Genomic DNA, 144,179 nt, shown 5'->3' with positions numbered 1-144,179 from the left:
GAACCCATCCCTCCTGAAAAAAACAGACCTGCGTCTAGGTCTGCTCAGTTGTCACTGGACTGGAGGTCATTAACTAGGAATGCCCTTATACCAGTGGTGGGTTGCCCCCGGTTCGCACCAGTTCTATAGAACTGGTAGTAAAACCGGTGGGAGGCTCCGCCCACCGACCCCGATGTCATCAAAATGCTTCTGTGCATGCGCAGAAGCTTCTGTGCATGCACAGAAGAGCACACATGCGCGCGAGCAAAGCGAACTGGTAGTAAAGGTAAGTAGAACCCACCCCTGCCTTACACAATGTGTCAACTGCAATACTTTCCAAGCCAGTTGGATTTGGTGACAGTTCTCCATGTTTTGGTTTCCTCCTAACTTTTGCAATATGCTTCGTCCTTGAAAAATATCTTGAAGATGTAGTTTGAGCAAAACGTAGCAAAAGAGCAGCCTTAAGTATTACTGTCCTTGTGGAAGCAGTGTCACAAAACCCTTTGAGGGAGTGGAAGGGCAACTAGCATGGAAGTAATGGCTACTGAGTGCTTTGTAACAGAAATGTGAATATCGGAGTGACTAATAGTACGCAAGTCAGAGAGAATACAAGTGAGTGGCAATTACCTGAAAAAGTCTGCTATTAAAGTCAGAGGAAGGGAAATAAAAGAGAGAGAAGAAAGTGTTGTGGCCCCGCCCTCTGAGCCTGTCCCATCGGAGGAAGAAAGCTCCGAGCATGAGGAAGAGGAGTCAGCCAGGCCTCCCTCTCCAGGCCCCTCCCCTCTGGCATTGTCTCAAGTGCCAGTCGAGGGAGAGGAGACAGCTGATTCGAGTCAAAGTGATAATGAAACATCATTCCTGGACGCACGCCTCCGAAGGCGTGATAAACGTTTGCAGCAGCTTGGGAGGCGTGCTAGGGATTAGCACTGAGTCACTGGACCACACCCCAGAGACTATATAATAGAGGGTAGTGGTCAAAGGATCCTTGTGACGAACAAAGCAAAACCTTGGAGTCACTAAAGCCTCGTCCGGAACTGCTGGGAGGAATATTATTTCTGTTTGGACTTTCTTGAACGTTTGTATCTTATCTGTCTGTTTGTGAAAATAAAGACCCTTGGCAGACGGTGTGTCTATCGCTGCCAAGTCGGAGATAAGACCTGGGTGCGTTCCAAAGTGTTTCCTTAACCCTCGACTGGCTGTGTGGGTGTGTGTGTGGGTACGGGGACAGATCAGAAAGCCTAGATAAAAGGATTGGTGGTGCAATATAATATATTTATATTATATGAGCCGAGGTGGCGCAGTGGTTAGAGTGTAGTACTGCAGGCTACTTCAGCTGACTGCTAGCTGCAGTTTGGCAGTTCAAATCTCACCGGCTCAAGATTGACTCAGCCTTCCATCCTTCCGAAGTTGGTAAAATGAGGACCCAGATTGTTGGGGGCAAGAGGCTGACTCTGTAAACCACTTACAGAGCACTACAGAGTAAAAGCATTATGAAGTGGTATATAAGTCTAAATGCTATTGCTATGGCTAATCCATTTTTGTTGGATTGTTTAATTGATCTGGATAATGAACCCAATCTCTCCTTGATATCACTATATCCTGAAAGTAAGGCATATATTCCTAACCATGAAGGAGCCAAAATAATGAAGCATGACATCATGATGTAAGCTCTGTAGAAGGAATGGCAGAGCCTGGGGTTGGAGTCAAAACAGGAATCAGCCTAGAGTCTCCATGTTGCCACAAATTAAGACCAACCCCTCTTGAATTCTGTTAACTCTTATCCGCTTCCAAAGTAATGCTAACCATTAGTTGGCTAGATTCCTATGCATTTTTGTTGTTGTTAGATTCGAAGTCGTGTCCAACCCATTGCAACCCCATGGACAATGTTCCTCCAGGTCTTCCTGTCCTCTACCATCCTCTGGAGTCCATTTAAGCTCACGCCGACTGCTTCAGTGACTCCATCCAACCATCTCATTCTCTGCCATCCCCTTCTTCTTTTGCCCTCAATCTTTCCCAGCATTAGGCTCTTCTCCAGTGAGTCCTTCCTTCTCATTAGGTGGCCAAAGTATTTGAGTTTCATCTTCAGGATCTGACCTCCTAAAGAGCAGTCAGGGTTGATCTCCTCTAGGAGATCCTATGCATAGGCATGATAAATCAATCAATTTAATTGGAACTTAACATATGGCCCTGGTCTTCATGCCTAACAATATTCTATTAATATTCAACATATTACTTTTGTAGAATAAGTTGAAGTTTAAGATCCACTGACAGTCCTACTATAGAAGTTAAGATACCCTCCCATTGTCTGGGCAATGTAAGAACCTCCAGTTCTTTATTTCATTTTTCTCTTAGCATCTGCATATCTAATTGATTAACTGATAATAGATATCTATAAAAACTAATAGTTTTTTTTTTAATTTTAAAGGATTTAGCAAGTATCTCAGAAGCTGAAAATGCTGCTGGTCTGAAACAACGTTGTTAACAAATGTTAAGAGTTGTAAATATATATGTGTGTGTGTTTTACTGAGACACTTGGTCTACTCCAACATGTGGGAGAGAGCATTCTGCTCTCTTTTGCCTTTCAGCTCCAACCCAGGAGCCCTCAAGCAGTTGCATGCACAACAAACCATTTTTATACCAAATATATTTTACTGATAAAAAAATAAAGGGAGACTGGTATAGATCTATTTCAAGCTTCTTAGCTCTCATCAGCCACCCTTACCCTTACTTGGATTCGAACCTGGGCTGCCTACATGTTAAGCAGTTGTATTAACCCCTGAGCCACAGGTTCTCCTCCTTTCATCAGCCTGAGCCAGGGGAAAGATTAAGTGTTTTACTGAGACACCTGGTCTATTCCAACATGTGGGAGAGAGCATTCTGCTCTCTTATATATATACACAGACACAGACACAGACACAGACACAGAAACACACACACACACACACACACACACACATGTTTTCTTTTCTTTTTGTAGGCCTTTATGTGTATTTCTCTTTAGCCAGGTTCTTCCTACCAAGATTTTTATGCAGCCCTAGTGGATTTGGATTTCACTGAACTAGGGCTGCATAAAAATCTTGGTTTATGTAGGAAGAACCTGGCTAAAGAGAAATACATACATATATATATATATACATCTGATATATGATATTTGTCTCGTAACACAACACATATTAAAATATATATATATCTTCATCATCTATCATTTTGTCCAAAGTCAATATCCCCACTTCTATTTTTCCATATCACTAACTTTTCCCCAATTTTTAATGTTGGGTTTCTCCATAAAGTCAACTTAGCATAGGAGAAAAGGATTGATTTTTTAAATTAGATATTACATTCCATAGCTTTTTAGCTGACATTCGAGAGATACTAGAATCCTAATGTACTTAATACCTAACATGCTCCATCCAGCCAAGTAGCAGCCCCATAGTGGTCACATGATCAAAATTTGGGCACTTGGCAACTGGCATGTATTTATGACAGTTGTACTGTCCCCAGGTCATGCAACCACCTTTTGTAATCATTTATTTATTTATTTATTCATTAGTCGTATTTCTATGCCACCCAACTCCCTAGGGACTCTGGGCGGCTTACAGCAAAAAACAATGCAAACAATATCCCGTAAAAATTTTTTAAAAGAAAACATTAAAAACCCATACACTCCATTCCATGGCTGGGTCTTTCAAGATCGCCGTAGCGAGATCAACGGCCCCAGGCCTGCCGGAAAAGCCAGGTCTTCACCGCTTTCTGGAAGGCCAATAGGGTGGGGGCGGTCCGGACCTCAGGAGGTAATTGGTTCCAGACAGCCGGGGCAGCCACAGAGAAGGCCCTCCCCCGTGGGCCCGCCAACCGATATTGTTTAGCTGATGGGACCCGGAGGAGACCAGCTCTGTGGGATCTTACCGATCACTGGGAGCTATGCGGTAGAAGGCGGTCTCGAAGATAACCTGGCCCTGAGCCATGTAGGGCTTTAAAGCTGCCTTCCAACAAGCAAAGTCAATGGGAAATGCCAGATTTGCTTGATAACCACATGATTAACTTAAAAACTGCAGCGATTGGCTTAACAAGTATGGGGAAAAAAGGTTGTAAAATGAGGCAAAACTCACAAAGGATGAGTCTCCTGGATGCTGACATTTGTGGGAAATGAGAACCTTACAGGAAGAAACATCTTGGCCTCCAGACATTTAGGATTTCAAAATTAACCAGGGTAGGCAAACTGTTTTTCTGCCTAACATCTTCTCAGATCAACCCATTTTATTACAAAGCATTCGCTTTTATGAGCTCCAACTCATCTCACCAGCTACATTTTCCCAAGGTTATCGGTAGCTACAGCACAATTCCAGGAAAAGACACATACAGTAAAAAAAAAAAAAAAATAACAAAAGGAAAACACCCAACCCTATTGCACTGTATCCAAAAACAAATTGGCAGCCGGTATTACGATTTCAGCAGTGTGACCTCTATAAGGTACTCTGGAGACCACCTTGTACTAGATGAAGGTGATGAACGATGCACAATATCAACCATAAATGTAGTGTACTGCAAAATTCAAATCTACAAGTTATAAGTAAATGACCCACTTTAGGTCTCGTTATTGAGAAAAGGCCACACCTGGTTCTTGAACTGAAGCTGGATAAAATAAATACTTTTGGACACTTCAGGGATCAGAATTATTTTTAAGACACCTTTACTCATTCACTAGGCTCCAATCCAGCCCCATCCATAGTTCTTTTTTACAGAAACGTAAAGAACTTTCTTCATATCACTGAATTTGGTAAGTTTTAAAATAAATGGGCAAGGAGAACATCTTAGGAATTTTTTTCCCCCTAGAATCATTCCCTGGAGATTTTGCTGGAAACGACACTGTGTTGTCAAAAACGATTAAAGCAAATTACAAGACACCAGAACTTCTCAAACAAATGACATAATAATTCAGTCACTGTTCTTTCCAGTTGGGTTGATAGATTGCCATGAAGTCAACCAATTTGTTCCATTCCTTTAAAATATCCACACATAGTTTTGCTTTGACTCACAAATAAAAGAGATTATGCAGCCCTGTAACACAGCCAAAAGGATCATGTACTCAGTCTCTATTTCTGTTCTTTCCCAAGTGCAAATGTTTATTTATCAGGGGATCAAGAGGGCATCATGAATAGCTGGCTTTAGGTTCAGATTTTTAAAATAGCGTTTCATTTTTGAAAGTACCAAATTCATAACCCTCGTGGTTAAAAATACACTGCTTAAAAGGTTCAACAAGTTTCTGCTGTTGTATATGAGATCAGAAATACATTATGGTCGGACTAGTGGGGGGTTGCAATTGGTTTTACAACCGGTTCTGTGAGCGTGCACGAAGCACGAGCACGCGCCTAACACGCTGGTGCGCAGCGTTCAAAATACAGCAATTTGAAGCTCAGCTGCTTATCTTCTAAGGCAGCCCCGGTAAGTAGAACAGCGGTGGCGTGGAAATCAGCTGTGCTGCGCAAATCAGCTGAGCTAGAAAGAAATATAGGACAGGATAGGGAGGGGGTGGGTGGGCGGGGCCAGCTCAGTGGTGGGTTCCTCCCGGTTCGGCTGAGCCGGTAGCAGTGACGATATGACGTCACCGAACCGGTTCTCTTTGTTTGGGAGCTGGGGCCCCCTGCCCCACCCACCCCCCACCCCCGTTATTCTTACCTTTTATTTGGCCCCAACCCCAATCTATTGCTGCCTCCTGAGTCCCAGCTGATTGGCTAGAAGGAAAAAAAACCTGTTAAAACTCTTGCCATGGGGCTTCAAAGGGCCGCCCTACAGCTGATCAGTGTTAAAAGAAAACAAATGAGTAGACCGGTGCCTGCAAAAATAAATGAGTAGACTGGTGCCTGCAAAAACAAATGGGTAGACCAATGCCTCCAAAAACAAATGAGTAGACCGGTGCCTCCAAAAACAAATGGGTAGACCAGTGCCTCCAAAAACAAATGACTAGACCAGTGCCTCCAAAAATAAATGAGTAGACCAGTGCCTCCAAAAACAAATGAGTAGACCGGTGCCTCCAAAAAACAAATGACTAGACCGGTGCCTCCAAAAACAAATGGGTAGACCAGTACCTCCAAAAACAAATGACTAGACCGGTGCCTCCAAAAACAAATGAGTAGATCGGTGCCTCCAAAAACAAATGAGTAGACCGGTGTTTCCAAAAACAAATGAGTAGACCGGTACAGCTCTGCAAGCAGTTAAAAGTCTGGTAGACCAGTACCTCTGCTAAATCCTAAAGAATTATCACATGACCATCAAACCATGCCCACAAAATAAGAACCCACCCCTGGGCCAGCTGCTCGTCAGAACTACCGGTTCACCCAAACTGGTCCAAACCGGCAGCAGTCCGCCACTGGGTTGGACTCTCCAGGCACCTGCGGTAGAGAAGACTATTATTTATTGATTCTAAAAATAATAATAATAATAGAGGAAGCCAAATGTATCAGGAAGGGAAATGAACAGCTAGGCAACCTATAAATGCTAATTTCCACTTATAATAGAGTAAAATGGCTGTAATTTACATCTATCGGTTGTGATGTGACTCATGTTCTTGCATAATTTGTTGCTTGGTGCTCATGATCATCAGCAATTTTTCTCTAAATATTGAAAACAAACTTAAACTTGTCTACAGAGATTCTCAGTCATCCAGGTCATGGTTGTCCCAAAGGTGCTTTTTCAAAAGGCAACTGGACTTTGTTGGTTATTCCTTGAAGATGTTTCACTTCTCATCCAAGAAACTTCTTCAGTTCTGAAGTGAACTTGTCTTTTTTTAAAGGAAGTAGCCTGTGGCTACTCTATCCTACTGAAGACTCCAGGACTGATGGTTCCTTCTTCCTTCTACTATCTTCCAAGTCAGCTCTTCTCTTCTCTTCTCTTCTCTTCTCTTCTCTTCTCTTCTCTTCTCTTCTCTTCTCTTCTCTTCTCTTCCTCTTCCTCTTCCTCTTCCTCTTCCTCTTCCTCCTTCTCTTCTCTTCTCTTCTCTTCTTAGAATTCCAATTGAAATCTATTGGATGATGACCGTTTTCATGATGCATGGAAAAAGTTGCACACTTGAAACTAAGCAGACCTGGATGTTTTCAGTTCCCGATTGGTGGCATCATGACTTCAGGGGTGGAAAAAAGATGAAATAACATTATACAAAGTGAATCACAATAAATTGATCACTATTCGATTTAAGTAACCAATATCAATAGGAATCAGCCAAGCACATTTATATTAATTTAATTTGCATGGTGCTTTATGAACATCGTAGTGAATTTACAGAATTTTGCTTTTCCAGCTGTAACACTCTGGGTGATTAGCAGGGAACCATTTTCTCATTTCATGACTGTGAATATTTAGAAGGAATTATCTTTTTCTTTTTTGCATCTTAAAATTAAACCAAGCAAACAAACGAACAATTTGCATGCATTTATGATTCTCATTTCAGATCATTCCAAACCAAAAGTGGAAGGGTTTTGACTGATTACAATGGATTCTATCTCTATCGCTCTTGTCTCTCTCTTAGTGTTAGAAAAATGGAAGTTCCACAAACTAACAATCACGTTAGTTACCGTCCAAGCAAATTCATCATTTCAACTAACAATCATGTTAATTACATTACAGACAAATTCATCATTGCGACTATGAGAATTAGAGAACATGACCAGGTAAAGATTTGTTCAATAGTTTGGTTAGACTATGTGGTTAAATCATCCATTCACACTGGAATCAAATTGATTTTGATTCTGCCGTGGCGCAGTGGTTAAGGGTGCAGTACTGAAGGCTACTTCTGCTGATCACTGGCTGCCAGCAGTTTGGCAGATCGAATCTCACCAGGCTCAAGGTTGACTCAGTCTTCCATTCTCCCGAGGTCAGTTAAATGAGGACCCAGATTGTTGGGGGCAATAGGCCAACTCTGTAAACCTCTTAGAGAAGGTTGTAAAGCACTGTGAAGCGGTATATAAGTCTAGTGCTATTGCTATTGCTATTTGATGTTGACTTAAAATGGGTCCCTTAGAATGGATTCTAATATTTCAGCATGTATTTGAATATGCACTTGGGCAAATGTACCTTTGATTTGGATTTTGGGTGACTCGCCCTCCTACAGGTATTATATGCTTCTAAACATGGACTCAGACAATTTTAAGCTCAAGATGTTATAAGCCACATGAAAGTGATTACAGAGTCACAATCAATGGCTGAGGAATAGCCTGTGATTCAGATTAAGTTCTGTAAAAATATTTAAATTTTTATGTGTTTAGAGCTAATTCATGAGCTGCTTGGTATAACACATCGTAATACCATGTTTCCTCGAAAATAAGACCCTGTCTTATTTTTTTGAACCCCAAAATAAGCACTTGGCCTTATTTTCGGGGAGGTCTTACTATTTTGGGGCACATGGAGCAAGATGGGACTCCACTTGCCATCTTACCTGATTTCCAGCTCTGCGTTTAAATATTTTTGAGGAGGGCTTATTTTCGGGGGGGGGAGGCTTATTTTAGTGCATGTGTTCAAAAGCCCGATTGGGCTTATTATCAGGGAAGGTCTTATTTTCAGGGAAACAAGTTATACATGTACAGAGGTGTCCACAGGGTGTGATCAAGAAAAGCAAAACAGAGGCTACAATCGTGTAATCAAAGACTGCTAGTTTTTAATGTGCACTGCATATATAATTCACATAAAAATTGAGCAAACTTCAGGACACAATTATCTTCTGGACTACAAACTATGTAATCTGGCCAACACTACACATCAGTGGTGGGTTTCAAATATTTTTTTACTACTGGTTCTGTGGGTGTGGCTTGGTGGGCATGGCATGGCTTGATGGGCGTGGCTTGGTGGGCATGGCAGGGGAAGGATACTGTAAAATCTCCATTCCTACCCCACTCCAGGGGACGGTTACTGCAAAATCCCCATTTCCTCCCGATCAGCTGGGACTTGGGAGACAGAGAATAGATGGGGTGGGGCCAGTCAGAATTTTTACTACCGGTTCTCCAAACTACTCAAAATTTCTGCTATCGGTTCTCCAGAAATTGGTCAGAACCTGCTGAAACCCACCTCTGCGACACATATAAATTCAACCAACTATTTTGGAATTATATAAAATGCTTGGTCTTTGTTATTTTCCCTTTTTTCCAAGCATGCCATAGTAGCTTCTTTATGTTGAAACTGTGTGTCTTCATTCAAATTGTCATCTCTAGACAACTAGGTAAAAAGACCAGAGAAGGTATCTTCTTTTTTTTTTTAAATAAAAGTTTATCTCTGGTTATTAAATAAGCATTGATGAATCTGCACACACATAAGCTTGATACGTGAGGATTCGTGTGGTTCTTACTGAGCGAATCTGTGTGCTTGTGGAGCAAATTGATTTGATGCCCACAAGTTCATTTCTGAACAATGTTGTTAAGCCTGAGGATAATCTGTCTCACAGAGACTGGTTCTTTCCCTGAAGGGGTTTCTACCACAGATTAGACAGTCACATTGCATTACTTCCACTGAGTTCATACCCAAAGACTCATCCTGTCCCACTAAGGGGATGGAAATACAGCAGAGACATCAATATACATGATGAAACTAGATAGGCCCAATAGCTAGTTCTCAGACCTACCAATCTGATGGATGGAGAATGGCTGGGGAATAAAGATGAAAAGACCACTTTGAATGGCCAAAGTGGTGGAAATTCATGACTCGATAAGCTGGGGCAGGAGGAGGAGTTGAATTTTACCATAGGGATCCCCTAGAGTATTTTCCACCATGTTTTAATCTTCTGAGAAACTTTACTTATCTATTCACCCATTCACCCATCCATCCTGGCATGTGTCAACCTAAGCCATTAGATCCTGGAAATATGGAAAACTGAGTCATCCCCCCACCTTTCTTCCTTCAAAACTGCCTTTTTTTTTCATTATAGGGTGCTTTACTCATTTCCTCCTCACTGAGGAGAATATCTTTATTGAGTGTGGCATTATTTTCACAGACTTATAAGATATAGCAGAATAAACATGCAGAAGTCTTAAGAACGATGTCCTGTCCCACCCACTGGTGGGTTTCAAATTTTTTTACTACCGGTTCTGTGGGTGTGGCATGGTGGGCATGGTGTGGCTTGGTAGGCGTGGCAGGGGAAGGATACTGCAAAATCTCCATTCCCACCCCACTCCAGGGGAAGGATACTGAAAATCCCCATTCCCACCCCACTCCAGGGGAAGGATACTGCAAAATCCCCATTCCCACCCTACTCCAGGGTAAGGATACTGCAAAATCCCCATTCCCACCCCACTCTTGGGCCAGCCAGAAGTGGTATTTGCCGGTTCTCCAAACTACTCAAAATTTATGTTACCGGTTCTCCGAACTGTTCAAAAATTCCGCTACTGGTTCTCCAGAACTGGTGAGAACCTGCTGAAACCTACCTCTGCTCTAGACTATGTTTCCTCCAAAGTCTACTGTATTTAGTAGGACTCTCTACTATGCAATTCTATGCACAGAATTGTGCAGTTCAGTGATTGCAACTCTTAACTAGGCTTAGATTTATTATTTATTTTATTATTTATTTATTTTATTAGTCATATTTCTATGCCATCCACTCTCCAAGGACTCTGGGCGGCTTACACCAAAGACAGTATACTAAATAACATATTGCCCTCTAACAATCTGGGCCCTCATTTTACCCACCTGGGAAGGATGGAAGGCTGAGTCAACTTTGAGCTGGTGAGATTTGATCCACTGATCTGCTGAACTAGCAGTCAGCTGAAGTAGCTGCAGTACTGCACTCTAATCACTGCGCCACCTCGGCTCATATACAGGTTGCCTGTAAACACATTTAAAAGTAAGGTCTAGGATTTATTTTAAGTATATACTTCTATCACACTTATGCTTTGAAGTAAGCACTGTAGAAATCAGTGGGAGCTTTATTATTTATTCATTTATTTGATTGGGTTTATGTGCCAGTTTGAGTGACTTATACACTTTATTTCCCTAACTATGATCCAACATTTCCATAAACATCTATAAACTATTGTTATCAATAAAATAACAGGAGCCCGTTTAGTCCAGTACTTAAGGCACCAGGCTAGAAACCAGGAGATTGTAAGTTCTAGTCCCATTTTAGACATGAAAACCAGCTGGATGACTTTGGACCAGTCACTCTCTTTCAGCCCAACTCACCTCTCAGCTTTGTTATTGGGGGAGAAATAGGAGGAGGAAAGAGTATTAAATGTGTTCACTGCCTTGAGTTATTTATAAAAATAATAAAGGTGGAATAAAAAATTTAAAAGACCACGAACAACCACATGATTGATTTTATGTTTAAAGATAGGTGGGACCCACTTACCTTTAGTACTGGTTCACAACAGGAGTGTGCGCATGCTCTTGCTTCGCTCACAGGCGCGCACACACTTCTGTGTATACGCAGAAGCTTCTGCGCATGAGCAGAATGTCCATGTTGACATCTGGGCGGGTGGGCGGAGCCTCCCGCCGCCATCACTACCAGTTCGCAAGAACCGGACTGATCCGGGAGCAACTCATCACTGGTGGGACCTTGATCATGTGATTGCTCATCATCCATTACAAAATTTTCGTCACAATCCGATTCCATATCCCTCAGATCCCTCTCTGCTTCTCCATACCATTTTAGAACAGTTTCTTTGGAGTTTGGATCATCAAATCGCACTCTTTTTGGCAGAATACTTGGTCCCAACATTATTTTAAAAAAAACAAAACGTTAACAAAGGTCGGTGGTCAAAATGACTGAAACTCAAATTCAAATGCCGCTACAGAAAACACCAAATAACTGACGCAAGCATGATGCTGCATACGCTCTTATTGGTGGGGAAACAAAAGCTAATCACAACCGGAATGGTCCATTTCTAAAAATAGGGGTGTTCCGAACATTTTGGAAAACTGTTGCGGTCACTATGACTGCAGGTCTGTGGTTATGGGTTAAATGTGAGCTGTTAGGAAATTACCATTACCTAACTTGTTGAGTTGGCAATATATAAACCATCAATATAGCTTTAAGACTGCTGTATTGCATCATACTGTGTCCTGATTGGTTAGCTCTGTAGCCAATGTTCTTAAGAGGGAGCTAGAAACATGGTTTGTTCTCTTTGCTGATCCTGCTCTCTAATATCTCTGTATGCTATTGTTTGCAAATCCAGAAGAACTGTTTATTGTGAATTACTATGACAACTGGTAAGAAGACTTTGTTATTGGATTATCCCTGAATTGTCGTTTTGGCTACCTCCTGCTTTATATGTGTATGACCTGGACTGTTTATTGGACTGTGCCTTACTATTTCCTGAAAGTAAACACAACTCAGTGTATCTCTGTGTTGATTGTGTTTATTTGTAACTACTCTCAATCGCTTTCATGTGCACACCCTTACTACTCAAGGGTTACTCGGTGAATTCCTTAACATGAGCTCAGCTGTCCAAAGACCCAGCCTGCCTCTACATTTAAGGGTTAATTCTGTACTGTTTCCTGTAGGATCTTGCTGCACAACTCAGATGAAATTCCTACGAAATCCATCTTTTTTGTCCTTTTCTTACAAATTACAGCCTTTTTCAATTTACTGTGGTGTAACAGGTGATGAAAAATGTGGAGGCAATGTTCAAAACCACATTTGACACTGGCTCTTCCTTCAGAAAGGCTCTGTGATTAGATACAGGAAGACAGATGAGGAGATGGCCCAGTATGTGGACAACACAATACTCCCATGTCAAGAACCTTTGTTTTCTTATTAGCGTGTGCACTGGGTGTGGATGAAGAGATAAATTGTTCATCCTGGACACAATCATCTCAGGCAGGAGGAAATTCATCACTCACCAAAAAAATGGAAGAAAATTATTCCCCTATAAGTGGCCTTTTTTTAAAAAGGAGAAAATGTTACATGTTCACCCTTTCACAGAAGATTAGAAGCACAGAGTGAAAGTATGAGTCAGAATATATAAAGTCACAAGCTGAGCTGAAGCCCTGATGAATCCATGGGAACATCCATGTTGTTTTCTTGGTGACATTATGGAAATGCTTTCCCCTTGCCTTCTTCAGAATATTTTTTTAAAAAATAAATTTGTATTCATGAACATTTTTGAAAAACAGTGCATTGTCAGAGTATACCATTTACAAGTAATAAAAGCCCAAAGGAAAGTTAGTAGTAAATATTAACTAAATAGTAATAATATAGTAGCTGTAATAGCCTGTTTTCCCCAAACTAAGACACCCCCTGATAATAAGCCCAATCGGGCTTTTGAGCGCATGGCAATAAGGCCAAGCGCTTATTTCAGGATTCAAAAAAATATAAGACAGGGTCTTATTTTCGGGGAAACATGGTAATAATATAGCCAAAAAGCTTAAATTAATTTTCTTCTTACAATAGATTATTTACATTTTTATCGATTACTATGGTTATAATTATATACATCTTTATTTTCAATATTTTCAATATTAACGTTCATAATCTTACTTTCTCTAATTTCTACCTCTTGTCTCTTTCTTTATTTGATTTGTATACCGACCTACTCCCGAAGGACTCAGGGGGGTGAACAGCCAAACAGTAAAATACATAAATACAAAATTTAAAAACAGGATAAAATCGAATTATCTAGCCATTCATAAAATTTACTTCACGTCCGATAGTATTCTGAGTCTTCTTCATCTTTAATTTTTAAAATTAGTGTGTCCATTTCAGCACAGTCCCAATTTTTTTTTGGATTACTACCTCATCTCGTGGGGTGTTCACATTTTTCCAGTATTTAGCATATATGATCCTTGCCAGTGGTGGTTGCTACCGATTCGCCCAGGATCGGGCGAACCTGTAGCAGCAGCGGTGGGAGGCTCCTCCCACCCGCCCGGACACTTCTGCGCATGCACGCGCACCCATGAGCGAACCGGTAGCGGCAGGTTTTGAATCCCGCCCTTGATCCTTGCTGCTGTCAATATATGTACCACTAAGTATGCGGTCCCTTTATTGTAGCCCTCTAATAATATACCTATGAGGCATGTTTCTGGTTTCAACTCAATATTTTGTTTAATTATCATTTCCAGCCAGCTATGTATTTTTCTTCCAATATTTTCTTGCTTTTTTTTAAAAAAAAAATCCTCAGTTTAACCTCCAGTTATTGGAATTATTAATGGAGTTGCTCTGATCCATGCAAGGAAGAAGAATAAAATTCTCTTGGCTTGAGTCTTTTTTTTTTTTTTACTATCATGCTATTAAAAGTTTTAAAACCGAGAGTCAAAAATTAAAATAAAGGAACAAGCAAAAAAGAAAAAGGAAGAAGGAAGAGAAAGCTAATGTCAGAGCTGCCATCCTTCACTAACTATGCTTTGCTAGATACCAGCCCATCATAGGCTGTGGGGGGAAGGAGCGATGGTAAGACAGGGAAAACCCAAAACAATCTTCATGCCATCCTGAGACATCCCAAGGCCATGGACCTGGGAATGGAATGTAACATCTCTCCATCTCACCAACTGTCACGGAGACAGGTGTTTTTCCAGTGAGACCAGTCTATCAGCGCAAGCTGGTCCACCCAAATATGGGATGGAGCATACTGCTTCCGCTTTCACCTTTCAGCCCCAATCCAGGAACCTTCGCAGGCAGTCGCTTCCGTAAAGTGAATTTAAATTTGCCACAGAGACAGTTACCAAAACATCTTCAAATATGACTGGACAATTGGAAGATAACAGAGGTGTAGAATGGGGAAGGGAAAGTTAACTAGGGAGTCTTCAAGCGCAAACACTTAGTTCTGGCTTTGCTCAATGTAACCACTCGGTTTTTAGTAAAAGTAACCTTTTTGCTACAAATGGAGTCGAGGGTGTTCCTTTCCTAAGGGACCAGATTGGGGCAGGTCTGACAGCTAAAGTGCAGCTAAGGAGCTTGATTGAGGTGCTGGGTTTTTAGTATTTGTTCTATCATTTTTATCATTTTACTGTTGTTGTTAGCCCCCAAGGGTTGTCTTCAGATAGGCAGCCATACAAATCTTTTTTAAACAGACAGACATGAGCGTGGCCTTGTAGATCGTTTATAGATTCAAACTTCCCTTGGGGAAAGAGGGAAAACATTACTTAGAAGGGGAACAGATAAGGACAAATTTGGATTATCTTTGTGATGTGCTGCGATGAGACGAAGGCTGCATAGAGAGCACCTACCCTCCCAATAGTTAGTGAGGGATATTAGAGGATGTGAGAAAAAGTGCATTGTTATTTTAACCTGCTGAGCTTTCAACTGAAGCTAAGAAGAACTGAAAAATGTAAAGAAAACCTTTACTGACAACACTTGGACTGCTAAGCCCTACTTGCATCTCTATCTAGCACTGCAATGCTATAGAGTGAGAAAAATCTGATCAATAGTACTCAAAAGTGTATTAAAACTGAAGAGGCTCACAAATGTCCACTCACCTCAGTTCTCTCCACAGGAAGCAGCTGCCAGCAACTCACTTTGTCCTAATAATACGCCCATTAATAAATGGCACTTGTTGCAGACAAAGCAGAAGGTCCGACTCTGTCTCCGTATTAAAGTCTTTTTGGGGTTTAAAATTATTTTTTATTTTTGTGTTGTCCGTCATGATTCCTTTAGGGCAGGGGTGAAATGCTACCGGTTCAGCCCGGTTCTCCCAAACTGGTAGTAAAAAATGCTACCAGTTTGGGCAAACTGGTATTTCTGACTGTTAAATAGCTCATGCAGGCATAAATTGGACGAAGGTTGCGTTTTAACTGAACACTTTATTTAGCAACAACAGACATTGGAACTGCGAACTGAACTGAGGGAAAACAGACAGCCTCATAGAAAAACACTTCACTTGTCAGAGCATAACCAATCAGGAACCCCGGATACTCCCGCTTAAAGAAGGCCACGCCTCTAAGCCAATCCCAGAGTGGTGTCCCCAGTTGCCGGGGCCTCCAAACACAACACTGATGATCAGCTGAGCAATGAGCAGCTGTGACACATAATTTATATTAGCTAGAATCATCGGATTTCCTGCTTTCTAGCCAATCTAAATTGTGTGGCACAGTGGATTCCCCCCCCGCCACTGTTCTACTTACCTTTGCAGACTTGGAAAGGTTCAAAATGTTCCTTTTTTAGTGCTGCGCCAGTGCGCCTGCTCCGTAGCAGACTCACAGAACCGGTAGCAGACTTCAGAGGATTTCACCACTGCTTTAGGGAACAAAAATAAGTTTGGGGTTATTGTATCTTAGTTGTAATGCACACAATTGCCAGATGACAGCAGAGAGTTATAGAAATATCTAACTCTTTGCTGCTATCTACTGGTTGATTGGGTGGTTGTTGTTGTTTTTGTTTTGTTTTTTTTGAAGATCATATATTATAGGCCTAAAAGGCTTTCTTTGATTCTGGCCTCAATAGGGTTGGTTCAAATATGCTTTCCTTTGTAGCCAGCTTCAAAATATTTTGGAGCTATAAACAATAACAATTTACAGTGTCAGGCAAAAAATAATAATATGAGAATTGGTTTCAATTCGAATACACATGACAGTGTTAATTTCATTCCCAAGTTCAGCTAATTGGGCATGCTTGGCCAAGCTGTCGGTGACAATTTCCTTATTTAGTAATGAAATGTCTCACTAAGCCATAACATATAAGAGTGAAATAAACTCAACCAATTTCACAAATGCAAAAATGAATGTTATGAAAAAGTTACTAGTACAATGTTTTACAAAATGAAGGGTTTTTTTTTTTATCTGCTAGGTGTGTAATGGATTTGGTCCCTTGATAGCAATAGTAGCACTTAGACTAGAGGTGTCAAACTCAATTTCATTGAGGGTTGCATCAGGGTTGTGTCTGACCTTCAGGGGGCAGGAGACATGGCCAGGGGGCATGGCCAGCTCGTGTTGGAGGCGCCTGTGATGGTCTGAGCGCTCTGCCAGTGAAAACAGGCTCTCGAGCTTCCTGCAACCCTTTGCCCATGGTCCTTGTGAGCTCCGTTTTTGGCTGCAGGCAAATCCTTTGCTGTTTCTGTTGTGACCCAGGCCCAAGTAGGTAGTATTATACGCAAACAGTTCCAAAACAAACAGACTTTATTAGAACAGCTGAGAATTAACTCATTCTCAGCGTAGTCCAAACTAAATTAAAACAAATTCTTCATAACACAAATTCTTCAGTCTAATCACCAACCTTGGTATAATTAGGCAAACTGCCAAAGGCTTCTCTTGGCAAAAGTTCAGAAGCAGAAGACGCCTACCAGAGATAAGTGCAGCAAGACAAGAACAAGTTTATCAACGTTGTTTTCCGACAAAGAGCCCAAGATCCGTTGCTGGTCTTTTAAGCCTTATGGGAGGGGCCAATAATCTCTTGGCCCTACTCCTGAGTCGCCCTCTTTGCTGTAGCTGCTCTTGTCTTCTGGCAGCTCTTCTCATACGTGCACTAGGAACAAGCTCCTCCTGTTCCTCTGTCTCTCTACTGTCAGCCTCTGGAGGCTCCGGTGTCCACACCTCACTCCCCAATGGCCCTGGCCCCATCTCTGCCTCTGACGCAGAGCCCTCATCCAGGCCTTCCCCAGCCTCCAGGACTGGCCCATGTTCTTCCTCAGCCTCCTTACTGTCCGACTCCACTGCCAGCTCCTCAGGCTGCTGGCGGACCACAACAGTTTCCAGGGTGGCTGCATGGCCCCGATCTAAGCACCCCATGGCCTGGATCTGGGCCCCGGGCCTTGTGTTTAACATCCCTGACTTAGACTTATATATTTCACCATAGTGCTCCCACAGCAAGGGTCCCCAACCCCCTGGCCAAGGACCAGTACTGGTCTATGGCCCATTCAGAACTGGGCTGTAAAAGTGGCAGGTGAGCTCACAAAGCTGCGTTGTGTATGTGCAGGATTAGGTTGAGCATGCAAACCTATGCCCTCCAGGTGATGACACCACCAGCCAAAAAGGTTGGGGCCCACTGACCTCACTCTCTGAGTGGTTTACAATGTCAACATATTGTCCCCAACAATTTGGGCCCTTATTTTAGTGATCTCGGAAGGATGGAAGGCTGAATCAACCTTTTAAACTGATCAGAATCAAACTCTAGACTGTGGGCAGAGTTAGCCTGCAATACTGCATTCTAACCACTGCACCACCAGGCTCTCTGGTGAACATCAATGTTCACCAGAGAGCATGAAAAGAAAGTTCTTAGTTGTTTGGTATTCAGTGTTATATTTTTGTATTTAGCTTTTATTTGATAATGTCTTCTTCATTTTTCCATTATTTAGATAAACATTAAACTAATCCAAAGTGGAGCAGCAGTGAAATGTCCGATGATTTAAGGAGGACAAGAACTCTTTCCTATCTTCAGAAACGGCAAATTGGAATATTGGTTTTACCAACCGTAAAGGGGAAGATTCTGCAACTGATTATCAAATATTCAATCTGTAATCATTCATTGAAATAATTCCTAAAAATCAGCATGGATATACCATAACCAAGTCTCACCAGCTTTAACTGATTTTATATTTTTAAAAATCAGCTAATTACTTTCATAGATTGGGGGAATTTGGTGGGTTTTGTAATACATCTTTTAGAAATCATCTGACAAATTAGAATAGATGAAAAAGAAAAGAGATGGCTAAGAGTGAGTTTCCCCAGTCTGATTATATTCTGGTCAAGGTGAAAATAAATGGGATTCTACAGGCTGCACTTACCTTTTCTGCATGAACAATACATTCTCTAGTTTCTAGAGAGATTTTTTTTAAAAAAAGAAATAAATAAATAAGGCTGTTCAAAGCTTCAAAGGGGTGTTTTGCATTAATGAAGATTTGTGCACAGGACTTCTTCAAAGCTGGTTTGTGAAAAACATGGACTCACCCCTTCTAAAAAAAAATTGAAGATACTGTGTCACTCCAAACCACTTTTCTAGCAGTTCTGGTACCTGGAAGATGCTTCTCTGCATGCAAATACTGGAACTGTCGATCAAGACACAGAATGTTGTGTAGAGTCTTCTTTTGCCTTGCTTCTTTGATGCACAGTAGCAGGTTGTCTTTGTAGCACAAAAAAGCCTTGTTGAGTCAAAGCTTTGCTGTCTCCCACAGTTCAGTTTTGTATAATTAGGGAATCCAGCAGGCGATACCTACCATCTCCTCCTCCCTCTGATGTTATGGCATTGCCTTTTGAGGCTTTTGCTCAGAAATAAAATCAGAGATCAGTTTAACCAACACCTGGAAGTGGGGCAGGGTTTCTGCTTTCTTTGTGCACATGAGGTGCTCTAGCAAGAGGCAAAAGAGTGTGGGGCTCTTTTTGGTGGGGAGAGATAGCTACTGTTGTGGAAGGTAAATCTTAAATTCAGTGGCCAATAAAGACCTTCATTTGGAGTGCTGGAATAATATTGGGTAGATGAGAGAAATACATACACACACATACACATACACACACACACACACACACACACACACACACACACACACACACACACACACTATATATATATATAGTCGAAACGTCGCCAAGACACTTCCAATTTTACGCAGGAGAAAACCCGAATAATCAAAGACCTACATATAAACACCCGCGAAAACCTCAGAAAACATATATATATAGCTGATGAGAGCTAAATAGCTTGAAATAGATCTATACTAGTCTCCCTTTATTTCTTTATCAGCGAAATATAATATATATATATGTAGGTCTGCTGTGTGGGCGTTTTTCTACACAGCATGAACAAACGAGACGATACCTCCCGCCTACCAGCCATTTGGAAACCCGCCCTTATTGACAAACGAGTCCCTAACACGACGAATGACACCAGACCCACACTCACGAGAGCCACACAAGATGTCACCACCACACATCCACGCAGAAAGCAGACTCAAACCCACACTGATAATGAGCCAAGACCAAAGACCAGAAGCCAGACCGTAGCTGCATCATTAGCCACTTTAAACCCCTCCAATCCATACATGAAGCAGACTGACACCCACCATGAAGAGCTTGCACGGCCACAAACACGAAGCCAAACAACAACGCAGCTCACCAGTTCAAATCCCCCTGCAACTCAGACTAAGCTGAGCACAACCAAGCCCCCACCCAAACAGAACACACCCCCAGCCAATCAGAGCACAACCAACCCCCCATCCAATCAGAGCACAGCCAAGCCCCTAACCAATCAGAACACACCTCCACCCAATCAGAACACAGCCAAGTTCCCACCCAATCAGCTCACACCCCCACTAGCAGTTAAAAGGAAGAGACAGCTGCGATCTCACATTGCTCCCGGAAGCACGAAGCCGAGAACACCAGCCTGAATATGACGAATGAGACTTCATCGAAACGTCGCCAAGACACTTCCAATTTTACGTGGGAGAAGACCCGAATAACCAAAGACCTACATACAAACACCCGCGAAAACCTGAGAAAACACACACACACACACACACACACACACATATATATATAAAATCATCAACCTACCTACCTATCATCCATCTATCTATCTATCTATCTATCTATCTATCTATCTATCTATCTATCTATCTATCTATCTATCTATCTATCTATCTTATCTATCTATCTATCTATCATCTATCTATTATCTATCCATCATCTATCATCTATCTACTGTGTCTGCCTGCCTGCCTGCCTATCTCTATCTATCTATCTATCTATCTATCTATCTATCTATCTATCTATCTATCTATCTATCTTCTCTCTCCCCCCCCTCTCTCCTGTCTTGCTCTTCTCTTTTTTTTTTATTAACATTTTTATTGCGTTATGAAGTATTATAAAATACAAAGTACAAAGTAAATAGAAAAGCAGTATGGGGAGGGGAAAGAAAAGTGAAAGAAGATAAGAAAGAAAAAGAAACATTGACTTCTGACTCTTCTACATCTCAAAGAGGAACCATTGTCAGGGAAGGCAAAAATTGCAAAAATTCTCCCCAACTCAGAATAGTTTGTGGACATATAAATGAGATAAACAAGACCTTTGTCAGGCTATTTTGAGTTTTTCCCTAGCCATTCCCACAAAAAAATAAAATGCTTTTCTTCTCCAACTTCTTAGCCAACTACCTGCTGGTCTTGGCCAGCATGCTTCCTAATGTTATTTGTCAGGGAAATGAAAATCAGAACTGGCTCTAAACAAGACTTTACTCAGAAGGGCAGCTTGAAATCTAATTTATATAATTGTCTGGGATGGAGGGAGAGTGGGGATGTGTCCCTGCCTCCTGATCTGAATAATAAATTAGAATGAGAGCAGGCCAGGCGGTACCCCAGATAGGTGCATTGAGGAAATGCCTGGGTTTATGGAGATCCCCCCTTGGGATGGAGTTGAGTTCTTATCTCTGCCTCTATGCAAAGTCAATCCAGCCCATTTAGTTTGACCCTATTCCCCCCCCCCATTCTAGGGTGACTTTAATCAAGAAGGGCACGAGTGGCCAGAGATAAAAAAAAGAGTGTGTGATTTCAGTAATTCATTAAAGGCTTGGATCTCTGGCTGCGACCACAGAAAGACTAAAGAGGGGAGACTGGGAGGTAGTGGGGTGGAGATAAGAGCAGACAGGCCTTCCTTTAATTAAACAAAGCCTGGTTATCGAGGATTAAATGCAGGGGCAGGAGGAGAGAGATGAGGAATAGAAGTAGCAAAGATGGCAGGTGCATGCATTATCATAAGGAAACAGGGCAAAGATAAGATTAGGGAAAACATTGGCTGCTGGTTAACCCTAGTTCCTATGTTAACATGTCATTATGTCTTAGAAGCTGAGATCTTTCTGAACAAGCCAGGGTCTTTATGAAAAAAATGGAGGGAGCGAAAGCATTGTCCACCTGGGTAGGAAACAAGGACTTGGTGATGGTGCAACTCAACATTGTCTCCTGATTATTCCTGAATGACCCTCGTGATCAGATAATAAAGCACATATGTACAAAGAGAATGACAAGCCACTCAAGTCTCAAGCTGGTCTTTTCTCTTTTATGGTCCACATTCTGAATGGAATTTAAGCCACACTTTCTTTCAGATTACCTTGCTTTGAGGATGCTTGTCCTTCTCCCAAATAAGCCAAGGACAATTCGAAGCAAGGACATCTTTCTGGACAGTTCTAATGATGATGACAAGTTGAATGTAAGGGGGGGAAAGCCCGGTGTCCAATATGGGCTACCCTTCAACCAGAGGTGGGTTTCACATAATTTTACCACCAGTTCACCACACACCAAAAATGTGCGCGTGTGTCTTCCACACCGACCTTCCGTGTATGTGCTTTCCTCACGCATGTGGCATGCATGCAGCTTACAAAACATGGCTAAATAGGATGGCATAGCACCGGGGCGGGTGGGCTGGCCCACCCACAGGTCACCACTACCGGTTCGCCCGGCTGAATACCACCACTGCCTTCAACCACTCAAGTGGAAATTTTAGTCGGAGTGAAATGTTGGACTGGGCTTGCTTTTTTAAACCAAAATTAGCTTCTAGATCTTAGGTCAGAGGTGGGCAACCTTAAACACTCAAAGAGCCACAAAGGTCCTAACCAGAAGCTCCCGTTCAATTCTGGAGCCGACCGGAAGTCCGGTTCCCCCACCATAAAGTCTCCTCCTAGCACAGCATCCTTTTTCCTCTACCTGTCCTAACCGAAAGCCCTATCAATTGTTTTTACGTGCTTTCAAACTGCTAGATTGGCAGAAGCTGGGAGAAGTAACGGGAGCTCACCCTGTTACGCAGCACTAGGGATTCGAACCGCCGAACTGCCAATCTTTTTGATCGACAAGCTCAGCGTCTTAGCCACTGAGCAACTGCGTCCCCAATCCCAATTATAGCGGACACCAATTAAAATTGTAAAATATAAATATATTCCTGTTAATTCATAATGCAATGTCTTCTCCATTGTGGCTGGTGTACAATACTTAGGATTACTCTGAATGTTTATTTTTCATATATGCAAATTGGCTGGATTTCCTAAAAAGCTTTTTCACCACAGATGTGTTTTGCTTGTTTAATTATTCCTGTTAGTGTTTATCCAGGCCTAGTCTTACCAAATAATCTTATTCCGCCATTTCCTCTCCATGAAAGTTTGATTTTTGTCTTCACCTTTCTTCTGCCTCAACGCAAATGATGGGATTATAATGGAGGCAAAGGCCCCATGATCTCCCACTGCTTCCAGAGATGATAAATTAGACGTTAATGTTCATAGCTTAGCACCTTTCTAATTAGATAATTTACAGAATCCTCTACCAAAGCTCTAATAAACTAAATGATCATAGCACTAAATATATTTGCAGAAGTTGTGTTAAAAGAAAAAAACTTTGGAGGGGGAAAAAAAATCTCCGTTGTGGTTCTTTTGTATCAAAGGAATTTCTGGCTCTTTGTATGTAGTTTTTATTAATGCATTATATTGAGAGAGAAAAAACCCTTATAGTACTTCTAGTTGCTATCATCCCCTAGGGAACGAGAGGAAGCCGTGCATCACAATCCTTTTTCGAGGGGTGAGAATAAGTAAAGTCTCTTTGGATTGTGTTTGTTTTTCATTCCTATGTGGTTTTCTCGTCATCTTTTATTCTTTTGTTTTTGTCGCTTACTGTATATATATATATATTTAATGTTTTTATTTGCGAGTTGCCCAGAGTTGTTGCGACTTGGATGGCATACCAATTTATTAGATCATCATCATCATTATCTCTTCTCCTCTCTTTATTCACTGACTCATTATGTTGGATATGCATTTTTACAAAGATGCTTTCAGTGATCTTATACAACCTAAGCTAACCTTAGATGTTAACTAGAATACACCAGATGTGTTGCTTTTTCTGTTATTTTTGTATTATTTGTTCCGAAGCTGCTTTGAGAACAGTCTGGGATTCTCCCATGGCCTCGTGGAAATTTACCTGCAAGATGCAGGAAGACCATGAGTGGTGCGGTGCAGTGATGGGTTGCTCCCGGTTCACCCCGGTTTGGGGGAACCGGTAGTGGCAGTGGTGGGAGACTCCGCCCACCCACCTAGACGTCATCAAAAATGATCTTCACATGCGCAGAAGCTTCTGCGTGTGCGCAGAAGTGCCACACACTACCACACACTGCCACACACGCTCTACTGGTGCCTAGAGGTGGAGCTCTTGCCTTACAATCAGGAGGCCATGAGTTTGATCCTAGGTAGAGGCAGATATTTCTCTCTCTGGGCACACTGGGAATTCATCTGCTGAACAAAATTTCTCATTGGTGACAAGAAGGGCATCCGGCCATTAAAAAACTCCATTCAGTTGCCCAGACTCCACCCTGCAAGTGATTATGGGGTTGCTAAAAGATGATGATGATGATGCTGATGATGCAGGAAGGACCATGGTTGTTTAAAAGAGTCCTATTCTGAGTGGGACTCTGAAGTAAGGGATGTCTCCAGGGATGGTCAGAAAAGCCTAGATGGTGGCTGTGATTGTAAATTAAAGTCCGACCCCTTTTATATGAGGCATATTATTTTGGAGACCTTAACACAAAGTACATGATTAAATCACCCAGAATCATTCAGCTAAGGTGCAACCCACAAGTACTGCCAAATAAGAAAAGGAATGATTAAATGGGAGAAATAAAATTGGAAATATTAGTTAAAATCAAATGTTAGTTAACATCAAAAGCGAGTAGACAACAATTGTTGAACTGTGAGAGTGAAGCAAGAACTTTGCCACCAGCAAGCTATGATGTCATCATCTTTAGAAACATGGTTCTAGATAAAATTATCTGCTATTTAGGCCTAATGGATTCAGATTCAGTAATCCATTTATTTCCAGTAGCTGATCCATATGTTCACTGGGCATAAATGCATTTACAAAAATATAGATTTATACACCGAGTAAGTTATAATTTAAATGTAAATACTGGGAAAGCAGAAGATGATGAGTTGGGCAGAAACAATCAAGAAAACAATATGCATTATTTTAATAGCATCTGGTTTTTATTAGTTACAGCAGGGGTCCCCAACCTGTGAGCCACGGCAAACTACTGGGCTGCAGCTTATTTGCAACTGGGCTGAGGGACCGGCACGCCAGCACACAACCACACACAGCTCAACTCGTGCAACCAGCAGGCTGGCGTGAATGTGCACACAAACACACACATAGCTCAACGTGCAAGTTGAGCTGCGCGCGCACACGCACGCATGCCGACCCACTGCTCACATGGTCCAGTTCAGGGGTGAAATCCAGCAGGTTCTGACAGGTTCTGGAGAACCTGTAGCGGAAATTTTGAGCAGTTCAGAGAACCGGCAAATACCACCTGTGGCTGGCCCCAGAGTGGGGTGGGAATGGAGATTTTGCAATATCCTTCCCCTGGAGTGGGAAGGGAATGGAGATTTTGCAATATCCTTCCCCCAGGAGTGGGGAGGTAATGGAGATTTTGCAGTATCCTTCCCCTGCCATGCCTACCAAGCCACACCCAACAAGCCACACACACAGAACCGGTAGTAAAAAATTTTGGATTTTACCACTGGTCCGGTTCCCCTCTCCCTCCCCTCCCCTAGCCAGACCGCCAAGCCACAAAGATTGGGGACCATTGAATTACAGGATTGGAAAATTTATTTATTTATTTATTTATTTATTTATTTATTTATTTATTTATTTGTCAAACATGTACAAGATAACAAGTGTAGTTATGAACATAAACATAAACAAAGGAAGTAAATACAAATAAATGGGGACAGTAAGACAGGGACGGTAGGCACGCTGGTGTGCTAATGCACGCCCCCTTTACAGACCTCTTAAGCATGGAGTGAGGTCCACGGTAAACAGTTTGAGGTTGAAACTGTGAGGGTTTGGGGCTGTAACAATAGAATCGGGTAGGGCATTCCAGGCATTGACCACTCTGTTGCTGAAATCATATTTCTTGAAATCGAGTTTGAAGCGATTTATCTTGAGTTTGTATAAATTGTTTGCCCGTGTATTATTGTGGTTGAAACTGAAGAAAGTCATTGACAGGCAAGACATTGTAGCAGACAATTTTGTGTACTATGCTTAAATCGGACCGCAGGCAGAGCAATTCCAGATTGTCCAAGCCCAAAATTTTAAGCCTGGTGGTATAAGGGATTCTATTGTGAGTAGAGGAGTGGAGTACTCTTCTCGTGAAATACCTCTGAACCCGCTCAATCATGTTAATGTCCAAAATACAGTGTGGGTTCCAGGCGGATGAGCTGTATTCAAGAATTGGTCTGGCAAAGGTTTTGTATGCCTTAGTTAGCAATACAATATTATCGGAGAAGAAATTTCGCAAAATTAGGTTAACAATTCTTAGTGCCTTTTTGGCAATGCTTTTACAATGACCTCTGGGGCTTAGATCATTTGAGATGAGTACTCCTAAATCCTTGACAGAGTGAGGGTCATCTACGAGATTGCTTCTGCCCAACTTGTATTTGGTGTTCTGATTTTTATTGCCAATTCTGAAAATACCAGTAGTATTTCAAGATTTTTGTAGAACTAGTACAGCACATCTGCCAATGTTGGCTTGGCATTGCCCAGGCAGAAGCCAGTAACCAGGATATGTTAATCACATTATAGTTACTGTACAAGTTTGCTGGTTAGGATTTCAGATAGACTTAAATATATTACCCGCCATGTGAGAGATATGCTAAAAAGTGTGTGCTGACCATCCACTGCTCAGATTCTGAACGTGTGCCCTGGCAAAATGTTAATTGGCTCTTAATAAATGTAGATAGAGTGAGATCTGAGATCTACCAGGAGATTTTATTTCTACCTTCTGTCCGTCTCTGCCACGGGCGCTTCACCATTCATCAACAGTCTGTCAAAAAGAGAGATGGCTGCACTTCATGGAATTTGGATGAGAGTTTTACAAGCTGTTGGTGGAGCGATTACGGTGACTTCAAATCTTGCGTAATATCCATAGCCAGTCTGTCAATAACAGTCTTGTGCCAAGCCAAAAAACTTCCTAAAATCCAATTCAATATAACTGAAAAATAGAAGGATGGGATCAGAATCCTCAAGTAGTTGCCATCAGCAAAACTGTGCCCATTAATTGATTGTGCCAGACAGTTCTGATGCCTGTTGATTGTGGTGCCTATTGCAAGAAATAAAGAGGCGTTTGTGGGTGAGGGATGCTCTTGGCATGTCTGTTGGAGAGAGCCAGTCTGTTTCATGCATACTGTAGCAATAACACTTAGACTTATATAGCACTTCAGAGTACTTTACAGTCCTCTTTAAGCGGTTTACAAAGTCAGCATGTTGCCCCCAACAATCTGGGTAATTGGAACAAAATGCTATTCCCAAATCACAGACCAAAACATAGGTGCAAAGTCTTCTAGTTAGGAAGTAATATTAGAACTCAGTATGTTTAAAGCCCCTTAAAATCAATAATTTCTCCTGTAGGACTGGAATCCAGTCCTTTTGATTACTGATATAGATAGATGATAGATAGATAGATAGATATAGATATAGATATAGATATAGATATAGATATAGATATAGATATAGATATAGATATAGATATAGATATATACATATACATATACATATATACATATACATATACATATATATATATGTGTGTGTGTGTGTGTGTGTGTATACACATATATACATATATACATACATACATACATATATATATATATATTTGTTTTCTGAGGTTTTCGCGGGTATTTGTAGGCTGTACCAACAGACATGCCAAGAGCATCCCTCACCCACAAACCCCTCTTTATTTCTTGCAATAGGCACTAGAATCAATCGGAGCACAGCCAAACCCCCAACCAATCAGAACACACCTCCACCCAATTAGAACACAGCCAAGCTCCCACCCAATCAGTTCACGCCCCCACTAGCAGTTAAAAGGAAGAAACAGCTGCGATCTCACATTGCTCCTAGAAGCACGAAGCCTAAAACACCAGCCTGAAGATGACGAATGACACTTCGTTGAAACGTCGCCAAGACACTTCCAATTTTACACGGGAGAAAACCTGAATAACCAAAGACCTACATATATATGTTTTTCCTCTAGCCAGGTTTTTCCTCTAGCCAGGTTTTTCCTACGTAACCAAGGTTTTTCTGCAGCCCTAGCTCAGTAGAATCACATCCACTCGATCCTGGGCTGTTTTCTTTCTGGCAGCCAGCAAGTTCTTGCTGCCAGGTGAGAGACTTATATAGATCTATTTCTGGCTCTCTATATATCTATATAAGTCTCTTACCTGTCAGCAAGAACTTGCTGGCTGCCAGAAAGAAAAAAGCCCAGAATCGAGTGGATGTGATTCTACTGAGCTAGGGCTGCAGAAAAACCTTGGTTACGTAGGAAAATCCTGGCTAGAGGAAAAACACACATAAATCCTACGAAAAAGTAAGAAAGTAAGACATATATATATATCTATTTATATATATAAATAGATATATATATTGGAGTAAATCTCCAAGTATGTTTTCTGTTTTGCCTAAATGCTCTTGACTTGTCTAGTTTCTTAAGACTCGTTGGATCTGTGACCCAATAAGCATATTGGGTCAGAACAATGGTGGGTTCCTCCTGGTTCGGCTGAGCTGGTAGCGGTGACAATGTGATGTCACCGAACCGGTTCTCTTTGTCTGGGAGCTGGGCCCTCCCGCCCGTCCCCACGTTATTCCTACCTTTATTTCTTCTTATTTAGCCAAGCTGATAGGTGCGGCAGAGTGGATTGCTGCACCTCAGCTGGGCAGGTACCTAACACGCTTGCATGGAGCGCAAGTTTGGCATGCATGCGAGCGAAATGAGCATGCGCGTGGCGATTGCGTGTGAAGCGCATGCATGAAGAGAACTGGTAGTAACACCGGTTGGAACCCACCACTCAGTCAGAAGTACTATACTGTATAGTTATGGGTTAATTGGTTTATTTTTGGATTATTTTAAATGCTGGCTGTTTTTGCTTATTAGTATGTTCTGTCTTTTCTAGTATACAAAAGTAGAACTTCTACAAAAATCTGAACAAAATGATATATAAATAATGTAGGGGTGAAATGGTCTCAAATCGGATTGGACCGCCCGATCCGGTAGTGATTTTTCCCTGTGGTTCGGCGATCCGATAGCGATCGCCACCCGGGTGGCATTACTTCCTGGTTTTAACCTGGTTCGGAAGCACGGCGTGTACGCTTCCGAACCGGTAAGGAAGGTAAGTAGATTTCACCCCTGAAATAATGATATCTTAATATTTTTTTCTCTGCAAGCATATTTGCACGTGACTTTTAGATGAGTATACTGCAAGTCTGTTTTAGAAATTAAATTAATTGCTGCTATTATTGTAGGAACATATTTTTGAATCTTTTCCTTTTTTGAGCCAAGACTTGTACTAGAAAATTTGGAAAAATACAAAATCAAAGAAAGAATTGTGTTCTGACTCACGCTTTTGCTCAGATTTGTCAAGCTTTCACTGCAATTTGGGAAGAGTCCGATTTGCACACTGCCAACTGCTATAAATATTTGAGTACTCACTATGAGTTTATCATTTGATTACAAGTATATAGTGAAGCTCTACATGTGGGAAATACCAGATGCTTGAGAAAGTTCTATTCTTGTATCATCCCAAAGATGAGCTGTTAGTTATATGTGGTTATTTTATTTGTATTCTATTTTAAAAATGTTAATCAAACTTTTCTGTAAAATTGTCACAAAGGGCAACATGCATGTTATCTGGCAAACAAAGAGCAAATGTACTCTTTTTACTATTATATTTCAGAAATAGTGTATTATAAAGAGGTTGCTAGAATTCCTGTAGGCATAAATGCTGGGAAATGAAAACTAAATGAAAATGCTTCAGGGATCATTTAAATCAGTGTATGTGCTGCATATGCTGGCTGGAGAATTCTGGGAGTTGAAGTCCACTGATCTTCAAACAAGTAGGGTTGAGAAATATTGATTTAAATGAATCACAGGCTTAGTTGTTGTTTCTTCTTCTTCTTCTTCTTCTTCTTCTTCTTCTTCTTCTTCTTCTTCTTCTTCTTCTTCTTCTTCTTCTTCTTCTTCTTCTTCTTCTCCTCCTCCTCCTCCTCCTCCTCCTCCTCCTCCTCCTCCTCCTCCTCCTCCTCCTCCTCGTTCCCTTCTCCTTCTCCTTCTCCTTCTTTCCTATAATCATATGGCCATAGAAATCTTTAAAGTTAAGTACTGATGTCTTGCATTTTGCCAGGAAATAAACTGGTTGCAACAAAACTCAAGGAGAAACTGGTACTATTATTTCCCCCCCCCCAAGAATAGACTGGATCATGATCTAAAATACTTAACTGTACGTTAAGTATTTTACGTGCTTTAGCCCTTATTTCTTGGTATGCATCAATATAGTAGTAAGGCTTCTGGTTCGTGGTCTTTTTTTAAACCATCCATTTTGGAAATGTTTAGATATTTGTCCCAAGGTTCATAAACAGCTTCAATGTTGTAAGAGAAATTGTTACATGCTCCTTCATTGTGCGCTAACTTTGGTGTTAATTGCAGCTGGGTTTCATTTGGTTGACTCAGCCTTCCATCCTTCTGAGGTCAGTAAAATGAGGATTCAGATTGTTGCAGTAAATATGCTGACTCTATTAACCACTTAGAGTGTGCTATAAAGCACTATGGGGGGGGGGTATATAAGTCTAAATGCTATTGCTATTGCTATTTGAATAATAAATTCAAATAATAAGCCAACATCAACTCAGCATCCAGAAGGACATAGGGAGAAGCAGGCACAGAGGCGCATCCAGTCACAAGTCCTTCCTTCGTTCAAACATTTTCAAACAATTACAGCTTTGTAAGCTGTGATTTATGAAGTAATGGACAAACATTAGCATTTCTGCATGTGTCTATCCAAGCTATGCTCCAATTATTTGCGTTGTTGTAAATCAATGGTCCTCTGGATTTTTGCAGCACAGAAATGTAGCTCTCTTTTATTCTGGACTTTTTAAAATCTATTACACGTACATCTGTTTTATCGTGTTAACTATTTAATCTCCAAACCTTTACTGGACATTCTATAGAAACTTGAAACTATCCTAATCAGTTGTGAAAAGTTATGGTTAAGAAAAAGAGGATAACAAGGTTTTGGAGGGAGGGAAGGTAACACTGATGAACTGAGAGGATAATCGATTTTCCCTGTGTCTCATTTTATTTTATTATTTGTTGATACTCTGTTTATTTCACTTTGCTAGCCAATTTTGACTATCTTTGTTGCTTTCTGGAGTTAATTAAACAGCCATACTATCCTGAACATCTTGGAAGTGAACCCAAACAACTCAAGAAATGAAGATGGAAAAATTCCATTGGGAGAAAGCGGGAAAAAACATAACAAAAAAAGTTAAAACAGTCCAAGCTTTCGAATTCTACTCTAAACCATCAAAGCAGCTAAATGAATGAATGAATGAATGAATGAATGAAATAAGCTGATCAATGCATTGGTCAACGGGAATTGGTGTATCCTAGTCCAGGGATTCTCAAAGCTTCTAAAATAATAAATTTGTGTAACCCTCCTCCCCCTTCAACCAGGATGAAATAATCAAGCTTAGGGCGAGGCAAGCATTAATTATATCATTTGCATTTAATAATTATGTTTTAATTAGATTCTCAAGCCACCTGTTATGGGCTTGGATGTAGAGTAACATTGAGTCACATTCAGACTGAGTTGCGACAGCCCTTTCGTTTTCAGAATGGGAGTGTTGTCAAAACTTACTGTCACATTGCCCGGATAAGTCATAGCCAGTTTGCCTGAGAAATGCCACTCACTCATCACAATATCTCCAGAACAGTAAAGCCTACAAATTTGAAATTTGGCACGTATGTTCCTCTTGGCTTCTAGGTGCTCACTAAGAAAGGATTTTTCTAAATAACCATCAAATCATTATTATTTAATATACAGTATTATATTCACATGCTCTGATGCTAAGGAGTTAGACGTTCTATGCCCGCTCCCCACATGAAAAGAACTCTGTTCCAACTGCCAGTTGCCCTATATTAACACGCTCTGATGTGTTCTGCCTTCGCTAAACCAGGCGTGGGCGTGGCCAGTGCGTGACTCATCCGGCCTGTGGGCTGGGACATTCTACTCCCCCTCCCCTCTGTTCCAACTGCCAGTTGCCTTTATATTAACACGCTCTGATGCTACAGAGTTACACATTCTACACTTTCAGGCTTTAAGTGTCAATTTATCATGCTCGATCACATAGTTTCATAGTGAGAGATGGGTGTCCAGCTAGTAGTTATATATGTGTCAGTGGTCTCCAACCTTTCTGGTTCGGAAGACCAGTGGTGGGAGAGGGGATGGTTTCACGCATGCATTTGTGAGATGAGCCCTCAGTGTCTTAATCAGTGGTGGGTTTCTAGTGGTTCGCCCCAGTTCGGATGAACTGGTAGTGGTGGTGGCAGGAGGCTCTGCCCACCCACCCAGACGTCATCGTGGACGCTCTGCACATGCACAGAAGCACCGCATGCGAGCAAAGCACATGCACATGCACGCACGCTCACAGTTCCGAAATGGTAGCGAAGGCAAGTGAAAACCACTACTGGTCTTAATGGTCAGGGAAAGTGTCAGGGCGCTGATTAATCCCATTCTGCCTTTGGGATAATCGCACCTTGATTACGAGGGGTGGATCAAGACCTTTCCTTGCCAGCATACTTTAAGAAAACAAAACCCGAAGATATATCTTCTAATAAAACTCATTTATTTGTTATAAAGAAAATAGAACATCTCACTGATCTAATAGTTACATTTTTGAAAAAGTTCGTGCCGGCTACTTCTCAGCAGTCGGACTTCTTGGCAAGAGAAGAAAGAAAAAGTGTGAAGAAGGAATGTGGGTGGATGACATGCGCAGTTTAGTTTACTGATAAGGATTCTTGGCAAGCTACGGAAAGTCTGATAGTCCAGAAATGAGAGCTCAGCTGGTAAATAAAAGAACGCAGTGACAGAAAGAAACTTAGGAAAGACCCACTCTAATGGATTGAGTAGTTACAAGTGGTGGAGGGAAGTCTACACCTTCAGACTTGCAAGATTCTATTAATTTAGCTTTACAATAAGGTAGAATTAGCTCACCCTTTTGTGTCTCCTGCTTCGTCCGAAAAGGCTGACACAAATCAAGTGTCCCTAGGTTAAATGAGTCTCTATCAGGAATGGTAACATGCTCACTAGCTTACTCCTTCGTGTTTACCAAAATCTCTGCCCTACCTGTTGTTTTGAATGGTTCTTTTAATTTAAAAAAATGCTTTAATTAAAAAAAGAAAAAGACGATTGGGTGCCAGGCTTAGCTGTCCCCTTTTGTGAAGATCAATCTTACAGTTCCACTTTCTCCCGTAACAAATATTTTCAACGTCTCGAATTCTTTCCACCCAGATGATGAAGAAACGCCTGCATTTTACTAAATTCTTATTTTAAAAATGTTTGCTCCCTGTCAGCACTTATTTCCTTACTGGGAGAGAGCTGTGCTGTGCCAGCTTTATATCTAGCTACTAGCTTCCCAATCGCTCTTTTTTTAAAAAAATTAAATTAAATTAAAAAAATAGTGGCAATCTTAGTTTGGCATCACAAATGTCTATAAATTCAGAACTGTTCAAAAGCAGATTTATTTTAGAACTAAGTGCTAAAAGCTTGATTCACTCAAGTTTTCTGTCTTATTTATGAAGGTATGTGTATCTGCTAGTAAATTCTTATCAGACAACAGGCTGGACAAAAATGCTTCTCCTTCTTTGGTTGCCAATAGTTCTAATAATCTTGTGCAATTCACCCCTGACCTGGACAAGGTCCTCTATGAACACTTTTAAGCTTTTTCCTTCTATAATGGAAAAAAAGGAGAGGAAAAACATTTTTTGTGTGTGTGCTTCAGAACTTGCAGGCTTTTTTTTTTTTTTTTTTTGTAGCCATCTACACAGAAACAATCAATATAAAGAAAACTGGGCCATTGTATTTACTGGTGAGTGACTTGCAAGGAAGAAATAACCATCTTTTGCATTTCTGTCTCTTCTGCTGCCATCTAGGGGCAAGCAAGAGTTTAGGCAGCCAGAGTGTGGTTTATAACAACACCATTTGTAGCAACAAAGAATTACAAAAGATGGTAAGGCAGAGAGAAATCCTATTAGGGCTATATAATTCCTTTAAACAGGAATTTAATCAAACTGGAAAGTGCTTATAACCTCTTGCTGGTTGGGGCAGAATTAAATCGCATTTGCAAGCAAAAATAAGTTATTATTATTATTTTATGGAGGAAAAGGTCTGCCAAAGGTGGCCTTAGAAATATTGATCAGCTGCAAGGGCCAAAACTTGATAGCTGATAAGAAGACACTCAGAGAGAAAAAAGAAGTAATGAAGGTCATACAGTCCACCTCTGATCAAATGGGCAGCCCGATGCGTCCAATATTTGAGCTGTTTCAGCTTGGAACTTTTCTAGTCAATTGGTTGAATTAACTTATCAAAGAGAGATCCGGCCTAGGACTAACTAAACTAGAAATTTCTTGACAGGGAAAACAATTAATCAATGGAACAGCTTGCCTCCAGAAGTTGTGTGATGTTCCAACACTGGAGATTTTTAACAGATTGGATAATCATTTGTCCAGAATGGTATAGGGCAGGGATGGGTTCTATTTTTTTTTACTACCGGTTCTGTGGGCGTGGCTTATTTGTGGGTATGGCTTGGAGGTCATGTGACTAGGTGGGCGTGGCTAGCTGGTCAGAGTCATTTCTGGAAGGTCCTCGCACTTACGACCCGACTCATTTTTTGCTTTTAACACTGATCAGCTGTAGGACGGCCCTTTGAAGCCCCGCAGCAAGAGTTTAAACAGATTTTTTCCCTCTAGTCATCAGCTGGGACTCAGGAGGCAGCAATAGATTGGGGGTGGTACCAAATAAAAGGTAAGAATAACGTGGGTGGGGGGGTAGGGGGTGGGAGGGCGGGAGGGGAGAACCGGTTCGGGGACATCATATCGTCACCGCTACCGGCTCGGCCGAACCGGACCGAACCGGGAGGAACCCACCACTGGTATAGGGCTGGGATGACGAACCTATGGCACGCGTGCTGGAAGTGGCACGCAGAGCCATCTCTCTGGGCATGCCAGCCATTGCCCATTGCTCTTCTGAGTTCCGGTGTGCACATGCGCGCTGGCCAGCTGGTCTATGTGCATGGGGGAGCACCGGAAACCAGAAGAGCAGCTCCCTGGCACATAGGCACTCACTGAGAAGCTGAGCTTTTGGTTTCCGGTGCGTGTGTGATGGCCAGCTGATCTTATTTTATTTTTGGGGGGAATTTTTTTTTTATTTTTTAAACAAACAAAACATAAAACATCCATCATCCATTACAATTGCAAACAGTGTGCCAATTACAAATCCCTTGTGCTTCTTCCCCATATTCATATTTTACTAATTTCTCATATTTTCAATCTGATATATATCTTTATATCATTATCCTCATTTGTCAATTATTTAACAATGGCATTATCATTCCAAAGAAAATTATTTTCACATTTTATATTATAACATTCATTTTATATTCCATATTTCATGTCCATGTTTTATTATCTAGCTGTTGATAAAATAAATCCCATATCTTATAATATTGTTTATCTTCTTGTTCTCTAATTTCAGATGTCAATTTACTCATTTCAGCACATTCCATGATTTTCCTAATAACTTCATCTTGTGTTGGTATTTTCTCATTTTTCCAATTTTTAGCAAACACAATTCTAGCCGCTGTCAATACATTCACGCCGGCCAGCTGATTTTTGTGCATGCATGCACGCCAGAAACCGGAAGACGCATACGCATACCAGCAATTTGAAGATGCCTAGACTTTAGCTCCCAGAATCCCCAGCCATCAGAGCCAGTGTGGCAGACAACCAGTTGTTAGTCTTCCCTAATGACCGGCTGGGTGGGTGTGGCCATGGTGGGCGTGGCCAGGGGTGTGTGACAGGCAGCACCCGGCTTCTTGCGCCCCCCCGGGGAGAAAAAAAAGCTGGTATAGGGTCTCCTGCTTGAGCAGAGGTTGGACTAGAAGACCTCCAAGGCAGTGGTGGGTTGCCCCCCGGTTCACACCGGTTCTATAGAACCGGTAGTAAAACCGGCGGGAGGCTCCGCCCACCAACCCTGATGTCATCAAAATGCTTCTGTGCATGTGCGCGGCCTCGTTGCAAACCGGTAGTAAAGGTAAGTAGAACCCACCTCTGCTCCAAGGCCCCTTCCAGCTCTCTTATTCTGTGTACTAACCCTTAAACCAATCCACAGATGTTTTAATAATAGGATTCTCCATTCTCTCAGAAGACCCTGCCCATACCTGGCCACCTAAAAGACCTTATCTCATAAATATGCCATATCCTGATGGTCAAAATCAGGACAAACACTGAATGGCAACAAATTGAGAACTGGTATGCAACAGTGAGTAGATTAGACATTAGATTAGAAGTGTGGAGGTCTAAACTAAAGAATAGCCCCACTCGGCCATAGAAGCATTCAGTATGACTTTGCGACAGCTATTCTCTGCAAGCCAAACTTATTATTTTATCCTATTTGTCCACATGAATTCTAAATATTTGGTGTAACCTTTTCATATTGCACCAAGAACTCTAATTACAATAACTATGAGAATTGATTTTTTCCCCTCCTCTATAATCTTTCAACCTCAATTTGTAATTCATGATATTTTGTTATTTTCTCCAGCTGCTTTTCATCGATTTGACTCTCTCTAGGTACTGCCACATCAATGAGCCACGCCTTCTCTTTCTCCAAAGCAGTAATGCCTGATAGGTTCTATATATTTTCAGTTTGAATTTGAAAATCCTGTAAAATTTTAATTACAGTAGTAAACAATTTTTAGATGTACCATCCCTGTGATTTTTTACAAATCTCAAAGTCCACTTATTTACATGTGTTCCACTTCTAGAAAAAAATCTAGAAACCCCTACAGATGATAATATAATAATAATAATAATAAAAAAAATCCGGAATGTGCAGAAATGGATAGGTTAATTCTAAAAATCAAAGGAAAAGAAGACTCGGAATACTTTATAACATGGGAACCAGGGATGAAATGCTCCCGGTTCGGACCGGATGCCCGATCTGGTAGCGATGGAGGCAGGTGGTTCAGAGAACCGGTAGCAAAAATCCCTGCTCCCCCCCATGCCCAGCTGAGCCGCACAATCATCAGAGGCTTTTTTTTTTTACTTTTAAAAGCATTTTTTCTACAACCTCTTCGGCTGAAAAAATGCTTTTAAAAGTAAAAAAAAAAAAACCTCTGATGATTGCACGGCTCAGCTGGGATCATTAAAGGCTTTTAAAAGAAAAAAACCCTTTTTTTCTTTTAAATGCCTCTGACGATCCAAGCTGAGTTGCTTGATTTGTCAGAGGCATTTAAAAGAAAAAAGTCTCTGCCAATCAGGCAACTCAGCTTGGATCGTCAGAGCCTTTTGCAAGCATTGTTTTACAACCTCTTTGCCGAAGAGGTTGTAGAAAAAATGGTTTTAAAAGTAAAAAAAAAAATTGGCCATGCCCACCCAATCACATTACCCCCCTCCCACCAAGTCACGCCCACAGAACTGGTAGTAACAAATTTTAGATTTCACCACTGATGGGAACTATTCTACAAATGGTTAATTGACAGATACTGAGGTTAGAGGAGTGGATTTGTGAGAAATATGGATTACCTGAGAAAGAAAAACTGACGAGTAAATATATATATTTTTTTTATTGCAAAAGTTTTACAATTACATTTTCACCCCTTTTTTTCACCCCCCCACCTCCCTCCCCAAACTTCCCGTCCTCCCTAGCCCTCCCTAACCCTCTCCCCCGGACTTCCCTATTATATACTCATAACTAATAATACTGATATATATACCTGAACCCATCCCTCCCCCTATATAATTTTCCCTCTTTATCTCTTTACATTAAAATATTTCTAATACATTGTTTTCAAATAAAAGCTATTTGGTACTTTCTAGTTTGGTATTTGTTCTGAACATATTCTATCCACCTTTTCCATTCCCATTCATAAGTCTCTTGTGAACAATCTTTTAAATATGCTGAAATCTTCGCCATCTCTGCAAAACTGGCCATCTTCAAAGTCCATTCCTCGATAGTAGGCAAAGCTTCATTCTTCCAATATTTACCTATCAACAATCTTGCTGCTGTTATCATATACAATATTAATTTTATTTCACCCCGTGTAAAACCCTTAACTATACCCAATAAAAACAATTGTGGAGAAAATTGAATTTTTTTCTTCAAAACATTCTGCATGACCCACCATATTTTTATCCAAAAAGCCTTAACTTTCCTACAGGTCCACCAAACATGATAATACGTAGCATCCAAACATTCACATCTCCAACATTTTGGCTGAACATTAGGGTACATACATGACAACTTTTTAGGATCTAGATGCCATCTATAAAACATTTTATAAAAATTTTCCCTCAAATTCTGCGACTGTGTAAATTTAACATTCTGAACCCAAATTTTTTCCCATGTTTCCAACATCACTGGTGCTTCAAAATTTTGTGAAAAACTGACGAGTAAATATTTTGATGGTTATATAATCAATACCGTAATGGAAGATAGCATACTTTTCAATAACAATTGATATTATCGCATATATGTTTACATGTATATGATTATAATGGTTATGATGATGTTTATACGTTAACACTTTGGACACCTAGAAAACACACTGTTCAACATAGAAATGGAATATGTGATATAAAACAATTAAAAAAATATACAAGAAAAAATGCAGTTTTACCACTTTTGTTCACATTTGACAAAACCCTTCTGGGTTTAGCTCCTTGAGTGATCACAACAGAATGAATAGAAGAGAAGAGAATAACAGAGTTGGAAGGGACCTTGGAGGTCTTCTAGTCCAACTCCCTGCCCAGGCAGGAAACCCTACACCACTTCAGACAAATGGTTATCCAACATCTTCTTAAAAAATTCCAGTGTTGGGGCATTCGCAACTTCTGGAGGCAAGTTGTTCCACTGATTAATTGTTCTAACTGTTAGGAAATTTCTCCTTAGTTCTAAATTGCTTCTCTCCTGGATTAGTTTCTACCTATTGCTTCTTGTTCTACCCTCAGGTGCTTTGAAGAATAGTTTGACTCCGTCTTCTTTGTAGCAACCCCTGAGATATTGGAACACTGCTATCATGTCTCCCCTAGTCCTTCTCTTCATCAAACTAGACATACCCAGTTCCTGCAACTATTCTTCATATGTTTTAGTCTCCAGTCCCCTCATCATCTTTGTTGATCTTCTCTGTACTCTTTCTAGAGTCTTCACATCTTTTTTACATCGTGGCGACCAAAACTGAATGCAATATTCCAAGTGTTGCCTTACTAAGGCATTATACAGTGGTATTAACACTTCATGTGATCTTGATTCTATCCCTCTGTTTACGCAGCCCAGAACTGTGTTGGCTTTTTTGGCAGCTGCTGCACACTGCTGGCTCATATCTAAATGGTTGTCTACTAGGACTCCAAGATTCCTCTCAGAGTTACTACTATTGAGGAAGGTATCACATATATGGTACCTGTGCATTTTGTTTTTCTTCCCTAAATGTAGAACCTTGCTTTTTTCACTGTTGAGTTTCATTTTGTTAGATAGCGCCCAATGTTCAAGTCTGTCAAGATCCTTCTGTATCTTGAGCCAATGACAACAGATGAAGCTGACCAGGGACTGGATGGAAGGAACATAAGCGCCATGCTGATCCCAACTCTTGAGATCACTTGATTTATGCCTCTGACATAATGGGAGCTGAAGCAGAACAGATTTCATATACCTTGTACGGTAGAAGTAAAAGGAAAATGCTTCTTTAGCAGCAATGCAGCTAAGGACAATTTATTCCTGATCTCTTATGGGCCAGGGAAAAGAAGAAGGGAATATCACGAAGAAACTGATGTTGCCAAGGCATATTTGTATTATGACTAGGTGCAAACGGGGACACAACCTTCATCTGACTTTTGCACAATAAAGTGAGACTATTATTAAACTCATTACTGAAAACAGTTTCCTCTGACATTTAAGTTTTCAATGTACAGAAGAAGGAGACATTAGGGCATCGGAGGTTAGGTGAGGGGGGAAGAGAATAAATTAATTTAAATTTTAAAAGTTAACTTGCTGCAGCAAAGGAAGAACTAGCTCATAATGCCTTCAGTAGAGAGGAATACAAAGATGCATTTCTAGTCAAATTAACAAGTGTTGACAGAACCAGTTCATTCTAAATTCTTGATTGGTTATACGACAGACAGACAGACAGACAGACAGACAGTGATAAATCAAACAGAACAACGTCAGGATTTGTTTCCTGAAAACTTCCCTGCCTTTTTCAGCTGATGCTTGGCATTCATTCTGAAATATTTATTTCCATCAGCCAATTGAACTTTATCATTTTGACATTTAGAAATGTTAGAACCTACGATGATGTTAAATAAAAAAAAAAATCTGCATGTTTGTGACATCTTACAAAGTGCAATGAGTTTGCTTTCCTGAAACACAGAAAGGTTGTTATGTAATTTAATGTGCATACAATAGTATTTGCAGAAATCCCTGCCAAACGCTAGGAAGGACAGCCTCTGAGAAAAGGCGGTGTAATAGAGTGGCGTAAAAATTTCTAAGGAGTGATTGGATTCCAGGGCAGATTTTATTGACTCTGCCTTTTGAATTGAATCTCTGAATTGATTCAAGGCATCACGTGGAATCAGGTACATTCAGATCTCCTTTGGAGAGATTCAGAGATGATTTAGAAATGTGATAGTCTCTAGCTATACTGAACCTCAAACGTTGTTGTTGCAGTTTACTAAAACTGAGAGTAATGGTAAATGAGGCTCTCTGATATTGACATTGTTGGAAGAAATGCAGCAGGTTCTGACCAGTTCTGGAGAACCGGTAGTGAAAATTTTGAGTAGCTCAGAGAACCGGTAGTAAAAATTCTGACTGGCCCCACCCCCATCTATTCTCTGCCTCCCAAGTTCCAGTTGATCGGGAGGGAATGGGGATTTTGCAGTAACCTTCTCCTGGATTGGGGAGGGAATGGAGTTTTTACAGTATCCTTCCTTTGCCACACCCACCAAGCCATGCCCACCAAGCCATGCCACACCCACCAAGCCACACCCACAGAACTGGTAGTAAAAATTTTTGAAATCCACCGCTTCTGAGTTCAGTTCCAAATGGGGAGAAAGACACTGGAAACATGGTGGCTGCTTGGAAAGATGATTTTAGATGGTGGACAGGATCACATGCCTTGAAGATCTTGGGTGAAGAAAAAAAAGGGAAGAGATGCTGAGAGTGCCTGAATTTTATACCCTCTCTGGGCTTTTGAATTTGAGCTTGTATTCTGATTGGTTGTCAGACTCCCATGGGGCCATGCAGGGGTAACTTTGTAGGTTGTGTTTTTGAGTCCCAAGCTTGATTGACTCTTGCTGGGTGATGATGTAATGAAAGGGCTTTGGGCAATTCCTACTAAGGCTCTGCCTGAAGGTGGTAGATCTTTATTATGTAGAATAGACTGGCCCAGGCCTTAATGGCGCATTGACAAAGGTGTAGGGGGGCTGAGTTTCTGCCTCCCTTTTAGAAATATTCTGCCGTTTTAATATTTCCTAAAATATCTCATTTTCCTAGGAGAGGGCTGGGTACTAACTTCCTACAACATGAAGAGCTAGCCAACATCTCATTATATTTGCAGCATAGGAAAAAGCTACTGTGCGATTTGCATCTCATCTTCGGCTGGGATTTGCTTGGGCATGTTTATTTCCTTGGAGAATGGGCGAGATTCATTCTCCTGCACTTTGACCTGAAATATCTAGTCTGGTCTTGACCTCTCGTTGTTGTTGCCCCTTCCAGGAGTCCCCACGTGCCCCATTTTGGCTCCCAGGTAAGTGCAGGGAGGCCTACTGGGCCCAAAACGGGGTGTGGGAGCGTCTGGCGCTGCCCCCCCCATGGCCCTTTTCTGCTCCCAGGCAGGCCTACTAGCCCAAAACGGGACACGGGGAGGGTGCAGCATGCCCCCCCCCATGACCCATTTTGGCTCCAAGGAGGCTGCAGGGAGGCTTACTAGGCCCAAAATGGGGCGCGGGGGAGTGGGGTGCCCCCCCAGCCCATTTTTGCTCCCAGGGAGGTATAAGAGACCGAATGCTGCCTGTCACACCCCCTGGTCACGCCCACCATGGCCATGCCCACCCAGCCTGTCATTAGGACAGAGAACAGTGGTGGGATTCAAATAATTGTTGAGTTATTTGAATCCCACCAGTGGCCCTGATGGCTGGGGATTCTGGGAGTTGAAGTCCAGGCATCTTCAAATTGCTAAGATTGAGGAATATTGCTCTAGCCTAGCCTAATCTCAACACCCAACTGTGTGACTTCTTCCTCTTCAGGCTGTTTCTAAACCATCTCTTTTGACATTTGAGGGAGTGCTTGACAAAAGTTAGTCAATATAATTTAGCATACCATTAAATGCAAGTATTTATTAACAATGGCTTTCTAATTATCCTTTCAGTTTTTAGAGTGGGTTCTGCACAGAGTGGCTTATATAGGCATTGCCTTTAAGTTGTATGCTGAATATGGGCAATTGCTGAGGCCAAGGAACAAAACTGACAAGATTTATCAATTGAGGTATACGTAGCCTAATTATTACTATAGTTTAATTATGTCTTCAAAGCTTAAAGGGCACCACTGAATCTTCTAGCATAAAAGCACTGCATGATGAGTTAGATTCAAGAAGGATACATAACTCAGAGCTTAAAGGAGGATCGGCGATTTGATATCGCTCAGAAAGTTTGGGTTAATTAAAGATCATATGGGGGTCTGTCATTTTACCTGTGAAAGATGTGAGCGTGTGAACATAGCTCACCTTCTCAAGAGATGGCTAGTACAATCTCTTAGCGGTGCCAAATCGGCCATTAGGAAGGTAATGTTTGTTAGCACTCTACTTAAAGCAGAAGCGGGCAATCTGCCAACTCTTTGTAGTCCCCAGAGCTCTGGGATCAAGTTTTCCAATTTCAACAACAAACTATCCAATCTCAGTGGCACATTTCCCCACAGATTTAGACTGCTAGATTTAGCATATCTTAAATACCCATCCACCCCCTCTAAAACTGCACATCTACTACAAGAACACCTCCATTCATTTATGTGACATCACCAGTGGTGGGAGTCAAAATTTTTTATTACCGGTTCTGTGGGCATGGCATGGTGGGTGTGGCAGGGGAAGGATACTCTAAAATGTCCATTTCCTCCCAATCAGCTGGGATTTGGGAGGCAGAGAATAGATGGGGGCAGTCAGAGGTGGTATTTACCGGTTCTCTGAACTATTCAAAATTTCCGCTACAGGTTCTCCAGAACTGGTCAGAACCTGCTGAATACCACCTCTGGACATCACAAGAGGTTCAATTCACTCTCTATGGCTTCTGCCCTTTGAAACTAATAGTTTTTTAAAATGTGGTTCCTGGTTGCAAGAAAATCCTCTACTCCTAACTTAAAGATAGCTGTTAGAGCTTTAATGTTATGTTTTCCATCCGTGGGCAGCTGGAAGGCCAATTAGATGTACTATCTCAAGTACAAAATGGCTTCCGAATAGGACAACTCACCATGGTCAATTTACCACAGGACAACTCACCACAGCCAACTCTGTGGGATAACTCACCATGGGAGTCCCTTAGTTCTTTTTATTTTTGCTGACCATGTTTTCATCAAAATTATTTTATCGTTTGTCTCAAATAAATTATTCCTATGACTATCAGCTTTGATAATGCTTTGATGAATAACAAAAGAAATTAATCCTGCATTGAATTGTCCTGTGGCAAATTGGCCATGGCGATAGGCCATGGCAAGTTAGTTGAATTGGTCCCAGCAAGTTGTAATAGACCCAAATGTCTTGGGCTGCCTTGGGCTTGTTTTGAATTTTTCTCTCATGTATGAATTCATAACAAATGCCTAGACTAATATTTCCCAACCACAGCAATTTTAATCTGTTTGGACTTCACCTCCCAGAATGGCTGAGGGATTCTGGGAGATGAAGTCCAACATCTTAAAGTTGGGAAAGAGGTTGGGAAACATGGATTAGACCAGGGTGTCAAGCTTACAGCCCGTAGGCCAGATGTGTCATGCGCTGGCCACGCCCACCCGTTTTAGTGAAGAGGGAAAAGTTGCAATATGTCATGTGACGACAACGTGGCACCACAGGTTTGACACCCCTGGCTTAGACACTTAGACACACTAATGTGTTCGCATCCTACCTTAAAGTATTAGTAGTTGTTGTCCTGCTAGTAATGGTTCCTTCTAGATATGAAATCAATTAGTTACTTATTAGTCAAGTGAGCCAATCAACAGCTCATTTTACTTTCCATTTCTACTTTTATTGCAATTATTCTACAATGTCAGGATCTCTGTCCCCTACAAGTCTGGTCAACAAGCTTTTTAACATTCTGATGAGCTCTTGTTGTGTGCATTGCATTAGCCTGGCAAATATTTCCCAGCAAATCCTTTTCTTTTCTTCTATTCTTTTTCTGGCGAGAGTGACACAAAATGCTGTTTGTAACCACATACAAAATGGGGTTAGAAGATGGGCTGATACAACTGGCCATATATTTTAAATGCTATGTGTTTCTTTCTTTGGCTTGGCCCTATCTAATGTGTAACATAAAGAGTATTGTGGCACCTCCATGATTAAGAAATTCATTACAGTATAAATTCCCATGGTCTTCTGTTCATTTCCTTAAGCATATGGAGTGTTATTCTGAGAGAAGCCCAGGGTATCCGTGGCTGGAGGTAAATGAAATATTGGCAGTATAGTTTTTCTTGCTCCCAGTGAAATCAGTGCCCCGAGTTGCATATTGATTTTTAATAATAGGAAAATGTGCTTCTGGAGGTCGTTATGATTTGATCTGGCCCCAATGATTTACACTGGATATTTAGCACCATAGTGTTTTTCCAAACATAGATATGGAATCTGTGGTTCTCCAAAGATTGTTATACCACAAGCACCAACATTCCTTGCACTCTCATAGCCGAAGGGAATTGGGCCTGTCCAAGCCTGCTTCTCATCCATTTCTCGGATCTCCACCCTTTCACTACCTGTGCCCTGGATTGTCTACATAATCACCAGGTAAGAGTTCCACCTAGACAGAAATTTCCATGCAATAGTTAGGAATAAGGAAGGAAGGGAGGGACAGAGGGAGGGAGGGAGGGAAAAAGGAAAGAAAGAAGAAAGGAAGGAAGGAAGGAAGGAAGGAAGGAAGGAAGGAAGGAAGGAAGGAAGGAAGGAAGGAAGGAAGCTGTCCAAGGCTCAAGTTGGATACCCCTGCCCCAAACAAAAGAAAATGATATCTTGAATCAGCTGTTTAGTTCCCTCCCAGTCTCTAAAGCTTTAGATATTTACATTCCAATTGTTTTCTACTTTAAAACAAAGTTGTAATTGACTCAGAAATTTAAGGATTGGACAGCAGACGCTAGGAATGCCATGGATGATCAGAATTAAATACACAGCTCTAATAAAGGGGACAAAGCATCCATAAATCATCTTTCTGGGTTTAATCCAACCCCTGTTGATACTTGGGGTTAATGTGTAAATGAGAGTAAATCAATAGAATAAGTTAATTAAGAGCATCTGCATTTTGTAAAGGCCTATATAGATGTCTCAAGTAAGAAAGGAGAGCTGTCACTGTGCCTTTAACAGAAAAAGTTCTATAGAACGGAGGCAAGATACTAGTAATTTGCAGGCAGAATAATGGTTGAGACTAATAAATGCTCTGTTATTCCGAGCACATGACAAGAGCCTTGTGCCAACTGCAATTGTGGCCTTAAAAAAAAGCATTCTCAAATAAAAAAATGGTACCCCCAGAGACAACACAAACACATCCAGTGGTGTCATGATGTTCTTATTACTACCTGCCCATTCCTGCTAATTACTGTATTTCATTATTACTGTAATCTACATGAGAAGGATCATTATTAGCCCCAATTCAGAGTGACAAATAACATGGAGACTTCTGAGTTCCCAAGAAACTTTAATCAGGCAACATTTAAGGAAAAAATACCGTATTTTAAGGAGACACATTTAAATCAGTGGTGGGATTCAAATTTTTTTACTACCGGTTCTGTGGGCGTGGCTGGGTGGGCATGGCATGGCTTGGTGGGTGTGGCTTGGGCGTGATAGGGGAAGGATACATAAAATCTCCATTCCCACCCCACTCCAGGAGAAGGATATTGCAAAATCCCCATTCCCTCCCCACTCCTGGGGGAAGGATATTGCAAAATCTCCATTCCCACCCCACACCAGTGGTGGGTTGCTATCGGTTCGCCTCGGATCGGGTGAACCGGTAGCGGCGGTGGCAAGACACTCTGCCCACCTGCCCGGACATCTCTGCGCATGTGCAGAAGTGTCATGTGTGCGGGCGCACCCACGCCCGCGAACAAACCGGTAGCAAACGAAATTGAAACCCATTATTGCTCCATTCCCTCCCCACTCCAGGGGAAGGTTACTGCAAAATCCCCATTTCCCTCCCCATCAGCTGGGACTCGGGAGGCAGAGAATAGATGGGGGCAGGGCCAGTCAGAGGTGGTATTTACCAGTTCTCCGAATCACTCAAAATTTCCGCTACCGGTTCTCCAGAACTGGTCAGAACTTGCTGAATCTTACCTCTGATTTAAATGTTGTTCAAGTCCAGCTTCACCTCATATCCATTGAAATTGTCAGGGCAACAACTTATCTTTCAGAAACGTTTCTTCTGTTGTTATTATTATTCCTACTTCCTCACTGCACGTAATCCTCGAGTTGTGACTATATTTGACCCTGCCCATCATGGTTATAAACTCATGACGGTCACAAAATGCAGCCGACCTGATTTTATGATCTGTTTTGCAATAGTCATTAAGTGAAGGCTGCACGCAGCCTTCCTGAGCTCCATTTTCACTGGTAGAGGATTGCAGGAGGCCATTGTGGCCAAAAATGGAGCCCGGGAGGACAGCACGTCATCTTCCAAGCTCTGTTTTCGCTGGCAAAGGCACTGCAGGCCGGTCCTTCATTGTTTCCAGCGCGGACCCGCGAGTCAGATCTAACCACCCTGTGGGCCGGATCTGACTCATGAGCCTTGAATTGGACACCCCTGCTTTATAGTTTCCAGCCAGCAACTACTAGGAAAGCCCCATCATCTTTTTCTACTGATCACTCCCAGCATGAATTAAGGCTGCAAACAGCCATAAATGCCAAGCACCCAACGTTCAATCATGGGACCCCAGTGACGGGGCCATCATTGGAACTTTCGATTCAGATTATAAGTACCCCCTAAGTAGGTTTATTGGATCCCTGAACAGTCACTGAGAGATTGGTTGTAATTCAAGGATTACCTGTATATGAAGGATAAAATATAACCCATTTTATCTAATTTCTTTCATGCTGCAAATACTTTCCTTTCCCTTTGTAATTTTTGTATAGCAGTCCTCCAATTTGGCATATGCAGATTATACCGAAAGTCAAGCTCCATAGGCAGAATAACAGAGCTGGAAGGGACCTTGGAAGTCTTTGTAGTACAATCCCTCTCCTGCGCGAGCTGCACTGGTTGCCAGTGGTCCTTCGGATCTGCTTCAAGGTGCTGGTACTTACCTATAAAGCCCTACATGGCATGGGCCCGGGGTACTTGCAGGATCACCTCCTACCGGCCTCCTACCACCCAGTGCGTTCACATAGGGCTGCCCTCCTCCGGGTGCCATCGGCCAGACAATGTCAGTTGGTGGCACCCAGGAGGAGGGCGTTCTCTGTGGCAGCACCGACCCTCTGGAATGAATTACCCACTGAGCTCTGGACAGCCCCCGACCTCCGCTCTTTCCGCGGTGGCCTGAAGACATGGCTTTTTCAGCAAATCTCCTGATCTGCTGGGAGTTTTTAGTTTTAACTGTTGGGGATTTTAATTGGATTATTTTAGCATTAATTTATTGTTTTGTTGTTTTATTGTTGTGAGCCTCCCTGAGTCCTTCGGGAGAAGGGCAGCATATAAATATGAATAAAATAAATAAAATAAATCCCCTGCTCAGGCAGGAAACCTTATACCATTCCAGACAAGTGGTTGTCCAATCTCTTCTAAAAAAACCTCCAATGTTGGAGCACCCACAATTTCTGGAGGTAAGTCATTCCACTGATTAATTGTCCTCATTGTCAGGAAATTTCTCAATTCTAAGTTGCTTCTCTCCTTGATTAGTTTCCATCCATTGCTTCTTATTCTGCCTTCAGGTGCTTTGGAGAATAGATTGACCCCCCCCCTTCTTCGTGGCAGCCCCTCAAATATTGGAAAACTGCTATCATGTTACCCCTAATCAGTGGTGCGTTTCAAAATATTTTTTACTACCGGTTCTGTGGGTGTGGCTTGGTGGGCATGGCATGGCTTGGTGGGTGTGGCAGGGGAAGGGTATTGTAAAATCTCTATTTCCATCCCACTCCAGGGGAAGGATACTGCAAAATCCCCATTTCCTCCCGATCAGCTGGGACTTGGGAGGCAGAGAATAGATGGGGGCAGGGCCAGTCAGAGATGGTATTTACCGGTTCTCCGAACTACTCAAAATTTCCGCTACCGGTTCTCCAGAACTGGTCAGAACCTGCTGAAACCCACCTCTGCCCCTAATCTTTCATAATAAATAGACAATTATATATGTTAGTAGACACTGCTTGCTGTTTTCTTCTAAATACTAATTACTTATTTGATCTTTGAACATTTCTAAAAACAGTAACAGTTTTCTCTGAAAAAAATATATGAAAGTATATTGTGACTGGCCTATGGGGGCTGACTTTTGGTTCACCCTATATATCTGGAGAAACTGATATAAAGCATTGCTTACCTGCTGATTGGTGCCTCACAAACTGGCTCAGTGTAATGACCTTTTTTGTCACGTGGAATATATTTTGCTTCCTCGAGATGAACTATTAACCTGCTTGTGTCTCTGTTTCATTTAATAGCCACTTAATCAGATCAATGTTAATCTGTGTAAGTGTACCTTTTTTAGGAAAGAGGTCATTTTTTTTTCTTCCTTTGCTTTTACGTTCGGCAAGACACAAACAAATGCTGTGAATACTGATTTACTGTGTTTTTTTTTCTTAAGTAGCATGTCTCACAGGGTGTTTTGGGAAAAGTTCATTACATACAGCCATCTTCCCTAGTCTGGAGCCTTCCAAATGAGTTGGGGATTAAGTCCCATAAATTTTTTTTTCTGTGGCTGTAGGGATTATAAAAGATGAAGAGTAATATATTTGGATGGCAATGCACATGGGTATGAAGAGTTCAAATTTTGTATGAATGCAAATATTGGAGGGAGGGAGGGAGAGAGAGAAAGAGAGAGGGAGGGAGGGAGAGAGAGAGATGGCAGCCACTTTGGTATAGCGATCAGAGGGTAGGGTACTAGGCTAAAAACCAAGAGGTCTAAAAACAGAATAACAGAGTTGATGTTGTGGCCCACCAGCGGCCTATATGGATCGTGGCTGATCCCGACAAGAAGGAGGCTGGTGTGGTGTCGCGCCAGCAGCCAGCACAGCCGGCGCTCGCATCAGACAGCGAGGAGGCTGAAGAGGTTGTGGTGCCAGAGGCAGAGACTCAACCTGGGCCTTCAGAACCTCCAGAGGCTCCTTCAAGTGGAGAGAGCGAAGTGGAGGAGCCTCTCCTCAATGCTCAAGCATGCAGGACTGCCCAAAGGCAGGAGTGGCTACTCAGGAGGAGGACATCTCCTTGAGAGTAAGGTTTGAGGATAATTGGCCACTCCCTTAGCCTATTTAAGTCGCACGCAGTTAGTAATTTCTTGCTGGAAACAACGTGTAATTATTACAGAGCATTTTTGAAAAGTGAGCGTCTTATCATATCTTGTTTTCTGGGCTGGTGGCCAACCTTTGCCGGACTTTGTTTATTCTTGGTACGTTATAACTTTGATAAGGACCATTGGTGTGTGTCACAATCCTTGGAAATCCAGAGCTGGGGCAGAACAGTTGGAACCTTGGAAGTCTTCTAGTCCAAACCCCTGCACAGGTCACAAACCCTATACCCACGATGGCAAACCTATGGCATGCATGCCCAAAGTGGCATGTAGAGTCATGTCGCCTAGCACACCAGCCGTTGCCCCAACCCAGCTCAACCATGCATGTGCATGTGCTTCCCACTGGCCACCTAGTCTTCGGGTCTCTGCCGTGTATTTATGGGGGGGCACTTGCATTGCATTTTGGGGGTTTGCACGTGTGCCCCCCACACCTGGAAGGCCCATTGCACCAACCTGGAAGCTAAAACAGGCTGAGGGGGTGGGGCGGGGTGCATGTGCGGGGGGAGGGGAACATGCATGTGGGACGTGCGCACACATGCAGGGCAGGACACATGTGTGGCGGATGCTCACATTGCATTTGGGGGGTCCGGGCACGTGGGTATGCATTCGCATATGCGCGCTTTGGGCACTCGGCACCAAAAAGGTTAATCATCACTGCCCTATACCATTTCAAATAATTTTTTTTCTATTAAATTTCTATGCCGGCCAAATCCCAAGGGACTCTGGGCGGCTTACAGCAAAAAATAATACAACAAAAAACAGGAAAATTATTAAAAAACATTTTTAAAACATTTTAAAAACATTAAAAGCCCATGCATACCATTCATGGCCGGATCTCACAATATTGCAACAGCGAGATCAACGGCCCCAGGGCTGTCGGAAAAGCCAGGTCTTCACCGCTTTCCGGAAGGCCAATAGGGTGGGGATGGTCCGGACCTCAGGAGGTAACTGGTTCCAGATAGCTGGGGCAGCCACAGAGAAGGCCCTCCCCTGCGGGCCCGCCAGCCGGCATTGTTTAGCTGACGGGACCCGGAGGAGACCAACTCTGTGGGATCTTACCAGTCGCTGGGAGCTATGCGGTAGAAGGCGGTCTCGAAGATAACCTGGTCCTGAGCCATGTAGGGCTTTAAAGGTAATAACCAACACCTTGAATTGTGCCCGGAGACCAATAGGGAGCCAGTGCAGCTCACAGAGAATTGGTGTAATGTGGGTGTATCTAGGTGCACCCACAACAGCTCGCGCAGCTGCATTCTCCAATTATCCAATCCAATAATCTTGCCTTAGTTGAGTGACTAAGAGGAGGTAATGGCAAACCACTTATGAATTCTTGCCAAGGAAACTGCAGGGGTGTGCGTTTGTGTGTGTGACTGTAAACCATACCACAATTCCAGCCATCTGGCATTGGGGTATAGCCCCAATGGGTATAGCCCAATGGATGTAGCCCTACATGTACAATTGTGGCATGGGAATTCTTACAAAATGTCTGGTGCATGTGGCAAAGGGTCAGGTTTAGGCCTATTGATGACCTAATCACAGTCCCAAAATGGTGCTCAAAATGCTTATTTTGCTTAATTGTTAAGCCAGGGCTGACATGACAAAGTACAGGCAATCCTCAACTAATGAGCCCAAAATTTATAATGCTAAACAAGAGATTTGTTAAGTGAGTTTTGCACCATTTTATAATCTTTTTTCCATAGTTGTTAAGTGAATCGTGGCAATTGTTAAGTTAGCAACGTGGTTGTTGAGTGAATCTGGCTTCCTCACTGATTTTGTGTCAGGGTTCCAAGTAATACATCCATAACATCGGTTTTCAATTCAGTTGTATAGAATGTGAAGAATGTGTGTTTGTGTTTTATTTTTATAATTATAATATACACTGAAGATGGCATTTAATTTCATTGTATGAGGTGCAATGACAATAAGGTAAACTAAAACTAAACTAAAAACAAATAGAACTCTGAAGCAAGTAGATTTTTCAAAGAATTGGTTTATTGGACATATCATATTGGCATAAGCTGGTGCAAACCGACTCTGAATGTTCCCGCGGTTTTCACCTAATTAAAAGTAAAAGCTTCCCCCTTTTTCCAAACAGTCAGACACATGGTCTAATCAAGATCCTGTCCTGTTGCCAGGCAATGTCGCTCCTCCTTTCCTCAGTCACCTGTGGGAATGTCCTTGGTTCCCAGGAGAAAGTATTTTGTTTTGACTATGAAACGCCTCTATCTCTATTCCCCCCTCCCTATCTCCCAGGTCCAGTGTGGCAACACTGAAGCCTCAAAATGGCCTCGGTCAGGTCAGCTTCAGGGTTGACACTTTGCTTATCAGAAGGTTGCAAAAGATGATTGCATGACCCTGAGATACAGGCAACCATCATAAATATGAACTGGTTGCCAAGCATATTAATTTTAATCACGTGACTATGGGGATGCTGCAATGGTCGTAAGTATGAAAAACAGTCATAAGTTACTTTTTTCAGTGCCATTGTGACTTTGAGCTGTTTGTAAGTTGAGGACTACCTGTAATCATATGTGCCAGAATCTTACCAAACTGGCTACATTTGTCTCAGTACTTTCTCTAAAGTTATAGGCCCATGATGGCGAATCTATGTCACACGTGCCACAGCTGGCACGCAAGCCGTTGCCCAGCTCAGTTCCACTGCGCATGCGCACGCACCTCCTACCGGCCAGATGATTTCCGGGTCTCTGCTGCGCATGCAGGAGATGCGCACACATGCACGAGGGTTGCACGCACATGTACAGGGGAGTGGGGGTAACGTGTGCATCCCCGGGGGTGAGCGCAGGGGATGCGGTATGCTCTCCTGGTCCGTTTTTGATTCTAGGAGGCTGCAGGGAGGCCTACTAGGCCCAAAATGGGGCGGGGGTCATGTGCACATGTATGGGGGGTGGGGGTTATGCATGCATGTGGGGGGGGGAAGCATGGGGTTCATGTGTGCATGCACGGGGGTGGGAGTGCAAGGGGGCTGTACACACATGCGCAGGGGGGGCACGTGGGGTGTCGCATGTGCATTGTATTATGGGTGCTGGCACGCGACGACAAAAAACAGCCTATAACATCACTGTATTGGCTGTTTTTCACTTCATTTATTCCCTTTGGGGAATAGGGGCCCACAATCTCCCTATTACATTTTGGCAAAACGTAGCTTCCGCATGGAGCTGATGCTCTGCTTTGAAGCAAGCCACTATCATTCATTCTTCATTAGAAGAGACTTTAGAAGAAAATCTTGGGAGGCAAGTCGACTGGCACCCTTGGGCACCCAAGGTAATTGTGAGATCCTGGGACCTAAGGGCGAGACATATATTCCAAAGCAGCCTGCATGCAGTATGTCCTTTTCCTCCATTTCCTTCTCACTGCATCCTACGTCAATGCAATTTTCTTCCCCATTGTTCTTCTGTCAGTTGAAATTAACATCCTCGCAAAGGGGACTGAGTGGAAAAAACTTTAAATACTGAAAATAACTCTGGCGGTTTTATTTTAACCGATTAATGTTCCTGCACTGGATGAAACGTACTGATCCATTTGATTATGCCAAATAGCCAAACCGAGAGGCCCTTCTCCATACGTGTAGGCAGGGATAATTGCCTCAATTTGCCCCTGAAAGCCCTACTTGTGCATAATTGTACTGTAAGTGACATAATTACTTTTCTAAGGGTCTTTCTAAGCACGGGGTGCTTTTAGAGTGATGAAGCCCTCCCCTGCTCTTCACAAACAGCAGAGTCAAGCCCTGGCAATACCTATTTCCTGCTTGTTCTCAGGATGTTGACTGCATCTCATCCTCGTCTGGGACCAAAGCAGGTTTAAGTTGTCCTTAGCTGTGCCTGGGTTAAAATAATGTCTCTCTCTCCCAGGGGTGGGATTCAAAAATTTTAGCATCTGGTTCTCTGCCTGGTTGCTGGGTGGGCATGGCCATGGTGGGCATGGTCTACTAGGCCTCCTGCACCACAGCGGGGGGGGAGCATTTTCACCCTCCCCAGGCTCCGGAGGCTTTCCTCGAGCCTCCAGGAGGGTGGAAATGGCCTCCCCTGGGCTCCAGAGGCCCTCCGGAGGCCCCCCCAGAGGCTGGAAACAGGCCCATTTCCAGATTTCCAGAACTTCCGGGAGGCTCATTTTTCGCCTTCCCAGAGCCTCTGTGCAGGCCCTGCACTTACCTGACATCCAAAATAGGCCACGTGGAGACTCCTGGGCGGGGCGAGGTGGGATGGGCAGGGTCAGCCAGTCCTTGCAACTACCAGTTCGACAAACCAGATGTAAAATTAGCATCCGGTTCGCCTGAACTGGTCTGAACCAGCTGAATCCCACCCTGCTGTCTCCCTCCCTTTAATTATGATTCTACCGAAGGATTGCAAAATCTGTTTTGTTGTTTCTTATCTGTTCTTAGCCACAGAACAGCAGCAATGGAGGCAGGCTAGCATTTGCCATGGGGACAGCAAATGTTAACCTGGTATAGTGTCCACTGAGCCATAGTGGCACAATGGTTAGAATGTAGTATTGCGTGCTAATTGCAGGGTAATTCTGCTCACTGTCAGGAGTTCAATTCCTTAGATCCTGACTGGCTCAAGGTTGACTCAGCCTCCCATCCTTCCAAGGTCAATAAAATGAGAACCCAGATTGTTGGGGGCAATAAGCTGTCTCTGTAAACCACTTAGAGAGGGCTGTAAAGCACTATGGAGTAGTATATAAGTCTAAGCGCTATTGCTATTGCTACTGACCCAAAAATGGGTAGAAAAATTCCAAAGGCACAGTCTGTCCATCCTTGTCTTTTAGTTAAACAGTCCCTACAGCATTAATCTGCATTTCGGAAATGTTAATTCGGGGGGGGGGAGTGAGGGAATATCAACTACTCAAAACAGCCTGTGCTGCTGCTGCTTCTACTTCTTTACCTCCTCTTTTACCATTTTGGGGATCAAGGGAGATACAACCTTCTCCCTTGACCCCCAAAATGGTTCTCTGGCTTTTGCTCTTCTGGCAGCCTCAACCATTGTTAGTGTTTCTTTGATGTTGTCTCTCCATCTTCATTTACTGTAGGTCTGCCTTCTGTTCTTTGACCATTTCACCTTTTTGTATATTTATTTATTTATTTATTTTATTATTCATATTTCTATGCCGCCCACTCTCCGAGGACTCTGGGTGGCTTACACCAAAGACAGTATACTAAATAGCATATTGCCCCCTAACAATCTGGGTCCTCATTTTACCCATCTCGGAAGGATGGAAGGCTGAGTCAACCTTGAGCCGGTGAGATTTGATCCGCTGATCTGCTGAACTAGTAGCTGCAGTACTGCACCCTAACCTAAGTATTTACCGGTTCTCCAAACTACTCAAAATTTCCACTACCGGTTCGCAAGAACCAGGGAGAACTGGTAGCAACCCACCATTGGTTGTACTTCACAGCATTCTTCTTAAACTGTGGGGTGGAGTCAATAGTATACCACTCAGTACGCTACCACCATTGTGGCAGAGTGGTTAGAATGCAGTATTGCAGGCAAACTCTGCCCACAGCCTGGAGTTCGAACCTCAAGGCGGTACTCAAGGTTGACTCAGCCTTCCAGCCTACCAAGGTTGGTAAAACGAGGACCCCGATTAGCAATAGCACTTAGACTTATATACCGCTTCACAATGCTTTACAGCGCTCTCTAAGTGGTTTACAGAGTCAGCATATTTGCCCCCAAACAATCTGGGTCCTCATTTTACCGACTTTGGAAGGATGGAAGGCTGAGTCAACTTGGAGCCTGGTGAGATTCGAACTGCCAAATTGCAGGCAGCCGGCAGAAGTAGCCTGCAGTATTGCATTCTAACCACTGCACCACCGTGGCTGATTGGTGGGAACAATATGCGGGGGGGATGCTTTTTCATTGTAAACCATCCAGAGAATGCTATAAAGGGCTATGGGGTAGTATATAAGCCCAAATGCTAAATGTTATTGCTAGTCTCTGTGCAAACCTCTTTTTTCAGCAAGTATTTTGTCTTTTTTGCATTACAGACAGCTAAATTGCTGCTACTCTAAAATATGCCCGGTATTGGTGGTTCCCTTTATTACATATTTCATGATGAAGATTAATTGTTGAATTTTAATGTTGCAGTTAGAATGTCTTTGTTTCATTTGCATTTTATTGGAAGCTACCTCGAGTGCTGGCTTTGATGGAAGGATGGAGTCTAAATTTCATTTAAATTCAGAAGCATACTCAAGAGTTTATTGCCTGATCAGTCCTTTGTTCTTTTTTTGGGTGCTAATCTGCAAATTTCCTTCCTGTTCCAGATTCTCATATAGAAGTAAATGGAAATACCTGGTTGAATAACAAGTCCTCTCTAATGCAGATTGCGTGTGACAGCCTCCATTCAGTGTGAAAACTGAATTGATAGACTTGTTTAATATTAATTAAGAGAGGATTGTTAGCCAGTACATGATTGATTAAATTTACAGGTGGGCATCCAGTGGGAGATTAAAGGCAAATCGGCAGATCCATTCCCCTCCCTCGAAGCCTCATTTGTAATATTAAGGCAGGACTGAGTTAGCTGTGTACTTGGATCAGTGCTTCAATTATTCCACTTTGCTTCAGATATGATCACGAATGCCTTGAGGCACCATGGAGATGAAAGCACAAATTTCTGACTTTGTATCAGCCCTAGGAGTAGCAGATTCTTATAAGCAAGTCACCTTGAATGAAGTCTAGGCTGCATTCTCCCATGGGTCCATAGAGGTGAAGGTAGCCAGGATCTGACTATCTTCTTTTTTTAAAAAAAAATGTATTAAATGTGTACCTCACAAACACGTAGAGTTCCCAGGGCAGCTAACAGCCTAAGACCAAAAATGTCACAAGTCATCAATAAAATAACCATCGGAAACAGCCGTCAATGTTCTGTAAAACAATCAGAAGAAACAGCTAATAAAAAGTGCTTTTAAAGGTTACACTTAGGGGATGCAAAAAAAAATATATCCTTGATGCCAAAATAACAGTTCGGTGGATGCCTCTTCTCAAAGGCCAGCTGAAGAAGACACTCAGAGGGGTCAGCCATGATCTGCATAGCCGGAGAGGCAGTTGCACAGGGAATTAACTAAAGAAATACTGTACCAGGATGAAACTAATAAAGAACTTTAAAAATAAACATTGATATCATTTGTAATATCCATATAATATAATATGACATAACATAACTGTTAAGGATATTGGTGTTGTGTTACCAACCAGCAGAGTAAATGCACAAGGAAACGTTGCTGAGAGCAATGAATAAGAGATATGCAAACTGGTTTATCAAAAGCTTACTTTATAGTAGAAAAACAGTCTCATAGTCTTTAAACAAATTCCAAGTCTTTGCCAGTAAATCAGTCCAGTACTTCTTACCACACAAACAGTAGTTGGTTAAGATAACAAACTCACTCTGGTTCACAAACCTTGATGGTAGCAGATCCATCAAACAATGATAGCAGATAGCAACTCCTCACAATGGCAGCATATCATATCAGCTCCATACAGAATGGCAGCATATCATAGCAGCAACTGAACACGTTACAATACCTTGCTTAAATACTCTCACAACCAGTGATTACCTAATTACAGCATGACTCAGCATTATAATGATTCAACAAGAAAACCTTTAAAGTCACATAATACATTTACAGATTAAAGTCACAGAACACATATATTGCCTGGACAACTTGTTAGGCTCAAACCATATCCTAACATTAACAACGTAACCTAACCTAACCTAACCTAACCTAACCTAACCTAACCTAACCTAACCTAACCTAACCTAACCTAACCTAACCTAACCTAACATAACATAACATAACATAACATAACATAACATAACATTGCTTAGCGCATTGTAAGCCGCGCTGAGTCTCCAGAGAAGGGCGGCATATAAATCAAATTTTAAAAAAAAAACATAACATAACATAACATAACATAACATAACATAACATAACATAACATAACATAACATAACATAACATAACATAACATAACATAACATAACATAACATAACATAACATAACATAGCATCAGAGCTGCAAGGGACCTTGGAGAGCTTCTAGTCCAACCCCCTGCCTAGGCAGGAAACCCTACAGCACTTCAGACAAATGGTTATCCAACATCTTCTTAAAAACTTCCAGTATTGGAACATTCACAATTTCTGGAGGCAAGTTGTTCCACTGATTAATTGTTCTAACTGTCAGGAAATTTCTCCTTAGTTCTAAGTTGCTTCTCTCCTTGATTAGTTTCCACCCATTGCTTCTTATCCTACTTTCAGGTGCTTTGGAGAATAGCTTGACTCCCTCTTCTTTGTGGCAGCCCCTGAGATATTGGAACACTGCTATCATGTCACCCCTGGTCCTTCTTTTCATTAAACTAGACGTACTCAGTTCCTGCAACCATTCTTCATATGTTTTAGCCTCCAGTCCCCTAATCAATGATGGGACTCAGCCAGTTCGCACCACTTTGGGAGAACCGGTTGTTAACTTTCTGAGCAGTTTGGTGAACTGATTGTTGGAAGAAATCATTAGGGCAGAGAACCGGTTGTTAAATTATTTGAATCCCACCACTGCCCTTAATCATCTTTGTTGCTCTTCTCTGCACTCTTTCTAGAGTCTCAACATCTTTTTTACATCGTGGCGACAAAAACTGAATGCAGTATGCCAAGTGTGGCCTTACCAAGGCATTATAAAGTGGTATTAACACTTCACGTGATCTTGATTCTATCCCTCTGTTTATGCAGCCTAGAACTGTGTTGGGTTTTTTTGGCAGCTGCTGCACACTGCTGGCTCATATTTAAATGGTTGTCCACTAGGACTCCTAGTCCTAGTCTGACCAGCTTTATCTCTGCTTCTTCTCACCACAAAATCATTGCTGCAATCCACCAATAGACAGACAGACTTTAGGACTTGTGGATATATTTGGAAAGCTGAGAGTATGTCATAAATGTTCTCACAAAGTGGCTACGTACCATACCTTCGTGGGTATGGCCAGTCATAGAAAACTTGTTTATCAGAAGGCTTTAAAAATGAGGTTCTTCCTTCTAACTATGTGATATCTTACCCTTGCCCGAGCTTTGCAACGCCACTTAAATGACCCTGGTTGATCTCAAAAGGCTAAACTGTGTCTGAAATAAAACTTGGAAGGGAGACCAGAGAAGGTCCCAGAATTGCAAGTTAGACAGAGGAGTAAATGAAGAAGACCATGAAAACCTCTCATAGTCACTCTGAGTATGAGATAGATGGTTCCTAAATGTGATAGATAGTTGGTTGGTTGGTTGGTTGGTTGGTTGGTTGGTTGGTTGGTTGGTTGGTTGGAGATGGAGATGGAGATGGAGATGGAGATGGAGATGGAGATGGAGATGGAGATGGAGATGGAGATGGAGATGGAGAGAGATAGATGGAGAAGCAGATTGAGACAGAGATGATAGAGATAGATAGAGATGGAGATGGATAGAGATCGAGATAGATAGATGATATATAATAGATAATAGAGAGATGATAGAGATGATATCTATATCTATATCTATATCTATATCTATATCTATATCTATATCTATATCTATCTATCTATCTATCTATCTATCTATCTATCTATATATATATATAGAGAGAGAGAGATTTGAGAGGGGGGAGAGAGAGTGGGAGGGAGAGGGAGAGAGGAAGACAGAGAAAGAGATAAAAATAACATAAAACTTCCACATAGCTGCCAAGAGCATGGCATAGATTGGATTAACAGCTCAAATAACCATTTTTCTTTTAATCTTAACCTATCTTTCTAGGCAGCTGACACACTTCCAAACAAACACCCACCATATTTTTCCAACTAAAATTAAACTCAGAGCTCAGAGGCATTCTTGGGGGGGAAAAGATGAAGCTTTGCTTTACAATGTGCCTGCTTCCCATTTATTTGATTTAAAACAACAACAACAATGCACCATTGTTTTTTAAAAAAAAATCCAATATGGCAGAGAGCTTGGTGACTTCAGGAGAGGCAGTCACAAGTTAGCTGATGCTCAGGAAAGCCATGTTCCTCATCTACACAATCACTGGATTTTAGTGTTACTCTGGCACAACAAGCAATAGCTAGGCAATCTCTCACCGAACTGATCCTATCTCTTCAGAAACCTTGCAGCAAACTGTTTTGCCCAGAAACAGTTATTTATTATTGCTTTATTTAAATTATTTACAATCACAGGATTTAAAAAATACAACAGATTGTTAATCCGTGTACAAGTGACTATGTTAGTACGTACATACTTATATAAAAGGAAGGAACCCTATAAAGCCAACATCACACAGAAGGGAGCTAATGTTTTCTATATACTAAGGCTATAAAGAAAAGCTATCAATAAAAATGTTGCTACTGCCTTCAAAACACCTGGGAATTGGTCATTTAATAAGAATATCTCAATCTTGTCGTCATAAGTGGGGTTCTTCAGACTCAGGAAACGGTATATGAGATCTAATTGTCAGTGTGTGTACAGTGAGCACTTTAAAAGGCTACAAATAGTCCTGTACTTACGCCCATAATGGTGACCAAAATTTCCACTGCTAAGCAAGGCAATGTTATTAAGTGAGACACACTGATTTTATGACCGTTTTAGCAAATTATTGCAGTTGTTAAGTGAATCATGCAATTGTTAAGGGAGTCTGACTTCCCCCGTTGACTTTGCTTGTTGGAAGCCAGCTCGGAAGGTAGCAAGTGGCCATTACATGACCCCAGGATACCGCAACAGTCATAAATGCATGCCAGTTGCCAAGCAACTGTTGATCACATGACCAAGGGGATGCCGCAAGGCAGGGGTGAAATGCTCTGAAGTCTGCTACTGGTTTGCTTCGCTACCAATTCTCTTCATGCATGCATGCACGGTGTGCGCCAAATGCATGCTTTGCGCACAGACGCTACCACACAGCGCTGAAAAAGTAGGATTAAGAAGCCTTTTCTGAGTCTTCAAAGGTAAGTAGAACAGCGGGGGGGGGGAACCAGCTGTGCCGCATGATTTAGATTCGCTAGAAAGCAGTATTTCCTGCTTTCTAGATGATATAAATCCCACGGCACAGCTGATAGTCGGATATACTGGTTCACCCGAACCGGTAGCATTTTTTATGCCGGTTCGAGCAAACCGGTCCGAACCAGTAGCATTTCTCCCCTGCCGTAAAGGTTGTAAGCATGAGGCCCAATTATAAGTCACTTTTTCCAGGGTTGTTCTAACTTTGAACAGTCACTAAATGAACAGTTTAAATTGAGGATTACCGATATATGAAACAGACTCATGCTTTATATTCAAGCAAATACCTGCTTGATCTTCATATGGAAGTTTTATATACATGTCTAGCTATCAATCTGTTAGGGAGAGGATCCTTATGGGCTAAGGAAAAGAGTCTACCGTGTGGGGCATGAGAGCCACATTTTATAAGCAGATTAATTTGAGAAAAGATTATGATAATTAGCCTGATCCAGATTTTATGCCTGTTGAAAAAGGAAGAATGCTCCATTTTATCAACACTATTTTATTCCTTTATACTCCAGAGGGCTTCTACAGTAATGCAACAGCTTCCAAAATCTGATCTTCACTGTTGGTGAAATTTGAATATTGCTACCTTTTACTTTGATCAGGTGTTCCAATCTTTAGCCTTTTATCTTGACTTGGTTTTTTTTTTTCCCTTGGTCTTTAGAATGTTTGTTACCATCTGTAACATCACAGCAGGTGAGGCAATGGGAGACTAATTAGGTTCATTTGTGATTCAGTATAACGGGTACCGTTTTTTGTGGAAAAAAGATATTGTGGTACATACAAGTAGTCCTTCAGTTACAACCATTCATTTAGTGCCCATTCAAAGTTACAACAGCACTGAAAAAAGGGATCTATGGCCATTTTTCACACTTACAACCGTTGCCGCATCCCCACGATCATGTGATCAAGCTTCAGATGTTTGGCAACTGGAATGTATTTATGACGGTTGCAGTGTCCCCAGAGTCATATGATCACTTTCTGTGACTTTCTGATAAGCAAAGCAGAGGTGGGATTCAGCCGGTTCAGGCAAACCGGTAGTGGCGAATTCCGTTCTATATCGCTGTCCACACGTGCAGACGGCATATGTGAGCAAATTGCTGTGTTGTTTGACATTGCATGCATGTGCGGACGGTGCAGGTGAGTGGATTGCTGTGTTTTGTGACACCGCACGCATGCATGGATGACATGCGCATGAGCAAAGTGAGCGTGCCCACGCGCATGCTCACATTTCCGGTGCTGGACGAACCGGTAGCTACAGTATGTGAAGCCCACCTCTGAAGCAAAGTCAGATTCACTTAACAACCAGGCTACAAGCTTAACGACCACAGTGATTCATTTAATCACAGCAGCAGGAAAAGTCATAAACTGGAGTAAAATTCACTCAACAGCCGTTTTGCTTAGCAACTGAAATTTGGAGAATAATTGTGGCCATGAGTTGATTACTACCTGTAATGTTCTCGTTAGAAAGCTTCACTTTTGATCACAACAAATAGAGAATTTAGGAGCAGTTCATTAAAATCTCACTGTGTCATGGATCTCACAGAAATGCATTGGTCAAGCTGAACCCAACCAATGTGGCAAGTATTTGTCACTTCTGCTCTGGAGCTTATAACTGAATAGCCTCTATAGATGATTGAAAGGTCATCTTTCAAAATTTTACAAATACTTATTAGAATTTGACCTGGCAGAAGAATTGGTAAAAGGACAGATGATAGCTTGGGCACTGAACATCGGGCACAATATACAGTTAGAAGATTGGGAGAGGGTATGGGAAAATAATTATAGTATGACAAAATCGGCAGCATACAAGGAGAACCATTATAAGATGTGGTACAGGTGGTATCTAGCTCCCTTGAGACTAGCGAAAATGTATCCAAATGTAAATCCTGTTTGTTGGAAATGTAAAAAAGCTCAGGGTACTTTTTTCCATGTTTGGTGGCTTTGCCCAGAAATAAAGAAATATTGGGAAAAAAAATAAAAACATGGATAGTAGAAATAATAGGTCAAGAAATAGAATTAGAACCAGAAGTTTTCTTATTAGGCATGATAAAAAGAAATATTGGAAAAGACATAAAATATTTGACACTACATATAATCACGGCGGCCAGATTGGCTATAGCACAATTGTGGAAGACAGATTGTATGCCAACAGACCAGGAAGTAATTCAAAAAAATCTATACATGCGCAGAAATGGATAAATTAACTCTAGAATTAAAAGACAAGGGAGACTCAAAATATTTCATAGTATGGAATAGATGGTATAAGTGGATAAACCAAAGGAAAAAAGGGTAAAGATAAGAATGGCGTGAGCTTCTGTTTCCCTGCAAACGATGAAACAGAAGCTCATGAAAGAAAAAGATCTTACCTCTTGCCACGCTGCCGGTGTTGGGATGCCCTGCCTCCTACCGGCCAGTTGGTCTTCAGGTCTCTGCTGCGCATGCATGCATGTCCATGCATGCGCTCATCAGCACATGTCCGTGCATGCATGCATGTTTGCACATGTTTGTGCATGTGTGCATGTCCACGCGTTTGCACAAGCACGCACACGTTTCAGTTTGGGTATGCGTGCGCGCAGTTTGGGCACTTGGTGACTAAAAGGTTCGCAATCACTGGTCTAGGCAGAGGCTCTTCCTCCTGTCCCCCAGGATCATTCTCACATATTATTAGAGCTGCAGTTCATTCCCTTGTTTAACCAAAAGTTTTAGCTGTGCTCCAGCGTCTCAATTTAGCCGGTGTAATTGTATGGCTCCCATTTCTTGCTGACTCATGGCATAGGTAATGTGGATGAAGCCTGGAGCAGATCAATTTTGGTTCCCAATCCCCCTCCCCCTCTTCCTCCTCCCCCTCCCCCTCCCCCTCCTCCTCCTCCTCCTCCTCCTCCTCGTCTTGAAATTTTGCAGTAGCCAAAGCAAGCATGCAATCACCTCCACAATGGTAGCATCCAGAATAAAACACTGAGGGATGACTTAGAGTTTCAGTTTGCTCAGGAAAGACATGGTCTTTATAGAATTACAGCCATGATGAATTTTGCAAAGGTCTCCTTCCAACCTTTTCCCCCCGGAGAGGCTTTGTTTTACAAGAATATCAAGAAATGGGAATGGGTTGAACTTTTGAATTTGTGCTACATTACTGTTCCTTGGCCTCCTTAGCCTGCCTTGTTTGGTGATGTCGCCTAACATGATGTGACACCCAGTAATCAGCATAATGTGATGCCGTTCACTGGAAATTTAAAACGATAACAAAACAAAAGAGGACTTGATTGGATCTCAAAGATGAGCTGCAGCTGGAGATGAATGCATTGCGGCATAGATTACAAGGAGCAAAGGCTGAGGAACCATCCAGATTTCTCTAGCAGAAAAAAAAAATATGGAAAATTTATTCCTTTGCTTTTCTCCCATTTTTGTTGAAATCCAAGTGTATTTTTTCAGCCAGTGTGCAAGGCGCTCTACATGGGGCTACCCTTGAAAAATGTTCGGAGACTACAGATGGTCCAGAATGCAGCCACGCGAGCTATCGTGGGTGTACCTAGATACACCCACATTACACCAATTCTCCGCGAACTGCACTGGCTCCCTATTGGTCTCCGGGCACAATTCAAGGTGTTGGTTATTACCTTTAAAGCCCTACATGGCTCAGGGCCAGGTTATCTTCGAGACCACCTTCTACCACATAGCTCCCAGCAACCGGTAAGATCCCACAGAGTTGGTCTCCTCCAGGTCCCGTCAGCTAAACAATGCCGGATGGCGGGCCCGCGGGGGAGGGCCTTCTCTATGGCTGCCCCAGCTCTCTAGAACCAGTTACCTCCTGAGGTCAGGACCACCCCCACCCTATTGGCCTTCTGAAAAGCGGTGAAGACCTGGCTTTTCCGGCAGGCCTGGGCCCGTTGATCTCATTGTTGCGATCTTGTGAGATCCAGCCATGAATGGTGTGAATGGGTTTTAATATTTTAATTTTTAAATGTTTTTATAATGTTTTTTTTTAAAATGCATTGTAAGCCGCCCTGAGTCTCTGGAGAAAGGCAGCATATAAATTGAACAAACAAACAAACAAACAAATAAATAAATAAATAAACTGAGATATCAGCTGTTCTATTCCTAGAGATGATACAAAGGCAATCACTCCAATCCAGAGAGTCAGTACAAAGTCCAAATGTAGTAAAACTTACATTCATCATGCTTAATTGATTCATTACCTTTAGTGAAATGTGCTAGGCTGGGAAAAGCTTGAACAGGTGCCTCTTTTTGACAATGTTTTGATGCAAGCAGTGATGGCCACCATTTCTAAAGAGCAACATGGAACCATCACTGCAAATGCTTTTTCGTATGGTTCCTGAAGAACTTCTGGCTATAGATGGCATCAGAGAAGAAGACTATCAGAATGATACGAACAAGACAAATTGTACCATTCTTAGCCCTGATATGATGATCAGCTTGTGGCCTTTTGAGTCCCATAACATTTACACTTAGCGAGGACTTCCCCAATTAATGTAAATATTATTGTGAATTGAAAATAATTAGGTTGGTTAGGAAAAACTTGAACTGATGGCTACAGAATGTCAAAGATAATCCAAATGAAACTTGTGTTAGGGACATTCTCTAGAATCTCCCCAAATACAGTAAAATGTGCCAATTTTGTATTGACAATGTATTGGCCAACAAAACCATCAATCAGGATATGCCTTGACATTGATATCGGATGTATGTATCCATTCAGTGTTTAGAGTTCAATGGTCTATACATTCTATCATCTGCAGATCTTGCTCTCCAATTGTCACTAGAATAGAATAGAATAGAATAGAATAGAATAGAATAGAATAGAATAGAATAGAATAGAATAGAAGGAGGAGGAGGAGGAGGAGGAAGAGGAAGAGGAGGAGGAGGAGGAAAGAAAGGGGAATGGAATGGAATAGAATAGAATAGAACAGAACAGAACAGAACAGAACAGAACAGAACAGAACAGAACAGAACAGAACAGAATAGAATAGAATAGGAGGAGGAGGAGGAAGAGGAAGAGGAAGAGGAAGAGGAGGAGGAGGAAAGAAAGGGGAATGGAATGGAATGGAATGGAATGGAATGGAATAGAATAGAATAGAATAGAATAGAATAGAATAGAATAGAATAGAATAGAATAGAATAGAATAAGCTGGAAGGGACCTTGGAGGTCTTCTAGTCCAGCCCCCTGCTCAACCAGGAGAACCTATGCCACTCTATAGACAAGTGACCGTCTACACTCCTCTTAAAAACATCCAGTGATGGCATGCCCACAATTTCTTGAGGCAAGTTATTCTACTGGTTAATTGTCAAAATCTTTTGGACACAAAAAGCAAATTTATGTGGACCTGAAGAAAAATCCAAAAATATATATTAGGGCAATAAATTGGTGCATGTATTTGCTAGATTTATAGGCTACTTTTCCTGCCAAAGCTCAAGGTGACTTTCAAATCAACCTTCATTTGTCGCCACAGCCACCTGGGAAACTGTTGTGACCTAGGCCCAAGTAGTTATTACCAGACACAATCAGTCCTAAACAAACATATTTTATTAGAACAGCTGAGAATTACTTCATTCTCAGCTTAGTCCAAATTAAATTCAAAACAAATTCTTCATAAACAGTTCTTTGGTCTTATCACCAACCTTGACTTCTTTGGCACCCTGCCAAAGGCTTTTCTTGGCAAAAGTTCAGAAGCAAGAGACACTGACATGAAACAAATGTAGCAAGACAAGAGACAATTGTAGCAATGTTGCTTTCCTACAAAGATGCCAAGAGCCGTTGCTGGTCTTTCAAGCCTTCTGGGAGGGGCCAATCATGGCCTTACTCCCAAGTTGTCCTTTTTGCTTTAGCTGCTCTTGCCTTCTGGCAGCTCTTCGCATGCATGCACTAGGAACAGGTTCCTCCTGTTCCTCTGCCTCTCTGCTATCCGACTCTGGAGGCTCCAGAGTCTGCGCATTGCTCCCAGATGGCCCTGGCCCCATCTCTGCCTCTGACGCAGAGCCCTCGTCCAGGCCTTCCCCAGACTCGAGGACTGTCCCATTGTCCTCCCCAGCCTCCTCACTGTCCGACTCCGCTGCCAGCTCCACAGGCTGCTGGCGGCCCACAACAGAAATAGGTTAGGCTGAGAGTGTCTCAGTTTCGTCCATTACGAAGCTATTTTTTCAAAATTTTCTCCATTTTAAAGGATGCACAATCCTTTTCATATGAACAGCACTGAAGGCTGTCTTTAAAAGTGGCTTGAATCCAGCTCATTCAATCTGCAAAAATATTTATTCCCTGAAACAAAAGCAAGCTTTTTTTCCCCTCATGCCTCTTTCATAGAAATTAAAAAAAAAAAATGGAAAAGATTTGTGAGAGGGAAGGGATGCCCTATTTTTTTCCCCCTCTGATTTTGAAAAGTTCCTGTTCATACCACAGTGGTGTGGTAGTTTACTTCTTCTTTCCTAATGCTTCCTGTGAGAACGAACAACAGACACAACAAACGTTACACGGACAACAGACCAGTAATCTGACCGAGTGATGATTCTTAGAGAAAGTGTTGAGAATTTAGAGGCAGTTCCTGGACCTCTAAAATGGTTGTTCATGAGCCTTATTAAAGAAAGAGGAATAAAAAGGATTGTGGTGACCTCCCTTTGCCTCCTCCCCTGCCAATTTTTCTGAATTTAGAGAACTAAAGGTCACCTTACCTTGGTAGAGTTCTATTCCCCCCCCTTCTTTTTCTCCCTACCTCCCCCCCCCAGCCTTTTACTTTAATGAAGTCCTTGGCTGTCCTTGCTAGTAGAGGTGCGGGGGGTGGGGTCATCTTTTTCCTTCCATAAATGATTACTTGACCCCCGCAAAGCTAAAAGACTTTTTTTTTTTTTTTGCAGTCCTTCCATTTCTGTTTACCCTTCCTTGAATTCACTCTGCAAAACTTCACGGACAGGCCAAATTAAAGGAGAGCGAATGGTTTGGCGCAGTCCTAATAGATTTAAACTGTACATTAGGTAAAGAAAGTACAGTATAAAAAACATGGGCTGCATTTTCCTCTGAGCAAACCGTAACTGAAGATCGTGGCAGCTTCTGTAGGAAAGCTGAGCTGGAAGCTAGCTTGAAAAGGATCAGGGGGTGGGGGCAAACTCGTGGCCCATGGGCTGGATGCGTCATGTGCTGGCCAGGACCATGCCAAGTTTAGTGAAGGGGAAAAAAGTTGTGTTACGTCACATGATGACTTGTCATTGCGAGTTTGACAGCCCTGATCTAGATAAATGATATGATCCAAAGCTTCTAGAACCAAGAGCTGTAGTACATTCTCATGTATTTCCCAGCACACAATACTGGTGAGAAGTTACTCAAATCAAGCAAAGTCCAGTGTTAATAACTGGACATGGGAGGGACAGATCTATCTCTTAGTTAAGGATAGTTAAGGATTGGGCCTTATCCAATCAGTAAGTTTTCCAGTCAGCTTCATTGTCTCGTACTTGTTCTTAGTATTTCAAAAGAAAGAGAGAAACTTTTTCCATTCCAAGTTTATCATGGCGTTCATGATTTATACATCTTACTCATGTCTACTTATAGTAGACTTTTTCCTAAACTATTTAGCTTTGCTTATAAATAAAGTCTTTATTTAATTGTTTTGATTGCTCTCTGCCTCCTTTCCAGCATTCTTTCTCTCTCTCTCTCTCTCCCTCCCTCCCTTTCTCCCTCTCTCTCTCTCTCTCATACATGGTGACCAGAATTGTATCCTGCATTCCAGATGCTGATGCCTTATAGATTTTTAATAAGGGCATTACATTCCTGGAAATTTTATTTTTAATCTGTGTCCTAATGACCCCTGAACATCCACCTTTTCACAGCTGACACATAACAATTCGACATCTTTATTGCAATATTCTAAACTTTGACCTCAAGATTTTTTTTTTTTTTTTTTTTTGCAGTTACATATAGCTTTGATCCCATCACTATATAAGTGATTTTTTTTTTGGTCTAATATGTATTTTTTATACTTACTTAAAATGTATTATTTGCCATTTAGCAATAGCATTAGCAATAGCACTTAGACTTATATACTGCTTTACTGTACTTTACAGCCCTCTCTAAGAGGTTTACGGAGGCAGCCTATTGCCCCCAACAATCTGGGTCCTCATTTAACTGACTTCGGAAGGATGGAAGTCTGAGGCAACCTTGAGCCGGTGAGAATCGAACTCCTGGACTGAGCAGTGAGTTAGCCTGCAATACTGCCTTCTAACCACTGCACCACCAGGGCTCATTTAGTTAACCATTCACTTTCTTTAAAAAGATCTTGAGCTATTCACACTTTTCATTTTCACCATCTTTGATGGTTTAATACTTTTAGCATATTTGGCCAGCTGGCTATTTGCCACAAATCAAGAATAGTTATAAGGTAAAGGTTCCCCTCTCACATATGTGCTAGTCATTCCCGACTCTAGGGGGCAGCGCCCATCTCCGTTTCAAAGCTGAAGAGCCAGCGCTGTCCGAAAATGTCTCCGTGGTCATGTGGCCAGCATGACTAAACACCAAAGGTGCACGGAACACTGTTACCTTCCCACCAAAGGCGATGCCTATTTTTCTACTTGCATTTTTTACATGCTTTCGAACTGCTAGGTTGGCAGAAGCTGGGACAAGTCATGGGAGCTCACCCCGTTAGGCGGCACTAGGGATTCGAACCACTGAACTGCCGACCTTTTGATCGACAAGCTCAGCATCTTAGCCACTGAGCCACCGCGTCCCCTAAGGATAGTTATAAAGAAGTGAAAAATACTGTTGTCCTAGCACAGATCTTTGAGGGCAAGTTCTTCTCTCTTCCCTGAGAAAACTGGTCAGATGTTCTTCATCTTTTCTTTGTATTTTTCAACTGAAGTCCATACTCTTATTCCATGACTGCTAGGTTTACTCAAGATGAGGAATTTGGTCCAGTCTTTTGGCAAATTCAAGTATACAGAGTTATCTCCTTCCATGTGCCTGTTGAAACTTTCCAGAATCTCTAAAACATTGGTGAAGTAGGATTTATGTTTGCTGAATCCATATTGATTCTCCTTCTGCAAGGCTTGTTCTTTGCGATTAATTATTTTTTCTCTTTTATTATGGTGTCTACCAGTTTGATGGAACAGATGTTAAGCTGAGCAGGCTTTGATTTCCTGGGTCTCCTCTGAGTTTCATTTTAACTGTTGGTGTTTCATTGGTTGCTTTCCAGTCCTCCAGGATTGGGTCCCAATAGATGGACGATATAATTTTTTTTTGCTGGGAGATCATCCATTTTACATCTGGCTTAAGAAATCTTGAATGGAAGCCATTAGAAGTGGTTATTTGCTTCTATCTTGAGATGTGCTATAATATCTTCTCTTCATGATCGTGTTTTAAAGGAAATGTTATAAACCAGAATTGATGAAAGGTTTGATGGATTCGAAGGAAATTCAACTGCATATCTCCATTGAAACAGATCCGTACAGCAGCATTTTTATTAGATATGTTTATTATTTATTGATAGGTTTATTAGTTATTATTTCTCTCTATAATATATGTCTGTATTAATTATATCCTATTAAATAATTTAATTAATATATCATTCAAAAATTTAAAAAAATTAAATGAGAACAATTAGATTAATATAAACCATTACACTTGGAATGCTGCATCCAATTTTGGTCACCACAATATAACAAAGATGTTGAGACTTTGGAAAGAGTGCAGAGAAGAGCAACAAAAATGATTAGCAACCTGAAGTCTAAAACATATGAAGAACAGTTAGAGGACTTGGGTATGTTTGGTCTAGTGAAAAGAAGGACTAGGGGTGAAATAATAGCAGTGTTCCAGTATTTGAAGGGCAGCCACAAAGAAAATGGGGGGGGGCATCTTATTCTTCAAAACATCTGAAGGCAAGACATGCACCAATGGTTGGAAACTAACCAAGGACAAAAGCAATCTAGAACTAAGAGAAATTTCCTGACAGTGAGAACAATTAACCTGTGGAATGGATTGCCCTCAGAAGTTGTGGATACTCCACTGGAGGCTCTTAAGGAGAATCTGGACAGTCATTTGTCTGAGATAATATAGGATCTCCTGCTTGAGCAGGGAGTTGGACTAGAAGACCTCCAAGGTCCTTTCCAACACTGTTATTCTGTATATTATATGTGTTTATTATTTATTAATATGTCTATTAGATCAGGGGTGAAATTCAGCAGGTTTTGACAGGTTCTGGAGAACTGGTAGCAGAAATTTTGAGTAGTTCAAAGAACCGGCAAATACCACCTTTGGCTGGTCCCAGAGTGGGGAGGGAATGGGGATTTTGCAGTATCCTTCCTCTGCCATGCCCACCAAGCCATGCCCACCAGAGATGGGTTTCAGCAGGTTCTGACCAGTTCTGGAGAACCGGTAGTGGAAGTTTTGAGTAGTTTGGAGAACCGGTAGTAAAAATTCTGATTGGCCCCACCCCCATCTATTCTCTGCCTGCCAAGTCCCAGCTGATTGGGAGGAAATGGGGATTTTGCAGTAACCTTCCCCTGGATTGGGGAGGGAATGGAGATTTTATAGTATCCTTTCCCTGCCACGCCCACCAAGCCACGCCCACAGAACCAGTAGTAAAAAAAATTGAATTTTACCACTGTATTAGATGTATTTGCATACCAACAGAGGATTCTGGGAGAAGGAAGAATATCTCACTACAAACAACAGAGAACAAGGACTTAATCTCATCAGATCAAGATAGCTATCTGGGAACTGTCTCACTGGAAGGATTCTGGGAGAGTGAAGAGGCAGTGTGCACATCTTACTATTATGAATCTACATCTAAGTTTGTTTGTTTGTTGTTTGTTTGTTTGTTTGTTTGTTTATTTATTTATTTATTTATTGGTTCGATTTATATTACACCCTTCTCCGGAGACTCAGGGCAGCTTACAATGCGTTAAGCAATAGCCGTTTATATATATGGACCTGTAGAACACTTAAAAGTAATGAAGTAATAAAGCCATGAAGAAAGAGGTTACTGCCACGGTGAGCTATGTTTGTATTCCTGCTCAAGGAGGACCCCAATTATAAATGCACCAAGTGCAAAATCATCAGACTGTTGGAGGAGAAAGTGGAGGGTTAGAGGCACATCTGGCTGCTCAGAGTCTCATCAGTAAATAAGGAATTCTTGGAAAAGCCAGGAGTCTGTCTACAAACTACAGCAAAGAAAAAAACAAGTACCAGGAAAAATGGAGCCCTGGGAGAGGAGGAATGGCAGTGTGTCCCTCGGAGGACCAAAAAAAAAAGGAGAAAGCTGTGAGAAGATTATCCCTGCCTGTTAGACCTACCACAGCTTGAACCTCTAAGTAAGAACCATCCTTGGCTCCATTTGTTGAGAAAGGTATAGTTTTATTAGACGTCAAGTATATCACAGTTCTGCATAGCCAGCACTAAGAATTGTGTGCCAAAATCCCTAAATTCTACTTTTCCCTCCCTTAATTCCCTTTAGGGTTGCCAGGTCTGCTTCCAAAAAATAGCGGAATGGGGGGGGGTGTTAAGTAGTAAAAAAAAAATACAATTAAATTATATATTTTCTTACAAACATTTTAACATGTATTAAAATAATCACTTCAAAACTTTACTTAAAATTCAAAACATCAAATATATTATAATAATATGTAAAATATTAAATTACATTTTACTTTGCTGTCATATGTATTTTTTATTTGACTGCGCAGCTTTGATCAATTCTTTGTGTTTAAGGAATAATTCTTTAATTTCAGTACAACGTTGAGAAATATTAAAAAATATACAATCATAAAGCTTTTGAATAAAAAAAATGTCCACTATTTTGTGAAAAAAAATAGTGAACATAATGTGAAAAAAGTGGACTGTCCGCTCAAATAGTGGACACTGGCAACCTTAATTCCCTCCCATTGCTGACACCCCCCCTGATCAATCAGGTTCAAGCAAGATGTTTTCTTTCTTTTTAAAAAAATTGTTTTACTGAGTTTCCACAATTAAACAAGTCTTATTCACCTCTTGTGCATGACTGTGACCATTTACATACCATCACACTACAATTCACCTATACTCTGTACATTTTTATTAAATCTGCTCTCTATTTTATCTGTTTTTTCCCCATTTTTCTATTTTCGATCCAATTGTACCATTTCTCCCATACTACGTAAAAATCCAAGTCCATCAATCCTTTCAATTCAAGCGTCAATTTGTCCATTTTGGTGCAATCTAATACTTTTTTAATTATTAAGTCTTCAGAAGGTATTTTTGTGCTTCTCCAACATTGCGCAAAGGCCAATCTTGTCACAGTTGTCATGTCTAGAATGATATATATGTTGTTGTTGTTTTTTATCATATTTCCTTTTCATTATTCTGAGAAGAAAGAATTCCAGTGTGTATTCTATCTGGAAGCCTGCTACTTCCTACATCCAACTGCAAGATGTTTTCAGAAGGGTCACTTCAAGCATAGGTTGGTAGGCAGCTGCCTTATTCTCCCAGCTGGGCACCTTGAAGCAGCATCTTGGTGAGATACAGTTACTTTCATTTTCCCTCAAGCATTCCCTCTCCCATCCACCCTCCCCAGGGTTCATGACAGACTATCACTGCATGATAGTGAAGCACAAGGAAGCATAAGGTGGCAGCTGACACTGGCACTGGAGCTTAAAAATCGATGCCGTACCTTCCTACTGGAAGAAAGCATGTGGACATCTGGAGAAGAGTCCAGAAGACCTCCGAGGTCTCTTACAACCCTATGATTCCATCTATTGGATTGAGCAATTGGTTCAACTATTTCTCTGGTCCTTCAGTTGTCTCAAAAATGCCATACAAGGCAGATTTTCCACTCTTTGCAAGACAGATCATACCAGATCTTCACAGATGTTTTACGCCAACCATCCACTTAAATCATGTTACCTTTCAAGGTCAAATCTTAGTGCTTTTTGAGTACAGTTAATTTGTTTTACTCACAGGGGGTGTATTCAGACATTTGGGATGCAAGGCTTCTATTCTGGGCCTCTTGGTTTCTTGTATTTTACAAGCATCTAATCTCCTATTAAGGGTTATCAGACAGGATGTGGTGGCTCAGTGGCTAAGATGCTGAGCTTGTCGATTGGAAGGTCGGCAGTTCAGCAGTTCGAATCCCTAGTGCCGCATAACCAAGTGAGTTCCTGTTACTTGTCCCAGCTTCTGCCAACCTAGCAGTTCGAAAGCATGTAAAAAATACAAATAGAAAAATAGGGACCACCTTTGGTGGGAAGGTAACAGCGTTCCGTGTGCCTTTGGCTTTTAGTCATGCCGGCCACATGACCACAGAGACATCTTCGGACAGCGCTGGCTCTTCGGCTTTGAAACGGAGATGAGCACTGCCCCCTAGAGTCAGGAACGACTAGCACACATGTGCAGGGGAAGCTTTACCTTTACCTTTAATGTTGACATGATGCTCCTGGGTGAAGCAATCTAGGGACTAGTGTATTGATGTTTCTCAGTTCTGACTTTTTACCCTATCAACCTTTGAGGAGACAGAACTATTCAATTATTCTGAACTGTGGTCTGCAATCTGCTGTGAACAAGACAAAAGCTAACAAACCAAAAACATAAAGTACAGTTCTGTTTGTTGGAGTGTGCTTGATTGCAGTCATTGTGCCTTTTATGTGAATAGGATGATCTTCTCATTTAAGACTTGCCTTTTCCCTTGGCGTGCATTCTTAAATCTGAAAATGCTTCTCAGTTCTCACATAGCAAAGATAGCCAAGAAAGTCTTTGAGCCCATCAGGCTGGATTTCTAACTACTCTCTTGAAAAGGATAGTCTTTCTGACATGCATATTTTAATATCGACAGTGCAATTAAAGCTGTAGTGACAACCATGTTAGATAATAAACTGCTCTGTGTGGAGAAGTGTCTTCTGAAGAGCATTCAGAAAGTGTTAACTGTGCCATGTTTTGGACAGGCTATCAAGAATATTCATAGCTGGTTGTGACATCTCCACTGGATTTCCAATTAGTTTCCAAGCCCTATTCAATACATGAGCCATGGTGGCGCAGTGGTTAGAGTGCAGTACCGCAGTACTAGAGAAGTACTGCAGTACTTCTGCTGACTGCTGACTGCCGGCTGCCTGCAATTTGTCAGTTCAAATCTCACCAGGCTCAAGGTTGACTCAGCCTTTCATCCTTTCGAGGTCGGTAAAATGAGGATCCAGATTGTTGGGGGCAATAGGCTGACTCTGTAAACCAGTCAGAGAGGGCTGTAAAAGCACTGTAAAGCAGTATATAAGTCTAAGTGCTATTGCTATTGTTATTTAAATTAGTTTATATCATTTTGTTGGCTTGATAGTTGTATGGTCTTGTTTCCTATTACTCTTATTGTTGTTTGAAGGTTGATATATCATGTTGCATTTATTAAATTGCACTTTTGTTATGATACACCAACCTCAAATTAACCAATAGGAGAAACCTGATAGTTTTACAATAAGTATTAAATCAAATTAAGATTTTCTTCAGCAACCCTGCTCTCTCCCTCCAACCAGCTGATGGTAGTTTCTATCCCAGGAAGAGCAAGAGATCCTTCTCAAGAGTGATACCAAAATTATGGCATTCTCTCCTAAAAATGATTCGTTATCAGGGGTGGGATTCAGCTGGCTCGGACCTGTTCAGGAGAACGGGTAGTTGTGACCTGCAGGTAGGAGTGGGCCCACCCCACCCCCCCACCCCCCCGGCCCAGGTGCAATCCCATCCTATATCGCTGTGTTTTTTGACGGCACACACATGCACGGATGTAGTTGACTGGTTGCCCAGAAAGCGATGTAAAATAGTATTATTAAGTGAACAAGGCTACAATTATAAAGAAATTAGAAGAAAAATTGGTGGAAACTTAACCAAAGGTGGCAAGTTTTTGAAGAGGTATAAGGAGATTCAACAGGGGCGAAATCTAAAATTTGTTACTACGGGTTCTGTGGGCGTGGCTTGGTGGGGGGTGTAATGTGACTTGGTGGACGTGGCCAATTTTTTTTTTTACTTTTAAAACCATTTTTTACATGTAAAACCATGTAAAAAAATGCTTTCAAAAGGTTCTGATGATCCCAGCTGAGTTGCCTGATCGGCAGGCAACTCAGCTGGGATCATCAGAGCTTGGATCGTCAGAGCCATTTAAAAGAAAAAACTTTTTTTCTTTTAAATGGCTCTGACGATCCCAGCTGAATTGCCTGATTAGCAGGCAACTCAGCTGGGATCGTCAGAGCTTGGCTCATCAGAGCCATTTAAAAGAAAAAAAAAGGCTCTGATGATTGCACGGCTCAGCTGGGCATGGGGGGCAGAGGCAGGGATTTTTGCTACCGGTCCTCTAAACTGCCCACCTCCATCGCTATCTACTCGCCCGAGCCGGTCCAAACTGGGAGCATTTCACCCCTGAGACTCAGTCACTACAAAACCACACTGGTAAAAGCAGGAAAAGGGGCACAACAGCAAGTGACGATAGAAGAATTAAGCGACTGTGCCTACGTGACAGAAGAAAATCATCTGGGTGTATACAAGATGAAATGGCGCAATGCAATGTGAAGTTGAGTGCAAGGATTGTTCAGCGCAGACTGCAGGAATTTGGCCTAAAGTCTAGAATTCCAGGGGAAAAAAGCCACTTTTACCTCTCAAACAAAGGTTGAAAAGCATTACATTCTTGATTAAATTATCTTTCCATTGTTATATAATTTTATGGTACTACTCCCCCCAAAAAAAAAAGTGGTGTTATTAGCCATCAAACCTCAAAAATACATTTTTCGCCAAAACGTTTCCACAATTATGGCCACATATGGGAGACCACCAAGTGATGTCAGGTCTGTAGGCTAAGCTGGGAAGTAAAAAATGGGAAGACAATGTTGAATTGTTTTCATACTGTTGCCAAAGAAACTACATGTACTATATCACCGAAATCACACTACCTTTTACTTTATTCCACAGGATCCTATATTTGTGGTAAATCTATAAAGTCAAATGTACATGATTCTCAGGACAGCTCAATTTGGGCAGAGAAGATGACTGTTATGTAGAACAGCTTAATTAGCTCAAGTGCAGTAGACGTGTATTAAGGCTGAGTCCTTGTTGACAATCTTGCATTACCCTCTACCTCAACCACTTTTTTCAAGGAATAAAGAGAGAAAGGCACTTAGCGGTCACAATATATCACGCAAGTCAAAAAGCCTGTCGAATCTCCTGGGAATGCCATTGACCTCTTTCCTATTCCCTGGAACAAAACAACATTTGTCAACGGCCTACGAAAACTCCAGCTGCACATAGGGCTATAATTAAACACTAGAAAGAGGACAGTGCAAAGAATCTAAGATTCTGTTGACTGCCCTGAATTTGTACAAGGTGCAGTTCGCTCCGTTTACTTTCATTTTAAAAGGAGAAATCCTCAGTGTGGCCCAGAAATGCCAGGGAGCAATTCTTTTAACATACGATCTATTCCAGATTTCTTCCAGAAGTCTCGGAAATTCTGAGAGTGAAGTCCACACTTTGAAAATGGTCTAAGTTTGACAAAACGCTGTTCTAAAAATAGGCAGAATGAATTGAACCGAGGGACATTCTAAAGCAGGGGTGTCAAACTCGTGTCGTTACATCGTCACGTGACATATCGTGACTTTTTCCCACTTAAACCGGGGTGGGGGTGGCCAGTGCAGGATGTATTTGGGCCGTGGGCCGCAAGTTTGATACCCCTGTTCTAAAGAGACATAATGAACCCAGAGGCTTTTTCCACTCAAGGCTAAAATTACTTTTAGCATTCTCACTATGCATACATTGGGCTCATCCAAAAATCCCCTTTAGAGGGCCACAAAGAGAACTCACTAACCACTTAAGTAGGGACTAACAGAATAACACAGTTGGAAGGGACTTTGGAGATCTTCTAGTCCAGAGATGTCAAACTCAAGACCCAGGGCCTGGATCCTGTCCATGGGGTGCTTAGATCTGGCCCAAGGGGCCACCCTAGAAATAGTGAAGAACTGGCCCACGGTGTCTCTGCCAGCGAAAATGGAGATCGGGAGAGCGGTGTGCGGCTCTCCCGAGCTCCGTTTTCACTGGCAGAGGGATGCAGGAGGCCATCGCAGCTGAAAACGGAGCTTGCAAGGGCCGCGAGCAGCACTCCCAAATTCCATTTTCACTGGCAGAGGGTTGCAGGAGGCCATCGCAGCCGAAAATGGAGCTCAGGAGCCCGTTTTCACTGGCAGAGCACTCAGGCCACCACAGGCGCCCCTGACATGAATGACGTCAAGCCGGCCATGCCCACCCTGGCCACGCCCTGTCCAGCCCCCCAAGGTCAAACACAACCCTGATGCGGCCCTCAATGAAATCAAGTTTGACACCCCTGTTCTAGTCCAACTCTCTGCTCCATCAAGAGACCCTACCATTTCAGAGAAATGGCTGTCCAATCTCTTCTTAGAAAACCTCCAGTGAAGGATCACCCACAACCTCTGAAGGCAAACCGTTCCACTGGTTGATTGTTCTAACTGCCAGGAAATTTCTCCTTATTTCTAGGTTGGATTTCTACAGGATGTATCCTAATGGCAAAGGAAATACACAGCCAATTCATAGGAAAGTCATGGCAAGCCGTAGAATTAAGATACAGAAGTTAGTCTTTCTTTTTTTTGTGGCTCCGTCCTCCGAGCCTATCTTATCGGAGGAAGAAGGCTCCGAACATGAAGGAGAGGAGACGGCCAGGCTTCCCTCTCCAGGACCCTCCTCTCTGGCAATGCCTCAGGTGTCTCCCGAAGGAGAAGAGATTGGCCAGGAGCCAGGTGTTTCGGATAGTGACAAAGAAACATTGTGGTTGGACCCACGCCAGCGTCGGAGAGACAAGCGTGAGCAGCAGAAAAGGAGGCGTGCCAGAGATTAAGCTGAGTCACTGGACCACACTCCACAGGCTATAAAAGGGAGTGTGGTGGCCATTAGGATTCTGTGACGGACAAAGCTAATCTCTGGCGAGGCACTTGCACCTTCGGACACAACACCTATTTGCCGTGGATTTAATTACAAACTGTGTGTATTTTTGTCTGTGTTATCGGAGTAAAAGCTCTTGGCAGGCAGCCACGGAGTTGCTGCCAAGTTCCTTATCACTGACGCTGTGTGTTTGAAGAGTTTATTTAACCCTCGGCTGGCTGGTTGGGTGTGTGCGTGGTACGGGGACAGAACACTTTGATTCTATAACAGTTGCTGTCAGTCAAATCTGTAGACACTATATACACAGTGTGACAAAACATAAAACACATTCTCCTTCTAGAATTGTATTTCATTTCTTTTATTCGTATCCTTTTCATGTATTCATAATTATGTTTACACTTGTATCTGTCATAAAATATATACTTGAGGAAATAAATAAATAAATAAAATAGAAGTACTATGTGACCTAAATGAATTATATCTCCTAGCCAAGGCCGGAAGTCGGATTATTGTTAATATTGTTGTAAAACAAAACAAGAGATAAAAGCACAATATTACTTGACACTGGGAACATGTTTAGACATGCTTTCCCAATCACAAATAAACAAACTTATATTTGATCACACAGATTAATTTATCTACTCCAATCCCACAACTCTTGGCTTCTGATTTTCCTTTTAGCGTAGAAGTCACAGAAGAATGCCTAACTCTCCCAAACTTAATAATAGATGTTAGCATGAGCAGTTTTTGGGGACTTGAGCAGCAGTTGATGTTTGGTTGGAGGGAAGATCAAAAGATTACGCTAGTCACATGGGCAATAACAAAGATTTTTGATTGTTGCCAGAATTGGATGAGGTCCAAGTTTTAAACATTTTTAAAGCCTGTCTGAGGGTTCCCCCTATAGTATTTGCATGCTTCCCTCCTGAGATTGGCAATAATGTGGGTTGCTAATTTTTTATCGCTTTGAAACTTTGCATTGTCCGTTCCTTCATTCTATCTTGTATATCTAATAAAAGGGAAACACTATTTATGATCTAAGTAATAGCAAACATAATTGGGAAATAAACTGAGCTTGAAAAATGAATCTACTTTCCATCCTGTTGACTCAAACACGTGCATTGGAGGGAAGGGCAGAGGCAAGGGGAGGAGGAGGAGGAGGAGGAGGAGGAGGAGGAGGAGGAGGAGGAGGAGGAGAACAGAACAGAAGAATAGAGTGGAGTGGAGTGGAGTGGAGTGGAATGGAATGGAATGGAATGGAATGGAATGGAATCGAATCGAATCGAATCGAATCGAATCGAATAGAATAGAATAGAATAGAATAGAATAGAATAGAATAGAATAGAATAGAATAGAATAACAGAGTTGGAAGGGACCTTGGAGGTCTTCTAGTCCAACCCCCTGCTTAGAAAGGAAACCCTACACCACTTCAGACAAATGGTTATCCAACATCTTCTTAAAATCTTCCAGTGTTAGAGCATTCACAACTTCTGGAGGCAAGTTGTTCCACTGATTAATTGTTCTAACTGTCAGGAAATTTTTCCTTAGTTCTAAGTTGCTTCTCTCCTTGATTAGTTTCCACCCATTGCTTTTTGTTCTACCCTCAGGTGCTTTGGAGAATAGCTAGACTCCCTCTTCTTTGTGGCAACCCCTGAGATATCAGAACACTGCTATCATGTCTCCCCTAGTCCTTCTTTTCATTAAACTAGACATACCCAGTTCCTGCAACAGTTCTTCATATGCCGTTCTTCATATCCAGTCCCCTAATCATCTTTGTTGCTCTTCTCTGCACTCTTTCTAGAGTCTCAACATCTTTTTTACATCGTGGCGACCAAAACTGAATGCAGTATTCCAAGTGTGGCCTTACCAAGGCATTATAAAGTGGTATTAACACTTCACGTGATCTTGATTCTATCCCTCTGTTTACGCAGCCCAGAACTGTGTTGACTTTTTTGGCAGTTGCTGCACACTGCTGGCTCATATTTAAATGGTTGTCCACTAGGACTCCAAGATCCCTCTCACAGTTACTACTATTGAGTATAGTACCACATACAGTATTCTGTACCTGTGCATTTTGTTTTTCTTGCTTAAATGTAGAACCTTACTTTTTTCACCATTGAATGGTGGGGGGGAAAAGAGAAGAAGAGGAAGAAGAAGAAGAAGAAGAAGAAGAAGAAGAAGAAGAAGAAGAAGAAGAAGAAGAAGAAGAAGAAGAAGAAGAAGAAGAAGAAGAAGAAGAAGAAGAAGAAGAAGAAGAGGAGGAGGAGGAGGAGGAGGAGGAGGAGGAGGAGGAGGAGGAGAAGGAGGAAGAGGAGGAGGAAGAGGAGGAGGAGGTGGTGGTGATGAAGAAGAAGAGGAAGAGGAAGAGGAGGAGGAGGAGGAGGAGGTGGTGGAGGAGGAAACCTAAGACAAACTATATTGAAGACATTCCTATAAATTTCTCTAAAATGAACAGACTAGTGGGACTGAGTCTCACTAGCATGAAGCTGGATATCTGCAAAGAAATTCATAAATATATAACATTGTGAGTCTATAGTGATGCTTTCTGTACTCTCTCCATGCCAGGCTAGACTGACAATCCCAAGAGAAGATATGGCCTTTGGATTTCCTCAGATTATGCAACATCCTCTCAAGGAAATCTATTTTTCACAAGTGGGAACTATTTTTAGTTTGAGGCTGGGTTTTTTCCCTTTTTTGCCATCTTTGTTTTATTGTAAGCTTCAGTGGCATTATTCTTGGTTTTTAAGTATCAGAGAATGATAACGAAGTCATCCTCAATTAAATGGAGGAGGAGTTTGATTCAAAACTATGATATTTTTCAGGGTTATAACTTTCCATGTCAATCTTTTTTATCAGTTTATAATACAAAATACAAAAATACAAAAGCAAATAGTAGGTAAAATAGGGGAGGGAAAAGGGAAGAGAAAAGTGTAGAGAAGAAGGGAAAAAGAAAGAAAAGGCATTGACTTTCAACTCCCTCTGGTGCAGTAGAATAAAACAGTAACATCAAACCTCAACTTTTTACTTTTACATAATGGTATAAATAGTATTTCTATAACAATTATCTAATCAGATTATCTAATCAGATAATCTAAAACCCAAAATCAAAGTTTCATTTTTTTCCACCACCACAAGCACAAAGTCCAGAAGTGGTTTCCAAGTAGAAACAAAACTATTTATGTTTTTTTTTCATTTATCAAAGCAGTCAATTTAACCATCTCTGCTAACTCCATCAACTTTTGCAGCCATTCATCCATTGTGGGGATTGAAATATCCTTTCCATTTTTGTGCATAAAGTAATAACGTTGCCATCAACATATAGAAACATCACAGTTCCTATTTTTCCCCCCAAATCTTTTTCCATTAAATCCAAAAAGAATAGTCTCTGGTTTTATCTTTATATTCACTTTAAGAATCTTCTGCATTGGAATATGAATGCTACTCCAATATTTCTTTGCTTTACCACATGTCCATCATAAATGATAGAAAATCCCTTCTTTACATTTGCATTTTCAACATTCATTTGAAATACCTTTATACATTTTTGATAACTTATCTGGTGTTAAATGCCAACAATACATCACCTTATTAAAAAATTCTTTTAAACTGTAATTTAATGTAAATTTTAAACCTTTCACCCACATATTCTCCCATTGTTCAAGCTTTACATTATACCCAAAGTTTCTTGCCCACTGAATCATACAATACTTTATATATTCACTTTCTAAATTCAAATTCAATAACATTTTATAGACCTTAGTAATAAGAAGTTCATCACTACCACACAGTAGGATTTCCAGTTTATTTTTAACAAAGTCAAACCCAAAACTTTTTTTGTCTAATTTAAATCTTTCTTTCAGTTGTAAGTCTGTAAGCCAGTGGCAGACATGTCCTTCTGATTCCTTAGACTTGAGGATAGGATCACAAAAATTAAAAGATAGTATTTTATCATAAATCCACCAGGCCAGCTTCGCCACCATTTTTTTTGTAAAAAAAAAAAAAAAAGCTTCCTGGGCAAACACCCAAAGAGGCATCTTCATAGAAAACTTTGTTTTATATTTATATAAAATATAAATATTTTATATTTTATAAATTTATTCATTTATTATATTTATATATATATATGTGTGTGTGTGTGTGTGTGTCTTCTTAAGTTTTCGCGGGGGTGTGTATGTAAAAAGTTAAAATCTCGGGTGTTTTCCCGCGTCATTATAAGTTTATTAGTTAAAATGTTTAAAATCCTGGCTAAGATCACAGCTCAGAATCCTCTAAATTCCCAAACAAAACCTTTTTTAAGGTCTTTCAAAAACTCTGGCTGAAATCCTAACCAACACTTTAAGGTTAGGCAACATTTCGACAAGCTCTCTACCTTGTCATCTTTGGGCCTTTATTATCAGTTTAGAAGCTGTGGGTCATGCTTCATTATACTAGCTGCAGCCTGAATGTGTGTTAACGGCCCAGATTCTGAGCTGTGATCTTAGCCAGGATTTTAAACATTTTAACTAACAAACTTATAATGACGCGGGAAAACACCCGAGATTTTAACTTTTTACACACACACACACACACACACACATATATATAAATTTATATTTATATAAATTATAAATTTATATATATATAAATTATATATATATATATATATATATATATATATATATATATATATATATATATATATATATATATATATATATATGTAAATATATACATTATGTAATATATTATGTAATATATACAGTATGTAAATATATACATTATAAATTTATTTCAAACTCTTTGAATGGTACGTCCAGAGGTGGTATTCAGCAGGTTCTGATCAGTTCTGGAGAACCGGTAGCGGAAATTTTGAGTAGTTTGGAGAACCAGTAAATATCACCTCTGACTGGCCCCGCCCCCATCTATTCTCTGCCTCCCGGGTCCCAGCTGATTGGGAGGAAATGGGGATTTTGCAGTATCCTTCCCCTGCCACACCCACCAAGCCATGCCCATAGAACTGGTAGTAAAAAAATTTGAATTCCACCACTGGCACGTCTAACGAAGTGGCAGTTGAAATCAACGTTTACTTTACCCTTGTCATATCATAAATAACCGTGCCATCCAAATCTTTATTAATGATCTTCTAAATCAAGTAGCCTCTTATTCTGGAGGTTCACCCACTCTGTGTCTTATTCTTAGTTTCTAATTATCAGTGAATGATAACCAAGTCATCCTCAGTTAAATGGAGGAGGGGCTTGATTCAGAACTATATTATTCAGGGTTTTAACTTTGAATTTAATATCTGATGGTTAATTCAGCTGGGCAACTTGGGAAACAATGGGAAAATAATTACTCTTATATTTTAGGGATCATGGTGTTTGCTTCGATCTTTAACCACTGGGCTTGACTTGATTTACGGTCAAAAGAGGAGGCAATCACGGAAAACCCTCATGAAGATAACAGAATAGAGTAGAGTAGAGTAGAGTAGAGTAGAGTAGAGTAGAGTAGAGTAGAATAGAATAGAATAGAATAGAATAGAATAGAATAGAATAGAATAGAATAGAATAGAATAGAATAGAATAGAATAGAATAGAATAACAGAGTTGGAAGGGACCTTGGAGGTCTTTTAGTCCAGGGGTCTCCAATTTTGGCAACTTTAAGCAAAGCTGACTGAGGAATTCTGGGAATTGAAGTCCACAAGTCTTAAAGTTGCCAAGGTTGGAGACCCCTGTTCTAGTCCAATCCCCTGCTTAGGCAGGAAACCTTATACCACTTCAGACAAATGGTTATCCAACATCTTCTTAAAAACTTCCAGCGTTGGAGCATTCACAACTTCTGGAGGCAAGTTGTTCCACTGATTAATTGTTTTAACTGTCAGGAAATTTCTTCTTAGTTCTAAGTTGCTTCTCTCCTTGATTAGTTTCCACTCATTGCTTCTTGTCCTGCCCTCAGGTAGTTTGGAGAATAGCTTCACTACCTCTTCTTTGTGGCAGCCCCTGAGATATTGGAAGACTGCTATCATGTCTCCCCTAGTCCTTCTTTTCCTTAGAGTACCGAGGTCTTGCATATAATATGTAAGTATTAATTTATGTTTTAGATGGAATCACTGGAATCACTTAAATAAAAAAGAAATACAATGCATTTCTCTAGTGGATAAGTGTATGATAAGTATGTGCTCATCCTAAAGTACGAGCCCTAAATGAGTTCAAGGCCTTTCTTCTGTTAGCATTCTTTAGCTTTTTTTTTTTTTAAGTATCAGCCCCTCGGTGCAGCAAACCTTTAATAAAGTTGTATTTTCTATTTTAAAAAAGGAAGAAAAAAGGGAAAGGCAAGATAATTAGAAAGATGCAGCCTACTCTAGAATGCCCCTCCTTTTTCCTTTGGAAAGAAAATTATTTTAACTTTTATATTGCATGTTATTTTAATTCTCGGCTGTTCACCGCCCTGAGTCCCTTCGGGGAGAAGGGCGGGATATAAATTTAATAAATAATAATAATAATAATAATAATAATAATAATAATAATAATAATAAGAAGAAGAAGAAGAAGAAGAAGAAGAATAAGAAGAAGAAGAAGAAGAAGAAGAAGAAGAAGAAGAAGAAGAAGAAGAAGAAGAAGAAGAAGAAGAAGAAGAAGAAGAAGAAGAAGAAGAAGAAGAAGAAGAAGAAGAAGAAGAAGAAGAAGAAGAAGAAGAAGTTGTTCCCCTTACTGGGTTTTGGTTTTATCTGCATTTTGCAAGTTGAAATTTTTCCACTTGAATTATAATATCGGGGGGAGTGAGAAGTTGGAAGCTATTGACATCTCCTCAGGGGAGTGGTGATGAGCATGTTCTTAAATGAAAACATTAGGATTTCACCTAAATCTTCACCTACAAATTTAGATGACGCCAGAGAGAACAAAACCTGAATACAAATCCAAGGATAGTCCAAATGATTTAAGGATAATGACTATGGTTGTGGTGGCAAGGGAGGAAGTTGTACATTCCCCTTGATGCACCCATAGAAATAATAATACTTCATCTATAGATCCTCATAGCCCTGGCACCAGAAAAGCATAAAGGACAATGGAATAAGAAAAGAAAGAAGAGCTGGAAATAAATCCACTTGCATACATTCAAGTTGGACTTCAATGCAATGATGTACTTCATTTATAAAACAAAAGGAAGCTGTAATGCTTTGTGATACAAGGTCAACATGATACAATAAAATCATGTAAAAGCACTGGTGATGGAGAAAGACAACACAACATCTTAATACGTTGCTGTAAAGCTGGAGAATGTGTTTCTATTAGCAACTCAACATTTAGTACATTTAGTGCTGAGCATTATAAAGGTGAATCCGATGATAATTCATGTGTTAATTTTTGTTGGTACTACAAAGAGTGGGTGAATTTTTATTCTTTTCTGTGATGGGAAAGAGCTAGCAATAGTTCTTGTAGGAATCTAAATAAATAGTGTGGGAAGGAAATTAATATAGAAAATATGCCCTCTCCACATTTTAAGGGCAAAACCACCAAACTGGGGTGCATCACTGAAATTCAAAATAAATCTGACTCCAGATTCCAAAAACTTAATTCACTTCTTACTGCCAGTTACCTGCCATGATCTGTCATGTAGTATTTATACTTGCGCAAAGAGAAATCATATTGGGGGACCAGTCCTAGAATTCCTTCACCTAGTACAAATATCAGCAGTAAAGTAAATGGTAGGTTCAAGCTACAATATGGGTCCTGCTAAAGATGCCATCAATCAGAATAGAGCTGGAAGGGACCTTGGAGGTCTTCTAGTCCATCTCCCCTGCTCAAGCAGAAGACTACACCAGGGATCTGCAACCTTAAACACTCAAAGAGCCATTTGGACCCATTTCCCACAGAAAAGAAAACACCGGGAGCCACAAAACCCTTCCCGTGCCTGACTATTTCTCGAGCAGCCACAAAACTAGCATATGTAGTTTAATTAAACGTTCTGTTTTCTTCTGAAATTTTTCTTTTCTTGGATCTATCTATGGTTGGCCTACCAGGGGTTGAAAAGCTCAACAAATCGAGTGCCGGCGGGTGTTGCACATTGGTGGTTGTGACGCATATTTTGAGTGACAGGGAGCCACAGCAGAGGGGTGTAAGAGCCACATACGGCTCCAGAGCCGCAGGTTGCTGACCCCAGCCCTACACCATTTCAGACAAGTGACTGTCCAGTCTCTTCTTAAAAACCTCCAGTGATGAAGCACCCACAACTTCTGAAGGCAAGCTGTTCCACTACTTAATTGTCCTCACTATCCAATAATGTAGTAATACAATGCAAGTACTCTTTGTTGAAATCCAGATTCTAATTATAGGGCTAAAGCAGGCATGTATTACTCAATCCTTCAAGCTAGTCCAGACCAGGAAATCAAAACGAAGAATACTAATACTATCTTTATTGTAAGGTTAAAGTAACAGAAGGGGGCGCGATGACTCAGCGGTTAAAGATGCTGAGCTTGTCAGCTGGAAAGCTGACAGCCCGGGTTCAAGACCTGAGCGCCACAAAATGGGATATGCTCCTGTTACTATCCCAGCTCGTATCCACCTAGCAGTTCGAAAGCATGCAAATGCAAGTAGATAAATAGGTACCACTTTGTTGAGAAGGTAACAGCATTCCATGCACCTCAACATATAGTCATGTTGGTTACATGACCATGGAAATGTCCTCAGATAATGCTGGTTCCCCTGGCTAAGAAACAGAGATGAGCACTGCCCCCCTAGAGTTGGACACAACTGAACAGGGAAACTTTTACAGTAACAGAATCTTGCACATTTACCACTCCCCCTGCTTTTACGTTCCAGAGAACTACAGAGGATCAATTCTAAAAAATTTTCTCCATCTTCATCCTTCCTTTGGACTCAGTCCTCATCAGACTACTGTTGTTCTGATCTAGGCTTCCTGAGTCAGTAAAACACACGAGTAGTCCCAAAAAACCTCTTTTATTTCAACAGCTGTGAATTCTGTTCATTCACAGATGAGTCCCAAATAGTTGTAAAGAGTCCTTCGGGATAAGGCTGATAATCACCCACCTTTATCTCCCTTGACATGCTGCCAAAGACCTAATTGGCAAAGCCACATGGAGTCCAGAATCAAACAGAGCTTCAGACTTTAAACTGAACAGAATTAACAACGTTGCTTCCTGCAAAGGCCCACGTGCCTTTGCTCCTCCTTTATGTCTTATGGGAGGGGCCAATCATCTCCAAGCCCTACTCCCGAGTCATCCCTTTTGTTTTAACTGTTCTTGCCTTCTGGCAGCTCTGCGCATGTGCGCACTGGGAACAGGCTCCCCCTGTTCCTCTGCCTCGCTGAGGTCCAACTCTGGAGGCTCTGGAGGCATCACGTACCTCCCAGATGGCCCTTTCTTTGCCTCTGATGCAGAGCCCTCGTCCGAGCCTTCCCCAGACTCCAGGACTGGTCCATGTTCTTCCCCAACATCCTCAGTGTCCAACTCTGCTGCCAGCTCCGCAGGCCACCGGCAGACCACAACACCTGTCTAGGCCATGGGTATCAAATTCACATCATCATAGTGGCATCATGTGATGTATCAGGACTTTTTCCCCCTTCGCAAAACCGGACACGGGGGGGGGGCAGCACGTGACACATCTGGCCTGCGGGCCGAGAGTTTGACAGCCCTGGTCTAGGCCGTGTCTCTTCTTCTGCCCCTCCAGGTTATTCTCACAGCCATTCCAGGTATATCCTGTCTTGATAGTAGAAACTAATTAAACATTGCGATTTTGAGGCATACCCAACACATTTGATAGCTCCAGCCGACAGATGAAATTAATGTGGATTACGGGGCCCTTGTGCATTTTATTGAAATGCAATCTATCACAGACTATTCAAAGCTCCTGTTCTGTAATGTATTCCCATAATGTTGGGTTTAAAGTTTTCAGGAGCAAAATAAATATTAAATTACTGATCGCAACAAGATGGTCAGAGCCAAAATCTCTAACAAATTATTTTAAAGCTATTTTTTTTAAAAAAAATCTTCAAAACAGAATTCCAAAGACAAAATCAGCACAGTTTCTGAACAGTTTTAAAAAGCACCAAAAATGTTATTTTAGCAAATTTTGCCAAACCATAAATACAAGTAAAAGATGGATTTCTACCTTAAAGTGGAATCCCAAAAAATCAAGAGGACATCTGCAACAATGTGATTAAACAAGTGGAGGTTTGATTATACCATCATGGGTAGCCATTTTGACTTTTCTGATCATGTTCTGCTGTTTTGCAGTCAACCTTGCTACTTGAATTCAGCCTTAGATCTAACTAACAAGAAAGCCCTTTTATTAATCCTTTAATTTGGTTTTTAAACAGGAGACACAATCTATTCATTAGACATAAAGAGAAATATGCATGACAGAGGATTAAAAAATAATTGTCTTGTTGCTTAGAAATTTTATAGAAAGTGGTTTCTTTCTTCATTTTTGGATGGAGACCATGTTCCCCCTTTCCTTTACATTTGCTGGTTATGATGACAGGGGAAAAAATACAGTTATCAAGAAAAAAAACTCTGTTTCTCATTAGCTAAGAATAATGAAGCATCTCAAGATTAAGAAAGGTGTTCTGTCAGCCGAGCAGCAGGGTACCACCTAACCTCAAAGTTTTGCAAAGTCTCCGAACTTTGATTCACTTGGGTGTTTGCAACCCAAGAATTCTACACTAGTATCCTTTTGGCCATCCAAGTCTCCACAATAACATTTTTGCTACAAATATTGAGTAGACCAACATTTTCTTCTGTTGGCCAATGGGAGAACATCAGATGGCACCATAGTCAGCATTGCACTGGACCTGAATCAGAAGAAAGAACATGAATGATAAATAGCACAGGATATATTTATATATAGTTATTAGGATTATAACAAGGCTATGCTAGTTGGGACTCATGGGCTAATTCTAGAGCATCTGAAACTATCAGGTTACAGAAAGGGAGGTTCCTATAGCTAGTTTATATAGATGGAATTCACTTAGGCAATCAATTGATTAACTTTTATGGCTGTCTATCTCACATATCATGAAGTGGCTAACATCAAGTTAAAAATAGATAAACCAAAAATAATCCAAACCAAAAATAAAATCTATTATATTGCAAAACTAACCACAATCCTTTATAATGGGCCCATCTAATATAATGTCTCAATGCCTTTGGAAAGAACCAGATATTGAATATGGCAGCTGCTCTCCTAACGTTGATTCATAGGGGGACCTGCCTAAAACAATTGGACTGTTATTATTTGTTAAATTTATTTGCTGCCTATCTCGCTGTGGGGCTTCCAAAGGAAAAAAAAAAAAGAAAGTCCAGTTACTTTCTGGAAAAAGCACCTTTGGGACAACCATGACCTGGATGACTGAGAATCTCTACAGAGCAACAAAGATGATTAGGGGACTGGAGGCTAAAACATATGAAAAACAGTTGCAGGAACTGGGTATGTCTAGTTTAATGAAAAGAAGGACTAGGGGAGACATGATAGCAGTGTTCCGATATCTCAGGGGCTGCCACAAAGAAGAGGGAGTCAAGCTATTCTCCAAACCACCTGAGGGCAGGACAAGAAGCAATGGGTGGAAACTAATCAAGGAGAAAAGCAACCTAGATCTAAGGAGAAATTTCCTGACAGAACAATTAATCAGTGGAACAACTTGCCTCCAGAAGTTATGAATGCTCCAACACTGGAAGCTTTTAAGAAGATGTTGGATAACCATTTGTCTGAAGTGGTGTAGGGTTTCCTGCCTAAGCAGGGGGTTGGACTAGAAGACCTCCAAGGTCCCTTCCAACTCTGTTATTCTATTCTATTCTATTAGACCTGTGGGGCTACAATTATCATATTCTCCCTGAATCCTTCTCTTTGATAGATTAAACATACCTAGCTCTCTCAACCATTCATCATATAATTTAGCTTCCAGACTTTTTATCATCTTCATTGCGGCTCTCTGCACATTTTCTAGGTCTCAACCAGTAGTGGGCTCCACTTACCTTCACTACCGGTTCAGAACTGTGAGCGCGCATGTGCTCGCTCGCTTCGCTCATGCGCGGAGCTTCTGCATATGCACAAAGCGTCCGTGATGAGGTCCAGGTGGGTGGGTGGAGCCTCCCACCACCACCACTACCAGTTCGCTTGAACCGGGACGAACCAGTAGAAACTGGTCTCAACATTGGGTTTTTGTGTGTGTGTGTGTGTTGTGGTGACCAGAACTGGATGCAGTATTCCAAATGTGGCCTCACTAATGCCGTACAAAGCAGTATTATCACATCTTGTGTTAATAAAATCAAGTCCATATGAGTACGTATATCCCTCCCAATCAAGCCACATTTCCCTAGCGCTATTACCTTTGACGTTTTCTTTATTTAGATTCCATTTAGGTAGCTGATCATCTCACATTCATGGCTCTAATTTAAAAAGAGAGAGACATTATGGAAGATGCTCACCGGACAATGGATCTGACTGACAAACGACGGAAGCCTCCCCTTCCAGACTGACAGGGGACACACACGAGGGTCAAGGGAGAGAGAGAGGGGGGATTACACCACAGAGCAATGACCCATTGAGGGAATGGCTAGCTGACATTGCAGGGAATGTAGCTAATGTGTCTCCTGTGAGGGGGCAGGAAAAGTTCCTGATACTGGGCTGAATTGAAATTGCCAGAGGAAGCCAAATGAACGCAGATGGAGTGGAAAGAACATATTCTCTGACAGGCCAAAGACCTAACGAGCTGATTACTTTATCCCAGTAAGTGGAACAGAATGCAATTAGTGTCGCTTTCAATTCAGACCCTACTCTCAAGTTAACCTCACTGAAGCAGCAAGGCTGGGTGGGGAAGGAAAGGCATTGATTTGGATAAATATGTTATTGAGGGGGAATTCCACTGAAATAGTGCAGAGCACAAATTAAGTCTTAACAAGAAGAGGGCCCAGTCTTGATTGCTGTACAGGGCAGCTTGACCGCTATACATAACTTGTCTTTGTTGAGACTGCAAGCCTGCTTTAAAAACCCATTGAAGCATCGCAGAGACATAATAGAAAGGAAGGGTCAACATCCAGGCTAAACAAGACGGTTATCATACTTTATAAATTCTACAAAGCTTTCAATATGGAAAATGCTTGGTCCTTATCAGAGATGCACCCCACGATTAGGGATGGCAGGGCTATCAACATAATAATTTTAAATTGGGGTATTTTAAATTTTTGGGGTTTTAAATCGGCCAAATCTATTTAATTATTTTAATTTTTAATTATTGTTGTGTCCTGTGTTTTTAAATTGGCTGTACACCGCCCTGAGTCCTTCGGGAGAAGGGCGGTATAGAAATAAAATTATTATTATTATTATTATTATTATTATTATTATTATTATTATGATGATGATGATGATGATGATGATGATGATGATGATGATGATGGCAGAACCCTAATTTTTACCCTAATTCTTATTTTTCAACCTTACGTTTATCTCGTCCCATTTCCCCATCAGTTTCATCCCCCTCCCACCAAATCTATATGCATGAAATTAATGGTGAAATCCAAATTTTTTTACTACCGGTTCTGTGGGCATGGCTTGGTGGGCATGGCAGGGGAAGAATTTTGCAAAATCTCCATTCCCACCCCACTCCAGGGGAAGGATACTGCAAAATTTTCATTCTCTCCCCACTCCTGGGGGAAGAATATTGCAAAATCTCCATTCCCACCCTACTCGGGGGCCAGCCAGAGATGGTATTTGCCGGTTCTCCGAACTACTCAAAATTTCCCCCACCGGTTCTCCAGAACCTGTCAGAACCTGCTGGATTTCACCCCTGCATGAAATGCGTATATGATAGTTATGTGAACTATCAGCAGTCCAATTGGGCGGACTTCCTGCCTTTCGCTGAAGCTGTGTACAATAATGCTGTTCACAGTAGCACGGGACTAACTCCGTTCAAAGTAGTGAGCGGCATGGAGTTTGTCCCAATGCCAGAATAGCCAAGGGATCCCCTCCCCCACCTCCTCAGTCAGCTTGACAGATTGGGTGTCAGTGCTGAAAGCAACCTGGGAGAATGTCAAGAAAGCGCTAGCTAAAGCGGCACAAACCTATAAGAAACAGGCCTTCAAACATCGAGCCTGTTGAAGGGATGGATCTAGCCCAATAACTCACAAGACAAAGTAGTTTCTTCTAGGAATTCTTTTATTGTAGGCCTGGATTGATCCTAGGCCCATTCATGTAATAGCAACTGACCTTTTGTCCTTCTCTTACAGGTACACATCTGGAACTGCTGGATGGCCTCGTGGGGAGACCTCTTATACCCAGGGGGAGGAGTTAGAGGTAAGGTGGGATTGTGGGAATGATGGGATGTGTGGTTACGTTAACCCGTGCAGGACCGTGAGGGGTTGGAATTTTTTATTTTATTTTTTTAATTTGATTTATATGCTGCCCTTCTCCAGAGACTCAGGGCGGCTTACAGTGCGCTAAGCAATAGCCTTCATCCTTTTTTATATTTATACAAAGTCAGCTTATTGCCCCCACAACTGGGTCCTCAATTTACCTACCTTAGAAAGGACGGAAGGCTGAGTCAACCTTGAGCCTGGCGAGATTCGAACCTGCAGTAATTGCAGGCAGCTGGTCTTAATAACAGGCTGCTTTAGACCACTAAAGCATATAAATATAAATAAGTTAGACATTTAACTTGACAGAGCCCTTCATTATCCAAGCTGACGCCAGCAACGTGGCAGTGGGAGCAGAAATATGATATTTCAAAATATAGTATTTTTGTATTTCTGATATATATTTTATATGCACATTGGACAAACGGTTCTCCTTGTGTCCTCTTGATCTGACGTATGGTGTGTGTGTGTGTGTGTGTGTGTGTCTAATGTGCACAATGGACATGATTTTAATTGTAAATGGAGTCATAACATTTGAGAAGTTGGGGGTGGCAGTGTCTGACCATGGATTTTCATTCATGTGTGGTTTGAAATAATTTTGAGTACACCCAGTACTAGAATCAGTTTCTGCAAGAAAGCTCTTTGCATTCTTACATCATTCTGGCTCTCATAAAAGAATCCTTGATTAACACTTGTAAAATTTATGCAGGTCTTGACATAGATCTTATACTAATCTAATCTAATCAATCTCATCTGTCAACCGTCCCAATCAAGTCATCTAGCAAAGGAAGACGACTGGCCATTTGTTTTGCCAAGAGTATATTTTACTGACGCTTAAATGGTTACAGAAGTAGCGTAAGCCGAATCTGAGATTTTCCCGTGCAAACAACACCAAGGAAAGTTCCCTCTCCCTCTCCACCCTCCCAACCCCCGGGCCATCCTCTAGTTATCTGCAAATGTCTGATCAGGTGCTTGTATATTGTTCAGGAAACCAGTACTCAGTTTCCAGCTCTGTATATCGTTAATGACCTTGGCTGGCTGGAGCTTCTTACAAAGCTCAGCTGGGCTGCCATCTCCTCCTTTTGCCCCCTTCTTCCTTACATTCCAATATCCCCCCTCCTCCCCCATGCTAATGTCTGGCTGTCACTTCATCAAGTTTGACATGCAGCCATCACATGGTTGGTCTGAAATGTCAATGTAAAACAAGAAGCTTTCGTTTTGCCCATATCGTGGGCAAACAATATACTTAGATTTTAGGAAGGAAATGGGATTCAATGCATCGTTTTCTCCCGGAGTGGGGTGGGGGTGAGAGTCAGTGGTGGGATTCAATTTTTTTTACTACCAGTTCTGTGGGCGTGGCTTGGTGGGTGTGGCATGGTTTGGTGGGTGTGGCTTGGTGGGCATGGCAGGGGAAGGCTACTGTAAAATCTCCATTCCCTCCCCACTCCAGGGGAAGGTTACTGCAAAATCCCCATTTCCTCCCGATCAGCTGGGACTTGGGAGGCAGAGAATAGTTCAGAAGCAGAAGACTGCCGACAAGAAATAAATGCAGCAAGACAAGAAACAAATCTATCAACGTTGTTTACCGACAAAGAACCCAAGAGCCGTTGCTGGTCTTTTAAGCCTTATGGGAGGGGCCAATCATCTCTTGGCCTTACTCCCAGGTCATCCTCTTTGCTTTAGCTACTCTTGCCTTCTGGCAGCTCTTCTCAGGAGTGCATTAGGAACAGGCTTCTCCTGTTCCTCTGCCTCTCTGCTATCTACCTCTGGAGGCTCCGGAGTCTGCGCATCGCTCCCAGATGGCCCTAGCTCCATCTCTGCCTCCAATGCATCCCTCGTCCGGGCCTTCCGCAGCCTCCAGGACTGGCCCATGTTTTTCCTCAGCCTCCACACTGTCTGACTCCACTGCCAGCTCCGCAAGCTGCTGGCGGACCACAACATAGATATTGGGTGCAGCTCTACAGAAAAACTAAAAAAAGAGGAATTAAAATTGTTTGTGAGCAATAAGACAAACTCTAATGCTATTGTCTGGAAAACAGGGAACATTCCTGGCATGGGAGACTTTATTTGGGGGTGGGGGGTTGTTCTCTTTACTCAGCAATCCTTGGGAAATCAATTTCAAATACATTTAGAATGATTTAAATATTCTGGGAAAGACAGGCTGACTAGTCTATACAGCCCTATATAAGTGCCCAGAGTCACTTTGCAGAATGAGATGGGCAGCCTATCAATTTAATCAAATGAATCCTAGTTGTGCCCAGAATCGTGACAGCCTCTCAATAATCATCTCTCCCCTCTTCTTCCCCGAATAATTGAAAGCTTCTGGAGTAGAAAAACAGCCCTTTATGGAACCTATTTTATTCAAGACTACTGCACTATATACTTACAGAGATACCTATTTATTTGCTAGTATTGGAGTTGGGAGACAAGCAGGCACATTTACGATGCCGGGTTTTAAAGCAGTGTTTTTCAAATTTGGCAACTTTAAGATGAGTGCTGTGTGGACTTCAACTCCCAGAAAGCATTTATTTATCTCTCTTGCTCACTGCTTACTAAGTTGAAGTTGTTTCAGTGCTTGCCCAAACCAGGGATCACAGCTGGTAACTGACAACTATAGGAAGTTAGCACCCACCCCTCTCCTAGAAGAATGAAATATTCTAGGAAATATTAAAAAGGCAGAACATTATCCCTCCCTGGATGAGAAATGGAGAAACATGTTTTTTAGGCAGGAAGCAGACTCACTCTTAAGAGCCCCCCACCCTCCTCAATAGCCCACAGAAGATGTCAGCACTTAAGAGATAAAGAGATAGCTAGGTCTAATCATAATGCCCTCACCCAAGATCCAACAAAGGTAGGATTAGCCCTCTACCCATCTAGCAACAGAACTCACCACATGGCACCTGAGGAGATTACATCATCCAGCAAGGCTCAACCAAGCCTGGGATTCAAAAGACAACCTACAAAGTTACCCCTGCATGGAGTCTGACAACCAATCAGAATACAAGATCAAATTCAAAAATTCTCTCTCTCTCTCTCTCTCCCCCCTCTCTCTCTTTCTCCCCCCCCTCCCTCCCTCCCTCCCTCCCTCCCTCCCTCTCTCTCTCTCTCTATCTCTCTCTCTCCCCCATTTGCCTTTTTGCCCAGGACCCAAAAAACCCATGTGGTCCTGTCCACATTAAACCATCTTTTCAAGCAGTTTCCATGTTTCCAATGTCTTTCTCCCCACTTGGAACTGAACCCAGATGGATATTTCTTCCAATACAACTATTTTTTTTTAAAAAAAATTGATTTATATGCCGCCCTTCTCCGGAGACTCAGGGCGGCTTACAATGTGCTCAGCAATAGCCTTCATCCTTTTGTATATTTATACAAAATCAGCTTATTGCCTCCACAAATGGGTCCTCAATTTACCTACCTTAGAAAGGATGGAAGGCTGAGTCAACCTTGAGCCTTGGCGAGATTCGAACCTGCAGTAATTGCAGGCAGCTGGTCTTAATAACCAGCTTAATAACAAGGTGCCTTAGACCACTGTACTACCAAGGCTCTTATTAATGTTCTTTCATGAAGTATCTTCTATCAGGCAGTGCCCGTTTGTTATACAGGGATTCTATATACTTGTACGTCAATATCTTGTACTATTTAACATTACTGAGAAATCCTGGTCCATAATTTCTATTTTGTTCTGCAGAGAAGTGCTACAACAGGGAAAGTAGAGAAGTAACAGTAACAGTGTTGTGTGGCACGGCTTGGTGGAAGTGGCTTGGTGGGCGTGGCAGGGGAAGGGTGCTGTAAAATCTCCATTCCCTCCCCAATCCAGGGGAAGGTTACTACAAAATCCCCATTTCCTTCTGATCAGCTGGGACTCGGGAGGCAGAGAATAGATGGGGGTGGGGCCAGTCAGAGGTGGTATTTACCAGTTTCCCAAACTACTCAAAATTTCTGCTACCGGTTCTCCAGAACTGGTCAGAACCTGCTGAAACCCACCTCTGGTCTACGACCAACCATTGAAAGAGAATTACTAGATGTTCAAGCTGGCTTCCTAAGAGATTGTGGTACCCACAGCTATATTGCAAATGTGTGCTGGATCATGGAAAAATCTCTGAATATTAAAAAAAATCTTACATGTGCTTCATTGACTGCAAGAAAGTATTTGATTGTGTTGATCGTGAGAAACCATGGAGAGCCCTACAAGACCTGGGCTACCAGCACATCTGGTCAAGTTGGTTAAAACACTGTACCCAAATCAGGAAGCCACTGTGTGAATACCATATGGAGACACTGGTTTAAATACAGAAAGGAGTGCGACAAGATTGCATTCTCTCCCCTTTCTTATTCAATCTGTACGCTGAAATGATCATGAGGAAGCTAGATCTTGAAAAAAATCAAAAATTGGGGTAAAGATTGGAGGGGGGGGGAAAGTCAACAATCTTTTTTTTTATTATTGAAAAGTTTTAAAATATTTTTACAAACAAATTTCCCCCCTTTCCTCCCCCCACCCATTCCCTTCTCCCCCCCCCGACTTCCCAGAGCAAAATACAGGGTATAGCATTTATCAAACATAATCAAACATAAACAAACTAACTATAAGCTCTTCACTCCCCCTTACACTTTAACTCCCCCATACATACCAAAATATAAGAATACACCTAAATATTTCATTCATAAGCTATTTGCAACTTTTTAGTCCCATATTTGTTTTGAATATAATCAGTCCATCTTCTCCATTCCAATATGTATCTTTCATTCGAACAATCCTTCAAATATGCAGAGATTTTAGCCATCTCCGCCAAATTAGCTACTTTTAATGTCCATTCTTCAATAGTAGGTAAGTCTTCCTTCTTCCAATACTGCGCCACCAAAAGTCTGGCTGCAGTTGAGAATCAAATTAGTCTCTATAACCGTACAGTCTGTAATTATACCCAATAAAAACAACTGTGGAGTAAATTTTATCTTCTTTTTAAGAATATTTTGTATAATCCACCATGTCTTAATCCAAAATGCCTTAATTTTTTTACATGTCCACCATATATGATAATACGTTGCATCATCACATTTACATCTCCAACACGTAGGTTGTAAGCTTGGATACATACAGGCTAACTTTTTGGGATCTAAATGCCATCTATAAAACATTTTGTAAAAAATTTCTCTCAAGTTTTGGGCTTGGGTAAAAATTGGAGTAAAGATTGGAGGGGGGGGAAGTCAACAATCTTTGATATGCTGATGATACAACTCTCCTCTCAGAAACCAAAGAAGGCTTGTGAACATCGGATCAACAAAATCAAAGAAGAAAGGGAGAATTTTGATCTCCTTCTGAACATGAAAAAGACCAAGCTCATGACCGCTGCAAGGAATAGAAACATCAAAATAGAAATTGATGGTGAAGCGACAGAATGTGTGGACAAATTCACTTCCTAGGGTCGCAGATCCCTCAAAGAGGTGGATGCAGCCCAGATATAAAATGTCAGATTGCATTTGGTTGCCCAGCAATGATGAACATGAGCTGAATATGGAAAAGCAAGGACATCAGCCTGGCATTCAAATGTAGGTTAGTCCACTCTATTGTATTCCCCATAGCTACCTATGGTTGTAAAATGGTCTATGGTTGGACCTTAGAAAAGCAAGACAGGAAGAAAGTCAACTCATTTGAGCTGTGGTGCTGGTAAAGCTCCATGCAGGGGTGAAAACCAGCAGGTTCTGACAGGTTCTGGAGAACCAGTGGTGGAAATTTTGAGTAGTTCGGAGAACTGGCAAATACCACCTCTTGTTAAGGATATTGTTGTTGTGTTACCAACCAGCAGAGTGTAAAGCACCTCTGGCTGGCCCCAGAGTGGGGTGGGAATGGAGATTTTGCAGTATCCTTCCCCTGCCAAACCCACCAAGCCATGCCCACCAAGCCACACCACGCCCACCAAGCCAAGTCCACAGAACCGGTAGTAAAAAAAAAATGGATTTCACCACTGGCTCCATGCATACCTTGGACAGCAAAGTTGACTAAAAAGCAAGTACTGGAGCGCATAACACCAGACATGTCACTGGAAGGCAAAAATTACAAAACTGTGTCTCACTTATTTTGGCCATGTCATATGAGGGAATTCACTAGAGAAAGCAACTATGTTTGGAAGAGTTAGTAGTAAAAGGAAACCAGGCTGCCAAAGAACACAGTCACTTTTGTTGTTGTTAGTTGTAAAGTCATGTCTGACCCATCGCAACCCCATGGACAACATTCCTCCAGGCCTTCCTGTCCTCTACCATCCTCTGGAGTCCCTTTAAGCTCACGCCGACTGCTTCAGTGACTCCATCCAGCCACCTTGTACTCTGTCGGCCCCTTCTTCTTTTGCCTTCAATCTTTCCCAGCATTAGGCCCTTCTCCAGTGAGTCCTTCCTTCTCATTAGGTGGCCAAAGTATTTGAGTTTCATCTTCGGGATCTGGCCTTCAAAGCTGTCATCAGCCAGAGCATAGAAAAACTCAAAGAAACAGTGTAAGATTGGAAGATGTGGAGATACCTGTCCCATAGAATCACCAAAAATTGGACACAACTGAACAAATAACTTCAGCAACAGCAGCCTTCATGTGGATCCTTGACAATAACATAACCAGTTGATGTTTCATGAACTGAAAACATTTCATGTACTGGATTGTGTTTATTGCTATATGTGGCAATATATTATTAAACACACTAGTGTGAAACAAGTTTTAAAAAGACCTTAATTCCTAAGCAATGTGAGAGTCACATAATTTGTTTAATTCCTGTATGATTAAAAAAAAAACAGAAGAAAAACCCATAGCAAACCCGTAATGAAAATCAGTGATATCAACTATTATACATGCAAAAAGTGTGTGGTTGCTTCTTTTTATATAGAGATATAATTTTATTGAATTAAAAAAAAAAACAAGATTAAAAATAGACAAGCAAAAAGAAAAAGAACTAAAAGGAAAAAAGGCAAGAAAAAAGCAATATAAAAGTACAGGGAAAAAAAAGAAATGAAAAAGCAAAAAAAAAAAAAAAAGAAAGAAAAAAATGATCTTCAACTTTCTCTGGTGCAGATATAAAGTTAATGGGCTTCTACATTATTTCTATTATCCCATATAGTTTCAAACAGCAGATCCCTAAATCACAATTTCATTTCTTTCATTTTCTCACAAAAAGTCCAAAAGTGGTTTCCAGGGAGAAATAAAATAGGTCAAAGTCTTTTCTTTAATCAAAACGGTCAATTTTACCATTTCTATCAATTCCATCAGCTTAACTATCTATTCTTCCATTGTAGGTATTTGTAAGTCCTTCCACTTTTGTGCACTTCCACTTTCTCTGGTTTCAACTATGCAATTTACTTTAAAAATATCTTCTGAATCAATAAACACACATTTAATCCCGATATTTTCTAGCCTTCTTGCATGTCCACCAAAGATGAAAGAATGTACCCTCAGTTTGATTACATTTCTGACAAAGATCTCATTATGCGAAATCTCATTATGCGTTGTTAACAATTTATCCAGTGTCAATTATCAGTGATACATCATTTCATAAAATTTCTCTTTAAGATTATAATTCAGGGTAAATTTCAGTCCTTCCACCTAGCATCCAATTGTTCCAACTGTATATTATATCCAAACATTTTTGCCAATTTTATTATATATTTTATTTGTTTATTTGTCAAACTATTCATTAAGTCTGCATTAGTATTACTATTAATCTGCTCATCTTTCCTATCACCCATCTCCTCCCACTTATGACTGTATGACTGTAACTTGCTGCTGTATCCTTACGATTTATAATGTTTCCTAATATGATTTGATTGCTTATTTGTACCCTATGACTATGACTATAGTAAGATCCTGTTAAATTCCTCTCTACCCATACATGGATACATTCCTGATCTCTTAAGATGCCGATTAAAGTCAAGAAATCCACCAATCTTGACAGCGCGTAAATTGATGGCCGATCATCAGAACACCACACAAAAGTGGATGGAGGCGTGGAATAGCTGTTCCCCCCAAGATGTCTCCGAGCATATCAGTCCTAGTAGTATACCTCCAGGATTTAGCCTATCCCGACACATATGGGTGACATATAATAGAATTAGAACAACTCATGGGGTGTGTGCTGACTCCCTGTATAAATGGGGAAAGACACCTTCAGCACAATGTGATTGTGGGGCCCCTCGACAGACTATCCAGCATATAGTGAGGGAATGCCCTAACAGAAGGTATCCAGGAGATTCTAGGGACTTCCTCTGCATAACAACGGCAGCTACTGACTGGATCTCCAAACTCGACATTAAACTTTGAAATGTTATTTCTGTTTTCCTTTTAGGTTTTCTTACTGCTTTTTTATTGTTTTAATTGTTTTTAACCTGTAAAAATGAAGTGTTTTAATACTGTGTGTGACCAACCATATGCTAAATAAATAAATGTACCCTATGACTATCATTAAGTGCTGTCCCTTATGATTCTTGACGAATGTATCTTTTCTTTTTCTGTACACTGAGACCATATGCACCAAAGACAAATTCCTTGTGTGTCCAATCACACTTGGTCAATAAAGAATTGTATTGTATTGTATTGTATTGTATTGTATTGTATTGTATTGTATTGTATTGTATTGTATTGTATTGTATTGTATTGTATTGTATTGTATTGTATTGTATTGTATTGTATTGTATTCATCTTCTGTTTTCAATTTCATTGCCTTTTTATACATCTTAGCAATGGTTGTGTTTTTTCTTCAGCACGCCATGGGTGATGCCTTCCCTAGAATTCCCTAGATATTCCCTAGATATTTCTGCTAAAACCCACATATTTTTCCTCATCCAGTCCCTCTTGCATTCAAAATAACTGTTCTAAGCATTATCGGTTACTGCAACTTCTAAGATCTTAGGAGATTCAGATTTCCCATGAAGAGATTCTAATAGCAAAACAGTATGTGATCATATTTTTGATCCGCCCTCTAAAGCATACCGATTTTATTTGATTTTACTCAATAATTTTCATGCCACCCTACTCCAACAATTTCCAGAAAAATCACCAGGATCTATTGATGTAGTTAGAATTTTCAGGGGGCTAAGACATTCATACTTAAAATTTTGACAGATTTTTTTAATCTCCCACAGTAGAAAAAAAAAAGGAGGTGAAAGATAGATGGTGCCAACTTTTGCCTGACTCCTGCAAAGAACAACATGGGATCAGAATTTGATTGAAGCTTCACTCAAAGCTTTGTAGCTTTGATAAAAGAAATGCATAATAATGTCCTGAGGTGAACAAATATCACCCAAGGGGTTCTGACCTTTAATCATCTCTTCGTATCATGTTGCAGGGGGAAAAAAACCCCATCCTATTCTCTAGGTGGGGATAGGATTTTGAAGGGTCTTGCATGAAGTGAAGCTGTAGGCATAGGAGCGAATTAACAAGCAGCCCTTCTAAGAAGAGTCTTGAAGAGTTTTTGCTCCTTAGAAGTGTTACATCCCGACTGCAGTTAATAGACACAAACACTGTGCAGGTAGTCAAAACTGTTTATTTAACTGATGGATAAAGAAGCAGTTTATGATCCAGAAAGCTCCAACTTTGAATTTGGCTTAGAAGCCATTGGACATCATGCAATTGGTCCCATATACAACAAGTAGGGAGCAAGATGATAAGCAATAGCAATAGCACTTAGATTTATGTACTGCTTTGCAATGCTTTACAGTCCTCCATAAGCGGTTTTACAGAGTCAACATATTGTCCTCAACAATTTGGGTCCTCATTTTACCCACCTCGGAAAGATGGAAGGCTGAGTCAACCTGGAGCCTGGTGAGATTCGATCTGCCAAACTGCTGGCAGCCGCTGATCAGCAGAAGTAGCCTGCAGTACTGCACTCTAATCACTGCGCCACCACAGCTTCTTAAGATGGACAGCTTTAGGTAAGTACCAAATACATAGGACCCTACTGTAGATGGGTTAAGTAGAAATTGCTCCAAGTATCATTGAGCAGCCTTTCCCAGCCTAAAATGTTGTAGCCAGCATGTCCCAAAGAGGAGAGGGGTGATATTAAAGGAATTATGACTATAACCTTATGACTATAACCTTGTTGTTTGTATCTCTACGATTTATATTGATTGTTTCCTAGTATGATTTGATTGCTTAAAGGTAAAGGTTCCTCTCGCACATATGTGCTAGTCGTTCCCGACTCTAGGGGGTGGTGCTCATCTCCGTTTCAAAGCCAAAGAGCAGCGCTGTCCAAAGACGTCTCCGTGGTCATGTGGCCGGCATGACTAAATGCCAAAGGCGCACGGAATACTGTTACGTTCCCACCAAAGGTGGTCCCTATTTTTCTACTTGCATTTTTTACATGCTTTCAAACTGCTAGGTTAGCAGAAGCTGGGACAGGTAACGGGAGGTCACCCCATTATGCGGCACTAGGGATTCGAACTGCTGAACTGCTGATCTTTCAATCGACAAGTTCAGCGTCTTAGCCACTGAGCCACTGTGGCCCTCTTTGATTGCTCATTTGTACCCTATGAGTATCATTAAGTGTTGTATCTTATGATTCTTAATGAATGTATCTTTTCTTTTAATGTACACTGAGAGCATATGCACCAAAGACAAATTCCTTGTGTGTCCAATCACATAAAGAATTCTATTCTATTCTATCTAAAGGAATTACAAGACCTCCAAGTCATGGAATGGGACAACTTGCCACAGCCAACTTGCTCTAGCTGCCCAGAGTCCCTAGGGAGTTGGGCGGCATAGAAATATGATTAATTAAATTAAATTAAATTAGCCAACTTTCCATGGCCAACTCCTCTCGGCAGTCAACTCATGACTTGCTGCAGGACAACTTGCCACCGCCAACTCGCTGTGGGACAATTTAACAATTCTATTTAATTATTTAACATAAAAAAAAATATTTTAATGTTTGCCATTCACATTTCATTCTGTCCCTCCTTTCGCATCCTTTCTTTAATGATTCTATTCCACTGTTTCTTTGATATTAGTGTAACTCTTGGTCCGCAGCGACTCGTCCTGCAGTGAGTTGATTGTGGTGAGTTGTCCTGCAGTGAGTTTGCCACAGCAAGTTGGCTGTGGTAAGTTAACCGTGGTGAGTCGGCCATGGCGAATTGACCCTCCAAGCTATACCAGGTGTCAACTTGCAAAGCTTTCAAGTTGCCATGAGCAGGAGGGAGGGAGAACTGATAGAGCTGATTGATTTCCCTAACTGAAGTGCATTCCATACATTCTTCCTGACCGCAATCAGAAGGAGGGTGTTGGATTTCACATCCAGCCAAAGTGGTTAATTGGAGAATGTGATTTATGACATGACCAGAGAGGAGGGGAGAGACAGGGTCATAGGGGAACATAAATCTACGTGGGATTAGTTCTAACTGCATCCAAATATTGCCGAAATGGTGCTCCTAATAAATGACTGTATTTCTTTTGAAGTTCGGCTCATGGTTCATGAATTAATTAGGACATCTTTCGGAAACTTCACACCAGGCCCTGTTCCCTGTCCTGTTTGGCCAACATTTTGAATCTATCTTTCTGCCTAGTCAATAATGTTTGGTAACTTGAATTCTACCAGTTGTAACAGGAGAGTAAGACAAGATTGCTTGACAAAGATAATGAAGAATAATGAATGTGTTAATGAAAATGAAACATTGCATCTCCAGATTCTTTTTTTCTTTCTTTCATGCCCCCTCTGTACTCACTACACGCACTTCCCCAGGTGACTCTCATCAATCCACCCCTGATCAAACTGTTCCTGACTTTCAACACTTGCATAGGGTTGAATCTTAGCTCATGACATTCACACCTGCAGCTTTAATTACCTGCTTCTCTTGTCGATTGCTCCTTTCAATGACTCTGCCCTGCGTGCCTTGGTCTCGTTTGCAGAATGACAATATAAGGCTTAGTTTGGGTCCGTGCTGCTCAAACTATCTGCAATTATGCTCACCTGTATTCTTGCTGTGTTGCAAATCTGTTCCACGCACATCCAAATTCAAACCTTTATTGTCAGAGTACAACATGTGTACAATGAGATTGGCTGAGCCTCCCTTCATGCACCCCCCAATCAGGGGTAGGCTTCAGATCCTTTAGCAGCGGGTTCGCTGCCCCGTTGCTGGGTGGGTGTGGCCATGGTGGGCATGGTCTAGTCGGCCGCCTGCACCACAGTGGGGGGCGGGGATTTTTTGCCCTCCCCAGGCTCTGGAGGCTTTCCTTGAGCCTCTGGGAGGGCGAAAACTGCTTCCCCTGGGGTCTGGAGGCCCTCTGGAGGCCAGAAAGAGGCCCATTTCCAGACTTCCAGAACCTCCAATAGGCCCATTTTCTGCCCTCCCAGATCCTCCGCGTGGCCCCTGCACTTACCTGAAATGATGAATGGGCCACATGGAGACTCCTGGGAGGGGGCAGGGTGGGACGGGCGTGGCCAGCAAGAGGTGGCATTTGGGGGTTTGTCGAACCCCAGCAATCCTTAGCTAGAGGATCGCCCGAACCCTGCCGAACCCCCAGGAGCCCACACCTGCCCCCAACCCAATACAACTCACAGTGAAAGACACTAAAAGAAAAAAAATATCCGTAACTCGGTGAGTCCTACTAACAAACACACAATTCTGCTGCACCATGTTAACTTATTGCACATTGCACCAGCCCCGCAAGTCGATTGTACTATGTTGTTCTAAAGTTATTTTCCATTCAGAAGCCTGACAGCCCACAGATATAAACTATTTTTCAGCCTATTTGTGCGGCTGCCTATGCTTCTCTGTTTCCTTCCCAATGGCAGGAGAATGAAGAAGTGCTGACCAGGGTGCGAGTCGTCCCTTTCTTCAACTTAATGTCAACTTGCAAAGCTTTCAAGTTGCCATGAGCAGGAGGGAGGGAGGACTGAAGTGAATTCCATAGATTCTTTCTGACTGCAATCAGAAGGAGGGTGTTAGGTTTCACAGCCAGCCAAAGTGGTTAATTGGAGAATGTGATTTATGACATGGCCAGAGAGGAGGGGAGAGACAGGGTCATAGGGGAACGTAAATCTACACAGGATCAGTCCTAAATGCATCCCAGTATTGCCAGAATGTTGCTCCTAATAAATGACTATATTTCCTTTGAAGTTTGGATCATGGCTCATGAATTAATTAGGGCATCTTTCAGAAACTTGACACTTAAGCTGTGAGTGTCTCAGTTTAGGGCCCTGCATTTCTACTTAGGTGACTTTGCAAAGAATAGTGTGTACAAAATGTGTAACGATTAAGAGAAGTTTAATAACAAAAAACTGATATGAAGAACAATGGAGATGAGAAACATGAGATGCAATGGCTGAGTTCTGACAATGTGTGCAAAATTGTTTGTTTTAACAGTGGCTTGTTGCAGGGGTGGGCTGCTCGGGGTTTGCAGGGGTTAAGGAGAACCTCTAGCTAAGATTCTGTGCAGTTCGGAGAACCACCAAATTCCACTCCTGGCTGGCCCCTCCCCGCCCACCCTGCCCCTCCCAGGAGTCCCCAAGTGGCCTGTTTTGGATGCAGGTAAGTGCAGAGCACGAACAGAGGCTCGGGGAGGATGAAAAACTGGTAGGGTTGCCAGGTCTGCTTCCAAAAAATAGCTGACAAGCCGGGGGGGGGGGGTTAAGTAGTAAAAAAATAAAAAAAATTTACAATTAAATTATATATCTTCTTACAAACATTTTAACACGTTTTAACGTAATCACTTCAAAACTTTACTTAAAATTCAAAACATCAAATATATTGTAATAATATGTAAAATATTAAATTACATTTTACTTTGCTGTCGTGTGTATTTTTTATTTGACTGCGCAGCTTTGATCAATTCTTTGTGTTTAAGGAATAATTCTTTAATTTCAGTACAACGTTGAGAAATATTAAAAAATATACAAAGTTCACTTCAAACTGATGGTACAAGCAGTCGGTTACGTTCGTCAATCCACAAATTTCCCATGACGCTGAAAATTCGTTCAACGTTTGCATTTGATACCGGAATTGATGCACAATACTGGAACAGTTTCAGTAAATTCGGAGCTGGCTCTTTCTTGAAAAAGTACGTCCACTTATCAAGGGATGAATCGCCCTGCAGATGAACATAAACTTCTTCTAAGGCAGAAATTTCATTGAAGAGAGTGTTGGGTGGAAGTTCTTCTCGCCATAGTCAGAATAACCAGATGTTCGTCATTTCTTCTAAAGTTGGAGGATTATTGTGATCAATTAGATTGAAACAATTTAGTGTCTCATATACTGAATCGATGAAATTATACCACTTTTCTAGGTACGCAATGGCTCTTTGATACACGTTGATGGCTTCTTTCTTGAACTTTTGCATGGCATTCTCAGGCAAATGTTTTTTACGTAAGGCAAATAAAACTTTCATTCCAAAAAACTGCTCATCGTATTTTTTTTGCAAAGAATCACGCAGCTTACACATGATAATGTGAAGATCACATGCAAGAATTTTCTTGCTATCCAGCCTCAGTAGGGTGTCTTGCATTATTGACATGAAGAAGTGCGTGAAATATAAATACAATTTTGAAATTGTTGGTTCATCGTCCTTTGCGAGTTCATTTTCCTGATCCGAAATAAAGTTCCAGATAACCTTATGGCACTCATCAGATCCAAGAGAAATAAAATACGATTTTAGAGGTATCCAGTTTAAAAGAAGTCTTTTGACCGCTTTAAACAAACTTAACCAACGTGTTGGAACATGGCGCAAAACTTCATGAAATTCTGACTGCAAAACTTACGTACCATTTCATTATAAAGCTTTTGAATAAAAAAAATGTCCACTATTTTGTGAAAAAAAATAGTGAACATAATGTGAAAAAACTGGACTGTCCGCTCAAATAGTGGACACCCGGCAACCCTAATTTACTGGCCTACTGGAAATTCAGGAAGGCCCATTTCCAGCCTCCAGAGGGCCCCTGGAGCCTGGGGAGGCTGTTTTTGCCCTACTGGAGGCTCGAGGAAAGCCTCCAGAGCCCAGGGAGGGCAAAAACGCCCCCCTGCCATGGTGCAGGAGGCTGACTAGGCCACGTCCACCATGGCCATGCCCACCAGCAACCAGGCAGAGAAAACCTTGCTAAAATTTTTGGAGCCCACCCCTGGCTTGTTGGCTAGGCTATAGCAACCAGCTCACTGAAAAATAAATCAGGGTTTACAAACCAAAAAAAGAAAAAATCTGGATTAAGAGATCACATTAAGCAAAAACTACATGCTACATACTAGTTTAAACCTCTTTTAAGATAATGGGATGCAATAGGCGATTCCCACAGCCATCCTTATACCAGACTGTGCAAACCTATCTAGTCAAATTGGATTTATTGGAAGAAAGCCTTTTATTCTTGCTTGTTTTTCTTCTCACTCTCTTCACAAAATTTACTATAATGTCGGGACTGTCATATATACATAAACCCAGATATACTTTAATTTGTCACATATTACTCTCACGAACAAGTAAATAAATTTACATGACAGGAAAGGAAAGAACTAGTAAATATTTCTACAAACCCCCAAAGGATGGATTTATCTAAAGATCTAAGAAGGAAAATGGAACAGGAAAGCCAAAATATTGAGAACAATTTTGTCTCTGGGCATTAGATCTGCAGAGGCTCTAAATTCATAATGCTGACATTTTTCTCTTGAGTATTATGACAAATAAACAAAATCAGCGCTAGTTGCTTCATCGAGAAGTTTGGAAAACTGGAATAATTCAAAATCAGACTTTCTCCTGGCATCACCATAAGTTTTAAATGCTCTAAATGCTGCTGCTAGTGTCAGTTTGTCATGGTTCCACATAGATATTTATTTTATTTATTTATTTAGAGAATTTATATGGCCGCCCACTCACTTTCAGCGACTCTAGGCAGCTTACCAAAGGATTAGAAAATATTAAGGAAATTGTTATGTTCCTAAAGCTTTTTTCTCCCACATGAAGTACTTTCAGGGCAATTTTATTAGATGTTTCTTCGGCTTTTGTAATTTCCAAGTAAATGTGTTCTCAATTTTTTTTTCCCCTTGAAGTTTCTTGCAAAATTTATTTTGGGAGAGGTTTAAAATGCTCCAGCTTGGTGTGGAAAACACTTTTTCAAGTGCCCACAAGAAAAGCAGTTCACCGCTGATACCATATAATGCTTCTTCACATGAGGATCCACAGAAAATGCTAAAAATAAGAGGCAAGATGGTGGCTGCTATGGTACAATTGGAGCCTGTTCCTTTCTTCTTCTTCTTTTTTTATGTGTGCCACACATGAAAAATGACAGGGCTTAAATTGCAACATTGTGGCTGCCATCTTGACTTTTTGGGCCATACCCTGCGGCAGGGGTGAAATCCATCAGATTATGACAGGTTCTGGAGAACCAGTAATGGAAATTTTGAGCACTTTGGGAAACCGGTAGCGGAAATTTTGAGTAGTTTGGAGAACTGGCAAATACCACCTCTGGCTGGCCCCAGAGTGGGGTGGGAATGGAGATTTTGCAATATCTTCCCCCAAGAGTGGGGAGGGAATGGGGATTTTGCAGTATCCTTCCCCTGGAGTGGGGTGGGAATGGAGATTTTGCAATATCCTTCCCCCAAGAGTGGGGAGGGAATGAGGATTTTGCAGTATCCTTCCCCTGCCATGCCCACCAAGCCACACCCACCAAGCCACACCACGCCCACAGAACCGGTAGTAAAAAAATTTGGATTTCACCACTGCCCTGCGGACACCACTATCTCTTAGGTACGGTTAATGCAGAGAAGAGGGCTTGCCTATCCTGCTTGCAATCAGCGCCCACTGGTGTTGCTTCCTAACTCAAGTGCTCCAGACCCAAACAGCTTCATGTCACTTTCCTTTACTGATTATTCTAGAATAGATGGGGAGTATCAGAAAAGTCTCATACGTTGCCATTGTTCTCAAGCTCCCCAAAGAAGAAGAGGACGTAGCCCCATTCAGGCCTCGACAAAGAAAGAGAAACAAAGAAATGTGACAATCTTCTCAATCTCTGTATATAAGGCCAGTGGTGATATTCACCCGGTTCGGGCAAACCGGTAGTGACGGGTTGAGTGGTGGGCTCTGTGCGCTGTGCCATTCTATTTAGCCACCTTTTCTAAGCCGCAAGCATGCGTGCAAGCCACGTGCAAGAGCAAAGTGCATGCACGAAAGGGCACGCGCAAGCAAAGCGCATGCAAAGAAGGATGTACGTGTGCGAGCAAAGTGCACGCACGGAAGGCCATGTGCGTGCAAGCAAAGCACATGTGCGGAAGGCCGTGCACTCTCACATTTCCAGTGCGCGGTGAATCGGTGGTAAAATTATGTGAAACCCACCTCTGTATAAGGGGTGTTCAATCTGATTTGTATGAACTGCTTGTTCAGACCTTCTGTCAACTCGCAAAGCATCCCTGACCTGCTCTCAAGTTGCCATACAGAAGGGGGATGGGAAAGCAAACTGATTTAATTAGGGCAGCTTTCGGAACCCTGACATCTTCTTTTTCTTCCCAAAAAAACGCAAAGAGTGCATCATCTCCAACAGCAAGATGGGCTGCTCAATGCCATGATTTCTGAGCCCTGGTGAGTCATGGGGGCACAGTATTGCAAGCTATCTCTGTCCACAGTCTGAAGTTCGATGGGCTCGAGGTTGACTCAGCTTTCCATCCTTCTGAGAACAGTAAAATGAGGACCCAGATTGTTGGGTCATAATAAGCTGACATTGTAAAGCATTCAGAGAGTGCTGTAAAGCACAATGGAGCAGCATAGTAAGTCTAAGCGCTATTGCTATGGTATCTCACTGTGCCCCTTCTGGCTATGTCCACTTTAGTCACAATCCCTGTTTGATGTGAATGTTATTCCAACTTGGGACAAGGCTAGTCTGGTTTCCTCACTAGGCAAAGTGCAAGATGAGAGTCCAGCAAGCCAGTTAAAGAAGAAGAAGCTGAGGAAGAAGCAGTGATTGTCATCAGAATGAGTTGTTACTTAATTCACCCCCCCCCAAAATGCCCCCTTGTATGTATACATATTATTCCCTTACTTATTGCTCTGCAATAAACTGCCTTTTTTTTTTAAAGAGTTAGAAAAGAATCCAGTTGCTGTGTTTCTATGCAGACTATGGAAGATGACCTTGATGTAGATATGCAGACTCTGTTACCAAAGCGACAACGACTGAAACATATCTTAATTCACAGGAGTTTGGGGGTGGGGGTGGGGTAGGTATTGCACAATCAGGCTTGCAAGACTGATGTCTGGTATGGAAGGCCAAACCAAGGAATCAACTCCATAAGAAAACTAAAGCTAATTTTATTGAAATTAGCTAATTTTTATTGAAATTGGGTATAATAACAGAATCTTGCAAGTTTGATTGTGCTGTATCTCCTCCTCCTCCTTCTCCTTCTACTCCCAGGAATTAGGGAGTGTCTTTCTGCCTCTCTTCCAAATAATATCTGTTGTGAATTTCAGATATGTTTCACCATTTAGAATAGAATAGAATAACAGAGTCGGAAGGGACCTTGGAGGTCTTCTAGTCCAATCCCCTGCTTAGGCAGGAAACTCTACACCACTTCAGTAACTGTTTAACAGTTCCTCAGCCAACAAAAATCTATACTGGGATAAAATTTGCTGCTATAACTATGATAACTATTGTAATGCTCTCTACATGGGGCTCTCCTTGAAGAGCACTCGGAGGCTCCAACTGGTCCAGAATGCGGCCGCGCGGGTGGTTATGGGTGCAACTCGTTGTGCCCGCGTGACACCCCTCCTGCACAAGCTGCACTGGCTCCCAGTGGTCTTCCGGGTGCGATTCAAGGTGTTGGTCATCACCTTTAAAGCGCTCCATGGCACAGGACCCGGGTACCTTCGAGACCGACTTCTGCCACCAATAGCCTCCCACCGGCCAGTTCGCTCCCACAGAGAGGGTCTCCTCAGGGTGCCATCAGCCAAGTTATGTCGGCTGGTGACACCCAGGGGGAGGGCCTTCTCTGTGGGAGCCCCAGCCCTGTGGAATGAACTGCCCCCGGAAATACGTAAGATCTCCGACCTCCGAGTGTTTCGCTGCGCACTGAAGACCCTGTTGTTCCGCCAGGCCGGGCTATCATTATAATAATTTTAAATTGGGGTGTTTTAAATTTTTTGGGGTTTTAAACCGGCCAAATCTATTTAATTATTTTAATTTTTAATCATTGTTGTGTCTTGTGCTTTTAAATTGGCTGTACACCGCCCTGAGTCCTTCGGGAGAAGGGCGGTATAGAAATAAAATAATAATAATAATAATAATAATAATAATAATAATAATAATAATAATTATTATTATTATTATTATTATTATTATTATTATTATTATTATTATTATTATTATTATAATCCATGCAGGGGATCTGGTAAATTGCATCGGAAGTATCTCCCACCTCCAAGCAATCTTTACAATGCATAATTTATCCTCATATGGTAGCCTCTGGGCGGTGTGCAATGCCCACTTGCAGATCTCAGAAGCTGCTTTCTACAGTTTCTGAAATGTTTTTGATGTATGGTGTTCTGATCTAGGCTTCCCCAAACCACGAAGCAGATTCCTTGTCCTGACAAAAAAAACCCTTTTATTTAATTTACAGTGAATTCCTCTCCAGCAAAGTCTTTCTTCTCCCACAGTCTTTCAAGATAGTTCACAATTACTGACTTTTATCAGGCTTGGAGAGTGGCCAGGACGATATCTTTCAGACGCCGCAATACTTAGCAAGAATGCAGGAATGAATTAATTGTCCCCTGCAAACTCCACTCCCCTTTCGCTGCTCTTTTATTCCCTCTGGGAGGGGCCATTCATTGTCCCCCTTACTCCCAAGTTGACCCTTGTTCTTTAGTTGTTCCCTTCGTCTGGCAACTCTGTGCATGCGCACACTGGGAACAGGCTCCAGCTGTTCGTCTGCCTCACTGATGTCTGACTCTGAAGGCAGCTGATAACTGGCATACGGCCCTGGCCCCTCTCTGCCTCTGATGCAGAGCCCTCATCAGAGCCTTCCCCAGACTCCAGGACTGGCCCATGTTCCTCCCCAACCTCCTCACTCTCTGAATCTGCTGCCAGATCTACTGGCAGGCCACAACATATGGCAAGACGTGCCATGCAGTTGGTCTTGTACCTTGTTTCTTCCTTTATCTACTCATTTCTGCTTCTATTTCTACTCATTTTCTGTCTTTTTGGATGCTTTTTACCTAGAAATATTCTTGCCTAAATACATCTAGAAGACACTCATCCTGATGATCTTACCATCAAAGTAAGGTGCAGGCACAACTTCAGATCAATATTTGTGCAAAAATAAAGTTTGTGGGTTCGAAAGCTGCAAATTAACTGCTTGTCACATTTTTACACTAGTGTATAAATCTATGGGAGCATTTGCTCCTCCTGGGACAAAGCTGAATCTCTGTTTCCTTTATTAGAAAACCACATACCTTATCTGGCTTCTACCCCTTTTATTTCTCCCACTTCAGGTGAAAATTGAGGGGGGAATAAATATTTTTCATTAGCAGCATCACCTTTCTAAAACAAGTTCAAAGATGTCTGAGCATTCTTAGGAAGTGGTGTAAAATCACCTCTATTTAATAGCAGCAGTGAATGGCTGCAAATGTCTCACTTTTTAGAAAAGGTGTAGGTTTGTGCTAGTAGGTGAAATAAAAGTTTCAGTTTCCACCCAGGAAGATAGGAGAACCAAGTGAGGGAACATTTAATTCCCCAAATTGTCAACGACTAATGCTTTTTAAATATTTCCTGATGGAAGAAGGGAAAGAAACTCTCTCTGTGGAAAGTAAAATCATCTAATCCCCTTTTCCCTATTCCTGTTCATAGACTGAGGCCTATGTGCAATGGTGGGATTCAGCCGGTTCGGGCCAGTTCAGGCGAACTGGTAATTAAATTGCTGGCTGGCTCTGCCCCTTCCTGCCCCGTCCTTTCTAGGAGTCCCCACGTGCCCCATTTTAGCTCCCAGGTAAGTGCAAGGAGGCCTCCTAGGCCCAAAACAGGGGACAGGGGGTGTGCCCCCCCAGTGGCCTGTTTTCGCTCCCAGGAAGCAGAGAACCGTTTCTAAATTATTTGAATCCCACCACTGTCTATGTGTCATGAATAAATGAAATCCAGGAAAATAAAAAGAAACTTTTACTAGTTTCTTTTATAGAATAGAATAGAATAGAATAGAATAGAATAGAATAGAATAGAATAGAATAGAATAGAATAGAATAGAATAGAATAGAATAGAATAGAATAGAATTTTTTATTGGACAAGTGTAATTGGACACACAAGAAATTTGTCTTGGTGCATACGCTCTCAGTGTATGCACCAAGTGTACATAAAAGAAAAGATACTTCATCAAGAATCATAAGGTACAATGCTTAATGATAGTCATAGGGTACAAATAAGCAATCAGGAAACAATATCAATATAAATATTGTTGCTTGTAAGGATACAAGCAACAAAATTACAGTCATACAGTCATAAGTGGAAGGAGATGGTTGGTGGGAACGATGAGAAGATTAATAGTAGTGCAGACTTAGTAAAGAGGGTGAAAATCTGGGTGCGTCTTATACTCAGAATGTAGCCCCGCCCAGCTTCTCAAACGGAGGTTTCAGAGGCTGAAAAAAGCGTCAGAAACTAAGCTTCAGAAAAAAAGCCCCCCAAAAGAGCTTCCGCAAAAAAGCCCCAAACAGAACTTCAGAAAAAAAGCCCCCAAACAGAGCTTCAGAGGCTTTTTTTCTGAAGCTCTGTTTCGGAGGCTTTCAGAAGCAGGAAAAAAAGTTTTTTCTGAAACAGAGTTTCAGAAGTTTCAGAGACAGAAAAAAAAAAGCAAAAAAAGCGGCTAACCTGGAGGCTAAAACATATAAAGAACGGTTGCAGGAACTGGGTATGTGTAGTTTAATGAAAAGAAGGACTAAGGGAGACATGATAGCAATTTTCCAATATCTCAGGGGCTGCCACAAAGAAGAGGGAGTCAACCTATTCTCCAAAGTACCTGAGGGTAGGACAAGAAGCAATGGGTGGAAACTAATCAAAGAGAGAAACTACTTAGAACTAAGGAGAAATTTCCTGGCAGTTAGAACAATTAATCAGTGGAACAACTTGCCTCCAGAAGTTGTGAATGCTCCAAAACTGGACGTTTTTAAGAAGATGTTGTATAATCATTTGTCTGAAGTGGTGTGGGATTTCCTGCCTAAGCATGGGGTTGGACTAGATGACCTCCAAGGTCCCTTCCAACTCTGTTATTCTACTAAAAGGAATTCTGGAAGATGAAGTCCACCCGTTTTAAAGTTTGACAAAAGTGCCAAGTTTGACAAATATTGTTTGAAATGATAGGCATGACAAGACTGGAATAATAGACACTAGAGGATGGAAATGAATGTTGTTGTTTTTTTAATTTGATTTATATGCCGCCCTTCTCTGGAGACTCAGGGCGGCTTACAATGTGCTCAGCAATAGCCTTCATCCTTTTGTATATTTATACAAAATCAGCTTATTGCCCCCACAACTGGGTCCTCAATTTACCTACCTTAGAAAGGATGGAAGGCTGAGTCAACCTTGAGCCTTGGCGAGATTCGAACCTGCAGTAATTGCAGGCAGCTGGTCTTAATGACCAGCTTAATAACAGGGTGCCTTAGACCACTGTACTACCAAGGTTTTGATTTGGGTTTTCTTTTGCAATGATTGTATTCATTTCATAAATAAATTAAAGGTTACCTCCCCTTTAATTTCAAATGTTTCTTTCCAAAGATTAAAAATCTATGTGGATCTAATTTTATCTTCTTATCCAAAAACCAGAACCAGTGCTAATTAATCTACATTAAAGAGAAATTAGCCAAATCTTGAAACAATAGAAGGAGGACAAGAAGAGAATATCATCCTATAATGTCCTCATTAACCAGAATGGCCTTGATGAGTGTTCCATCATATGACAGTGAGTGTCTGGTCTCACTTCATTAGCAATGAGGTTAATTACTGGCAAGAAAGTAGGTAGAATTGCTGTCCTCCCCCTTCTCCACCTTTAACCATTCATGGGTGGGAATTCAAGCTCCCTTACCAACTAATGGCTGCTAATGTGACTCTATTTTTAAAGGCAAGACAGGTAGAACAAGACCATTTTTCAAAGTGAGATGACAAAAGTGCATTTCGCTGTGAGTTGGGGTATATAACAGGAGGTACTGAGACAATCAGTTATAACAAAGAAAAAAAAAAATAAAGGAAGAATGATTAACTGGTAGCTGACAACCGGATTTACCCTCCATTTCCTCCAAACCCACTCCCAGTTTTGCATACTTTTTAAGGGGAACTTCCCCTAAACTGATTTTCATGTACGAATTTATGAGCCACTTGATCAGGGGATGATGTGGATTAGGGAATAACGTCATTGCGAAATGACACTCAGCTGGATTCAAATAAGGATGTGCAATTTTCTGTCTTGTATATTGATAGTGGCTTCAGCTGACAAGGAAGATCAAAGCTAGAGGATGAAAAGCCTCACATAACTTCAATCTAAATTTATACACCAGGGGCATGTAGGAAATGACCAGACTGAAACCAAAGGGAAGCGTCAAACACGTCATAAGTCATGAATGCCTGCATGCCTGCAAGAAATCTAAGTCCAGCCTAACTTGAATGCCTCTCTTATCTCCCACTCATTTCTTCTTCTTCTTTTTCTTTTCTGTAAACAAGTTTTATTAGAATTTTTCTTTCATCATACATATTTTATGAACAGAATGTTGACCGGTGAAGCCGAAGACACCAGCCTGAAGATGACGAATGGGACTTCGTCGAAACGTCGCCAAGACACTTCCAATTTTATGCGGGAGAAAACCCGAATAACCAAAGACCTACACACACACACACACACACACACACACACACACACACACACATATCTTTATAATACATTCCCATTTTTTCCATATTCATCTCTTTTATATAATTCTTTATCACAAATTAATCATTTTTCTCCATATCTTGTTATTTCAGCTTCTGCCATATTGTTTTTTTTTCAAGTCCATTTTACATATTTCCTACTTTAGCCATAATATTCTTTTTCCATATTTCTTTATCTTATCTTAATTTCTTCTTAATACATAAACAGTATCACTATCTGCCCTTACTTCCTAATCTCTTACAATAGCATCAATTAATTCTTATTTCTCCATTACATAATATATTTCTCAAAATCTCCATCCCACTTTTTAACATTTCAACTTTATCTCTTAATTTAAATTGTCTTCAAAATTAAACCAAATTGCCATTTCACAATTCATTTGCTCTTCTGTTTTACTATAAGCAATATACATCATTATATTCAAATCTTACATTAAAACTCTTTAACTTAGTTGACCATCCACAATTAATAATATTATTCAGTTCCTTTAAATCTACCAATATGTACCTTATTTCCCTTCCTCCTTTCCACTAATCTTCCCTTCTTTAACCATTTTCTCTTGGTCTCTCCAAAATTCCACTTTTTGATAATTTTCTCCTTTTATCCCATTCTCTTAACTTCTTCTTCTTCTTCTTCTTCTTCTTCTTCTTCTTCTTCTTCTTCTTCTTCTTCTTCTTCTTCTTCTTCTTCTTCTTCTTCTTCTTCTTCTTCTTCTTCTTCTTCTTCTTCTCCTTCTCCTTCTCCTTCTCCTTCTCCTTCTCCTTCTCCTCCTCCTCCCCCTCCTCCCCCTCCTCCTTCTTCTTTTTATATTTATTATATCTTTTCTCCTGGATCCTTTTTCTCACTTTTAGATATATTATTCGAATAGTTCTCCCACTCATTTCTCTTAATGGTCAGTTGGTCAGATTCTTGTAGAGAGCTCAAGCTTGCAATAAATCTTTATACTCATTTGAATTGCCTGAATCTCCCAATGATTCCGGCGCTTGACAGGGCATATAATCTTGGCAACTTTAAGACTTGTGGACTTCAATTTATTTTATTTTATTTTATTTTTATTTTATTTATTTTGTCGAATTCATATTAAATAATATATATAATTTCCAACCAGATTGGCAAAATACAACCTAAAAATAGCCCAATTTGTTGGAAGTGCAAAAAGGCACAAGGGACTTTCTATCATTTATGGTGGACGTGCCCGGCAGCAAAGAAATTTTGGTCTAAAATCAAAAAATGGTTGGAACAAATAACAAAAACACAGATTGAAAAAGAACCAGAAACATTTTTATTAGGAATATTTAACAAATCATACCCTAAGGATATCAAATATCTTACAATTCATATATTAACTGCTGCAAGAATAACCTACGCAAGAAATTGGAAACAAGAAAAAATACCAAGTGAAACAGAAGTAATAGAGAAAATTTTAGAATGCGCTGAAATGGATAGGTTAACCAAAGAATTACAAGAAAAAGAAGAATCAGACTATTATAAAATATGGAATAATTGGTATAATTGGTTAAAAATTAGAAATATACAAAAAATATAGGGGATATATTACTGATTGATACATATATATGTAATAAAAATATTATTAGATTACAGAAAGGTGAAGGAATATATTATAAGTAGAAGTGTAGAACGTCACTCTGAAAAAATGCTTAAGAAGAAATTATATTCTTTTTGTGTATATGTTGTATAAATGTTAGTTGTGTATATGTTACGTATGTCTTTTTTAATATTTATATTCAATAAAAACTATTTTAATAAATAATATATATAAGTATAAGCATGAATTGAATACATACAATGAATACAATTAAAGGGAACATTTAGGACAGGGACAGTAGGCACACTGGTGCTCTTATGCACACCCCTTACAGACCTCTTAGGAATGGGGTGAGGTCAACAGTAGACAGTCTAAGGTTAAAGTTTTGGGGGTTTGGGGATGAGACCACAGAGTCAGGTAGTGCATTCCAGGCATTGACAACTCTGTTACTGAAGTCATATTTTCTGCAATTGAGTTTGGAGCGGTTCACTTTAAGTTTGTATCTATTGTGTGCTTGTGTATTGTTGTGGTTGAAGCTGAAGTAGTCATTGACAGGTAGGACATCATAGCAGATGAATTTATGAGGTATGTTTAGGACATACCGAAGGCAGCATAGTTCTAAATTTTCTAAACCCAGAATTTCAAGTCTGATGGCATAAGGTATTTTGTTGTGAGCAGAGGAGTGGAGGACTCTTCTTGTGAAATATTTCTGGACTCTCTCAATTGTATTAATGTCCAATACGCAGGAATTCCCAGAATTCCTCAGATAGCATAGCTCCAAGAATCTTTAAATTACCAAGGTTATAACTTAAGCAAATGTTGGACATCCCATTATACATTCTTACCAAAAGATAGCCTATGTGAGCTCAGCTGTTCCTTTCTCGTTGCTACCTAATTTTTAAAATGAAAGGTAGAGATTGGTTCCCATCCCCCCATGTCATTTTAATGGGAGTATTTTGTGTTGACTTGACTTATTAACTTTCATTTACAACCGTTTTCTTTCTAATCAGACTTTTCTGCTTAAGTCAGATTTTATTTTCTAAAAAAGGGGGAACATTGAATTATGCCTGCTATATCTCTGAGATGCAAATATTCTGGATGTAAGCAGGTGCCTTGGCTTTCCACACAAAATGCCAAGAATGAGAAAAATAAAATAATTCTTTCAGGTTTTTCTCCTGGGGCTTTCACAATTTCTATAAAAAAATGCCGGTGGACAGAAAGTTACAAAAGAAAAAAAAATGCAGAAAGTAAAATGGTTTTGAAATTTGTGGTGAAGTAACAATAACCTCAAGGGGTGATTTGAAGTCTCTAATATGAAAGGAACAGAAGGGAAGTGTAGCTAAAGGCTTAAAATTCTGGCTGCTCACCAATGGAAGCATCAGATTGACCTTAAATGGAAGATAGCTTCATCTTTATAAGGAAAAAGGACATAGCTTGGTCTTGTAGAAAGAAAGGGACCCCAGATCAAAAACTGATTTCCAATTCTATGAAAACAAAAGTAGCTGGTGATTAATTTTCTATAATGCAATTCAGTAGAGTTTGTTGTGGTCCGCCAGCAGCCTGTGGAGCTGGCAGCAGAGTTGGACAGTGAGGAGGCTGGGGAGGAACATGGGCCAGTTCTGGAGTCTGGGGAAGGCCTGGATGAGGGCTCTGCATCAGAGGCACAGATGGAGCCAAGGCCAGGGCGTGGACTCCGGAGCCTCCAGAGCCGGACAGCAGAGAGGCAGAGGAACAGGAGGAGCCTGTTCCTAGTGTGCGCATGAGCAGAGCTGCCAGAAGGCATGAACAGTTAAAACAAAAGGGACAACTCAGGAGTAAGGCCTGGAGATGATTGGCCCCTCCCATAAGGCTTAAAAGAGGAGCAAAGGCACATGGGCATTTTGCAGGAAAGCAACGTTGTTAATTCTGTTCCCAGTCAGGATCTCTGTTTGATTCTGGAATCCGTGTGGCTTTGACAAGTAAGTCTTTGGCAGAGTGTCAAGGGGGATAAAGGTTGGTGATTATCCCGAAGGACTTCTCCCGAAGGACTTTTTGCAACTAATTGGGATTCAGCTGTGAATGAACGTAATTCACAGCTGTTGCAATAAAATAGATTTTTGGGACTACTCATGTGTTTTAATGACTCAGGAAGCCTAGGTCACAACAGAGTTCTACCACTGCCATGAGATGATTTAAACATTTGAGATACCTGCAAAAACATTCAGGTATAGAAACATTAGATATAGTGTTTCTTTTGGAGTGTTAGCCACACTGATGACTGTTGTCCTTTAAAGAGAAAGCTTGAACAGATTGGAGAAAAGTGCAAATTTCACATCTCAAAATGGATAAATGGGGGGGAGGGGTGTCCCTCAAATGCACAGCTCCAGATTTTATTCTTACATTTATGGAGCGTTGAAATGGATTTGAATGTTGTGCAGTCTGGTTGATGGTTTTTTTCCTGGTTGATGGTTTCCTTCCAAGCAGGAAGAAAACTATCAACCAGGCTACATGAACACTTCCTGATCATCAAGAGTCATGACCCTCTATCCTACATGTCCGTCCACGAAGACTCAAAAGGACACAAATTTGATCTAACCGAGACCACACTTGTAACCTAGGTGAAGTCAAGGAGAGAAAGGAAATTCCCGGATGCCTGTTTTTCCACCAATAAATCAGTAAACAGACTCATTAACATCGGCCCGATCTACCCACCACTTAGAACAAAAGGACAAACATCAACTACAATCCCGAAGGCAGCATTTAAAGACCAATGAACAGCCACACTGCAAACTAAGTTTTTAACTCGACAGACCACAAGAAATCAGACCACATCACATGCAGCTGATCAAATCAACCTGAAACCAGATCATGGGTGAAATGCTACCGGTTCGCTCCGGTTTGAGCAAACCAGTAGTGATAAAAACTACAGGTTCAGGCGAACCGGTAGTAAAAAAATGCTTTAATTTTTTTTTTAAAGTTTCTGATGATCGCGCAGCACAGCTGTGCCATGCGATTGTCGGAACCTTTTTTTAAAAATTTTTTAAAGCATTTCTTACTACCTATTTGCTGGAATCGGTAGTAAAAAAATGCTTTAAAAAAGAAAGAAAAGGTTCCGAGGATCGCGCAGCACAGCTGATTGTCACACAGCTGTACCGCGCGATCATCGGAACTTTTAAAGCATTTTTTAACTACCTATTTGCCCGAACCGGTAGTAAAAAAATGCTTTAAATTTTTTTTTAAAAAAAGTTGGGCATGCCCACCCAGTCACATGATCTTTCCACCAAGCCACGCCCACCAAGCCATGCCCACAGAACCGATAGTAACAAATTTTACATTTCACCACTGAACCAGACCATGACATCATCAGAAGACATCCGAACAACAACACCAGCACTAATAGTACATCACACAGACGGTACTTAAAACCTAGGACTATGACTCAGCAACTATAGCCAGCCAATCACACAATCCAAAATCAGACCAGAACTCAGAAAGGTCTGATTTAAAGGCCAATGCTCTCCCAGACAAGCACAATCCAAAATGCACTGAAGATGTCTTCTCGAACGGGGACGAAACGTTTGCAATCAAATCACCAAGCTCAGAGCTCAAACCAGCAACATTTATGCAGCATCTCTGAATGTGCTAGTCTCATTTTACTTCCGAACAAACAATTACTCAAGCAACCAAGGCGTAATGTTTTGGGGCTTTACCAACAGAACGTATAAGGTGTTTGTGTGTGCTTTTGTCCTACAAGGCAATACTGATTTTTTTCTTTAGTAACAACTATCCAGAGATGGGCTGCTGCCGGTTTGGGCAAACCGATAGTTCTGACCAGCGGCTGGGCACACCCACCTGCCCTGGCACTATCCCATCCTATATAATCACTGTTTTTTTTTTGATACTGCACGCATGCGTGCTCACATTTTCTGGGCAAACCGGTTGTTACAGTATGTGACACCCACCTCTGTAACTATCCCTTCCTTCTGAAAAGTTCCAAACATTTATTACAGTCTTGTTATTTTGATGGACTTTGTTCAATGGAAGACTTAAAATAATTGTGGATCAGATTGTCAGGGTTCCAAAAGATTGGCCTGGAAGCCATCTTTTTTCTTGGATCTTCAGGCCTGACACAGATTGCATTAATGTTGCTTAGGTAAAAGAGCTGAGCAAATTTATATCTTCTCTCTATTTATTAGTATTTGTGTTAGATGTTGTATATAGTGTTGAATTTAAGGTAACCATGTGCTGGAGTCCATATAAACTAGATAAATATTTCTCAACCTTAGCGGCTTTAAGATATGCGGACTTCAACTCCCAGAATTCCTCTGCCAAGTGAATTCCACACATCTTAAAGTTGTGATGGTTTCTCTGATCCTTTCCAACTCTAGGATACTAGGAATCTATCTCTTTGCACCCAGGCACTCTTTTGACCACAAGGGTAAATATTAAGAGATGTAGATAGAGATAGATGGGGAAGGAGTCTTTCACATGCCATGTCTGTTCCTCACCTGGCCTATTGTTAGTTAAATTAGCTTTATATGTAAGAGACTTTATATGTAACGGAATATGTTTGTTTGTTTATTTATTTATTTATTTATTTATTTATTTATTTATTTATTTATTAAATTTTTATACTGCCCCCTCTCCCGAAGGACTCGGGGCGGTGAACAGCCAAAATTAAAAACACACAATACAATATTAAAATATTTTAAAACGAAATTAAATTTATCTTTGGCTTCCCCAATTTAAAACCTTTTACCCATAAAATTCCCCAATTAAAAGATTTTTAACCCAGCCCGGCTTGCTGAAATAAAAAAGTCTTCAGGGCCCGGCGGAAGGTCCGGAGGTCCGGGATCAGTCGTATCCCTGGGAGTAGCTCATTCCAGGGGGCGGGTGCCCCCACAGAGAAGGCTCTTCTCCGGGGGGTCGCCAGCCGACATTGCCTGACAGATGGCACCCTGAGGAGGCCCTCTCTGTGGGAGCGTATTGGCCGGTGGGAGGTTATCGGAGGCAGAAGGTGGTCTCGTAAATAACCGGGCCCTAAGCCATGGAGTGCTTTGAAGATGAGGACCAATACCTTGAAGCGCACCTGGAAGACCACTGGAAGCCAATGCAGCTCGTGCAGGAGAGATGTCACATGGGAGCGCCATGTCGCCCCCATAAGTACCCGCGCAGCCGCATTCTGCACCAGATGGAGCCTCCGAGTGCTCCTCAAGGGGAGCCCCATGTAGAGAGCGTTGCAGTAGTCCAGGCAGGAAGTGACGAGGGCACGATGTTCTCTCTTGGTATTCAGAAAGTAAATTAGATTGAAGGAGGACTTTCCTGTCCTATGTGATTCTTAATGAATCTTAATTTTACTTTTCTTCTACTTTACTTTTACTTTAAATTTCAAAGTTTTTTACCAGCAGTTCTGTGGGCGTGGCTTGGTGGGCATGGCATGGCTTGGTGGGTGTGGCTTGGTGGGCGTGGCAGGAGAAGGATACTGTAAAATCTCCATTCCCTTCCCACTCCAGGGGAAGGTTACTGCAAAATCCCCATTTCCTCCCGAACAGCTGGGACTCAGGAGGCAGAGAATAGATGGTGGCGGGGCCAGTCAGAGATGGTATTTACTGGTTCTACGAACTACTCAGAATTTCTGCTACCGGTTCTCCAGAACTGGTCAGAACCTGCTGAAACCCACCTCTGCTTTAAACATTATGAATATCTGCTAGCATTCATTAACAGCTGGGCTAATAATGAGCAAAATAAATATAAAGTTCTCAAAATAGCATCAATTAATTAATTCTGTGCTCTTGAATACTTTATATCATTTTAAAACTATAGAACATGATTAAGATCAAATCAGTGCATGAGCATCAGTGACAGTAATCAGTTCCATATAAATATAAGTGAAAATGAAAGATTGTCATCTTATCGAGTCAATAAGAAATCTATCCTTATTTAACAAATTTCAGTTGTGGTATAAACTCAGAGGTAGAATTATAGTCCAAAATTGGCTTCTGAGTGAAATTAAATTCTGTATAGATTTGTTTTTAAAATATGAGGCTATTTTCGACATTGAGACATACCTACACAATTTAATGTGCCTTTGTTGAATTTAAAAAATTTTTATGTACTTTGCAGGGAAACTTATGAAGCATCCCAGCATCTATTCACATATAGAAAGCAAGTTTAATATACTTCATTGAAATGCAAACTTTGGTAATATTTAATAGTCCTGGAAAAAAAATCTATGTGATTGCTAAGAGTTGACAGTAATTTAATGACACATAATCCATCAGTCAACATTTAATGGGAATGTGGCAGGCTGAAAAGGGAATTGAATTTTAACAATCTGTTTCATTCTATTATAAATCGTTTTCCAAAATTGTTGGACTTTATAACATTACTTCTAAATATGGACAAACAATAATTATATATCAAATAGTTTTTTAGAAAATGAATTATCAGTTTTACCAGTCAATACTGAAGTGATATACCATTGATAACTTACCAGTTTCTTTAAGTGTGATATTCGCTCTAAATTTAATATATCACTGAAAATTCAATATTTTTCTTTCATTGAAATGCCCACTCTTGCATATCAATTATTCTGTCTAAATTCTGTATCGATTTAATCATAGAGACTTCTAGATGAGACTGTTCAATTTTTTGAGTTGTATTTCATCAGCAACTTATAAATAAGAGCCAGGAAATAAATTCCTGGGTATGTAACTTTCTTATTAATAATATTAAAGCCCAGGTACTTACTGTAGATACTGCTTTTCTGTTTCAGATAAAGTTTCATGTCAGTATTTGACTCTTGTTCTTATTAATCTGATGACCTGGTATATTGAACCCTATTCATATTCATAATGAAACATTTTTCTTCATAATTGGACTTTTTGCTACTTAATTACTTGGTATTCTGTAAATGTTCAGGTGCATAATCTCTAGCAAAGACTCTTGTCTGATTTAAATCTACAATATCTATGCCGCCACAAAGCAGGTTAGACGAAAAACATTCCCCGCTTGCCTTCTGGGGGAATTTCCAGGAGGTTCTGATCTTGTCACCCCATGGTCAACTAAGTCCTTCTGAAAGAAATCTTGAAGATTCTCTACCCCCTCCCCCTCAAAAAGTGTGGCACTCATATTTATGTGTGTCGCTGCAGACTAGTTGGAGGGCACATTCAAAAGGGCAGAAATAAAACTAATATTAACTGAATGTACAATTACTAATTAAAATTAATTGCTTGTTAAATACAGCACCCTAAATGCAAAATTAATTAATCTCCATCTATATATGTATGTACAACCCAGTCTCTCTCTCACATGACATGAATACATAAAATACTTATAGACACACACACATACACTTCTTCAAGAAAAAAAGAGAAATGGATTAAGGAAACAGCTATACTGGAAAGAGGGAAAGGGGAGAATTCAGTTAAAGAGAGATGAGAAGAAGATAGAGAAGGGAAGGGAAGAGAAGGGAAGGGAAGGTCAAGATACTTCTATGCTGGACTCGGCAAGGATTAGTTGCTATCTAAGTTCTTACTTCCAGATAAATACTCTTTAAAAACTCATACTGATCAATTATTATGAAATCCAACTGCAGTCTTCTCCAGTGGTGAAATCCATATTTTTTTACTACCAGTTCTGTAGGTGTGGCTTGGTGGGCATGGTGTGGTGTGGTTTGGTGGGCGTGGTTTGGTGGGGTGGCAGGGGAAAGGTACTGCAAAATCTCCATTTTCACCCCACTCTAGGGGAAGGATACTGCAAAATCCCCATTCCCTCCCCTCTCCTGGGGGAAGGATATTGCAAAGTCTCTGAACTACTCAAAATTTCCACTACCGGTTCCGCGAACTACTCAAAATTTCTGCTATCAGTTCTCCAGAACCTGTCAGAACTTGCTGGATTTCACCCCTGGTCTTCTCCCATATAAAGTGAAGTGGAATTCAAATATATTAGCACAATTCCACTCCCTCTTCATCTTTTATGTGTAGACTGGAGAGCTTACAATGGATCAGGAAATGGGGAGAAGTTGCAACCATTTATTTGCCTGTCTGAGAGGATGCTAGAAAAATGTCTGGTGGAGTCCATTGAAAAGACATGGTCTCTGTTCATGGAGTAGATGCACTTTTCTAGATTCACCATGCTTATTGAAGAGGTATTCTGCAAATGTCATCCAAGGCTCCCACTTCACAGATATTATTAAGGTGACCAGACGTCCCGCTTTTGGCGGGACAGTCCCGATTTTTAGCAATTTGTCCCGCATCCCGCAGCATTTCAAAAAAGTCCCGATTTTTCATTCTGCCTCCTGAGTCCCGCTGCCTCTTGAGCCCCAGCTGATAGCTAGAAGAAAAAAAAACTGTTTAAACTCTTGCCCGGGGCTTCAAAGGGCCGCCCTACAGGCAATCAGTGTAAAGAGTTCCTGAAGCAGTTTTTTTTTTCCCCTAGCTAAGCTGCAGAAACGAAACCGAAACCAGGATCTTTGGTGCAACGTGACAAAATGAGGCAGAGAGAGATTTATTTTTATTTTTATTTTTCCTCCCCAAAAAAGGTAGGTGAAAAACTGCAAACAATGGGAAATTTAGGAGGAGAGTTCAAGATTTTAAAACACAAAAGAAAAAAAAGCTGTATTTAACTAGGGAATTGTAATAATTGAGATACTATTAATTGTATATTGTGTTGAAAGCAGAAATGGTTAAGTTGTGGTTCAGAGGAATATATGGGGGAAATTATTTGGTTTATTATTATTGGTAAAATAATTAATTGATTTGTAAGAAATTGGATTGCATGGAAATAATTGGAATATTCATGTTCATATTGATTAATATACAAAAAAGATAGTTTTATAACTAATTGATTTATATTAAAATGTTGAATTTGTATTAAACAACTGTATTACATAATTAAACAATGTGAGGATGGATATAAAAATAGATGACAATGGGAAGGGGTATAATATAGAATAGAAGGGAAAAATTGAATTTGATTAAGATTAGAAATGAGGATGAAGGGTAATATTGGTTTTTTACAAAAATAGATGAGGAATAAATATGGCAAAAAGGAAATATAGAAATTGTAAATTTAATTGAAGTGACTAAACACTGTTTAAATTTGTGAACCGGCCAAATACTCTGTTCAAAGAAAATAAATTGTATGTTTGTATGTGTGTTTCTAATTATTGTTATTTATTCATATTTGTTCTCTTTTATTCTTTAAAGTTTAACAATTCATTCTTTATCTTAATATCTTTATATTTGTTTGGGGTTGGCTTTCTTCCCTTTCATCTTTTTTATTGTACAGCAATCTTTCTCCTCAAACCTACCACCTCTCTCTTTTCTTTCCTTCTTACTTTCCCTTCCCCCCCCTTCTTCTCCTCCCTACTTCCTCTTCCTTTCTCCTTCTCCTCCTCTCTTCCTCCCCCTCTTACCCTCACTCCTACTCTAATTTCCCTTCCCTTCCTTCATCCCTCTCTATTGCTGTATCCTTTTATGCATATGGACTACTCAGAGGGCTGAAAAAGTTATTTTTGACTGGTCCTCACACTTTTGACCAGTCCTCGAACTTACGACTGTCTTCACATTTTACATTTTTTGCCCTATCTTATCACCATGGTAAAGAGAAGCAGTTGTGAAATGAGTGACATGGTTGTTAAGGATGCTGCATGGGCATAAATGTGAGGATGGTCATAAGTGTGAGGACCAGTCAAAAGTGCGAGGACCTGTCAGAAATGACTTTTTTCAGCCCTCTGGTTAGTCCTTTTGTGCATATGGACTACTCAGAGGGCTGAAAAAGTTATTTTTGACTGGTCCTCACACTTTTAACCAGTCCTCGAACTTACGACTGTCCTCACATTTTACATTTTTGCCCTATCTTGTCACCATGGTGAAGAGAAGCAGTTGTGAAATGAGTGACATGGTTGTTAAGAATACTGCACGGGCATAAATGTGAGGATGGTCATAAGTGTGAGGACCAGTCAAAAGTGTGAGGACCTGTCAGAAATGACTTTTCAGCCCTCTGAGTAGTCCCTATACACATAGCCATGGCCACCCGGTCACATGACCAGCTAGCCACGCCCACCCAGTCACATGGCCTCCAAGCCACGCCCACACAATAAGTCACACCCACAATGGTGTCCTTCTTACCAATGTTAAGATCTGTTCACCTTACCCTATACACATAGCCATGGCCACCCGGTCACATGACCAGCTAGCCACGCCCACCCAGTCACATGACCAGCTAGCCACGCCCACCCAGTCGCATGACCAGCTAGCCACACCCACAAAATAAGCCACGCCCACAATGTCCCTCTTTACCAATGTTAAAATCTGGTCACCTTAGATATTATGGAACTACAGCTTTTGCATAAAATGACAAAAACATTCTTCTAGAAATCTCCATGATTTTACAGAAGATTTATAGCCGATTCAGGGGGAATGGAGTTTGATGATGGTCAGTTTCTACTCCCTGGGCCTCAAATAAATCTTCCGTGGCTCTTTTAACCCCTACTCTTTGACAGTTCCATGGAACTCAATGGGGAATAACCCTAATTGACCCACTGGGTTCCCACCAAATAGTCTATGATGATTTTCTCCAGGGAGAAAAAAGAACTTCCTTGGATATAATTTTGTCAGTAGAAGAGTCATCTAGACTATTAAAGTTGTCAACCACTCAGCTTTATAAAAGCTCCACGAACCAAGAGATTTTCTAAACTAAGAGAATCAAGATTGAACTTGATAAAACCCTGCCAACTGCAGACTAGCTTATTGTAAATTGAAGGAGTTGTATGTGTACCATCCTGTCTACTTCCTGCAGATTTTTACACCATTTTAAGAGCCTTTGGGGACATAGCAAATGACTAGTATCCAACACCCTTCTTGTTGGGGAGATGGGTTCCAAAGTTCAGATATTGTTGATCTTCTCTACAAACCATTAAATTCTATTATTATATTATAACAATGCAGTTAATACTCATCCTTGAGATTCATTCACTCATTAACACACATCAATCTTTCTTTCTTTTCTTCTTCCTTCCTCTATTTAATTCAGTAACTTAAATAGCCCTTAGTCAATCAATATTGTTCAAGCTCAATATTGTTCAAGCTCAATATTGTTCAAGCTCAGTGTTTCTCAACCTTGGCAACTTTAAGATGGGTGGACTCTCAGAATTACGCAGCCAGCACAGCTAACTGGGAAATTCTGGGAATTGAAATCCACCCGTCTTAAAGTTACCTAGATTGAGAAATAATGCTCTAGCCCAAACAGACCTAGACAAATAAGACCAAATACCCCATGTAAACACATCCTTTACTGCTGCCAGGCCTCACCAAGCTATTCCAAAATAGGATGTATCTGTCTATGACTATTACCAATCCTCCTGCATTAGTGATATATGGAGCTGAAAACCATCTAGTTGTTGATGGCAAGGGGACTTGGGATGAAGTTGGTGATCAAGCTGATCACATGATCTGCAGCCCACCGTACTGGGAAGGACTGAATTGCAAAGCCACAGGAATGCTAGTGAAGCATGGTTAAGTCATCCATTTCTGCTGATTGTTTCGAAAAGTCCTTACGGATCATTTTTAGGATACAAGATGCATTCCACCCTGTGCAAAAGGCTGTAATCACGATATGAAACAATGCAGTGACCTGGAACATTTCTATGGATGAGCAAGCATATCCAGAAGACATTTTGCTTGCTTTGTGGGGAAGAAAAATTTCCCTGTGCTCTCCATACCTGCTGTACAAAAATAATAAGTCAAAAGGAAGAGTCAAAACAAGGTAAGGAAAGTCTGCAGAGTGTGGCTTATGGGGTTCTTTCCAACTCTTGTATTTTCAACTATGCAAAGTAGTGCCTCTCTGTGATAGTGTCCTCTTGTGTTGTATGAATTTGTGTCTGGGCAAGCTCTTTATTCTCTGATTTGTTCACATGGCTGGAAAAGATGGAGGAGAAGCCTTAGAACAGAGCAGTCGGCAACATTTCAAGCCATTGCCCAGTTGCATCTCCCATAGGAATGCTTCATGTACATTTATTTTGGAAGTTTTAGTTTTCTTCTCCATAGGTCCTAACCTGCTCCATTTTATTTTGAAACTCAACATTTCTTTTGCTAGCTTATCCCACCCCCCCGCCCCCATGCCATATTTTATCCAGTTCCCTTCTGGACAGGCAGACAACAAGGGCAAGCTCTTCTCAGCTAGGACTCTAGCAAGAATAAAAGAAATAGTTACTCCAATTTCCAGAGTTAAACATCAAAGTAGAGAACTGTAGATTCTTTGGAAGAGTCCAGCCCTGAGCAGCACAGAATATAATCCTGTAACCCCAGAAGAGGACTCCCCCTCCAAAAGGCAGGATTTTGCATACCTAATTTAAATATGGATATGTAGATTTTGAAATAATTGTAAAACTTTCTTATTTTAACCTTGATCAAATGAACCAATTTTATATTCCTTCATTTTAGCTCTTAAAATCTTAATCTTTAGTTCATTCAAATATTGTCAAATATTGTCTGTTCTAGTCTTCTTTGTCACATCCCAGACAAGATTTCTATGAGGCTTTAAAAATCCTCTTTTATAAATCCAACAAAAAAACATTATCCAGATCATTCTCAGGGTTTATCATTTGTATTTCCCCTTTAATTTTAAAGCTTCAGTCAGCTTCTTTTGTATAGCCAGTACAGAGTCTCTATTCAGTTAATTCTCTTAGCCTGTCATTTCTATTTCCACTTTAAATGCCTCCTCTGACTTACAATCCATTTTTCTTTTGTTAAAAAACCCCAATCTTTCTGATTCTACTATTTCTGCATCAAGCAAGATGTGTTTTACAGCTGCCATTTCTTCATTTAGCATCCTTTAAACATAGTTTATCTATAGAAGCAGATACTATTATTGATATTGTGGCTATTAATTTCTGGCCCTGTCCATCCAAGGTGTCTTTAATATTTCAAATGTTATAGTGTTTTTGTATCATTTCTAAAAACCAGTCCTAATCAAACTTAGGGAAGGTGGAGGTTTTTCGATCTAGAATCTTTAATCCCTCTGGTGTCTTTAGTTCCTTTTATGATTTACAATAGACAAAATGATTTTGATTTCCATGAACCAATTTTTTTCTTTGAAAAAGAGCCTGGTGGCTCAGCAGACTAAAAAAAGCATTGTGATTAACACCAACTGTCTGCAATTACTGTAAGTTCGAATCTCACCAGGCTCAAGGTTGACTCAGCCTTCCATCCTTTCTAAGGTAGGTTAAATGATGACCCAGTTTGTGGGGCCAATAAGCTGACTTTGTATAAATATACAAAAGTATGAAGGCTATTGCTTAACGCATTGTAAGATGGCCTGAGTCTCCGGAGAAGGGCGGCATATAAATCAAATTAAAAATAAAAATAAAAATAGTGGACCATATGAATGTGACTGTGTAACAAAAGCTAAAATTTTCAGAGGATCATATTCTCTTGAATTGCATACTTAGTATATGGAATTTGACAACTGAACAGTGTTAATTGGATTCTCCATGCCCTCACTAGGGCTAAAAGATGGATACTTCAGCATTGGAAAAATAATTTTATGGCCAATTGACTCTTTTGAAGACCTAATTGCATTTGTTACTTATGATCAGATTGCCTATAGAGGCAGACTTTATATGGATAAGTATAATGAAATATGGCACTCGTTTACACAAAATACAGCAGGTTAAAATAAAAAAAGCAGCATAATTGTATAATTGTATTGGAAATCCACCCACCCACATTTGCATAATGTTTGTATTAAATAAGGGACATGATGGATCAGGGGTTAAAGATGCTGAGCTTTCCAGCTGGCAACCCAGACTCGAGACTTGAGCACTGAGTGAAAAGGTGCTCCTGTTATTTAGAGCTGAGGTGGCGCAGTGGTTAGAGTGCAGTACTGCAGGCTATTTCAGCTGACTGCTAGCTGCAGTTCAGCAGATTGAATCTCACCGGCTCAAGGTTTGACTCAGCCTTCCATCCTTCCGAGGTGGGTAAAAGGAAGACCCAGATTGTTGGGGTAAATATGCTGACTCTGTAAACGGCTTAGACAGGGATGTAAAAGCACTATGAAGCGGTATATAAGTCTAAGTGCTATTGCTATTTGCCCCAGCTCCTGCCCACCTAGCAGTCTGAAAGCATGCAAATGCAAGTAGATGAATAAGTACCACTTCAATGAGAAGTTAAAAGCATTCCATGCACTCAGCTTATAGTCATGTTGGCCATATGACAGCAGAAAATGTCTTCGGACACCGCTGGCTTCTTCAATTAAGAAACGGATATCAGCACCATGCCCTAGAGCAGGGGTGTCAAACTCAGTTTCATTGAGGGCCTCATCAGGGTTGTATTTGACCATGGGGGGGGGGAGGTGGGCGTGGCCAGGGTAGGAGGGGCCAGCTCAACATCATTTGTTTCAGGGGCACCTCCTGGAGCCTCCTACACTGCTCTGCCAGCACACGGCCCTCCCAAGCTCCGTTTTCACTAGCAGAGGCACCATGGGCTGGTCCTTCGCTGTCTCCAGGGCAGGCCCGCAGGCCAGATTTAAGCACCCTGCAGGCCAGATCTGATCCGCGGACCTTGAGTTTGACACCCCTGCCCTAGAATCAGACACGACTGGGCAGGGGAAACCTATACTTTCTTTTTGTATTAGATAATTATGTATAGAATTGTATCTGATTACTATTGTGTCAACGTTTTATACTTAATATTTTATTTTTGTTGTATTTTTTCCACTTACAGTATTTCTAAGCACTTATCTATTTTTGTGTTCTTGAGTTTTGTTCCTTTCTGTTGTGGAGGTTAATAAAATCAATGAACTGTGAACTTTTGTCTCTATGAATTTATACTTTAACAAATGAGCCTTTAAATTATTTAACAGTAAATGTTTTTATTTACATAATAAAAACATAACAATATCTATACAATTAATAAACAGCACTTAGTTACTATTAGTTACTATTAGTTACTATGATTAATTATCTTGTCAGCTATATATCTATATCTATTCTCTCTAAGCTATGTTATCTATGACTATTCTTCCTCAGAAGAAATATTATTATAAACCACCAGAACTGCTCTTCTAACAGACTTTCAAACTGCTCACAGTTGTTTAACAGAAGATCCTAGAAGAGTTAAGACCTAAGACCAAATAGCTAAGACGAGTGAAGATCGAAGAGAAAAGAGTTTCTGACAAGAATCTCCTTTTATACTGCTAACTATGACAGTTAGGGTAGGACCCTGGAGATTCAAACATATTAGCTGCCCTCTGATTGGCTTACGTATCTGTCCATTCCAAAAGTCATTAATAGGCACAGCTATAGAGAAATATTTTTTTTCTAACACTTTCCCTTTTCCCCTGCCCCCTCTTTCTGTTTGTTAATTAAAAGCAATAAAGCAATAAAAATTCTACTTCACCAAAAGCGGCTAGCTCACCAATACTCGCCAAGAAGTTGACCTCAAATGAATTATGCTTCTCACAAGCTTTAGGCATCCAAATCAGGGATCTAAGACAGGGGTCTCAAATTCAAGGTCCACAGGACAGATCCGGCCCACGGGGTGCTTAGATCTGGCCCAGGGGGTCGCCCTGAAAACAGAGAAGGACTGGCCCATGGTCCCTCTGCCAGGAAAAACGGAGCTCGGGAGGGCCGCACGCAGAGGGTTGCAGGAGGTTGTCACAGCTGAAAACGGAGCCTGTTTTCACTGGCAGAGGGCTGCAGGATGTTGAGCTGGCCATGCCCACCATGGCCATGTCCACTTTCTCTGCCCCCCCCTCCCCGAGGTCAAACACAACCCTGATGTGGCCCTCAATGAAATCGAGTTTGACACCCCTGATGTAAGAGGTTTCTTTGAATTCCGGGCACATCCTTTTTACTTCCATGTCATTTCCTTTTGTCTCAGTAAATGTTTCATCCAAATCCATAGAAATTAATAGGCACTTGTCTCAAAGCTGATTTTAATTGCAGCTTTTCTTCTCTTTTTAAATGAATATGTCTTCATTGGGGGAAAATTATTTTTTTTTCCCCTCTCAGTCAATGCAGCCGTTTCAAAGTTCTTAAGGATAGTAAACAATCTCAACACAGATGCAATTTTATACATTAGGAGCCCTGTGGGTTAAACAATTACAAAGCAGCTTATCTCAAATGCAAAAAGCAATGAAAAGAAATTATCATTGGAACGTGGGAGTTTTATATTGTGCTAAGTGTGATGCAGTCTGCGGTGGGGAATTCTTTCCAGAAGAGGTTGTCATGCAAAAAAAAAAAAAAAAAATCAAATAATGATCTTGATTGTGTCATTCAAGATTAAACATTCACCTGGGGGTTAATCTGCCTAATTCCAGAATGATTGGAAGATTGCTAAGGAAATATCTCTAGCAGAAGAATCGGTGGCCATCCTGGAAAATACAAATGTAAGATGGATGATCAGAGATGGCAGAAGATGCTTGTAAATGAAGCAAGGTATTTAATTATGTAGCCTTAATTTGGTTCATCTAACAAGATTCTAATAAAACATATGGGATAGTGAGACATGCCCAGTGGTGGTATTCAGCCAGTTCGGGAAAACCGGTAGTGGCGACCTGCGGGTGGGCCCGGCCACCTGCCCCGGCACTATACCGTCCTATTTAGCCATGTTTTCTAAGCCGTGAGCATGCATGCAAGCCGCGTGGGCTCACATTTTCGGTGTGCGGCAACCCGGTGGTAAAATTATGTGTAACCCACCTCCGTACATGCCCGTGGACTTCAAGGTTGAGAGTTATGCCTGCACAGGTCCCTTTGGCGCGTATCTGGAGTCTCTCTTCTTTATCAATGGGCACTTTTGCAAAATCTTAACTTGTTTTTATTTAAGTGGAACAATAGTTCTGGAATCCTCATTACAGCAAAATGTGGGGATTTCATTTACAGCAAAAACACATCCTAAAACTCTTTCCTTTGTATGTTAAGCACACAGCAGAAAGCCATTTTGGGCACATTATATTCAATTATTTACTTTCCCCCTTTGAGAGCTATGCAGTTGCCTTCCCCCAGCTAGTTAGACTCACAAACACAGCAAAAACGAAAACACACATCTGGTAATAGATCATGTATTTATATGTTTTAATTAGTGCTTATTCTCTTTAAGGCAATCTGAGCAATTTTGCTCTCTGTAGGAAAAAAAAAATCGAGGCTTTGCATTTTCTAAATAGTACAGAACACCATTTGAAGACCAGACCATAGGAGTAACAAAATATTGGGGTATGCAAATCAGTTTAGGGCCAATTTAGATTGGAGATTTCATGATGGCATGATACAATTTAATTTGAAGGAATAAGATTTGATTGAAACCCATTTGAAATTCAAGATTAATTCAATGGATACTGTGTCTTATATTTAAATCCTATTGATTGGAATATATAATGATCTAAACTCAGCAGATAAGTTCCTTGAGTTCTGGTGCAATGGATTTAGGAAACCTCTTCACATTCACTCTAAAGCAGTGTGTCCTTAGGCATTTCCAGATCTGTCAATTTCCCCAACCAACATGTTAATGCAAAGAATTCTGGAGGAGGATCAATCTGGAAAAGGCCAAGGGCAGGAAACACTGATATAAACCCTAATAAACTTCCCAGAAGGAGAACCTCAAAACCCAACTGCAAAATCTGAAACCCAGAGCCACATACAGCCCCTAGGAGCCTTGAATAGGAACCCTGGAAGTGTAACCCTATAAGAGAGATGGAAGTGACCTTGGAGTCCAACCCCCTGTTTAAGCAGGAGACCCTATCATTTCAGAAAAATTGCTGTTGAGTATCTTCTTGAAAGCCTCCAGTGATGGAGTACCCACAACTGAAGCAGCCGTTCCACTGGTTAATTGTTCTCATTGTTAGGAACTTTCTCCTTAGTTCTAGGTTGCTTCTCTCCTGCTTTAATTTCCATCTGAAGGATGCAAACGAAGTGAAGCGAAGCGAAGCGAAGCGAAGCGAAACTAAACTAAACTAAACTAAACTAAACTAAACTAAACTAAACTAAACTAAACTAAACTAAACTAAACTATCCATTCATTGTTTCTAGGTTTTTAAAAATCTGATACTGCTTGGAGAGATGTTCTGGGAAATTTTCTCCCCATGAAAAGTCTGCTCTAACATCTAGTGGAAAACTCACCTATTTATCCAGGTCCTTCAAATTTCAATGATAGAAAAATGTCTCCCCCATAACTTTTTAATGAATTGGTTTTATTTTTAGTCAATATTGTTATATATTGTTTTAAAGTGTTTTAATTAAGTATTTGTACTTTTTATAAATTGTAAACAACTTTGGCAAGTTTCAGCATAGGAAGTGGAATGTAAAGCTACTGAATGAAGTCAATTAACTCAGGCAAATGTAGATTTTGTCCTGGGCCTTTTCCTATTCTTGGAGTAAATTTCAGCCAGATTGATGAACTCAGTCACAGGAGGGAAGACTTGAAGGACCAGGTTGGGCACAGATCATCCTGAAGAAAATCTATGCATGTGGTCCCTAAGAGTTGACCTCAGTTTGGTATCACATAATCAATTATTTCTGACAATGCTATTCCATCATCAATGGGGGTACTCCATCCTCCCAAAATTGTAGTTTTGATTTTGGCTTAGTGTTCCATTAATGGGGAAGCATTGATGTTAAAAAAGACTCTAGTGGAATATCTCTTCAGCTGCATTTTGGAGTTACTTTTCCCAAATATTGTAGCTATTTTCCTTTCTATAAACCAGTGCCTAATGTTGGAATTATATTATATTATGCTGGCATGTAGGGATGCGGTGGCTCAGGGGCTCAGACACTGAGCTTGCCAATCGAAAGGTCGGCAGTTCAGTGGTTCGAATCCCTAGTGCCGCGTAATGGGGTGAGTTCCCGTTACTTGTCCCAGCTTCTACCAACCTAGCAGTTCGAAAGCATGCAAAAAATGCAAGTAGAAAAATAGGGACCACCTTTGGTGGGAAGGTAACAGCATTCCGTGTGCCTTTGGCATTTAGTCATGCCAGCCACATGACTACGGAGACGTCTTCGAACAGTGCTGGCTCTTCGGCTTTGAAATGGAGATGTGCACCATCCCCTAGAGTCAGGAATGACTAGCACATATATGTGAGGGAAACCTTTACCTTTAATGTTGGAATCTCCCCATATTTAGAAAGATCCAAGCTTGGGAAAAAATATTGATCTATATTTCTATGGGCTAGAATTCAGGATTCCCCCCCCCACACACACACACATCTTTCGGATGTCTTCTTTGTGCCTAGAATTTTATCTTCTATCTTTCTAATGGTACCCTCAATGGAGTAGTTATTGATCCATGGTAAAGCAACAGAAGATGGACTGTTGACCCAGATCTATTGAGATGACACAAGGGAAATGCATAGAAAAGTTGTCACAGCAAATGTTCACGTGTTCGAGAAAATTCACAGAGTCTCATCAGGCAAGAAGGAAGATGATGGATGGAGTTACCACCCAACCTGTGACTTTCACCTCCAGTTGTCTCCGGTAACAAATTGCTTCCCAATTCAGTTCACTAGTTTCTTTCAGATGAGACCCCCCCTTTATAATACTTCTTTCCACAGACAGGATCTTTACTTTAGTTAGCAAAAATCTTCTTTTTCAGAACTTCCCAAGGGACGACATATTCTTCTGGCTAGAGAAAAGTTACTTTGACAAGTTTCAACTGTTTTATAACACATCTCTGTACCAAATTTTAGCAATTTCAAAATAGGTGGCAGTAGAACGAGAGTCATATGACAAAATATGCATTCTAATGTGTTGCATCCTTAAAGCACTTGCATTACAATATTTCACAGAAGCATGACTAAAGCATAGGCTAAAACATATGAAAAACGGTTGCAGGAACTGGGTATGTCTAGTTTAATGAAAAGAAGGACTAGGGGAGACATGATAGCAGTGTCAATATGATACCAATATCTCAGGAACTGCCACAAAGAAGAGGGAGTCATGCTATTTTCCAAAGCACCTGAGGGCAGGACAAGAAGCAATGGGTGGAAACTAATCAAGGAGAGAAACAGCTTAGAACTAAGGAGAAATTTCCTGACAGTTAGAACAATTAATCAGTGGAACAGCTCTAGAAGTTGTGAATGCTCCAACACTGGAAATTTTTAAGAAGATACTGGATAACCATTTGTCTGAAATGGTGTAGGGTTTCCTGCCTAAGCAGGGGGTTGGACTAGAAGACCTCCAAGGTCCCTTCCAACTCTGTTATTCTATATTCTATGTATTGTGCAGAGTTCACAATATCTTTGTTTGATGCAGGTGCCCCTACCTAATCATATTACCAAAGATAATCAAATACATCTAGTAAATCAATAGGTAGCAATAATAGTAACAATAATTGTTCCAGAAGGCAAAATACAATTGTTTTGTTTTGAAAGCACCATGAAAATAGTAAGGAAGGCAACAAATAGCCAAGAATTTCTGGGGCATAAGTCATGGAATCATACTGGTAGCCCTCAAAGTATGACCACAATTGAGTCCAAAATTTATGCTGCTAAGTGAGAAATTTGTTAAGTGAGCTTTGCCCCATTTTACGACTTTTCTTGCCACATTTATTAAGTGAATCAATGCAGTTGATAAATTAGCAACACGGTTGTTAAGTGAATCTGGCTTCCCCTTTAACATTGCTTGTTAGAAGTTTGCAAAAAAAGGGATCGCATGACTCTGGGACAATGCAACTGTCATAAATGTGATTTATGGGATTAATCAATTAGACAGATAGGTTATAGATAGTCCTCGACCGCAATTGAGCCCAACATTTCTGTTGCTAAGTGAAACAGTTAAGTGAATCACTGTTCAACTTTCTTGCCACCATTGCTAAGTGAAACACTGCAGTTGTTAACATGGTTGTTAAGTGAATTGGCTTTCCCTTTGATTTTGTTTGTCAGAAGGTTGTAAAAGTTGATCACATGACAACGAGGACACTGCAACCGTGCTAAATATGAATCAGTTGTCAAGCATCCGAATATAAATCATGTGATCATGAGGATGCTGCAACGTGTGAAAAATGGTCATAAGCAGGGGTGAAATGCTCCCGGTTCGGACCAGATCGCCCGATCCGGTAACGATGGAGGCGGGTGGTTCGGAGAATCAGTAGCAAAAATCCCTGCCACCCCATTGCCCAGCTGAGCTGCACAATCATCAAAGGCTTTTTTTTACTTTTAAAAGCATTTTTTCTACAACCTCTTTGGCTGAAAAAATGCTTTTAAAAGTAAAAAAAAAGCCTCTGATGATCGCACGGCTTAGCTGGGATCGTCAAAGGCTTTTAAAAGCATTTTTTCTACAACCCCGTCAGAGGTTGTAGAAAAAATGCTTTTAAAAGCCTCTGAGGATCCCAGCTGAATTGCCTGATCGGCAGAGGATTTTTTCCTTTTAAAAGCCTCTGAGGATCCCAGCTGAATTGCCTGATCGGAAGAGGCTTTTTTTCTTTTAAATGCCTCTGATGATCCAAGCTGAGTTGCCTGATTGTCAGAGGCATTTAAAAGAAAAAAAGCCTCTGCCGATCGGGCAACTCAGCTGGGATCGTCAGAGCCTTTTGAAAGCATTTTTTACAACCTCTTTGCCAAAGAGGTTGTAGAAAAAATGGTTTTAAAAGTAAAAAAAAAAAAAATTGGCCACGGCCACCCAGTCACATTAGCTCCCACCCACCAAGCCACGCCCACAGAACCGGTAGTAACAAATTTTAGATTTCACCGCTGCTCATAAGTCACTTTTTACAGTGCCATTGTAACTTCAAATGGTCACTAAATGAACTGTTACAAGTTGAGGACTAGCTGTACTTCTCTTCAATTGATTGATTTGGTACTTAAATTGATTGTGTACTTTTAGATAAGGGTAGTAGAAAAATGTTCAATAAATAAAACTAATATGCCAAAATGCCAGTAGGAAGAGTAGATTGTATAGCCAGCACATGTTTTAGACAGATATATCTTCTTAGAAGTAGCATAGATCCAAAAATAGACTCCTTGCTGATGCCCTCAATGCAGCCTACACTTGGAGGTACTGCTATTTATTTCCCATTAATCAAAGTCTTAAATCATAGTTCTAAATTTCAGGATTGTCTCCCAGGTGAGTCGCACATGTGCTTCTCAGGCCTAGAACAACATTTAGATGTTGTTCTGACTTAGGCTTCCCAAGAGCATGAAGCAGACTCCTTGTCCCAACAAAAACCCCTTTTTATTAAGTTACTGTGAATTCCTCTCATTCACATCCAGCAAAGTCTTTCAAGGGAGAACTTACAGTCACAGACCTTATCTGGCTTGGAGAGCTGCCAGGCCGATATCTTCCAAACTTGGCAAGGAGTCACGGTGAGTCACGAACCAATTAAGCAAACTAATTGTCTCCTGCAAACTCCACTCCCCTTTTGCTCCTCTTTTATTCCCTATGGGAGGGGCCATTCACCATCCACCTATGGCTTTACACCTGAGTCGACCCTTGTTCCTTAGCTGTTCCCTTCTCCTGGCAGCTTTGAGCATGCACATACTGAGAACAGGCTCCAGCTGTTCTTCTGCCCCACTGATGTCCGACTCTGAAGGCAGCTGACAACTGTCAGCTGGCCCTGGACCCAGTGGTGGGATTCAGCTAGTTCGCACCACTTCGGGAGAACCGGTTGTTAACTTTCTGAGCAGTTTTTGGCAAACTGGTTGTTGGAAGAAATAATTAGGGCAGAGAACCGATTGTTAAATTACTTGTATCCCACCACTGCCTGGACCCATTTCTGCCTCTGACGCAGAGCCATCATCAGAGCCTTCCCCAGACTCCAGGACTGGCCCATGTTCCTCCCCAACCTCCTCACTGTTTGAGTCTGCCACCAGCTCCACTGGCCGCTGGCGGGCCACAACAGGTGTATGAAGTGGCCCTCAACACTTCAAAGCCACAGAAAGAGTTTATCAGCTGCATGTCAGTGTTTCAGAAAACCCCAACTCCGAGTAAAGATGCGGAAGCAAGCATTTTCCAAAGTTCTCTTTACTAGAATAGGTAAACTGGCACATCTGGGAAAACCCGAATCTGAAAAGTCCGGGTTTTCCCTCAGTAAGTCAAAACCCCCAAAACCATCCCCTCACTCCCGAGTCGATCACATGCTCCAATCAACGTCCGTCCCATCTCTACCCAGCCCCTTGACCACTTCTTCTCTAGATACTGGATCGCCCTGACCTTGACCGACAGGAAGAATGCTATTATGTCTACTAACAACCCCTCTCCTTAATCCCCCCACTCCTACTTTCCCACACATGAGAAGGTGGCAGCATTGAAGCTTCCGGCCTAATATGGCTTCCAAAGCTGACACTGCAAGTCACAACTAAATATCAAGGGAGTTACAAGGTACCATGCTGCACATACTATATTAGCGAGGAAGTCAGCCATCAATCAGTTTTACAATGAGGACACAAACCAAAAGATTTCACAGCACAGTTGAAGGTTTTGAAAAAGATTTGTCTTCTGGTGTTGTTGCTTTTTTTCATACACATTGTGAGAAACTTATGGCGTTTTTTTCTACAATCAACGATCTGCAGAAGCTATTTCCCTATTTGGAAAAGCCAATTTTTTTTATAAGCCAGTGAATTGCTCATGTCCTAATTGCAGATAGCAGAACTCCTTTCATTCAACTATCGCTGACATGTGAAGAAATGAGCCATTTGAACCAGAAAAAAAAAAAAAAAAAAACAGGGATGAATGTGATATTAGATAGACTTCCCTTAATTGTTTATCCTGATAGATGCTTCTTAGGTGGACTGCCTTTATTGATCTGATTTTGATAATGATTGTAAGGTCCTGAATTAATGTGAGATCGGCTCTGTAATTCAGAAAGAGCAGAGGCTAAAGTTTAACAAGACTCAATCAGGGATGTTGAGGGTTATTTTTCTTTCCGTGAACACACTCCGTTTCTGATTGCTTGACCTACAAAATGTCTGTGTTTTTGCAGGAACAGATGTACTTGAGGGAGTAGCAAATGCTTAAGCATTTATATGATATCTTTTGTGACAGAAATGGGGGGGACCCTAATCTCCAGCTCCCAGTATACAATTGAGGCTGAGAGTTACTCCTAAATATGACCCATTTAGAATTGCAAAGAATGATCTCCCAAAAATAATTTTACTTGACACGCACCTGAAAATAAAAAACACACCCCTTAAAGATTAGTGTCTTATGCCTGGCTAGCCAGGAAGGTTGATGCTTTAGGATTATCGCCGAGAATATTTTTGCTGGCTATGTATATCTCTAGCCCTATAACCTTCTATAAATTACATACATACATACATACATACATACATACATACATACATACATACAGTACATACAGTACATATATTAGAATTTGTCAAACAAGAATGAGAACAAGAATAAAAGAATAAAAATACAATGACAGGGATGATAGGCATGTTAGTGGACTTATGCACCTCCCCTCTACTGACCACTTAAGTATGATGTAAGGTCCACAGAAGTCAATTTGTGACTGAAACTGTGAAAATTTGTAGCCGAAGCAACCAAATCAGGTAGAGCATTCCAGACTTTGACAACTCTATTATCATATTTTTTTACAGTCAAGTTTCATTTTATATATACAGTATGTGTGCACATACACACAGCTTCCCTGAAAATAAGACCGAACCGGAAAATAAGCCCTAGCATGATTTTTCAGGATGCTCGTAATATAAGCCCTACCCCAAAAATAAGACTCAGTTAAGATTGTCAGCAGATGAAGGCATTTAGTACTGTATTTCCCCCAAAATAAGACCTAACCGGAAAATAAGCCATAATGCGTCTTTTGGAACAAAAAATAATATAAGACCCCGTCTTATTTTGGGGGAAACACAATGTATGTATGTATGTATGTATGTATGTATGTATGTATGTATGTATGTATGTATATGTATATGTATACTGTATGTATATGTATATGTATATGTATAGCCATTTCATCATTATCATTCTAGCCATTGTTTATCTCCTGCAAGATGAAGGACTCTTCCTCATGTTTCCAACCTATACTGTCCCAAACTTTCTATTTATTCTAATTTTTTAAAAAAGACTATATGACATTTTTATACCCACTCACTGTTCAATATTACATATCCATGTTTCTGAAAGTAGGCAATACCGCCCCCTGGAGGGCCTTTAAATTATTCAGAGAGGTGTTAGGCATTAAGGGGGTGGTGGTGGGGGGCATTTGATGGGAAGTGGGTGACAGGATGGGTGATTAGGATTAAAATAACAGAAGATTATGCATAAATTACCTAACAAATTTTATTGTGTAATTCGCACAATATTTTGTCTGTGTGTGTGTGTACTGTATATATAATAATGAAAAATGTAGCCCATTTGTCATCAAAAGTCCAGGAACTTTAACATCTAGTGCAGTCTGTGTTCACCCAGACAATAACTGATCCATTATGGATTTCTGTTTAGACTGGGTTGGGGCATTTTTGTTCACCTAAAGAGTCCCGACCAATGAGAAGTTGTTGTCTGATGGTGTTAAAGGTCTTATTGCAGGATATAAGCTATTCTTATTATTTTTATCTGTTCACCGCACCAACCTCTTTGGAAAATGTTTACTAAGCAGAAGACAACAGAATTGATCAAGGTTTAAATAAAATAATTTGGAGGGAGGGTTTTATATGCATTTACCGAGTTTGGATGACTTCCCATCTTCCAGATAGAGAGATATGCGCATAAACAGAAGACTATAATTTTGAGGGGAAACCATACTAGGATTCTTCCTTTGATATAGGAGTTTGAAGGTTTCCTTTTTGTATAGAGAAGCATTTGACCACATAACCCACATTGGCAATTAGTGGTAAGTCCAGGGGTGGGCTGTTTGGGGTTCGCAGGGGTTTGGGAGAACCTCTAGCTAAGATTCTATACATTTCAGAGAACCCCCAAATCCCACTCTTGACTGGCCCCGTCCACCCCACCCCACCCCTCCCAGGAGTCCCCACGCAGTGCATTTTGGATGCAGGTGTTGTGGCTCCGTTACCTGAGCCTGTGTCATCGGCAGGAGAGGACTCTGAGAGTGAAGGAGACG

Source organism: Pantherophis guttatus, chromosome 6, assembly GCF_059756535.1.
Source record: "Pantherophis guttatus breed Tessera chromosome 6, ASM5975653v1, whole genome shotgun sequence".
NCBI classification, from domain to species: Eukaryota; Metazoa; Chordata; class Lepidosauria; order Squamata; family Colubridae; genus Pantherophis; species Pantherophis guttatus.
This window is presented reverse-complemented; position numbering follows the sequence as displayed.